The sequence below is a fragment of the Saccopteryx leptura genome, chromosome 1, assembly GCF_036850995.1.
Source record: "Saccopteryx leptura isolate mSacLep1 chromosome 1, mSacLep1_pri_phased_curated, whole genome shotgun sequence".
NCBI lineage: Eukaryota > Metazoa > Chordata > Mammalia > Chiroptera > Emballonuridae > Saccopteryx > Saccopteryx leptura.
In genome coordinates, this window is record NC_089503.1 from 385,320,933 (window position 1) to 385,461,772 (window position 140,840).

Sequence of the window (140,840 nt, forward strand, 5' to 3'; positions counted from 1 at the left end):
GAAAGAGAGAAGGGGTGGAGTGGAGAAGCAGATAGTCGCTTCTGCCCTGACTGGTATTCAAACCCAGGACATCCACACGCCAGGCTGATGCTCTACCACTGAGCCAACCAGCCAGGGCCACAATTATTTTATTAAAGTCAGGTTCATTGAGGTATAATTTACATGCAGTAACATTCATCCTTTTAAAGAAGACAGTTCTGAGTTTTGCTAAACAGGTATAGTTGTGTAACCACCACCACAGCGGAGCCTAAAAAGCTCCCGTGCTGCCCCCTTGTGGTCAGTAACACCCTGGTGGCCGCTGTTTTTAGTCTCTGTAGTCTTGCCTCCTCCAGGATCTCAGATTCAGGAAACCACACAGTGCACTCTCTTCCGTGTCCGGTTCTTCTGCCCAGCAGAGCGTTCGGAGCTTCCTTCGGGACGTTGCCTGTTTCCCCAGGCCCTCCCTTCTTTGCTGTGCGCTGGTGCATTGTGTGGCTGCAGTGCCCTTGGTTTATTCCTGTTGGTTCTTTTATGCAGGCACTTTTGGATAAAAATTGACACTGATTTAAACACATCCTAATCCCACCCTTTGGAGGAATGGATCCAGCAGGGAACTCACAACCTGGAGGAAGAGAAAAGCAGCCCCTGACCTCCAGCAGCCAGGTCTGGTCCTCACAGCTGGGCCTTGGCAGGTTTGAGGCTGGCCTGGGGCTCACAGGGAGGCCTGTCATTGTCCTGTTAGACATAAACAATGTCACTACATGTCACCCTCAGGACAAAGTCGTTTTGTGACTCTGATAAAGCAGGCAAAACAGCAAGGCCACTTTATAATCTTATCTAAGCACAGACAAAAACAAATTCACGCTAAAATATAAAACGTCCCCCTTCCCAGCTGATGGGCAACTGCTGCTTTTCGACTGGTTATAGCTTCGCCATGTCCCTTCCTCCCTCCTTTGAAGGAAGATTTGTTTGTTTTTTGTTTTTAGCAAGAGAGAGAGAAAGGAACAGCATTTCAGTTCAACACTTTGTCCACTGCACCACCACAGGTCAGGCCAGGCTGAACAATTCTTGTACTTTTTTTTGTTTTTTGGGGGTTTTTTTTGCAAGAGAGAGACAGGAAGGGAGAGAGATGAGAAACATCAACTTGTAGTTGTGGCACCTTAGTTGCTCATCGATTGCTTTCTCATATGTGCCTTGACTAGGGGGCGCTAGTTGAGCCAGTGACCCCTTGCTCAAGCCAGTGACCTTGGGCTCAAGCCAGGAACCATGGGGTCATGTCTGTGATTCCACGCTCAAGCCAGCAACCCCATGCTCAAGTGGACAACCTCAGGGCTTCAAACCTGGGTCCTCAGCATCCCAGGCCGACACTCTATCCACTGTGCCACCACCTGGTCAGGCTTGTACAAGTTTTTTTTTATTGTGGACTTATATTTTCAATTCCCTTAGGTAAATACCTAGAAGTGGAATTTTTGGGTCATAGGATAGGTATATTTTTAACTTTTTTGAGACATTGTCAAGCAGTTTTTAAAAGTGATTATAGCAGCCCTGACCGGTTAGCTCAGTTGGTTAAGAGCATTGCCCCAAGCAACAAGGGTAAAGGTTCGATCACTGGGTCAGGGCACACATGGGAAGCAAGCAAAAAATGCACGACTGAGTGGAACGACCAATGCTTCCCTTCCCCCTCCCCTCTCCTCCTTCCTCTCTCTGTCTATCCAAAACTCAATAAAAATTAAGCCCTGGCCGGATAGCTCGGTTGGTTGGAGCGTCCTCCTGGAGCACAGAGGGTGCCAGTTCAATTCCCCAGTCAGGGCACATACAGGAGCAGATCGATGTTCCTGTCTCTCTCTCCCTGCCTCTCTCAAAAATATAAAATAAAATAAAAGTGGTTGTATCATTTTACGTTCCTACCAACAACGTATGAGAGTTACAGTTACTCCACATTCTCCCAACATCTGGGGTTGTAGGTCTTTTACTATTTTTTATTTTAAAATTTAGCCATCCTGGTGTGTTTCATGTGGTTTTAATTTCCATTTCCCCCGCTGATGATTGGTACTGAACACTCTTTAAGGTGCTTATTGGCCATTCCTTATATCTTTTTCTGTGAAGTATTTGTTAAATATTCTGCCTCATTTTTTAAAAATTAAATTTTTTTTGTGTGTGTCAACTATACTTACAGAGCGCTGGAAAAAAACTGAACACTTAAAAAAGTAATCTTAAGCCTAACCTGTGGTGGCACAGTTGATAAAGCGTTGACCTGGAACACTGAGGTCACCGGTTCAAAACCCTGGGCTTGCCTGGTCAAGGTACATATGGGAGTTGATGCTTCCTGCTCCTCCCCCCTTTCTCTCTCTCTCTCTCATTCTAACTCTCTCTCCTCTCTAAAATGAATAAATAAAAATTTAAAAAAAAAGAAAAAAGTAATCTGAATTTTGAGATGCTTGTAGATTTGCATGCAGTTGTAAGAAATAATATAGTGAGAGCCTGTGGACCTTTTACCTTGTTCTAAATGGCAACATCTTGCAAAACTATGTCTTGAAGACAAAAATCTTACAAAATAGTATCACAACCAGGACATTGATTCGGATACATTCAAGATACAGAATATTTACATCACCACAAAGATCCCTCATGCTGCCCTCTTATAGCTGCACCTACTGCCTCCCCACCCGACAGCCTCCTGACCCCCGGCAACTACTCGTCTGTACTCTTGTTTCCATCGTCATGTGTCACAAATAATACTAAATGGAATCATACAGTACATAACTTTTGGGGAGTATCTTTTTTTCACACAGCATAATTCTCAGAAGATCCATCCAGATTGTTTCATGTTTCAATATTTTGTTTCTTTCCAGATGCACCATATCTTTTTTTTTTTTAAGTGAGAGAAGGAGAGATAGAGTCCTGCATGTGATCAACCAGGATCCACCTGGCAACCCCTGTCTGGGGCCGATGCTCGAATCACTAGAGCTATCCTCAGTGCCTGGAGCTGGAGTCAATCGAGCCACTGGCTACAAGAGTGGAAGAGAGAGAGAAGGGAGAGAGGGAGGGGGACAGAAGCAGATAGTTGCTTCTCATGCGTGTCCTGACCGGGGATCGAACCTGGAACATCCATATGCCGAGCCAATTCTCTATCCACTTAGCCAACTTGCCAGGGGAATGCATCACAATTTGCTTAATCACTCATTCATCGAAGGACATCTGGCTGGTGCCAGTTTTTGGCTATCACAAACAAAGCTGCTATAAACATTTTAGGTACAGGCTTCTGTGTAAACAGATCTTCATTTCTGTGGAATAAATGCCCAGCAGTACCAGTACGGGGTTGCACAGTTGTTGCATGATTATTTTCTTTTAAAGAAACTTCAGTCTGTTCTCCAGAGTGACCGTACCACACTAGCGTACATTTCCACCAGCAACAGAGGAGTGGTCCAGTTTCTCTGTGTCTTTGTCAGCATGTAATGGGTGTCCCGACGGTTCACTTCAGTAATTCTTCTAGGTGTGTAGTAAGATCTCATTGTGGCTTTCATTTCAATTTTCCTAATGGCTACTGCTGTGGAACATCTGTCCCTACGCTCCTCTTTGGGGAGATGTCTGTTTAGTCTCTCACTTATTTTCTAATTGGTTTGTTTTGCTTTTTGACTGTCGTGTTTGGAGAATTCCTTATTCTGGATACTAGTTCTCTGTTGTGTATGTGAGTTGCAAGTAGCCTGTTGCTTGTCTTTTCATCCCCCTCAAAGGTGCTTGCCAGAGCAAAATATTGAAGTTTTGATGAAATCTGATTTATCAATCTTTTCTTTGATAGATTATGGTTTTTAAAAAATTTTTAAATGTTTATTTTATTGATTTGAGAGAGAGAGGAAGGGGGAGAGAGAGAGAGACAGGAACAGGAACATAGATCTGTTCCTGTATGTGACCTGACCATAGATTGAACCGGCAACCTCTGTGCTTCCGGATGATGCTCTAACAACTGAGCCATCTGGCCAGGGTTCAGATTATATTTGTGTTAAGTCTAAGAAGTCTGCCTAGTGCCAAATCGAAGATTTTCTCAAGTGTTTTGTTTTAATTCTAAAAGTTTTATAGTTTTATGTCTTACATTTAAATCCATAATCTACTTTGAGTTGATTTTTGTACGAGACATAGTTTGAGGCTCATTTTTTGCTTATGGATGTCCAATTGTTCTAGCATCATTTGTTGAAAAGCTTATCTTTTCACCCAGTTTAAAATTAGGTTGTTCATCTTTTTATAACGAAGTTGTAGTAGTTCCTTATAGATCCCAGATATTAGTTCTTTGTCAGATTTATGTTTTGTGAGTATTTTCTTCCAACTTATGATTTGTCTGTTAATTTTTATTATTATTATTATTTTGTGACAGAGAGAATCAGAGAGAGGGACAGACAGACAGGAAGGGAGAGAGATGAGAAGCATCAATTCTTCATTGTGGCACCTTAGTTGTTCATGATTGCTTTCTCATATGTGCCTTGTCAGGGGAGAGGGAGGCTACAGCAGATTGAGTAACCCTTTGCTCAAGCCAGCGACTTTGGTCCCACGCTGATGAGTCTTACTCAAACCAGATGAGTCCGTGCTCAAGGTGGCGACCTCGAGGTCTTGAATCTGGGTCCTCCATGTCCCAGTCCATTGCTCTATCCACTGCGCCACCGCCTGGTCAGGCTGTCTGTTAATTTTTATTATTTATTTATTTATTTATTTTGCATTTTTCTGAAGTTGGAAACGGGGAGGCAGTCAGACTCCCGCATGTGCCTGACCGGGATCCACCCGGCATGCCCACCAGGGGGCGATGCTCTGCCCATCTGGGGCGTCGCTCGCTGCAACCAGAGCCATTCCAGCGCCTGAGGCAGAGGCCACGGAGCCATCCTCAGTGCCTGGGCCAACCTTGCTCCAATGGAGCCCCGGCTGCAGGAGGAGAAGAGAGAGACAGAGAGGAAGGAGAGGGGGAGGGGTGGAGAAACAGATGGACGCTTCTCCTGTGTGCCCTGGCCGGGAATCGAACCCGGGACTCCTGTACACCAGGCCGACGCTCCACCACTGAGCCAACTGGCCAGGGCTGTCTGTTAATTTTTAAATAATGTCTTTTGATTAGCAGAAGTTTATTTTATTTTTTTAGTGACAGAGACAGAAAACATCAACCCATAGTTGTGGCACTTTAGTTGTCCATTGGTTGCTTTCTCATGTGTACCTTGACCAGAGGGCTCCAGACAAGCCAGTGACCCCTTGATCAAGCCTGTGACTTTGGGCTTCAAGCCAGTGACCTTGGGCTCATGCCAGCAACTTTGGACTCATGTCTATGATCCCACACTCGAGCCAGCAACCTCAGGGTTTTGAACCTGGGTCCTCAGCATCTCACATCAACGCTCTATCCACTTCACCACCACCTGGTCAGGCAGCAGTTTTTAGTATTTTGTTTGTTTGTTTGTTTTTGTATTTTTTCTGAAATGAGAAGCAGGTAGGCAGCAGAGAGACAGACTCCTGCATGCGCCCAACCAGGATCCACCAGGCATGCCTGCTAGGGGACGATGCTCTGCCCATCTGCGGCATTGTTCTGTTGCAACCAGAGCCATTTTAGCACTTGAGGCAGAGGCCATGGAGCCATCCTCAGTGCAGGGGCCAACTTTGCTACCATGGAGCCTTGGCTGCAGGATGGGAAGAGAGAGACAGAGAGAAAGGAGAGTGGGAAGGGTTGCTTCTCCTGTGTGTCCTGGCCAGGAATCAACCCAGGACTTCCACATGCCTGCTGATGGTCTACCACTGCGCCAACTGGCCAGGGCTAGAAGTTTTTCATTTTGATAGAGTAAAATTTATAGATTTCCTTTTTTTTTTAATTAATTATTTTTTTAAGACTTTATTCATTTTAGAGAGGAGAGAAGGAGGAAAGAGAGAGAGAGAGAGAGAAGAGGGGAGGAGCAGGAAGCATCAACTCCCATATGTGCCTTGACCAGGTAATCCTAGGGTTTTGAACCGGCGACCTCAACATTCCAGGTCGACGCTTTATCCACTGCGCCACCACAGGTCAGGCAGATTTCCTTTTAAGGTTGTTTTTGCTACGTCATGATCTTTTAAGTCATGAAGATATCTTATGTTTTCCATAAAAGTCTTTAGGATATTGGTTGGGAACCTATGGCTTGCGAGCCAGATGTGGCTCTTTTGATGGTTGCATCTGGCTCGCAGACAAATCTTTAATAAAAAAATGTTAAAATATAAAACATTCTCATGTATTACAATCCATTCATTTCCTACCACTCATGTTCATGGTTGTGGGTGGCTGGAGCCAATCTCAGCTGTCCTCTGGGACAACACTAAATTTTTATTGGATAATGCGTAAAGTACACGGGTCATTGTATGGCTCTCACAGAATTACATTTTAAAATATGTGGCGTTCATGGTTCTCTCAGCCAAAAAGGTTCCAAACCCCTGAACTAAGGTGTCGCAACGAAAAACTGATGATTGATGCTTCTCATCTCTCTCTGTTCCTGTCTGTCCCTATCTATCCCTCTCTCTGACTTTCTCTCTGTCTCTGTAAAAAAAAACAAAACCCCAAAACAACCAAAAAAATCTTGAAAGGTTGTCTCAAGGTTCAAGAATGGTAGGTAATTTAGAATGATTAGACTATAGAGTGAGGTTGGCAGGGGCCAGCTCCTGCAGTGTTTTGTATCTCCTGGTAGAATTTGGATTTTTTTTTTTTTTGTATTCTTCTGAAGTTGGAAACGAGGAGGCAGTCAGACAGACTCCCACATGCGCCTGACTGGGATCCACCTGGCATGCCCACCAGGAGGCAATGCTCTGCCCATCTAGGGCATTGCTCTGTTGCAACCAGAGCCATTCTAGCACCTGAGGCAGAGGCCATGGAGCCATTCTCAGCGCCCAGGCCAACTTTGCTCCAATGGAGCCTCAGCTGCGGGAGGAGAAGAAAGAGACAGAGAGGCAGGAGAGGGGGAGGGGTGGAGAAGCAAATGGGTGCTACTCCTGTGTGCCCTGGTGGGGAATCGAAACTGGGACTTCTGCACGCCAGGCCGACGCTCTACCACTGAGCCAACCGGCCAGTGCTGGGTTTTTTTACTTCAAAGCCCTGAGGAGCATTTGTAGGGTTTTAATCAAGGCCATGACTTACTCAGATCTGCATTTAGGAGGGATTCCTCTTGCCGCTGTGGGTGGATGGGGCTTAAGGGAGGTCTGGATGGAAGCCAAGGAGTGGCAAGAGGAAGGATCCTCCTGAAGTAATGGCAGAAGGCAAGGAGGGAAGGGACAGGGGTTGGTGCCAAGAAGGCAAAAGCAATGGGTTTTATTATCAACAGATAGAAGGTAAGAGATATCAATGACGCCCACATTTCTGGCTTAGGCAACTGAAGAGATACCTTACTATTTACTATGGTCATAAGGAAACAGGCAACATTTTACATATTGGCTTTTTTTTCTTATAGGGCTTTTGGAGTATTTAACTGGAATAATATGGTAGTAAGTACAGGGGTCTCCTGTTATGCATGGGGGATACGCTTCAAGGCTCCCAGTGGAACCTGACTAGGCGGTGGTGCAGTGGATAGAGTGTCGACCTCGGGTGCTGAAGACCCAGGTTCACAACCCCACGGTTGCTGGCTTGAGCATGGAGTCAAAGACACAACCCCATGGTCACTGGCTTGAGCCCAGAGGTTGCTGGCTTGAGCAAGGGGTCACTGGCTCGGCTGTAGCCCCCCCTCTGTCAAGCACATACGAGAAAGTAATCAATGAACAGCTGAGGTGCTGCAACTTATCTCTCTCTCTTCCTGTCTATCCCTGTCTGATCCAACCCCCCCCCCCCCAAAAAAAAAAAAAGCTGGGGAAGGAATTGAAAACCAACAAAAAAAATCTTCACCCATCTATTCAATCAACATTTACTGAACTCTTATTCTGGACAAGGCCTTGTTCTAGGAGACAGGGATATGAAAGTAAACGACACAAGACTGTCGAGGGGTTTACAATCTAACTGACTTATCCTTGCTCTCGTGTACTGAAACCTGTAATGCCTTTTATTAATTTTAGAGAGAAAGGAAGAGAAACATCGATTTGTTGTTCCTCTTATTTATACATTCATTGGTTGATTCCTGCATGTGCCCTGACCAGGGAGGAATCAAACCGCAACTGAAGGTTTGTATCCAGACTGTGCTCTAACCATCTGAGCTACCTGGCCAGGGCCTGCAATACCTTTTGCAACTCTGCACTCAACCTAAAGAAAGTGGCAGATAGTATAGTGGAGCCATCTAGCTGCAGGTGTGATGGTACTCCTACAACTTTTCTGCAGAGGCTTTGGCAATGGGCAGCAAGAGCCGTAAATATGTTCCTACCTGCTAGACATGCCTCTGGGAATTTATGGTGAAGAATTATTTGAGATATGGATGAGGATTTATGTACAGGATGTTCACTGCTGTTCTGAAGAAATAGAGGCTACAACCTAAGTTTCTAACAATTGGAAGATATTTGATGGCATATCCCTATGACGGAGTATTAGGTGGTAATTAGAAATGATATTTAAAATTAATGACACATGGCCCTGGCCGGTTTGCTCAGTGGTAGAGCGTCGGCCTGGCGTGCGGAAGTCCCGGGTTCGATTTCCGGCCAGGGCACACAGGAGAAGCACCCATCTGCTTCTCCACCCCTTCCCCTCTCCTTCCTCTCTGTCTCCTTCTTCCCCTCCCACAGCCAAGGATCCATTGGAGCAAAGATGGCCCGGGCACTGAGGATGACTCCATGGCCTCTGCCTCAGGCACTAGAATGGCTCTGGTCACAACAGAGCGACACCCCAGATGGGCAGAGCATCACCCCCTGGTGGGCATGCTGGGTGGATCCCGGTCGGGCGCATGCGGGAGTCTGTCTCCCCATTTCCAGCTTCAGAAAAATACAAAAAAAAAAAAAAAAAAAAAAGGAGAGACCAGAAAAAGAGTAGGACACAGATCTCTACAGAAGGTGCTTAAAGATATCCACAATTTAGTATTTCTTAGGAACTCTATATTTTTAATGTTTTTGACAATAGTGCATGTTATAGTATTTCTACAATCAGAGATTTCAGGGTTGTTGTTTTTTTTGCCCCCCCCCCTTTTTTAAATTTTATTTATTCATTTTAGAGAGGTGAGAAGGAGAGAGCAACAGAAAGAGAGAGAGGGGGGAGGAGCAGGAAGCATCAACTCCCATATGTGCCTTGACCTGGTAAGCCTGCGGTTTTGAACCGGCGACCTCAGCATTCCTGGTGGATGCTTTATCCACGGTGCCACCACAGGTCAGGCTTTTTTGCCCTTTCTTTAAGAGACATAATGGCAGAGGAAAAGCTAGAAAGACAACCGAAGTGGCCAATATTTTAGGAATTCTGCTAAATACTGACCACAGTGAACTGAAATTCCACATCTTATGTGACAAGGGCTGCATGAACTGTCAAGAACATTAGTTGCCATATACTGAGTGCTTACTATGTGCCAGGAGCCAAGGAGGTTTATTACCTCTACTTTACAGAGGGAAATAAGTGATATCATTGAAATCCCAAACTAGGTTTGTTTGGTTTCAATCCTGATCTTTTCTGACCATGCTATATACAAGCAAATTCAAAAAGGCTAATAGCAAATTCCCAGACAAATCCTACACAGGATTTTCAACATGCTCAGGGGATCGGCGCTCTGGGTTGCTGATGACATTCACAGATCTTACTCCAGCTTCATTGTGTCTCACTGTATGTCTTTCCCAGGAGAATCTGCTTGACAGTCATATACATATATACTTCATTTATTGCCAGAGACGATGGTGCCTTATGATTTGCACTTTGTGTGCACACACACACATATCTTCCTTCCTGGCCCTCGTGTCTGCCTTAAGAGGAAGCATTTGCTTTATTGCACACATAAAGGATCCCAGGATAAAGATTTGTTCCTTCTGGACTACAAACCCCAGCCCATTGGACTTCTAGGGTTTCTGAAAAGTCAATGAAACGTGCCCCGCCCTCCCATCATACAACAAATTCTCCCCGCCGTTTCTGTGCAGCACCTCATCCCAGGCATCTCGGCTTGCACTCTCGTTGCGTTTAATTGCATCCCACTTCCGCTCCCAGACTTTGCTCCTCAAACGCTCCCAGATGCACCGGCAGGGGTCAAGGCCCAAGCAGCCCGACCTCGGGTCATCTCCGCCCACGGACTTGCGGCAAGCCCCCCCACCCCCTCCGCAGAGCCGCACGGCTGGAGAGCAGTGTCTCCACGCGGGTCGCTCCTTAGCCCACCCGGGACGGCCCTGCTCCTATAGCGTCTTTCCTGCCAGGGCTCTCTCCGCTCAGCGCGCGCGCCGCACCCACCCCACCCCTACGCTCCTGGCGTAGGAACCGCCTCCAGCCGCGCGGCGCTCTCCTTCCAGACGTTGGTTTACGCCGCGCGGAGCGGGAGAGCGCGATTCCCGAAGGCGGCCTGCGCCGCGAGCGCGTGGTCGTCCCGCGGCACGGCGCGGCCTTACGCCGCTGACGCAGCGCGCCCAAGATGGCGGCGCGGTCGTCGTCGGGGGTGGCGGCAACAGAGGGGACGGCGGTCGTGACGGCGGCGCCAGCGCGGAGCCTGGGACGGCGGGAATGAGGAGGCCGCGGCGGGCCAGCGGCGGAGCCGGGTAGCGGAGGAGCGGCTCCCCCTTCCCTGCTCGCCTGGGCCGAGCCGGGGGCGCGCGCGGGCGCGGGAGCGCGCGGCCGTCCAGAGCGGGCTCTCCGCCCTCGCCTCCCGCACCCACACCGCGCCGCACCGCGCCGCGCCCCCCACCCCGGCCACGGAGATGATGAAGCTCAAGTCGAACCAGACCCGCACCTATGACGGCGACGGCTACAAGAAGCGGGCCGCGTGCCTGTGCTTCCGCAGCGAGAGCGAGGAGGAGGTGAGGCCCCGGGCCGGGGGTGCCGGGGGGTCGCCGGCCGTCGGGGGGACGGGGTCCCGGGCTTCGGCCAGCCCCGCGCTCGGCCCGAAGGAAACCCCGACGGGACTTCCCGAGCCAGAGGGGAGGGGGAAGGAACAAGGATGGTGGGTGGAGGGGAAACGGGTCCGAGCGTGGCCCCTGGGCACGGGGTCGGGCGGAGGGGCCGGCTGGCTGTCAGCGGGGAGAGCGGCCGCGGGGGGAAGGCCGCGGCGGGGGAGCGTGTGCGGTGTGGGGTCCAGGCCTCCAGCTGGGGGTCCGGGAAGGGCAGTTCCGCACTTGTCAGCCCGGCACATGTGTGCGGAGGCCGCGGCGCACGAGGCGCAGGCCGCCCCTTTGTGGCGGAGAAGCGGTCCGTCCACTTCATCCGCTTCCTTGGCAGGTTGGGGTGTGCGGAGGGATTAGGCGCCGGAGTCTGGGTCGGGGTGGGGTTCTTGGTAAGGCTGAGGGCGCTGTGCAGAAGTCAGAGCCAAGTTGTTTGTTTATTGTACAGTGCGCTGGGTAGCCCTTTGGGTGTAAATTGGGAAGAAGGGATATTTATTTGATAAGATCACCTTGGAGGGTTTGAAATTTTTTTATTTTAATTGGGAAGGCCAAAAGCGGTCTTTTTAAGTTCTGTGCCCTGACGTTCCTCTACAACTGTCTCTATATTAAAGGCCCTCGGGATTAAATTTGCTAACAAAATAGAAATGATTCGAATCAGTTTCTTTTTTCATTGGGTAGTTAAAAAAAAAAAAAAAAGAATCTCAGCCTCTCAAAGCCGTTTCTGTGGTGATCAAGGGAATTCGGAGAAGGAACATGTTTTCGTTAATCCACAAAGAATAGCCCTTTGGAAATTCGTAAGATGCCTGTGGGAACGCATTTCTCTCATGTGCATGGGGGTAAAATGGCAGTTAAACTGGAAGCAATGAAGGACAGTGAAATTCAATATGTTACAGTCTGGCATTCAGCAGTGGACTGGGCTGGATACAGTGCATCGTGTTGAAATGAGGGGAAAGGAACTTGACCCGTTAGTTATGAAAAGAAGCCGTGATGAAAGAGATGGATGGGTGGATTGGCAGGAGTGTCTGTCCAGAGAGATTTAGGAGGACGTGAGAATTTAAATTATTGCCTGAAAAAAAAATTAATAACACACTAATTGTTTTTTTGAAGGATTGTGTGTGTGTGTGTGTGTGTTTGTGTTTCCTTGGAGCAAAACAGAAGGAAGTGGATTTGGAAATGTATAATTTGTGTCCTAGCATATGTTGTAAAGATCCTCCGAAACAGATGCATTATAATAGGAATACTAAACTGGGCCGTGCTTTAAATGATGAACTGTTTTGGAATACATACTTGAGTGAAGTAAAATTATTAGTGGTGTTTATTGCTCCACGGGCTTTGTTCTCTTCACAATCATGTATTATGGGAAATCATATGGGATCACAGGCTGTTAACTGCTTGGAAAACTAATTAGCATAATAACATGTCTCACTACAGTACTATGGTGAAATCTGTGAGCACTCCAATTATAAGGAGAAGGGTGTATAATTTAGTTATGTGACTGATGTCAGAGTATATGTGTTTAAAAAAACCATGCTAGAAATTGAGAACACGTAAGCGTTTTGGATTAATTGGAAACCCTTTGTAGATCATAAGCAAACCAACGAGAATTTGATTTTCCATTTTTAGTTAAAGTTTTGTTACTTACTGACATTAAGTGGCATTGGAGTTTTCTCTACTGAATTTCTTTTTTCCCCTATTGAATTTCTTTTTGAACATTGGTTAACGAGCAGAAGACTTATGCAAATCTTTAATTACAGATTCAGTGGATGTTACAGCGAATGCCTAGGAAGGACAAGAAAATTAATGAAATGGACCCATTTTAGACTTGTTCAGTTTAATCAAGTGTGTATTAAGAGCCTCTTCTAGATGCAGCACTCTTTAATGTGGGATTTAAAGATAGATTTCCTTCCCTGCCCAAAAAATTGAGTAGTTTTTGATGGGATCACTTAATTGGGAGAGCTTTTGGACCAGAAATAATCTCTAGGTTGCTGCTCAACCGCTGATTATATAATTGAGTTGGATGGGAAGAATTTGTTAGTTCCAGGAGAACTTTTATGTTCTCAATAGAAGTGCTAGAAACTGTGGGAATGTAAAATTCCAAATCAATAGGACATTCAGCCCAGTTTTTATTTTTTAATAATAGGCACTAGTGGCTTTAATCGAGATAGAATAATTTATAGACTATTGATAGCATTAATACAGCAGTAATATAAGTATGCATAGGACCCTGGTTTATAAATGTAGTTAACCAGTATCAGAAAACATGTACAATGTAAAGAGAAAGAGATGGGAAATATTAGCAGATAATAGACCATGAATCAAACCTTCTCACATTCTGTTTTATTAGCCCCATTTATAGGCCAGCTGAAATACTGATCTGGGATTTCAGGATGTGTGAAGATATTCAGCTAGTTTACCAAGCAAATTTGTTGAGTGTCAGTTCTGTGATACAGTTATGAAGGTGACAGACAGGCAGGGAGCTTTTAAGCTAGTGGGAGAAATGAAAGAGCAAACAGACCCAAAATATGATGAAAATGAGATCCCTTCTATTTTTTTATTATTTATTTTTATTTTTATTCCTTCAACGAGAAGAGAGGAGGCCCGCATGTGCCCCAAGCAGGATTCACACGGCAAGCCCACTAGTGGGTGATGTTCTGCCCATCTGGGGCTTTTCTCTGTTGCTCAGCAACTGAGCTATTCTTAGTGCCTAAAGCTGTAGAGCCATCCTCAGCCCCTGGGGCCAACTTGCTCCAATCAAGCCATGGCTGCAGGATGGGCAGAGAGAGAGAGAGAGAGAGGTGAGAGGGAGAGGGGTGGAGAAGCAGATGGGCGCTTCTCCTGTGTTCCCTGATCAGAAATTGAAACTACTGTGTTTCCCTGAAAATAAGACAGTGTCTTATATTAATTTTTGCTTCTAAAGACACACTAGGTCTTATTTTCAGGAGATGTTTTATTTTTCCATGAATAAGAATTCACATTGATTGTTGAACAAAAAAATCAACATTTATTAATATACTGTAGTCATGTCATCACAAACAGCATAACCAGCTAAACTCTGAATTCCATCAAGAATTTCTTGTGACTCTATTTCCATGTACAACAATCTACCCTGTTTCCCCAAAAATAAGATAGTATCTTATATTAATTTTTGCTCCTAAAGACACGCTAGATCTTATTTTCAGGGAAACAGGGTAGAACATCCATACGCCTGGCCGATGCTCTCCCACTGGCTGCGGGAAGGGATAAGAAAGAGAAGGGGGAGAGGGAGGTGGAGAGAAGCAGATGATCACTTCTGTTGTATGCCCTGACACGGGATGGAACCTGGACATCCATAGGCTGGGCTGATGCTCTTTCCACTGAGCCAACCGGCCAGAGCCCAAGCTTACTTCTTGAGTAAGATTTTACTGCACTGGATTGGGTAATATGACCTTCATCTTTGTCATATTATTTCATTTTGGCCCTCCTAAAGCACTTCCATGGAGATTTTTTGTTCCCCCACTGCTTTTCATTTTTGGAGACTCTGTGATGCCAGGAAGTGAGACACTAGGGGTGGGCTTGCCTGTACTCTGTACCCTGTACCCTCTAGCGTGGGGGAGGGTGACAGCATTTTAGACAGTTGAAATGTCTAGTGGAGTGAAATGCTCACTTAGAAATGTCAGTGATACGGACTGGATACCAGGTGACATCGCAGTGCCTGGGAAAGTTAGAACTGATCAGTCCTGAAGGGTCTGTTTGTACTCAAGGGGTGAGGGGATGAGTACTGACAGGATCATCCCAGCTAGACTTCCCTGTGCATTAAACCTGTTTTGTAAAGTGTCCATAAGGGCGGTGGGTCTGTTGAGCTCTTCCATCAGGAGCCCTGCATCTCTTGGCAATGGGGCTGCTGCTTCTCCTTTCCCCAGATCCTTGAGCTCACTGGGCTGGATGGGAAGGTGATTGACAGGGAAGATCTTCAGTGGACAGAAACTGGTGGCCTGCGTGTTTGTCCGTGAAAATGCCAGAGGAGCAGGTGGAGGGCTGCCACTGCAGGCCACACCTTCCCACAGGCTTTGGAGAGCAGGAGGAAGACGTGGAGGGCGACCCCAGAGGCGGTGACCGGGATGAAGGACATTTAGCAGCTCCCGGCTGACTGGCGGTCCTTTTGTAGTGGACCTGGTACACTGGCCCGGTCACCTGGCGGGACGTTTTCTTTTCTCTTTTTCCCTATTTATTTATTCATTCTTTCTTTGCTCCTCATTTCTCTCGATCTTTCCTGGAGGCTTTGTGTGTGTGCGCATGCGCTTTCTCTTGTTTCTGTTTAAAATACAGGTTAGTCCGTTAAACATTTCTTTCGTTACCTCCCCTTCTACCTGCTTCCTGAGATGTGAATCCTGGTCCGAGATTGTACTGCTGCCTCCATTCTTCTTTTCTACGCTTTCCCTAATCTTACTTGCTTTTGGGTGCTTCTCATTTCTCACTAAATAGTGTTGTGAATCTACACTGCTCACAAAAATCAGGGGATGTTTTATCGCTTCATATTTATTTTGAAATAGCCCCTAATATACTGTGTGTGAAGCAGTCTATGTATTTTTTCATAGCCTGGTACACAAAGGAAGGGCCCTGTTCAAGAATGCATTTGTTCCTTCACACTTTTTTTGAGAGCCCTGCGATGGAGTCGTCTCTCCGAGAGACCCTGGGAATACACGGATAAATAAGACGGTGGTCCCTAACGCAGCCAGCCTCTCTGCTCTGCGCTGTGCCCGTGCCCTCCTGCCTGCCCGGTGGCCTCACTCCTGTCCTCGGCCTGTCTCTCCTGAGCTGCCAGTTGCTCAAGTTAGAAACCTTGGAGTCACCCTGGACTTCTTTCTTTGTTATGTTCACATCTCATCTAACAGCAAGTCCTGAATAACCTTAACTCCTCAGCCTCCACCGTGCCTGACCCATTCGTTCTAGCCCCTTGGTCGGCAAACCACTGCTTGCGAGCCACATGCAGCTCTTTGGCTCCTGGAGCATTTAGCAACGGCAAGCTTAGGAGTACCCTAATTAAGTTCATAACAATGTACCTACCCGTATAGTTTAAGTTTAAAAAATTTGGCTCTTGAAAGAAATTTCATTCGTTGTACTGCTGATATTTGGCTCTGTTGATGAATGAGTTTGCCGACCACTGTCTAGCCTAACCTGTTACTCTTTCCTCCCGGACTATTGCTGTCTCCTCTGAACTGGTCTTCTGGCGCTGCCCAGCCTCCTATAGTCTTCTCTGCCCCAGCTGCTAGAGCGAGTCCTCAGACGTAGAGGTCAGGGTGTGTTCCTTCGGCCCAATGCCGTGGGTGACCTGGTCCCCCGCCGAGGCTCTGTCTTCCTCTCTTTCCCCTCGCCCTCCGATTATCCCTCTCTTCCAGCCGCACAGGCCTCTGTGCTGTTTCTTGCTCCTATGAACTGTGTGGCTGGCTCTCTCACTTCAGGTCTTTGCTTGATTTTCACCTTATCAGACGGCTCTTTAGTGATCAGCCGATGTAAAACAATCCCGGTCCTTGTCACTGGGTGTCTCTTACGCTTTTTCCCTTGGCAGCACTGTCAACACCATACATACTATGTATCCTTTGGTTTATTGTCTGTGTCCTCCCACTAGAACACAGCTAGTTCACAGGTAGGAATCTTTATTTTGTGTTGTCTGTTTTGTTCACTCCTGTATCATCAGTGTTTAGAACTTAACAAGATGCCCATTCTTGTTGACTCGGTGGATGAATGAATGAAGACGTAGACCCTGCTTTTAAGGGGCTTACAGTCCAGTGGAGGAACTGAAAGTAGCCAGAACATACCAAATGCTAGTGTCTACCAATAATGTGTTGTTAACTGTGTGTCGGAGAAGTCTCCCTGCTCTTTCTGTATTTTCAGGGTCTGAGCGACAGGGTGTCTGACGATCTTGAGTGTCAGCAACAACAAGAGTGCATGTGTATTTGATTGTAAGTCTTTTCTGAATCTAATCGGATCATCCTATTTGATAGGACACTTTGGATTTCTTTCAGATGTTGAACTTGAAAGCCCATGCCAGGCTGTGCCATCTCGCAGGGTTCGTGTTGGGTTGTTAATATAGTGCATAGTGACCCCCAGCCCCAGTGGTACAGTACCTTAGGGAAAAGGATTTTCATTTTGCTGATAGCTTGGGATTTTTCTTAGTAAGTAAATAAGTATATCAACAAACTATAATTGAGTATGTAGTGAATATGGTTTACATGAACTATTCATAGTGGTTCATACCCTACAATAGATGCTGTTTGGATTTTAGTTAATGTTAGACTGGTTAATTTGAAGGTGAAGTTTGATAGAAATGACCAGACATTTCCTGCCATCATTATTTTGTCCTTTAGGTCAAAGGGAAAGAAACATGATATAGAGTTTGTGGGTGCTGAGTGTTGAAGCATGTGATTTATGGTGTTTAATATATAAAACAGAACAAAGGAACTATCAGTCAGAAAAGATAATCTGTGAATAAAACAAAAATAAGGTATTAAATTTGCAAATAAAGTCCTCAGGCTTAAAATTTAGTAATAAAATATGCGCACCTGAAGTCAGCTGAGTAAAATCCTCATGACACTCAATAAAAATTCCTTGAGTCCAGTTTCAGAATTTCTGCCCTAAAGTAACATGGAAACCTCTCAAGAATATTCACATCTTAGCCCTGGCTGTTGGCTCAGTGTTAGAGCATCGGCCAGGCTTGTGGATATCTTGGGTTTGATTCCCACTCTGGTCACATAGGAGAAGCGCCTAACTGCTTCTCCACCCCTCTCTCTCTTGCTTCTCTCTCTCTCTTTCTCTCTCTTTCTCCACCTCTTCCCCTCCTGCAGCCATGACTCTATTGGAGCAAGTTGGCCCCAGGCACTGAGGATGGCTCCATGGCCTCCGTCCCCAGGTGCTAAGAAGAACTTGGTTGCTGAGCAGCAGAGCAGTGCCCCAGATGGGCAGAGCATTGCCCCCTTGAGGACTTGCTGGGTGGATCCTGGTCAAGGCTCATGCCAAAGTCTGTCTCTGCCTCCCTGCCTCTCACTGTATAAAAAAATAATAAAAAAAAAAGAATGTTCATATCTTTTCCCAGCCTTCCTGAAGCCTTTGCTTTTTGCAACCCTTTGAATAGGGCAAAATGTTCATTCTTATATTCATTCATTCACTCATATACTCCTTCTGCAAACTTGTACTGAGTGTCTACTTTCAGGCCCCATTCTGGGGACACGGTGGTGAACAAAGCAGAATGGAAGCTCTCACTCTGGTGGAGTGTTTGATAGGAATGTGGGGAGACAGTAAATGAGCAAACGTATCAGTGAACTGGGTGGTCTCAGGCAGCAGGGCTGCTGGGAAGGAAACCAGTATGTGATAGGACTGGGGATGAGGGGGTGGCAAGTTTTGATTGGGTAACCCCTGAACGGCCAGGCAGAGGAAGAGCAGTCACAGAGGCCCGGAGTGGGGAGTGAGCTTGGCAGGAAGGGAAAACCGGAAGCAGGCCAGTGTAGCCACAGGGCAGGGGGAGCGGTATGGACCTCCCACCACAGGGAGGGAGCAGACCCTGTGGTGCCTTGTTACCGGAATGGTTTTTCTGACCTTCTCTTGGCCCTGCTTCTTACTCAGATCAAGCCAGCCAGAAACCCGGCAGCAGGTCGGGAAGCCACCCTCTTTCCTTTGAACGTGAAGGGGTAGACGCGAAAAGGGTGGTGAGAGGTTATTAGAAAAGGCTGCTTGGTATACAGGTATGATGTTTTAAAGAGTTAAGTCTGAAAGAACTCAAAGGTAAGATCCTGACGTTTCTTTACACTCTTGGGGTAGTTTATAGTCAGAAAGACTACTTTGACTAGGTAATGTATGCATACATAACAAAATTCAAAAGATAGAAAGGCTACAGAGAGACAGGTAAATCTCCTCCCCACACACCTTCCCTAGTCACCGTTTCTAGGTTTACCCTAGACTCCCCTGTCAGAGATTGTGTGTGCGCGCATGCGCGTGTAACAGGCAGGCAGTTAAATGAGAAAAGCAGGGCCATGCATCGCAAGTAAAAGATTGGGAACATTTTTTGTTTGATCGAACAAAGGTACACCTAGTTTTCCTAAACGTGTATTTGAATGGGGCCCCTTAAGTATCTAGTTTTTCAACACTTTTGCTCGTTTTACTGAAGTTTGCTTACCTAAGTGCCAAGGATCCTTCTAGCGTGGGGAATAGCTGGGAATAGAGCGGCGCATGTGTGTGTGCGTCTGTGTGTGTGTGTGTGTGTGTGTGTGTAGGATCTGTTACACTGAGGCTGAAAGTGTGTTGGTAGTGGGCTCTGTGTGGCAGGAGAGTGCTGAGTGTAGGAGCTACTTGCCCAGCTGGCCGCCAAGCCCCTGAAAAGCACTCGGCGGTTGTCTAGGTCAGGCCGGATGTGCCGATTTTTAACGGGGCACGTGGTTCAGACAGGAGCTGACCTGTTAAGCCAGAGCGCCTTCCTTTCCCAGGTACTGTATGTGCCTGAACCTGGTAGGGAGCTGTTGACTTTACCCAGATGCCCTTGCACCCAGCTGTGGAAGGGGGCAGGTCGAGTTCTGAGTGTATGAGAAAACCTGACCAAAACGATCATCACGGTGCAGCCTCCTTATTTACTTTGAGATAGAGAAAATTTACTAGAACGGTACATCTATATTCAAATGTGAATACCGAAGTATTTGCATGAGTTTTTCTTTTCTTTTTTTTGACATTTTATCATTTAAATTGTGTGCTGCTGCTGCTTTCTTAGTGCACTTAATTAAAAATGAACTGTTTCTACAAATCTGGTTATGTATCCGAGGCCCAGAGCCTTTTGTGTGATTTATCCAACTCTATTTTAGAAAATTTTAGACAGTTTAGGATGCTTTCCAATTCATTTTCAAAATGGGAAATTAATAAACTCAAGTGTTGCCTGACCAGGTGGTGGCACAGTGGATAGAGCGTCGGACTGGGATGCTGAGGACCCAGGTTCGAGATCTCGAGTTCGCCAGCTTGAGCGTGGGCTCATCTGGTTTGAGCAAAAAGCTCACCAACTTGGACCCGAGGTTGCTGGCTCAAGCAAGGGGTTACTCGGTCTGCTGTGGCCCCCCGTCAAGGCACATATGAGAAAGCAATCTATGAACAACTAAGTTGTTGCAACGAAAAACTGATGATTGATGCTTCTCATCTCTCTCCGTTCCTGTCTGTCCCTATCTATTCCTCTCTCTGACTCTCTGTCCCTGTAAAAAAAAAAGAAAATAAATAAACTCAAGTGTCATAAAGCAAGATCTTACGTTGGTACATTTTGTGAACACTTCTGAAGGGAGATAAGAATAGTTTCTACTCCATGTAAAAAGTTATTACAAAATAAAAACTTTAATTTAAATCAAGTAGAGACAATTATAAAGAGAAGACAAGACTATTATAAACATAAAAAAAGAAACAATCTCTTAAGTAGACTTTATGTATAGGTAGTTGATCTCTTTATTCATAAAACAGTATTAAAGTCCTTTAAAGAACTGCCTGGGTAATCTTTTCTGTGAGTCAGTTTTTTTTTTAACACTTCTGATGTGTTTTATAAGAGCAGCTAAGCAGAGATGAACAGAAATGAAGGTGAACTCAGACATACAGTGCTTCTACTTCTATTAACAGGAGCAAGAGGCCTTGGCCGGTTGACTCAACAGTAGAGCATCAGCCTGGGGTGTGCACGTCCTGGGTTGGATTCCCAGTCAGGGCACACAGACGAAGCAACCATCTGCTTCTCCACCCCATCCTTCCCATCTCTCTCTGTCTTCCTCTCCCGCAGCCATAGCTCGAATGGTTCAAGCAGAGTTGGCCCCGGGCATGCTGAGGATGGCTCCATGGTCTCACCTCAGGCACTAAAATAGCTCGGTTGCCCAACAGTGGAGCAGCAGCCCAGACAGGCAGAGCATCTCTTGGTAGAGGCTTGACAGGCGGACCCCGGTTGGGGCGCATGCAGTAGTCTGTCTTTGCCTCCCCGCCTCTCACTTAATAATTAAAAAAAAAAAGAGTAGTTATTTTTCTTTGAATATTTTGGAACCCTAATAAAATACACTCTAAGAGAAGTTACATTCTTTCATAAAATACTTATTTTATTTGAGTAGCTCGAAGTAATGTATTTTGAATAATGGGACCTTTGATTATTTCATGTTTCCATTTGCTGCTTCTCTGCAGGAAGGACTTGGCTGCTAGACTTCGATCCGGTCATTTGCTCAGTGCTCTGAGCCCTGCCTGGGCTCTCCCACCTAGAAACTGCTGTGCTGCTTTCCTCCCAGGGGGCTTTGCAGTTTTGGTAGCCTGCCTTTCATAATAATACTGAGAAACGTACAGATTTTGTTGGTAAAATGAGTTAGAAAAGCAATCCACAGAGTTTCTGAATGGAGTAGCAATTGTATTTCTATGGTAGTTTCGTAGGTTCAGCACCTACTGTATTTTTCACTCCATAAAACACACTTTTTCCCCCCAAAAGTGGAGGGGAAAATGCCCATGCATCTTACGGAGCGAATGTTCATTTTCTTTAGCTGCTGTGGGTTCCCGGACAACTAAGAGTATTTGAATATTAAAGTCTCTTCTCATTTGTTAATAACAGAGCTAATGGTTGTTAATACTGCTGTTGAGTTTACATTGTTGAAATGTTGTAGTATATTTTGTTAAACATTTTAACACACCATTTGGTTCAGAATAGTTTTGTTCTTATTTTCCTCCTTAAAATCCTAGGTGCATCTTATTGTCGGGTGCATCTTATGGAGCGGAAAATACGGTATTTAACAAGGAGCTAGCTTGGGATCATCCTTCAGTCAATCACTTACAAGTGATTTTTCTTTCTAAAAGGAATTTATTTTTTTATTACAAAAGTAATTTTTGTAATATTTGGAATATTCTTTATAGACTAAGAGGAGTTAAAGTTGTATAGAACACAAAACCTGAGCTCTGTGGAACTCCTGTTGGCAAGAAAGTTTATTGATTTTTAGAGAGAGAATCGGGTGGGGAAAGAGAGAGAAAGACAGCAACATTGATCTGTTTCTGTATGTGCCCCGACCGGGGATCAAACCTACCACCTCTGTGCTTTGGGATGACGTTCCAACCAAGCAAGCTATCCGGGCAGGGCAAGATGCAGTTGTTGTTTTTTTAATTTTTTTATTTTATTTTTATTTTTCTGAAGCTGGAAACGGGGAGAGACAGTTAGACAGACTCCCGCATGTGCCTGACTGGGATCCACTTGGCACGCCCACCAGGGGGCGATGCTCTGCCCACCAGGGGACCATTCTCTGCCCCTCTGGGGGGGTCGCTCTGTTGTGACCAGAGCCACTCTAGCGCCTGGGGCAGAGGCCAAGGAGCCATCCCCAGTGCCCGGGCCATCTTTGCTCCAATGGAGCCTTGGCTGCGGGAGGGGAAGAGACAGACAGAGAGGAAGGAGAGGGGGAGGGGTGGAGAAGCAGATGGGCGCTTCTCCTGTATGCTCTGGTCGGGAATCGAACCCGGGACTTCTGCACGCCAGGCCGACGCTCTACCACTGAGCCAACGGCCAGGGCCAAGATGCAGTTTTTAATTTTTTTAATTTACTGATTTTTGAGAGAAAGGAAGGGAGGGAGGTTAGGCAGAGAGAGAGAGGGAGAGAGAGATAAACATCAATTTGTTGTTTATGCATTCATTGGTTGATTGTTGTATGTGCCCTGACCAGGGATTGAACCCATAACCTTGACATACTGGGATGAAGATGTTCTAAAACCAACTGAGCTACCCGGCCAGGGCCAAGATGAAGTTTAGACTGTGAAATAATTAAAGAATTGAGGCCTACCCTGTGGTGGCGCAATGGATAAAGCATCGACCTGGAACGCTGAGGTTGCTGGTTCAAAACCGTGGGCTTGTCTGGTCAAGGCATATGTGGGAGTTGATGCTTTCTGCTCCTCCTTTCTTTTCTCTCTCTCCCCCCCTCCCCTTGGTAAAATGTATAAATAATTAAAAAAAAAACTGTTGGAGAGGAATGTGTAGGGGATTCTGGACGAATCTGTAACGATTGATGAGCTGGAGAGTCAGGGGCAGTCTTTGGAGCATGTGGTCACACCGCATGGTGGCCTCGAGTAGCCGACGAAGACATTTTGGGCCAGGTAGGCCATGGGAAGTTAGAGCCTGGGCGTGGAGCTTTTGGAAGTCTGTCTGTCCTGAAGTGTTGTGAAGACCACAAACGGATGGCTTATGGCTGTTTGAGCTGCAAGATGATTAAGCAGTTTTTAAAAATTTGTTCCCAGCATTTGGATATTGAAAAGTTTTGATAAGACCTGGTCTTTTGGATTGATTCTCTTGAAAAAAATCTGAAGATCTGGCCGCACCAGGCCTGCATTCCTGTGAATGACTGGCCAGTGCCGAGGGGCGGCCGCCCTTGGCACTGCCCACGCCGCCGCCTCTGCTGGCCCAGCCCTTACCCTCCCCGCGGAGATACCAGGGCTCTGTGTCAGCTGCCATTTATGTGGCGGCTGAGGCGTTGCGCCTTTTTAAGGCAGAGCTAAGAGGGAGGTCGGGTATTTCTTGCACACTTGCGGAAGTGGGAAGGTGGGGGAGGAAAAGAGCTCCACGTTTCTGGGGAGATGGGAGAGCGCTGCTTCCTGCTGATGAAAGTAGCCCTCTCTCTCTGCTTTGCAATCATGAGTGTCTGTCTGACTGGCTTCGCATGCATGAGCCTCCCTGCCCGGCTCTGCAGGCCGGCCCCTGAGTTGATGTGTGTTGAGTGCTCGAGAGCGTTGTCCCCGGTGTCAGGCAGACCCGAGTGGCTGTTCCGCTCCCCAGCCTGCTGATCTGGAGCAAACTGCTTTCTGTCTTTTCCCCTCGTTACTTGTAAAATGGAGACAGTAACAGCACCGTCCTATCTCACTGTGTTGTTGGAGGATTAAGTGAAATCACTTAATGTGTAAAACACAGTTCATTGCCTGGCACATGTCAACATTAAATGTCAGTGATGTGACTTTTAAGCGAAGAGACCGGCAGTTCCCAGCTTCCTCGCGGTGGGGCTGCCGTGTGGAGAAGGTTACGGGAGCCCCTGAGCCACTGTCTGCATTTCTCAGTTCGTTCACGTGGAGCTTCTTGCGCAGAGCGCACAGCGTCCCGTTCAGTGGATGGGCGGCCACAGCCCTGCCTGCACGCTGCTCTCAGTCTGCAAGTGGAGGAAGACGACTTGAGCCAGCAGTCAGCGTGCAGCACGGCATTCACGTGGAAGGTCTTAAAATAGAGTCGTTGAGTGATTCTCTGGGTTCAGTGCTAGGAGAGGTACCAGGCAGTATTGCTGACGCTGGGCCCTGTTCAGCGGAGCATGGCCCTGTCAGTGGTCCACCATCTTCCCTCCCCCTCCCTCAGATCACCATCCTGGATGGGACACCCGTCATCGGTCAGGCAGGTGGCCAAGGCCGGCAGAAAAGGGGGGAAAAGAAGCCTTTCTCTGGAGAAAGAAAGCCCTGTCCGTCTCCTGCCCGCCCCCCGTGTCTGCCCCCGGTCTTTGTGGGAGAAGAGAAGCTAAGGGGGCCCAGCCCACACCAGCATCTGGGAGGTGGGTAAAGGCACTTCTCCAGTCTTAAGAATTCAAAGACAAGACAGAGAGCCCTATCAGTTTTTCTAGATTTTATTGATTAATTTGAGAGAGAGGCTGAGAGAGAGGCAGGTGGGGAGGGGGAAGGAGGAGCCGGAAGCATCAACTCTTAGTTGCTTCTCATATGAGCCTTGACCAGGCAGGCCTGGAGTTTTGAACAGGTGACTTTGTCATTCCAGGTCGCTTTATCTGCTGCACCACAGGGCAGGCAGAACCCTCTTGGTTTTAAACCTTGGAGCTACCACCAGGAGCAGGAAAATCCTTCAGAATTTTTAATTTACTTTTTATTTCATGATAGTAGTACTTACTATTAAAAATTACTACTTTATTGCATATCTAAAAATTATTTTAAATGCATAGAAGAAAACTGATTTAACAACTTGTATTTTATTAAAATAATCCCTGTAGACTGCTTTTATAATAAAACTTTTTAAACTTTAATTTTTATTCTTTTATTATTATTTATTGAGAGAGAGAAGGGAGAGAGAGAGAAACAGTGATTTGTTGCTCCACTCACCCATGCATTCTTGGCTAATGCTTACCATATTTCCCCATGCATAAGATGCACCTTAATTTTGGGGCCCAAAATTTGGGGAAAAAATGTATTACATAAAGTTATTGAACTCAAGTTTTATTCATCATAAAATTCATACAACTCATCACTGTCAAAACTCCCATCCATTATCTTGTCGTCACCTTTGTCTGGTGACGAATCACTGTCTTCAACAATGAGCACAAAAACAAGCATGAAAAAGTGAGAAATACAAGTAAAAAAATCTATAACCACTGTATAAGACGCACCCAGTTTTTAGACTCCAAAGTTTTTGAAAAGGGGTGCGTCTTATACTTGGGGAAAGACGGTATATGTGTCCCAACTGGTGATCGAACCTGCAACCTTGGCATATTGGGACAATGCTTTAACCAGCTGAACAACCTGGCCCGGGCTAAAACTTTTTTTTATAACTAGAAATACAGTGGTGGAGGAGCAAGAAGAGGGGAGAGGAACTCGGGTCTGGTAAGGTATGTGACGGGGCAGTGCTCAGCAGAGGACTGATGAAGAGACCCTGGGGAAGGCGAGTGGCACTCAGACTGGGGGGCAGGGCGTGTGGCACCCAGACAGGGCAGAAGAGCCCGGGCGGCTGAGGCATCAGCACCCACACGGAGTCTCGGGGAAGGTTCAGGTGGCTCTGTGTAAGGATTTGTATCTGCATTTGGGTGTGTTGAATTTTTCTGGCAGAAGTTTAGACAGCGTGGAATAATGTTTCTAGAGAGTCGTTGTGGGAATGACTTTGGAAGTGGGTGTGTCTGTGGGGAGAGAGTTAGCTGTTTATTTCTAGGGTCTCTGGCCGTCTCCTCCTCAGTGCTGTCTTCTCACCATTTTGGAGAAAGCCCCTCTTGGAGAGGAGGAAGGGCCCATCCACCCAGAAGCCGAACGGCCAGTGTGGTAGCTCCCTTCCCTGGTGTGGATGTGGGACTCAGGGTCCCCTGGCTGGCTGGGTGGAGGGCGAGGGGAGGGCAGAGGCTCTCTCCCGACCAGGCGTTCATGCTGTGGACCCGGCTGTGGGTTTTGCTGCCCGCCCTGGAGTGCTGTGGTGTGGGCTCATCTTCAAAGCCTGGCCTTCCAGACCCTCTGCTCAGTCTTCTGTGCCTTTCATATCCCTTCCGGCATGTTTCTTTTGGCTACAAAGAACCAGACTTGGTGTCTGTTGCTTGCAGCCCAAGAACCCTGTTTCATGTACACGTGGGCTAGTTTCACAGGTCGCCTCCTCGTTAACCCTCTGCCCCGAAGGAGTGTCTGTGTTGAGATTTATTTATTTTGTGGGAGAGCTTTTTTATTTTGTTTGTGGAGCAGGCTTTAACATTTTTCCTTCTGTGTGTGTGTGTGTGTGTGTGTGTGTGTGTGTGTGTAGTAAAAATTTCTTCATGCTAAGTTTCTAACATTGATTTTCGATGGCCAAAAAAATAATCCAAATTAGAACAAATGTAACACCGCTTTGAACTCTGATTGATCGATCTTTTTATGCAATTCTTAGCATCTTCAAACCTGCTCTCTATCCTTGACACTTATAGTTTCTCTTTTTAGAATTGCCCTAAAGAATATTTGAGAATGTGTGAATTTTTAGTATTTTAAACATTATGGGTGCCAAGGATCATCAGAAGATGAATTTTAAAAATGCAAGTTTATGAAAACTGTAGGATGCTTCTTAAAATACATGTCTTGCCTGACCAGGCGGTGGCGCAGTGCATAGAGTGTCGGACTGGGATGCTGAGGACCCAGGTTTGAGTCCCCGAGGTCACCAGCTTGAGCGCGGGCTCATCTGGTTTGAGCAAAAGCTCACCGGCTTGGACCCAAGGTTGCTGGCTTGAGCAAGGGGTTACTCAGTCTGCTGAAGGCCCGCGGTAAAGGCACATATGAGAAAGCAATCAATGAACAACTAAGGTGTCACAATGAAAACTGATGATTGATGCTTCTCATCTCTCTCCGTTCCCGTCTGTCTGTCCCCATCTATCCCTCTCTCTGACTCTCTCTCTGTCTCTGTAAAAAAAACAAACAAAAAAAACCCATGTCTTGTTGCCTCCGAGTTCTGTCTTGGTTAACAACAGTTTATGGCGTCCTTACTTGATACAGAGACTGTTCTTGGTGTCGTGATGATCTGTGACACTGGGGACATGTTCACGGCTCTCCAGGAACAGTGCTTTCCTAGAACGCTGAGTTAAATTTCCCTTAGCTGTTTTAGGACAGTTGAACAAGTGGCTACCAAGTTTCTTGTTTGGAGTCACATAGAAAAATTGAGGCAGGACTTCAGCTACAAGGACCAATTGACAAAACACAGAGAGGCTGTGCTTTGGAGTGCTTCATGTTGGAGGGCAGGTGCTGAAGTCCTCCATCTTGGGCTTTGGGAAACGGTGGGAGTGAGCTAGCTGGGAAGGAGGGAAGGGCGTGTTGGGAGAAGAAGCCCCCGCAGGATGGAGGTGGGAATGAATTGTTGCGTGTCGGAGACTGAGCACGTGATCCTCGCCTGGGGTTCGTGCTGTGGTGGGGGAGGAGGGGGGAGCTGAGGGTATAAAGCTTTGATTTCAGAGGCTGAGACGTTTGGGTTTGATCCCACACTGGGGGACCGTGGCCGTCCTTCAGGGGGTTGCTGTGAAGGGGCTTGTTGGGAAGTGGAACGCAGGGTACACGTGACTACGGGCTTTCCGTCCGAAGCAGTGGTTGGGAGGTGGCTGTTCTGTTCTGAGGCTGAGAGCCGTGGCCACCGGGGAAGGAGTGAAGGAGGAAATGGGAGGTGTTCCGAAGGAGGACAGGCTGGGCGGCAGATGGTCCGCTCGGAGCCGGGGTGGTGGGGCGGCATTGCAGTTCTAGACTTCTAAATTTGGGTCCTGGGTGGCGGGAAGGATGGAAGTTGAGAAGAGAGGCTGGTTTTGGAGAGAAGATGGAGCTTTGGTTTTCGTCTTGTTGAATCGGAGCAGATGAACTGGTGCTGTTGGAGGTGCGGGACCAGGCATGGAATGAGGAGTCAGGCCTGGCGGTGGAGAGGCGAGCACCAGGGGCCTAGGTGGGGAGGCTGGAAAGTCGGCCTGCGAGGAGCTGTCCGGAGGTAACAGCGGGCAGGCCTGGGCCGGAGAGCGTCATGGCCACAGCGGCGGTGTCCTGCAAGCCGAGGGAGAAGGGCTTTGCGGAGAGAAGTGCCGGGTCACGCGGTCAGCCCGAGCACAGCAGTGCAGGGAGGAGGGTGGGACGGGCATGAAGGATGGCTTCAGAGGGCGGCTCCAGTAGGATGGTGAGATGGGCACGTGCATTTGGGTTGGTTAGCCCAGGTTTTAGGGAAGAGGTGCGTTGTCTTGAGATTGGGGGGTACAGAATCCTAGAGCCTCAGTGATACTGATTAAAATTGGAGAAACTTGCAGACGACCCGGTCCGTCTGAGGAGAGGCTAAGGTTATGTACCGGGGTGGCCTGGTGGTAGCAGTGTGAGGGGCAGGAGGAGTTTGTGAGCGTTGCTGTGGTGTGGTCAGGACTGAAGTGAGAATTTTCTGAGACTGGAGGTTGAATGGTGTGTATTCTCACAGACAGCTTTGGGCCCACTGTGGACAGAGTACCGCAGAGGATAAACTGAGCAGACAGGCAATTTTAGAACTCAGCACTTATAATCTAGTGGGATCCAAAGAGAGATTAGAATGTATAGGGTTTTAAATTTTCTCTTTAAAATTTTCCATTGTTTTTGGGGGAATGAGGAGGGAGAGAGAGAGAAGCAGCAACTTGCTGTTCCACTTAGTTCTGTGTTCGTCACCGGTGACCGAACCCTTGACCTCAGGGCACTGAGACAGTGCTTTGTCCACTGAGCCACCCTGCCAGGGGTTTTACTTCTTTCCCTCTCTCTTTGCACATAGGACTGGAGGGGCGAAGGGGACAGCAGAGACGTTCCAAGGCTGGGGACAGACTCAGGAGCATGATACAAATCCAGAGGAATGGGAGGTTGGCGGAGTCGGGTTTAAACCTGTAAAATGGGAATAAATTGTACCTAAATCACGAAGTTGCTGTGACGTGAATGAGGAAAGGCGGATAAAGTGCCTCCCAGGTACGTAGTGAGCACTCAGGACTTGTGAGCCATCATGGCGAGCAGTCACAGTTGTCGACAAGGAGTTACGGCCTCGTGCGATCCGTGCTCTAAGAGAGCCCTGTCCAGAATGCGTGCGGAGTCAGAGCCTGATGCTGAGTGGGAGAGCGGGAGGCCGTGGGTCGGGGTGTAGGAGGCAGAGAGCTTCGCTGCCACTGCGGTGATGCAGGCAGTCTAGGCCAGTGGTCGGCAAACTCATTAGTCAACAGAGCCAAATGTCAACCGTACAACAATTGAAATTTCTTTTGAGAGCCAAATTTTTTAAACTTAAACTATGTAGGTAGGTACATTCCTTATCGAGGTAGCGCCTGCACGTGGTATTTTGTGGAAGAGCCACACTCAAGGGGCCAAAGAGCCGCATGTGGCTCGTGAGCTGTGGTTTGCCGACCAGGGGTCTAGGCAGTAAGCGTGGTCCAGTCCCGATCCTGACAGCCTGGCACAGCTGTGCGGAGACACACTTCAGTGTGGCGTGTGATCCAGACATACGGGCTTAGTGCGCCACGTGGAGCTTTGTGAGTTCACCCTGAATGGACTTGATGGAGGTAAGACCTGGCGTTAGAGAATCCTTAAATTTGTAACATGCTCTATCCAGGCATGTCAGCGAGATCAGGGAACTGAAACCAAACGAGTGTTCACATCTCTCTACTGGGACATTTCTGGTTGCCTAATGTGTGCAAAGGCATTAAGACATGAATTTCTTCTGGCAGATCCACAAAAGGGGTTAAACAAGGGGAATGGAAGAAACTTAATTATCTTATTTTATTTTTTGTGTGAGACAGACAGGAAGGGAGAGAGATGAGAAGCATCAACTTGTAGTTGCAGCACCTTAGTGTTTGTTCATTGATTGATTTCTCATATGTGCCTTGACGGGGGAGCTACAGCAGACCGAGGGACCCCTTGCTGAAGCCAGCGACAATGGGATCATGTCGGAGTTCCCATGCTCAAGCTGGTGAGCCTGCGCTCAAGCTGGCAACCTCAGGATTTTGAACCTGAGACCTCAGCATCCCAGGTCGATCCTCTATCCACTGCATCACCACTGATCAGGCTGGAAGAAACTTGAATAAAAATGTATGTCTGACTGCCAGTATCAGCATTAGAGAAAAGAAAGCAGGTAGAATGAAAAGCTGTGCTCCAGTTATAGAAAAGTGACCTAGACTGACTTCAGCAGCATCTGTTGCTTGCTCTGTTGTCACCGTTAGCTGCAGCTGGTCACACCTCTTGGAGACAGCACGTGTGTTGTGGGAAGAAGTAAAATGATCAGAAATACGGATATTTTTGCAAATTTTGAATGCCAAAACCGAATAATAAAGCTATTTTACACCCAGTAGAGCAAATCTGGAGAACAGCCCTCATTTGAGCCTACGGGATTCTAAGTTACCAGAGTTCTAAGTGTCTCTCTGGCTCACAGTTTATCCTCTGTGATGCTCGGTACCGAGTAAGCCCACCGTTGTGAGGATAAATACCATTCAGTCTTCAGACAATTCCCTTCAAAACATATGGAAGCAATTCTTGTCTTTAGTCATTGTGGTTTTTAGTTTTTATAACATTGTGATTGACTGATGTACAATTTTATGTTTTTTCATGTATAATAAACTTTTTTCCCTAATCTGAACTTGGCATACTCATCTTTAATGGCTGGGTGCTCACTGAGTGGCTGAAAGAATTTATTTGCTCTTGTAAGTGACATTGTTATATCACACAAGAAGGTAGTACTGGTGACCACAGTAATTAGTGGTTTTCTTTCTTCAGCCTTACAAAGTACACATTTTAAAACATGTTAACTAACTATCTTAAAGAACTGCCATCCTCTTCCCCCAGTGCTCATTAATAAGAAACGAGTGTGAGATTTTACATTTTTCACAAATCTCTTTTTTTTTAAGGTTTTATTTATTGATTTTACAGAGAAAGGAGGATGGGGTTAGGAGAAGTAGTTGCTTCACTGTAGCTGTTCATTGGTTGCCTGTTGCATGTGCCTCGACTGGGCAAGCCCCGGGTTTCGAACCGGCAACCTCAGCATTCCAGGTCAGCACTCAGTCCATTGCGCCACCACAGGTCAGGCTTTACAAATCTCTAATGTCTGGATAGATGGGTTTTCATATCTGCTTCTGCATTTGGCGTCTTGTGACACATTGTTTTAAAGTATCAAGAAAATAGAGCTGCACATAGATACACAGTGAATCATTTTATAGAATGTTCCTTAATTTGAGTCTGATGTTTTCTCTTGATTCAATTGAGGTCATACATTTTGGGCAATAATATCACAGAGGTGACGTGCCCTTGTCCGAGGGTACATGATGTCAGGGTGTCTGTTACTGGTGATGTTTACCTTGGTTGCTGGGGTAAGGTGGTGTCTGTCTGGTTTCTCTACTGTAGCATAGTTATAAAATGTTTTTTTGTTGTGATGAGAACTTAAGATTTATTCTCTTAATTTTCAAATATACAATGCAGTATATTACATCTTCTTTATACATTCAACAGTGGACATTTAGGTTGTTGTCATGTCTTGGCTATTGTGAATAATGCTGCCAGGAACATGAGTGTGCAGATATCTCTGAGATACTGATGTTGTTTCTTTTGGATATATACCCATAAATGGAATTGCTGGATCCTACGATAGTTCTATTTTTAATTTTTCGATTTTAATTTTTTCCATACTGTTTTCCAGTGTGACTGTACCAATTTACATTCCCACCAGCAGTGAACCAGGGTTCCCTTTTCTCCACGTCCAACACAAACAAGACATCTTGTCTTTTTAAGAACAGCCATTCTAAGCTATCTGAGTTGCTATTTCATTGAGGTTTTGTTTGTATTTTCCTGGTGATTAGTGATGTTGAGTACCTTTTCACGTCCCTGTTGGCCATTTGCATGTCATTTTCTTTTTAAGTGAGAGAAGGGGCGATAAAGAGACTCTCGCATGCGCCTGACCAGGATCCATCCGGCAATCCCTGTCTTGGGCCAGTGCTCGAATTAACTGAGCTATTTTTAGTGCCTGAGGCTGATGTGCTCGGACCAAATGAGCTGTCTTTAGTTCCCAGGGCCAATGCTTGAACCAATGAGCCACTGGCTGCTAGAGGAGAAGAGAGAGAGAAGAGGGAGAGAAGCAGATGGTCACTTCTCATGTATGTTCTGACTGGGAATTGAACCCAGGATGTCTGTATGCAGGCCTGATGCGCTATCCATTGAGTTAATTGGCCAGGGCCATTTTTGTTTATTTACAGTTTTTATCCAGTTTTCTTGCAGTAGACAGTTCTCTTTTAGGAATTAGGCAACTTGCTAATATGGTCAGTTTTATCCTTTTTAGTATCTTTAGGCATGGATGATGTAGATGTGAATTGAGAGATTGAGTCTTCTAATCATCCTTTCTTAAGGATATGACCCATCCTAAATATAAAAGTTATTCAAGCCCTGGCCGGTTGGCTCAGCGGTAGAGCGTCGGCCTGGCGTGCGGGGGACCCGGGTTCGATTCCCGGCCAGGGCACATAGGAGAAGCGCCCATTTGCTTCTCCACCCCCCTTCCTCTCTGTCTCTCTCTTCCCCTCCCGCAGCCAAGGCTCCATTGGAGCAAAGATGGCCCGGGCGCTGCGGGTGGCTCCTTGGCCTCTGCCCCAGGCGCTAGAGTGGCTCTGGTTGCGGCAGAGCGACGCCCTGGAGGGGCAGAGCATTGCCCCCTGGTGGGCAGAGCGTCGCCCCTGGTGGGCGTGCCGGGTGGATCCCGGTCGGGCGCATGCGGAGTCTGTCTGACTGTCTCTCCCTGTTTCCAGCTTCAGAAAAATACAAAAAAAAAAAAAAAAGTTATTCAAGACACATTTTTTTATATATGAAAGTAAAATACTAAAGTCACAAATGTTAAAATAACAGTTTTAGATAAAAATTTTAAGTTTAGAGAAGTTTTTAAATTTTAAAAGTATTGCAAAACAAGACAACAAGAATGTACTGCTTGTGTGGGCATAAAGAAAGCCTCAGAATTTGAAATTGATGATATGTTGGACAGTATTCAAGTTATAAGAATTATAGCAATTTATAATTGACCATCGCTGGTAAGACTAAATCTAAAAGGGTTTCCCTTGCTTTTGCACTGAGAATAGACACCAATTAGGGAGCTGCTACTTTAATTGAGATGATAGGTAGAGATTGTGCAGATGAGGATGGTGGAGGCGGAGGTGGTATGAGGTCACAACTGGATTATAGCCAAAGATGCAATTTTGTTGACTGGGTATGAGATACTGAGTTTGGTCAAGGATGGTCTGAAGGTTTTTGATCAGTAATGGGAAGGGTGGAGCTGCTATTTCCTTAGATGGAGAAGACTACTGAAGGAGCGATACCAGCTATACATAGAAATTGACACCTGGGCTGGGGATATAAATTTGGAAGCTGTCAACCTCTTTGTGGTATTTTAAGCCCCAAGCCTGGACAGAATCACAAAGAGAGTGAGAAGGTGTAGAAGATAAGACAAGCTGAGGACCAAGCCCTGCAGCATTCCCCAGCTTAGAGGCTGAGGAGATGAGGAGAGGGTAGCGGGCAAGGGAGCAGAAGACACGAGGTGTGTTCTCGAAGCCAAGGAACGGTTGACTGATCCAAGGCAGGGTGATGTCACCATGACAGAGACTGCTGATGGGTCAAGTGATGTGAAGACAGAATTGACTGTTGAATTGAGCAGCAAGGAGATAATTGGCAACATTGATGAGGGCATGAAATTCTGTTTGAGGTGTGTTCAGGAGAGAGTGGGAAAGGAATATCAATCAATCAATACTAGAGAATTATATTGAATTTTGCTATAAAGGGAGGCAGTAGATAGAAGAGGATATGGAGTCAAGAGAAGGTTTGGTTTATTTTTTCTTGAGGAGAAATTCTAGTGTGTTTTACATATAGTGGAAATGATCTTGTGTAGAGATAAAATGTTATGATGCAGAAGAGAGAGGAGGAGAATTGGAGCAATGTCCTTAAGTAGGGCAAAGAGAGGGTCTCACACATAGATTGAGGGGTTGGTTTTCACTTGGAGCACAGACAGTGCCTCCGTGTACCAGGCGAGAGGCAGGGTATATGGTTGCAGGTAGATGGATGTAGAGATGGATGCGTGTGGATGTTCTCTCTCTCTCTCTTGTGTGTGTGTGTGTGTGTGTGTGTGTGTGTGTGTGTGTGTGAGAGAGAGAGAGAGAGAGACAGAGACAGAGAGAGAGAGGAAAGGAAAGAAGAAGAAGCATCAACTTCTCCTTTGTGCCTTAACTGGGGATCAGACTGGTTGACCTCGGGCTCAAGCCATCAACCTTGAGTTTTGAACCAGTGACCTCACTCGGCGTTCCAGGTCGACGCTCTATCCACTGCACCACCGCAAGCCAGGCATGGATGTTCTTTTTAGATTGCTCTATATTCTCAGCAAAACAAAAACTGACAGAGTTAAGGGTAACACTCAACATCAAGTATAGCTGTGAAAAGGCGAAGAAGCCACAGGACAGTCTGGGATAACGTAACAAGTTAGTGGGAAACATTTGGCTACTTGTGAGTTTCACATCTGGTTATCTCAAGTGAATTCTATTTTTTTAAATTGGATTTATTGGGGTGACACTGGTTAACATAATTATACAGGTTTCAGGTGCCCAATTCTACAACACATCTCTGTGCACCATATTCGGGTGACTTCTAGGACTAACTAACCATTATAGAGCTTCCATTTTGTTCCATATTCTCACTAAATGAGGGATGCTTATATTTCCATAAGTTTATTTAAAATTCCTTACATCTTACCTTTCATATCAAGGAATAAATATATATTTTTTTCCTTTTTGTTTTTTTTTTTTTTTCAAGCAAGAGGAGAGGAGATAGAGAGACTGACTCCTGAATGGGCCCTGACTGGGATCTACCCAGTAACCCCGTCTGGGGCTGATGCTCTACCCATCTGGGGCCTTGATTGTAACCGAGCTATTTTTAGTGCTTGAGGTGGAGGCTCCATGGAGCCATCCTCAGCACCTGGGGTTGATGCAGTCAAACCAATCAAGCCATGGCTGCAGGAGGGGAAGAGAGAGAAGAAGAAAGAGAAGGGGGAGGGGAAGCGGTGGAAAAGCAAATGGTCTCTTCTCCTGTGTGCCCTGCCTGGGACTTGAACTGGGACATCCATACACTGGGCTCATGTTCTATCCACTGAGTCAACCAGCCAGGGCCTGAAAGGCCTTCTCTCTCTCTCTTTTTTTTTTTTTTGACAGAGACAGAGTCAGAGAGAGGGACAGACAGGAAGGGAGAGAGATGAGAAGCATCAGTTCTTCATTGCAGCTCCTTAGTTATTCAGTGATTACTTTCTCATATGTGCCTTGATGGACGGGGCGGGGGGGGGGGGCTACAGCAGAACGAGTGACCCCTTGCTCAAGCTAGGACCTTAGGCTCAGGCCAGCGACCTTGGGCTTCAAGCCAGCAACCCCACATTCAAGCTGGTGAGCCCACACTCAAGCCGGATGAACCTGTGCTCAAGCCAGTGACCTTAGAGTTTCAAACCTGGGTCCCCCGTGTCACAGTCCGGCTCAAGGGCCTTCTTAATTCAGATTTATTTGCTAGTAGTAACACCAGTTAATTGTCTGAACTGTGTATTATGGGGCTTTCTGATTCATAGACACATATATGCATAGCGTTAGACTATTTTTTAGTAAAGGTTCACCATCTAGCTTTAACAAGAGTGATTTGTAGTTAACACGGATTATTTTCAAATGAACAAGTGTTTGAGGGTGTGTAAATTATTATTGGACTCTACTATTGATTTACTTAGCAGGTCATAGATAGAATAAGTTAAATTTTTATTTGGCTCCTCAATTATAAATTTGGATTAATGTGTATGAATTAATTGGTGAAGCCTATGCCAGATGCTTCATGTAACTTTTTTGGTTAGATGGTATTTTGATGATTTGAGTCTCCTGGTTGGCCATATATTTCTTAGGGTCCTAAAGCACTACGGGTCCTTAGTACTGTATTTCTTTTCTTTTTTAAAAAATTATTTTTGCCCTGGCCGGTTGGCTCAGCGGTAGAGCGTCAGCCTAGCGTGCGGAGGACCCGGGTTCGATTCCCGGCCAGGGCACACAGGAGAAGCGCCCATTTGCTTCTCCACCCCTCCGCCGCGTCTTCCTCTCTGTCTCTCTCTTCCCCTCCCGCAGCCGAGGCTCCATTGGAGCAAAGATGGCCCGGGCGCTGGGGATGGCTCTGTGGCTTCTGCCTCAGGCGCTAGAGTGGCTCTGGTCGCAACATGGCGACGCCCAGGATGGGCAGAGCATCGCCCCCTGGTGGGCAGAGCGTCGCCCCATAGTGGGCGTGCCGGGTGGATCCTGGTCGGGCGCATGCGGGAGTCTGTCTGACTGTCTCTCCCTGTTTCCAGCTTCAGAAAAATGCAAAAAAATATATATATATACATATATTTTTATTTATTCATTTTAGAGAAGAGAGAAAGAGAGAGATAGAGAAGGGGAGGAGGAGCAGGAAGCATCAATTCCCATATGTGCCTTGACCAAGCCAGCCCAGGGTTTTGAACCGGCGACCTCAGCATTCCAGGTCGATGCTTAATCCACTGCGTCACCACAGGTCAGGCCCTAGTACTATATTTCTAAGAAATACTGAAATTAATGTTCAAGATGTCACTCTCTAGTTACATGAATTGTTACATTGAATGTTAACAGGATAAAATAACCAAACTTATTCAAATCAGATTTAATTTCTAATCTGTTCTGCTTTTTGCTTATCACCCAGAAGTTTTTGTTTTTTACAGAGAGAGAGAGAATAAGAGACAGGAAGGGAGATGAGAAGCATCCATTCATACTTGCATCACTTTAGCTGTTCATTGATTGCTTTCTCATATGTGCCTTGACCAGGGGGCTCCAGCCGAGCCAATGACCTCCTTGCTCAAGCCAGCGACCTAGGGCTTCAAACCAGCAACCTTTGGCCTTAAGCCAGCGACCATGGGACTATATCTGTCATCCCACGCTCAAGCCAGCAACCCTGTGCTCAAGCTGCATGAGTTCCATGCATAAGCCGGCAACCTTGGGGTTTTGAACCTGGGTTCTGAGTGTCCCAGGTCAACGCTCTGTCCACTGCACCACCACCTGGTCAGGCTCACCCAGAAGTTTTGATAAAGTAAAAAGAGCCTGACCTGTGGTGGTGCAGTGGGATAAAGTGTCGACCTGGAACACTGAGGTCGCCGGTTCGAAACCTTGGGCTTGCCTGGTCAAGGCACATATGGGAGTTGATGCTTCCTGCTCCTCCCCCTTCTCTCTCTTTCTCTCTTATAAATCAAATAAAATATTAAAAAAAAAAAAGTAAAAAGAGAAGCCCCTTTAAATAGCGCTGTGCTGGTGCCCGCAGCACACTGCAGAAGGAATGGAGTGGTGAGCGCCCGACAGCAGAACGGTGTGAAGGCCTGGCCTCTGCTGAAGCGTCTCTGGTAGAAGTCCGTGCGCAGCGGCTGGAGCAGGGACTGAGGGAAGCTACTGGGCCTGGCAGGGCGGCGACCCCCCAGTGTCTTCAGCTCTTTGATGCTGATTGGGGGAGGGAGGAGGAGAAGCGATTATAAAGAAGAGTGAAGAGAGCAGGGTGTGGGTCTGTGTGGTTAATTTTGGTGGGTAATCATGACTCTTATCGCAGGAATGTTGAGGACCTCAGTATCTCAAAGGAAAGGCTCTTCAAAGGGAGTAAATAAGAACAATTTCTCTGTAGCAAATTGGGTAGGATTTATGTATCAATTCCCTGCTTAGATTTAGAAACTGTCATTCCCAGTTGATTTAAAAATTGTTGTTTGTGAATATACAAGTATTTAAAATTGCAGATACTTATTTTTCAAAAAGTTCCTACATAGAAGAAATAACAAGTTGAACTGCTGTTGGGAATATTAGAAATGATGTGGTTTTTTCAGTGCTCGCGAACAAAGGGTTTGAGCGAGACGAGAGCCAAACCTTAGTAATAAGTTCTTTACATTTAGTTCTCTTTGCAGCGGTGAGCAAGGACTGCGTCAGAGCTGTTACTGTCCCTGTACCAGTGGGTTTTCTGACTTGTTAACAGTCGCCTAACTCGTTTCTCGTTTCTCCTTTGTCGTGTCCAGCAGAGGTGGATAAAGACAGACTTGTAACATAATAATTTCACAGCAGAAGAAGATGCCAGCGGGGACTCTGTGACCTAAAACACAGGCTGGTCGAGTTGAGTCTGGAGAGCTTGACTCGGTCTGGTCAGTTAGTAGGTAGCTCCTTTCCTCAGCCTTCCCCAGGGTGAGGCTGAGCAGGGGTGTTGGGAGACCTCCCAGGAGTCCCTGCCACACTTCCCTCCTTCCTGTCCACCCTGCGCTCCGGCTGCCCCCAGCCCGCCGCCCACGGATCACACTGAGCCAGCGTTCCTTTTGACCGAGGGGGGGTACTGCAGCGTGAGGGTGGACCATGGGCGGGACGGGTTTGCGGGGTGGCAGAGCTCTGGCCGGGTCAGTGCTGGGCCTCGAATAGGCGATCGTCCCACTGTGAGAACCATCGCGGGGTAGGAATCATTCTTCTGGCATTTAGAAAGATTGATAGCCGGACTAATTTTGAACTGGACGTGTGAAAGTTACAAATGTGCAGGTACTAAAAATACACGCTGACCAGAACTCTGGCCTCACTGGGCTTAATACGTCTATTTCGGGCCCTCTTTTCCCACTGCCAGACCTCATCCCCACAGTTGCTGAGTTTGCTCCTGACCCTTAAATGACAAGCCTGCTTCCCTCACTCCTTTCAATGGCCTGGTATAAAAACTCAGTTACTTTCTAACACGTGGGTGCAGTGAGGAGTTAGGTCTACCGTTCGTGTTTTTTTATTTTCCATTGCTTATTTGCTAATTTATTTTATATGGCTGCCTTCCCCTATGGGAAGTGAGGGACTGCCAGTACTTACTAATTTGCAGAGGGAGCCAACAACCTTTGTCCTTCTTGAGGCCGAGTGTGTGGATATGGAGGCCTTCCAGGCTCCGCTGGCTTAGCTCCGAATGCGCTTCATTCAGCGTGGCTGCCTTGCAGTTCATCAACCAGCTACAACGTCTGTCAGCTTCGGGCTACCCAGAAAACTAGAGTGGAAAATTATATTCTTGCTAGTTTGAGTGTTGCGATTGATTGTTACTGAATATATGGAGCATGTTTTGCAAATTTAAAAGCATGTGCTATAGAACCAGAGCTACAACAGGTGTCTCAGCTCTTCATTCAGATGCAGACTCCTGGGACTCTTATAACGGTGGCTGGTGCTACAGCGTTCAGTCAGGCGGAGTCCAGGGTGTGGGGGAAGAACATGGTGTTAGGGTCAATCTTTCATTCAGGTCTGGGTTTCCCTCTTTAAACCACAGTTTCTTCAAGTGTAAATAGAAGTCCATCCACTAACATCATCTCGTTTCTAAGGTTATTGTGAGAATTAAGTTAGAGTATATTTACATGCTTAGCATTTGGGGGGTTTTATATGTCTAGTACCTTTTTTAAAAAAATAGACTTTGCCCTGGCCGGAAGGGTCAGTGAATAGAGCACCATCCTATATGCCAGGGTCACGGATTGGATAGTCAGGGCATGTAGGAGAAGCAATCAGTGAATGCACAACTAAATGGAACAACTAAGTAGAACAATGAGTTAATGTTTCTCTCTCTCTCGCTTTCTCTCTCTCTCGCTCTCCCATCTTTCCCTTTCTCTCTCCCCTCCTCTCTTGCGCTCTCTAAAATCAATGGAAAAAATTTAAAATGTAAAATGCCTTTGTATTTTCTTTTATGTTTCTTTTCTTTTTTTTGCAAGAGAGAAAGACAGAGACAGAAAGACAGGAAGAGAGAATGATGAAGAGGATTAATTTGTAGTTGCATCTCCGTAGTTGTTCATTTATTACTTCTCATAAGTGCCTTGACTGGGGAGCTCAGGCCACGCCAGTGTCCACTTGCTCAAGCCAGCGACCTTGGGCTTCTAGCCAGTGACCTTTGGGCTCAAGCCAGTGATCATGGGATCGTGTCTGTGATCCCATGCTCAAGCTGGTGACCTCGGGGTTTCAAACCTGCGAGCTCAGCATCCCAGGTCAACGCTCTGTCCACTGCGCCACCACTGGTCAGGCTAGACTTTGTTTTTTAGAGCATTTTTAGGTCACAGGAAAATCGAATGGCAAGTACAAAGTGCCCGCATATCCTCTGCCCCCACACACTCAGCATCCTTCACCAAAGTGGTGCAGTCCCTGAGCCTGCACTGACATACTGTTACCACCTGAAGTCTAGTTTATGTCACTCTTGATTCGGTACTTTTTAGGATTTTGACAGATGTATAATGACTATCACCCATCACAGTATCATACAGAATGGTTCCACTGACCTAAGAACCCTTTGGCCTTTGCCTTCCCATCACCCCCCCGCCTCCCCAGCCCTTGACAGCCACTGACCTTTTCACTGTCTCCACAGTTCTGCCTTTACCAGAATGTCGTCGAGTTGGACTCATACAGTATGTAGCCTCTTCAGACTGGCTTCTTCACTTAGTAATATGCACCGAAGGTCCTTCCCTCCATGTCTTTTTACGGCTTCATAGCTCATTTCTTTTTAGCATTGAGGAGTATTCCATTGTCTGGAAGTACACGGTTTATTTATCCACTCACCTACTGAAGGACACCTTAGGTACTTCTCATTTTGGCAATTATGAATAAAGCTAGTAGAACCATACATACGCAGGTTTTTGTGTGGACATTGTTTGGGGGTTTTGTGGGGGGGGTTTTGACATAAATTTTCAGCTCTTCTTGGTAAATACTAAGGAACATGATTGCTGGATCGTGGTGAGAGCGTTGATTTTGTGAGAAGCCACCGCACTGCCTTCCACAGTGGCTGTGCCGTTCTGCACGCCCACCAGCAGTCAGTGAGCCGTCCTGTGGCTCCGCGTCCTCGCCGCACTCGGGGCCGTCAGTGTCCTGGGTGTGCGGCCGTTCTGGCGGGTGTGTGCTGGTATCTCATTGTTCTAATTCGCAGTTCCCCTATGACGTTGAGGCCGAACACCTTCTCCTGTGCTTATTTGACATCCATGTGTCTACTTGGGTGAGGTGTCCAGGTCTTCCACCCATTCTTTAATCAAGTACTCTTTTTCTTCCTGTGAATTTAAGAGTTCTTTCAAGACCTTTATCAAGGCCTTAAAATTTTTTTCTTCATTAAAATTTGTTTTGCAACTACAGATGACATTCAGTCTCAGCAAAGTCTTCTTTCTATCCTTAGTTGTAGGCGTCTGCTCAGCAGTCTGCAGGGGTTCTAAGAGATGGCGGTTCCCTAACTTAGTGGTCGTTTTGATGTTTACCTACTCCGCCATCTTTGCCAGAACTTTCAGATATGAGGAGTTTCACATGTGTCTTTTGCAAATATTTTCTCCCAGTCTGTGTCTTGTCTTCTCAATTCTTTTGATATCCAATACAATTTTACTTACATTCTTTAAAAAAATTTCCCCCCATTGATTTGAGAGAGAGAGGGGAAGGGAGAGAGAGAAAGAAGCATCAACTCGTTGTTCCACTTAGTTCCATTTAGTTGTGCATTCATTGATTGCTTCTCATACGTGCCCTGACCAGGAATTGAACCTGCGACCTCAGCGCACCAGGATGACTCTGTCCACTGAGCTACCCAGCCAGGTCAGAAAAAGTCTTATTTGAGTTTTCTAGGGGTTGGTGGGGAGGAAAGAGAATGAAGAAATTGGTTTAATATTTCCCATTCTTACAGATCAAGCATTCTGCCTTCCTTCATAAGTTAGGTAATTATTAGGACATTTTAAAAACAAGTTTTAACACTTTATACCCACTGGGATGGCTTTAATAAAACAATGGAAAATAAGTGTTAATGAGGATGTGGAGAAATTGGGTACTTGGTGTATTGCTAGTGGGAATGTCAAATGGTTTAGTCACTGTGGAAACACTTTGGTGATTACTCCAAAAGTTAAAGGCAGAGGCGTGCTTGGCCCTGCAGTTCCACTCCTGGGTGTCTGGATCCCCAGAAGAACTGAACACAGGTCCTCCAATACCTGTACACAAGTGTTTACCTGTTCACAGAGAGCCAAAGATCAGAACAGTCAAATACCCATCGATGAGTGGATAAACAAATAGTAGTTTATCCATAAAATGGACCGTTATTAGCTGTGTAAGGAGTGACGTACTGATACATGCTACAATATGGGTGACTCCCAGAAAATGCCAAGTGAGGGAACCAGACCTTTGGTCACATCTTGTATGATTCCGTTTGTATAAAATATGCAAAATAGGTAAATCTGTAGATGAAGACAGCAGATTGGTGGTCACCAGGGACTAGAGGTGGGGGGTCCAGGCTGAGGAGTACCCTATTTCCCCATGTATAAGACGCACCTGTTTTCGAAAAATGTGGGGTCTAAACACTGGGTGCGTCTTATACAGTGGTTGTAGATTATTTTTACTTGCATTTCCCACTTTTTCATGCTTGTTTTTGTTCTCATTGTTGAAGACAGTGATTCGTCATCAGACACAGAGGAGGACAAGCTAATGGATGGGAGTTTTGACAGCAATGAGGAGTTGTATGAATTTTATGATGAATAAAACTTGAATTCAAAGCCCTGGCCGGTTGGCTCAGTGGTGGAGCGTCGGCCTGGTGTGCGGGAGTCCCAGGTTCGATTCCCGGCCAGGGCACACAGGAGAAGCGCCCATCTGCTTCTCCACCCCTCTCCCTCTCCTTCCTCTCTGTCTCTCTCTTCCCCTCCTGCAGCCGAGGCTCCATTGGAGCAAAGATGGCCCAGGCGCTGAGGATGGCTCTGTGGCCTCTGCCTCAGGCACTAGAATGGCTCTGGATGCAACAGAGCAATGCCCTAGATGGGCAGAGCATCGCCCCCTGGTGGGCATGCCCAGTGGATCCTGGTCGGGCGCATGCGGGAGTCTGACTGCCTTCCCATTTCCAGCTTCGGAAAAGTACAAAAAACCAAAACAAAACAAAATAAAAACTTGAGTTCAATAACTTTATGTAATACACTTTCTTTTTCAAATTTTGGGCCCCAAAGTTAAGGTGCGTCTTATACATGGGAGCGCCTTATACCTGGGGAAGTACGGTAACTGCTTACTGGGTATGGGGATTTTGGGGGAGGGTGATGAGAGTGTTTTGGAACTAGAGGTGGTGGTGGTTTCACGACACTGGACACACTAAATGCCACGGAATTTCACTTAAAAATGGTCACTTTCATGTTATCTGTATTTCACCTCAATTTTTAGAAAACCTGTTTTGAGATTTTGGTAATTTTTAAAAAATATTCTCTTAAAAGTTTTCATTTTAGATCAGTCTGTTGTTAAATGCCAAATTATAATTCATTATAGTTTCATGGATAAAAAGGCCTTGTTTTCTACATGCTTTATTGGGTGGGTGTTGTAAGGCTGTTTCATTCTTCAGATACTTGGAAGCACCATTGAAAGACAAATTTATGATGAAATTGTTAAAAGTTTAAGAGGTACTGCCTGGCCTGTGGTGGCTTAGTGGATAGAGCATTGACCTGGAACACTGAGGTTGCTGGTTTGAAACCCTGGGCTTGCCCGGTCAAGGCGCATACGAGAAGCAACTACTATGAGGTGATGTTTCCCACTCCTCCCCCACCTCTCTCTCTCCTCTCTCTAAAATAAATAAATCAGAATTTTTTCAGAAAGTGTTCTGGGATTGTCTCAGAATCTCCTTTTCTCCATAATAGACTCTATCAATGTTATGTAATGGCTTGGTTTCTCAGGCCCGTTATTAGCTCAAGGGTCGGAAAACTTTTTTTTTTTTTTTTTTAATTTTGAGAGAGAGCGCGACAGGAAGGGGGAGAGAGGGTGAGAAGCATCAACTCCTAGTTGCTTTCACTTTAGTTGTACATTGAGCTTCTCATATGTGCCTTGACCGGGGCCTTACCAGTACCCCGTTGCTCAAGCCAGCGACCTTGGGCTTCAAGCCAGGAACCATGAGGTCGTGTCTGTGATCCCATGTTCAAGCTGGTAACCTGTGCTCAAGCTGGTGAGCCCACACTCAAGTCAGCAACCTTGGTTGCAAACCTGGGTCTTCAGTGTCCCAGGCTGTACTCTATCCACCGTGCCACTGCCTGGTCAGGCAGTTGTCATTTTCTCATGTGTATCAATAAACATTTTCAGAAAAGAAAGTGTAAAAATGTTGCATGATACAGAGGAGTACCCCTGTGTAGAAAACAGCTCTGCCAGGAATGACCCAATGAATAAGAGATACTTTGCACGTGGGAGAGAAAACTGAGAAGTGCCTGAAATCCTTGATTTGAATGAAACTTCTTTATCTTGTCCTTTTCATTATACCTGCTCTGGGGAAAATAGTGTAGTGGCAGTTAAGTTTTCAAAGGGCGTTTCACGTGGGTTTAGCCACCTTGTGGATGTAACGGGCTCTTAGTGGCTCAGTGGTCCCAGTCACGCATGTAGCCCGTGGTTTCGGTCCTGGCTCAGTGCTGACCCTTCTGTGCCCTTTGCCACATCACCAGATCATCTAAGGCTCGGTGTCCTCGGTGCTGTGGTGGCAAGTGTTACAGACTACCGGGCTCCCATGGTTGCTTGAAAAGTAGAAACGATACATTTAAAATAGAGTGTGAAGAGCCAGCCGGGCTGGAAGTGAGCACTGGGTCTCGCTGCCCACCACGTCATTACTCACGTCCCCTTGGGATTGGTCTGTCTGCTTTCTGTATTTATGAGAGCTGAGAGAGGGGTGAGTGTAATTAGGGACATGCCAGATGTTCCCTTTATATTCAAACAGTGTACCTTCAGTCTTTGTTTTTATTTTTATATAACTTGCAAATATGGCCATTAACTGGTTTCTTTAGTCTTCTTTTTAGAAATAAAATTTAAAAAATCACTGAATACCAGGCAGTATGATGTGTTATGTGTGCTTGTCTTAATACTTAGACATCAGTTTGGCAGGGCACTCTCACTTAGAAGTCTGGTGTTCTCCGTCCGGGGACTCCTACCGAACAGTCGTGTCTGTGTGTATTGGCTTGTGTGTGTCACTGCCTTTCTCTTGTTCTTACAGTGCCTTGCTGCCCCCAGTCACAACTGTCAGAACAGCCGTTCATAGCACAGGGTGGTGTTTCTTTGGACTACACAGGGAATTCTTGTTAAATAAACAGCCTGATTCGATAAACTGAAGGGATGTTTTAAGGCATTTTGTAAACTGTTTATGTCTACTTATTCCTCCTTTTAGCATAGTAGTGTTTTGAGCTCCTGTGTAGGAAAAAAAAAAAGCTAGTGGGTAAAATGGCCTTAAAACTCCAGGAACTTAAACTGCTGGTGCTCGGCCCTGTGATAATTCACTGGCTTAAGCTGAACAGGGTATTTCACCTCAGACTCAGCTTGACTCTGCCTTGAAACGCAGTGTCCTTCGTTGTGCATAAGAAGTTGTGCTGGCTGGTCCATTAAAAAAGAAAAAGCAAACTCCTGCCATTTATATGGGATCCAAGCAAGTCCAGATATTCAGTTATTATGCTGGTCTGATTTTTAAGAAGGGGCCCACACATGATTAGGAGGAGCTTGCCCGTCGAAGCAGTCGGCAGGGCGGATCACAGAGTTGGTAGCGTGCGGGCCTTGTGCCCGCCGGGGGACCAGAGGAGCACTCTGCAGGAATAGCAGGGCTGCGGGGCCGTCAGCTGCTGTGAGGGGGGCCTTACAGGGTTGGCAGTGCGGTCATGTTAGGTGCATCACCGCATGCAATTTTCTGGAAATTAGTACTATGTCCAAGATAGCTTGCCAATCAGGATTTCCCATAGTATAATTTTTAAGGAAAATATTTCCAGAACGTTAATAACCTGCAATGCCTGGAGTAGATCTACCTCTACTCTGTCCTTGGTGGTAGGGATGGAAACTTGCGTGACAGCAAGGGTAGGCGGAAGGAGCGGAACAGAACCGGACAGAACCGGACGGAACTAGAGCTCTGCGCGTGCGCGCCTTCCCTTCTGGTTAGTCTCCACTAGCGGGGAGAGCCAGGGCCGTTGTTCTCCAAACCTCAGTCTCTTTCCCTCTTCTGAGCTATAGTCCAGAATCATGGTTGTCAACTAGAAATATCAGATATCTCATTAAACTAGCAGATTCCTGTGTTCGGCCTCCCTGGGCTCCTCCCCTCTGCTGACCCCTCCGCGTTCTCCTGGGAGCCAGGCGTCTCCGCCACTGACCCGACCCTCATCCTGTCAGTCACTGCGTCCTGGGGTTTCTCCTCCTGCTACCTGGAAACCTGTCACCTCCTTCTCACTCTCACTTCTGCCCTCGTTCCTTCTCAGCCTGAATTCCCTGCAGAAACCTATTCTCTTACTGCGCTTGTCTGTCACCAGCCCAAGGCAAAGTGACGTTTCTAAAACCCAGATTGCGCTGTCATCCCTTAAACAACTCCCGTGCCTTGAGCGTTGCCTTCAAGCTGCTATCCAGACTCTGTCACTGGGCCCTGCCCTTTCTCAGCCTCCCTAAGAAGCCCCTTCTGTATGTACTCTGCACTCCTTTTTAATAACAGCTGGTTCTTTCAGTCACTGGGCCATTCTTTCATCCTCTCACCAAACACATTGGCCACCGATATGGTTCAGGGTCACATGTAGGAACTGGGTGTGAGGCAGTCAGCCAAACACCCTGGGACATTTCACTGACTCCCACACTGCTGATCAGATAGACTAGGTTATGCTGCAATAACAGTTTACCCCTAAATCCCACTGCTTCAACCCAACAGTGTATTCCTTGTCACGGTGCCTGTCAGTCATAGGTTTTCAGAGGCTCCGCTTCACGCAGGGACGCTCTTCCCTACAGGGACTCAGGATTATAGCCACACCAACTGGGACTCACCACGGCCTTGGGCACTAAGACAGAGACAGAGATCTGATGGGCTTCTCCCTGCTTCATTCCGGGAGTCAGGACTAGTCAGATGGCCCCACCTAACGGCAAGGGGGCCGGGCACTGTGGGTAAGAACATGAAACAGCTGGTGAGCAGTAAGGTCTCTGGCAGTCACTGAAGTATAATTGGTTGCCTAACTTCTTGTTGGTCACATCCGCGGGACTTGAAATTTCCCAAGAGCTGAGGCTGTATTTGCCTCGTTTTTGAGTCCTAAGCACATGTCACACAGTGCGGCTTTTGATGACTTTTTTCCCCTAATAAATGTCCTTCTTGAGCTTGAATTAAACTCAAGTCATTTCTTTTAAGAAATCTTCCCAAAGGAGTACAGATTTGTTGTTACAGAATAGTCATGGGGCTGTAAGGCAGAGCACAGGGAATACAGTCAGTAATAATTCTAAAGACGCTGAGTGGTGTCGGAAGGGTGCAGGATTTATTGAGATCTTCACTTAGTAAGTTCTGTAATGTCTAATCACTGGGGTGTGCACCTGAAATGAACACACTAATGTGTGTTAACTGTAATTAAAAATAAAAAATAATTAAAAAAAATTAAGCACTCAGACCAACTGAGCTGTCCTCAGTACCTGGTGCCACACTCAAACCAAATGAGCCACTGGCTATGGGAGGGAAAGGGGAGAGAAGCAGATGGTCACTTCTCCTGTGTGCCCTGACCGGGAGTTGAACCCAGGACGTCCACACGCCTGGCCGACGCTCCATCCGCTGAGCCACCGTCAGGGCCTATGTTTAACTTTTTGAGGAACCACCAGACTATTTTCCACAGTGTCTGAACTGTTTTACGTTCCTACCAGCAACGTATGAGGTTTGCAGTTTCTCTGCATCCTGTCAGTTTGTGTTATTTTTAAAATGACAGCCATTCTCGTGAGTGTGTAAAGTGGTATCTTATGGTGGTTTTACGTTGCACTTCCTACTGACTCATGATGTTGCATCTTTTCATGTGCTTGCTGGCTATTTGTATGTTTTGTTTGGATAAATGATGTTTGTCTTTTTTTTTTAAGTGGGAGCACTGACAAATGGTTCTTTTTATTTTTTTTTAAGATTTCATGTATTGATTTTACAGAGAGAAGAGGTGAGGGGAATGAGAAGCATCAATTCATAGTTGCTTCACTTTAGTTGTTCATTGATTGCTTGTTGTATGTGCAGGATTTTGAACCAGTGACCTCAGCATTCCAGGTCGACCCTCTATCCACTGTGCCACCACAGCCCAGGCAATGTTTACCTTTTTTTGTTGTTGAACTGTTAAGAGTTCTTTATATGTTTTGGATATCACACCTTATCAGATAGATCAGCATTTTTTCAACCACCAGTCCACGGACCAGTCCACCAGAAATTTTGTGCCAGTTATTTTTCCAAAATAAAGTCTCAGCTGGCTCTGTGAACTCTTAAGAAATAAAATAAAAATATAACAATTTCCACATTTTACTTTTAATAATCTTTGATTAAACATTGTGTGTGTGTGTGTGTATATATATATATATACATACCAGCTAAAAAGCTAGTGTGGATTTTGTATTATTTATCTTATTTTGCATTGTACTAATCAAAGCAGAACTCCCATACATGTAGAGAACCATGCTGTAAAGGCAACGCCTCTCCTCGGCCCTGGGCTGTCTACACTGGTGACTGTATGGTCTGTGGCTGTACCCCCTGTAACCGTGGTCCCCTCCGGGCCGGCAGACACGGACTTGGTGGGGAGGCATCAGGAGTGTCTGTGATGTCGGAAGTGAAGGGACCAAGGGTGAAGGAAAGGACAGACTTTCTAGTGCGCAGGTGCAGGGACCTCGGGGGAGAGGCAGGAGGGGGCTGGGGTCCGGGGCGGAGTCTGTAAGGCCCAGAGGAGAAGTAGTCTTCTCTCGGCATTGGAGAGGGCCACAGAGAGGGCTGGCTGCCGAGGGGAAGTGAGGAGCTGGGCGTGGGCTAGGGGCGAGGGGGGTGAGGGATAGGGGTAAGGTTGGGGGCTCAAGAGACATCACCAGAAAGTGATGGTTTGGGGAGCGGGGAGGATTCCTTGAGTTCTGGAAGTGATGCCGACTCAGCTCTCCCAGAGGAGACTGGCTCCCCCGTGGAGCGCCTGTCCTAGAGGGGCGAGAAAGGGACCAGCCCTGACTGCAGTGCTGGTCCGTTGAGTTAGTGAACTGTATGCTGTATCCATATTTTCATGTCTGTTTGCTTTTCTTTTCATTTGTTAATAAATTTTCCTATTTAAAAAAAAAATCCAGTTTTATCTCAGCTGAAACCATGATGGAAAAAAAATTTTCTCCTCATGTATATGAGAGAATTGGGTTCTAGGGCGCATGGTGTCGTTGTGCTGTCCTCCCCCCCCGGGGGAGCAGGGGCTGGGCACACGGGGGCGAGAACCTTGGGGGAAGTGCGGGGACTGGCATCTATCACAAGAGGACGTCCTGCCCGTGGGCCAGCCCGGAGCACACTCCCAAGCTCATCATAGACGGTCTTTGTTATTACTGTTACTGTTGTCAGCTCTGTGTTCAAAGGGCTTTAGAGAAAGGAGGGAGGGAGGGGACAGACAGGACAAGTGGCAGCCTGCAGGGAGAACAGCGGGAGTGGCCGCTGGTCAGGTGCCGTTCTGCTGTTACGAGGCAGATGGTCTGCCTTGTCTAACAGACACAAAAGCCGCCTTCCAAGAAGTGACTTAGAGAAGCGTGAGCGAAGGGGTCTTAGATACTCTTTACTTTTCTGGTGTTTAAACTCAACTTGGATGAATGTGTGTGTTGAGTTTTAACTACCGTGCGACCTGTGTGACTTGCAGGTGCTGCTGGTGAGCAGTAGTCGCTACCCGGATCGATGGATAGTCCCTGGCGGAGGCATGGAGCCCGAGGAGGCACCGAGTGTGGCCGCCGTCCGTGAGGTCTGCGAGGAGGTATGCACAGGGAGGGGGTGTGGGGCTGTGAGGGGCAGCGGCTGGGGGCGGGGGGACACTGCGTCCCCAGCAACCGGGAACCTGTCATGTCTGTGTCGTTCATTTGTTTATTGCCACTTGCTGAGTAAACCCACTCGTGATTGTAGAAAGAAGGCGTTTAACATTTACCCTGTGTCTCCCGGTTAAAGAGATGGCCGGACTGTGGCATGTAATGTTTATCAGGCACCACTGTCTGCAGGGAGTGAGCTCAGAGTGCTGACCGTATCTAATTACAGCGCATAGCCCTGTGATTTCCCCTGGGCCTCTTCCAACAGCGCGTCTCTTACCTGTGGCAGAAGATTGGGAGTCACGCAGCTCATCGGCCCTGAGAAATAAGAACAGGTGGTCTCGGCCTGAGTGGCTCATTCTGTCACCTTTGGATGAGGAGAAGGCAGCCCTGTTACCCTGTGCTTCCTGGGTCCTGCCCATAGAGCAGAGGTCAGAGCAACAGTTCTGTTAGCTAAGAGCCAGAAGCTATTAATGGTGCAGCTTGAAAGATAATAGTAGTTTTTTTTTTAAAGTCAGATGATATTCAGCATACATGTGTTGAGTTTCTGGGCCATTCCCAGTATATCTAACTAGATGCTCTAATTATTTCTCATTGATTTAAGGGGGGGGGCGGGAGGAAGAGGAGGAGAAGGGGGGGGAGAGAGAGAGAGAGACAGACAGACAGACACACCAAACTTGTTGTTTCTATTAGTTATTCCTAACTAGGTACTCTAGAATAAGCAGTCGGAAGGTGTAAAGTCTTAGGCCCTCTCCCTTACCTCAACAGCTTACAGTTAGGTTGGGGAAACTGAAAAAGATTGCAGTTGAAAGCCAGGAGGAAGGAGCTGATGTTTCCTCATCGCCTCTAGGACAACACGGTGCTCGGCTCTGCTTGTGTTATCTCAGTTAGGGCTCCTGGTCGGCAGTCCCTGTCCTCACCCCCACTACCTCCCCTCACCACGTAGATAGTGGTTTTAGATCATTTGCTTGTTCTAGAGGGAATTTAAGACGGATTGGAAGGATGTGTAAAGTAGCACTTGGGACAGGTCTAAACTCCACATTTCCTTTGGGTCCAGCACTTGCTGAAGTCCTCTTAGGCTCGTGTCACCGTGGGGTCCTCAGGGAGTCCCTGTGGCGCTCTCATTTATCAGATATCGGGCACCTGTAACTAGGACAAGGGTTGTTTCTTGTTGTGAGCCCCCCCTGCCTGTGCCCAGTGCACAGCTTCGTGAGCAGCGGCGTTAACGCGCGCGTCTGTGCTGGGCGGAGCAGCGGGCGGAATGCTGGGAGCCCTGAAGGAATGCCCCAAGCGGGAGCCAGCAGCCTCCTTTGGGGAAGCCCAGTGGTCTGACTGTTCACATCAGAGTGGCGGGCAGTTGGGGGACCGGAACTGCATCCTTCTGATTTAAACCCTTTTGGCTGCCACGGGCTGTAAGGCACTTGAGGCAGACGTGGTGCTCGGCTGAGTCACAGCGGCAGCTGTGGGTTCAGGCGGGTCGTTCGGAGGCCTAGAGTAGGGTGATGGTTCTAGAACTGAGAGAGAAGAGGCTCAGAGACTTGTACAAAGCTCGTTGCTCAGTGTTAGGAGTTGTGGGGGGAACTCGGACAGATCTGCCTTGGCAGAGGACATTTGGACTTGTCTGTGTCTCATGAAAGCTTATAGTAGTTGTTACAGTTCTTGTTTTCTTTATTGTGTTGGCTGAACAGTCTCTGGGTTAGGCAGGTGCAGCCTGGGAAGCGCAGTGGGGGCGTAGGACAGGACACAGGGTGCCACACTTCCCCCTTTGCTTCCTGGAAATCACACACCGACCCTGAGTAGGTCAGAGGGAGAATGGGGTGCTTGTGACGTGAGATAGTGATCTAGCACAGATAATTAAACTGTACTTCTCACGTGTTCCGTGTCTGACCTGCCTCCTGTCTTGACGCGAATCCTGAGCTTGAAATTAAACTCGGCCTGCCTTCTCAGCCCTGCGGAGTGCTCTCTGACTGAGCAAAAGTCTCCCCTCCGGACAAAGGATTACACCTCACCTTGTACTTTATTCCAGTATATTGAGAGGATAAAGAAATGTCTACGGACTTTCTGGAACTTTAGAATAAACTACCATATGTTTGTACAAACAGTAAAAATCAGAGAAAGGTGTCATTACAAAACCAAACATTGTAGTGGCTCCTATCAAAATAAAATGGAGGGGTTGGTTTTTAGAATTCCATGTCTGTCAACAAAGAATAAGACTTGGAATTGGGGAGGATGTAGGTTGGTGTTTTTTTATTGCCCTTGAAGGGTAGCTTTTTTTAAGCAGAAATCACTATCCAGGGGTTTATTTAGTTTACAGAATGTTAGGACTTTTTTAGTGTACACATTCAAAAACTTAGTTCTTTCATAATTCTTATAGATCAGCTTGCTCTTTAAGCGTAGGAGGTTTTTTTTTTTTTTTGGTTTTTTTTTTTTGTATTTTTCTGAAGTTGGAAATAGGGAGGCAGTCAGACAGACTCCCACATGCGCCCAACCGGGATCCACCTGGCACACCCACCAGGGGGCGATGCTCCGCCCAGCTGGGGCGTCGCTCTGTTGCGACCAGAGCCAGTTTAGCGCCTGAGGCAGAGGCCACAGAGCCATCCCCAGCGCCTGGGCCATCTTTGCTCCAATGGAGCCTTGGCTGTGGGAGGGGAAGAGAGAGATGGAGAGGAAGGAGAGGGGGAGGGGTGGAGAAGCAGATGGGTGCCTCTCCTGTGTGCCCTGGCCGGGAGTCAAACCCAGGACTTCTGCACGCCAGGCCGACGCTCTACCACTGAGCCAACCGGCCAGGGCAGCGTAGGAGATTTTGCTAGTCACTTTCAAGTGGCCTTTGGATAGTGCTTAGACCAGTTACTTGAAGACTTTTAGATGTTTCAGGTTGCATTTATAAATTTCATATATTTGGCCCTGGCTAGTGGCTCTGTGGATAGAGCATCAGCCCAGTATATGGACGTCCCAGGTTTGATTCCCAGTCAGGGCACACAGGAGAAGTGACCATCTGCTTCTCTCCCCCTTCTCTCTCTCTTCCCCTACCGCAGCCAGTGGCTTGATTGGTTCGAGCATAAGCCCTGGGCGCTGAGGATAGTTTGGTTGGTCTAAGCATCAGCCCCAGATGGGGTAGGGCAGTGGGGGCTGCCAAGTGGGTCTTGGTTGGGGCACATACAGGAGTCTATCTCCCCTCTTTTCACTTAAAAAAAGAAAAAGAAAAAGAAGATTTTCAACTTAAAATCACAAGTCAGAAAATAAATTAATTATACTTTTAAAATTAAGGTTACTAATAGGCCAAATTCTTTTAAACATTAAATGTTTAGAATATGTCTGGTCTCCTTCTTAACAGAATTCACTGTTTGATTCTCTTAAAAGTTTCCATATTTCCTGACCTGCGTTGGTACAGTGGGTAAAAGCGTCGACCTGGAACACTGAGGTCGTTGGTTTGAAACCCCGGGCTTCCCTGGTCAAGGCACATATGGGAGTTGATGCTTTCTGCTCCTCCCTCCCTTCTCTGTCTGTCTGTCTGTCTCCTCTCTCTAAAATGAATAAATAAAATCTTTAAAAAAAATAGATAAATATTTTTTAAAAAATTAAAAATCAGGCCCTGGCCGGTTGGCTCAGCGGTAGAGCGTCAGCCTGGCGTGCAGGGGACTCGGGTTCGATTCCCGGCCAGGGCACATAGGAGAAGCACCCATTTGCTTCTCCACCCCACCCCCTCCTCTCTTGTCTCTCTCTTCCCCTCCCGCAGCCAAGGCTCCATTGGAGCAAAGATGGCCCGGGCGCTGGGGATGGCTCCTTGGCCTCTGCCCCAGGCGCTAGAGTGGCTCTGGTCGCGGCAGAGCATCGCCCCCTGGTGGGCAGAGCGTCGCCCCTGGTGGGCATGCCAGGTGGATCCCAGTTGGGCGCATGCGGGAGTCTGTCTGACTGTCTCCCTGTTTCCAGCTTCAGAAAAATACAAAAAAAAAAAAAAAAAAGTTTCCATATTTCATTCTGCCTCTTTTCAGTATTGAAAGATGCTTACCGGCCGAAGAAACCGACCCTCCCTGTTCAGTGAGGCCAGGCCCCTTGGGCAGCCCGATTGGGGACACGGGGCCAGCTCCATGGTGCTTTCCCGAGCTCCTCCACTGGGCTGGTGGGCGTGCAGGCCACGTGGGGGGCGGGGAGTGAGCGCACAGTCTGCAGCCTCTGGCACATCTGGCTGCCTTTGTGCCTTAGTCTGAAAGTTACCTCTCTTGTGAAGCCGTGTGTCCCCGGGGCTCACCGTGCTTGCCGTGTGCCCACTGCTGCCTGAGCCCCTGGCATCACGACGTCCCCAGCCTTCTGAGGTGTGACACACGGCCTCAGAAGCACAGACTTTGTGTTTCACAGGAATTAGTACTATTGACGTGACTGCTAGAGCGGCCTCGTGAACCCAGGTGAGGCTGGCCTTCTCCAGCTGTTAGGGCAGATGCGTCATGGGCCCCCGGTTAAACGAGGAAGGATGGGACGGGGCCGCAGCAGCCCAGCCACACTGCACAGAGACGGACCCGGGTCACAGTGCCCAGGCAGCCACACTCACCGCGGTGGGCGGCGGCAGAGCCCTGTCCCTCGGCCAGCCTGGCCCCCACCCCGGTGGCCCTGCCCTTCCCTTCCGCTGTGGGGGAGCCGCCTGCTGACCTCCTGCCTCCTGGCTTCTGCTCAGCCCTCTTCACCCTTTTCCTTCTGCGGTTTTCCTCCCTGTGCACGCACCTGTCAGCTGACCGTATCCACGTGCAGCCTGCCGGGAGAGGGCCTGTTGGTCTTGCCTCGTCACGACCCGACCCGTGGGCAGAGCCGCCAGGTCCGGTCAGCTTCTGGCCGTGCTGTGCTGACGACGTGCTGATGTCTGCCTCACCTTTGTCGGCTGCGGACTTCTCAGTCCTCAGCTGTACCCGCATGGCAAGTCCGCGTGCTGGAAGGCGTGGCACCCGCACTGAGGTGCTGTCTGCAGCCGCTTCCCGAGGGTCCAGGACTCACCAACCCAGGGGAGGGTTTGCAGCCCACTGCTGCGTGCTCGTAGCAGGCTGTGACAGCGTTTGTGGCAGGAAAGCATTTAATGGAGAAGTGTGTGTGTAAGTGTAGGAGGAATAGACGTGTTACTTACACACTTACTGTGTGCTCATCTCCGTTCTCAGCATTGTGCACGCATGTTCTCATTGACTTCTTACCAGACCCTGGGAGGGGGAACAGCTGTTACCTACATTGTACAGATGAGAAAAAACCGGGGTTCAGTGAGATTAAGTCGTTTGTCAGCACAGCCTGTGCCCAGCTAAGTGTGCTCACGTGCTTAAGGTGGGCTATGCATCCAAACCCCTGGTCACCGCACCCGCATCCCTAGTGCTCACCCCAGAAAGAGTGTCCACCCACATGCTCACTGGGGTTAGCTTTGGGCCGATCCATAGAGTGTCAGGTTTCTCTGCATTGACATACATTTATTTTGTGACTAGGAAAATTATCTGTGTAAGCCTGAATGGACTGCGATTATTAAATAGCTCATCTCAGCGCTGTCAGGCGAGGTACTGTGGTGCCCAGCCTGTCCTGAGTAGTGGCTGAACTTCAGAAACAGGTACATTTGTAGAACTTGAAACATGAGCAGTCACATCAAAGGGGCTAAAACCCTCCCTTCTGTGAACTAACTGGTCTCCATTTTAGCTGCTTGTCATTGAAATCCTGCTGCGGTGACCCTCCGAGTTGGAGTGGGGGAGGCTTTCTCCCCGGGCCCAGCAGGGTCCATGGTAACAGTGCGTCTGTAGCCGGGCAGCAAAGGCCTGGGAGAGCCAGCCATGTGACTCTCTGTAACAAAAAGCAGAGCGCCCCTTTGTGTGGTGTTTGGAGCCATTCTTTCTCGCTGACTCGGTGGGAAAGGTGAGACTGCCGGCTGACAGGGCAGAGGAGAGACGCTGGGTCTGAGGCCGTCTGTCCTCCGTTCCTCCGTTAGCTTTCCGTCCCCTTCACCCCGTCTCCGCTCAGCCAAACCCAGAGATGATTGCGGAGACACAGGACATCTGAATACTGAAACAGGAGAGAATTCTGTGCGTCCCTTCAACTGCCTTCTCTTCAAGGGTGACAGAGTTGGGTGTCTTCGCCTTCAGAGAAGTGTGGTCAGAGATGGTCATTGAGAGTGTGTGGCAAAACGCCATTCCTTGTGTCCACTACTTTCTGTCTGGGCAGGCCCCATGTCCACGGGGCCATTTCTAGCATCTAAACTAGGCAGTGTTTATAGGTAGCCTGGTGATTAACCTGTGATATAGGCCTAGCTTTAAAAAAAAGAAAAGGAGCTTGTTCTCTGGCTTGCTCACTTGTGTCCCCAATGTCACACTCCTCTGCTGCTGCCCTGCCTCTCGGCACTGTGGCCTCGCCATGTAAACTCACCGTCTTGGCCCTTTCCCTTCCGTGATGCCTCCAGGCTTCCCTGGACCCTGATGCCCTGTGTCAAGTTGTGGATACGCTGTCTTCCATTAAATAAAAATTTTACAGCCTGTTTCACTTAAGTCACCTTCACTTAAGAAAGGGTTGTTTTGTTTTTGTTTTGTTTTTTTGTATTTTTCTGAAGCTGGAAACGGGGAGAGACAGTCAGACAGACTCCCGCATGCGCCCGACCGGGATCCACCCGGCACGCCCACCAGGGGGTGACGCTCTGCCCACCAGGGGACGATGCCCTGCCCCTCCAGGGTGTCGCTCTGCCACGACCAGAGCCACTCTAGCGCCTGGGGCAGAGGCCAAGGAGCCATCCCCAGCGCCCGGGCCATCTTTGCTCCAATGGAGCCTTGGCTGCGGGAGGGGAAGAGAGAGACAGAGAGGAAAGGGGGGGGTGGAGAAGCAAATGGGCGCTTCTCCTATGTGCCCTGGCTGGGAATCGAACCCGGGTCCCCCCGCATGCCAGGCCGACGCTCTACCGCTGAGCCAACCGGCCAGGGCCAAGAAAGGGGTTTTTTGGGTGGTTTTTTTTTTTTTTTTTGTATTTTTCCGAAGTTGGAAACGGGGAGGCAGTCAGACAGACTCCCGCATGCGTCCGACCAGGATCCACCCAGCACGCCCACCAGGGGGCGATGCTCTGCCATCTTGGGGCTTCGCTCTGCCACAATCAGAGCCATTCTAGCACCTGAGGCAGAGGCCACAGAGCCATCCTCAGCACCCGGGCAAACTTTGCTCCAATGGAGCCTCGGCTGCGGGAGGGGAAGAGAGAGACAGAGAGGAAGGAGAGGGGGAGGGGTGGAGAAGCAGATGGGCACTTCTCCTGTGTGCTCTGGCCAGGAATCGAACCTGGGACTCCTGCATGCCAGGCCGACGCTCTACCACTGAGCCAACTGGCCAGGGCCAAGAAAGTTTTTTGACTGTCTGGATGCCTTAATACAGGACAGGGGACTGGGGTTGCCTCAAGAGTTCAAAGCTGCCTCAAAATGATCTCCCGCCTTACTAATCTTAGCCTACCAGGAACCCATTGTCACCCTCCTTGGTCTCCTTTGTATTTTCATCTAAGGACGTGGAATACGCCACAGTGAGCTTTGTTTTAAAAATCTGTGTCTTCTTTTCCCGTTTCTGTGCTGTGGTCCCTGTTTCTGCAGATAAGTGGTTGAGCCTCTTACAAGTATCACCGCAGCCGGGAGTCCGTCTCCACGGGGTGTCTTGGGAGTCTTGTCCTGTCTCGTGTTATACACAGTTGAATATTTTAAAAGTCTTGACTACTTGGGAATAATTTAAGATACAATTTTATCAACTTTTTTTTTTTTAGCTCTCTTTGAAATGGAGAAAAAAGTGATGGCTTTGTATGACTATGTTGTATTCTCATCTTTACAGTCTGAACAGTTGTGAATGGAAGGTGAGGATAAGGTAGCAACAGAATTTATTTGGGAAATAATGTGATTAAAAAAATCCAGAACTTTATGATATATTATTTTATGATTAATCTATTAAGACTATTTCCAGTCATTTCAGCATGATAAAACAGGGAAGGAGCGTTGCAGACTAGGGCCCTCCACCCATCAGCCTGTCGGGAAGGGGCTGGCTGCGTCCGTGCTGGAGCTCTGACAGTGGGGAGGTGCAGCTCTGACAGTGGGGAGGTGCAGCTCTGACAGTGGGGAGGTGCAGCTCTGACAGTGGGGAGGTGCAGCTCTGACAGTGGGGAGGTGCAGCTCTGACAGTGGGGAGGGCCTGCCCGCTCTCTGCCCAGGCTCAGCCAGGAGGTGTCACGGGCGGTCAAGACCCGGCGTGGGAGGGCCTGCCCGCTCTGCCCAGGCTCAGCCAGGAGGTGTCACAGGCGGTCAAGACCCGGCGTGGGAGGGCCTGCCCGCTCTGCCCAGGCTCAGCCAGGAGGTGTCACGGGCGGTCAAGACCCGGCGTGGGAGGGCCTGCCCGCTCTGCCCAGGCTCAGCCAGGAGGTGTCACGGGCGGTCAAGACCCGGCGTGGGAGGGCCTGCCCGCTCTGCCCAGGCTCAGCCAGGAGGTGTCACGGGCGGTCAAGACCCGGCGTGGGAGGGCCTGCCCGCTCTGCCCAGGCTCAGCCAGGAGGTGTCACGGGCGGTCAAGACCCGGCGTGGGAGGGCCTGCCCGCTCTGCCCAGGCTCAGCCAGGAGGTGTCACGGGCGGTCAAGACCCGGCGTGGGAGGGCCTGCCCGCTCTGCCCAGGCTCAGCCAGGAGGTGTCACGGGCGGTCAAGACCCGGCGTGGGAGGGCCTGCCCGCTCTGCCCAGGCTCAGCCAGGAGGTGTCACGGGCGGTCAAGACCCGGCGTGGGAGGGCCTGCCCGCTCTGCCCAGGCTCAGCCAGGAGGTGTCACGGGCGGTCAAGACCCGGCGTGGGAGGGCCTGCCCGCTCTGCCCAGGCTCAGCCAGGAGGTGTCACGGGCGGTCAAGACCCGGCGTGGGAGGGCCTGCCCGCTCTGCCCAGGCTCAGCCAGGACGTGTCACGGGCGGTCAAGACCCGGCGTGGGAGGGCCTGCCCGCTCTGCCCAGGCTCAGCCAGGACGTGTCACGGGCAGTCAAGACCCGGTGTGGCTCGTACGTTTCCAGAGAAACTTGAAAGGTGGGTTGTCATGTGAGATCTCCCTACCTCCCAGTGCAGGCATCTAACTTAACAAAGTTTGTTAACCAACATAATGTATACATACAGATGAAAGGAAACAGCAGCGAGAGTATAAAAGACATAATGACAAACGACCAAGGGCCATGTTCCTAACCAGGTGGGCAAGCTGCCTCCCAGATTGTCACTTCACCTTGAACTGGAGACTGAGCGTCAACTTCTCGGAAGAACATAGTCTTGTTTCCTTAGTCTCCTAAACAAGTGTGAAAGCAAATAGAGGTTTCTGATCTTGGGAGTGTTTCACTGTGAGTAGAAGTGTTAATGGGAGAAAATATATCCAGATGTAAAGGACTATAAATCAGAAGAGATCACAAAGCAACCCTATTTGTTTGTTGAAAAGCAGGCTTTATATTTAGAACGCATTCTCTGATGTCCATTATTTAACATGTAAGGACTTTTCAATCATATAAATAGGAACTAGTAGTAAAAATGTACATGTGTGGCTATTTGTACCTGTAGATATATATATTAAAGATAGGTACAAAAATAGGATGTTTTTTCTAGATATTAGACTGTTCAGAATAAAAAGTTGGGCAGAAAAGAGCCATAAATACTTATTATGTGCCGAATATATTCAAGATTTTGAAGGGAAACTGAAGTACAGCAATATGGTGAACACCACTTTTCCTAAGATACGTTGTGTTTTTGTGAGTACTACCATGTCTTTATTTTTAGTTGGTAAGAAGACATATTTTTAGCTCCTTTAGTGACCACATTATAGAATGTAACTATTATCATGTCTTCTAATACATTATATGTAATAGTCTTACCCTGATGATTTAGTCTTTTTAAATATTTAATGGCCCTGGCCAGTTTGCTCAGTAGTAGAGCATCAGCCTGGTGTGTGGATGTCCTGGGTTGAATTCCTGGTCAGGGCACACAGGAAAAGTGACCATCTGCTTCTCCACTCTTCCCTCTTCCCTCTTCCCTCTTCCCTCTTCCCTCTTCTCTTCTCTCTCTCCTCCTCCTCCTCCTCCTCCTCCTCCTCCTCCTACTCCTCCTCCTCCTCCCACAGCTGTGTCTCTAGCAGGTTGGCCAAGTTGGCCCTGGGCACTGAGGATGGCTCCATGGGCTTGTCTCAGGCACTAAAATAGGTCAGTTGCCAAGCAACAGAGCAGCAGCTCCAGATGGGCACGGCATTGCCTGGTAGGAGGCTTGCTGGTTAGATCCCAGTTGGGGCACAGCGGAAGGCTATCTCTCTGTCTTCCTGCCTCTCACATAATAAAAAATAAATAAAAATTAAAAAAATAACAATTTAATGGGAGATGTAATTTAAAATCTCAGGAAAGCCTTTGTTCACTTAACATGGACATATATTTCTGTGTGTAGAAGCATCTTTATTCTGCTCTCCTAGAAAAAGCATATACACAAAAATATAACAAAAGAAGGCGAGAGCTTTCCTTAGGAAAACAAATAATTTTGACTTGGACAGAGTCAAGTATGAAATGGACAGAGAAAACACACAGGCGTTGGAGTGGAAGCTGGTGTGAGGCCATGTTTGGTCAGAGGACAGAACGCGTCCCGCAGGTCCCTGGCAGAGGCCCGCACGGCAGTCCATGTCGCACCCCGTTTCTGGCAGCCAGGACCTGAGACCGGGCCGTTCCTCTCGGTTACAATTCAGGGATGAAAGGGAACCTTGGCAAAGATGCCGCCTCCTGCGCAGGAACTGGATAATCCCTGCACTCAGCTGTTGCCTTGTGTCCACGTGGCCCGGAGTGTGATCCAGCTCTGGCCACGGGAGGGAGGCCTCTCGGAGGGGGCGTGTCTGTGCCCGGCCATTACACAACGGTGAGCCGTAAGCGGCTGCTCCTGGGTCATCTCCAGAGTTCGCCTAGGTTACTTCTAGAGTCTCCTTGAAAATGAGAATTTTTAGTGAAGGTCATTTTGGCTTTTACCAAAAAGTGATATTTAAAATGTTATTATGTATTTGTGTCCGTGGGCATTTTCTAGTGGTTTGGATACATAGGTGCTTTTGACTAGGAATTTCCTCTTGATGCTGTTAGTGTGGCCAGTTTGAGTACCCAATTAAGTGGGTGACTACTATAGCTTGCCATTTTTATGATTATAAGAGCAACGTGTTCCTGGCAGAATGAGAGCACAAAGATGATGGTTTATTGCCATAATTCCATGCTAGACCCCCCCAAAAACTTTTTTTTTCCTTAAGGTTTTATTTTTTGGCTTAGGGGATTTATACACACACACACACACACACACACACACACACACACACACACACACACACACATACACACACACACACACATACACACACACACACACACATGCATACACAGAGAGAGAGACAGAAAGGCACAGGGGTTGGAGCGGAAAGCATTAACTTGTAGCTGCTTCTCGTGTGCGCTTGACCTTGGCCGGGCAAGCGGGGGTGGGGGGGCTCCAACCAGCGACCTCAGCCCTCCAGGTCAACACCTTATCCATTGCGCCACCACTGGTCAGGCCCTCCCAACTTCTTAATCATGAAAATTTTCAAACCTATAATGACTTTTTCAATAGTAAACAAACACTACACTGTCTTGCAGATACATCTGTTGACTTGCTTGCATATTTGCTTTACCTCTATGTCCATACCTTTTTTTCACCGTGCTGTTTGAAGATAAGTTGTAGATTTCATGACACATTACTTCTAAATGACGTTTTAGCATGCAACTCTTTAGAACAAGGCCAGTCCCCTAGTAACCCCTACCATTGTCACGAGAGAATTCACAATTCCATAACACCATCTAACACCCACTCTATTCGTATATCCCCAGTTATCATGAAATGTGTTAGAGCTGTTTGTTTTCTCGCCTTGATGCAATCTAGGTGCACACATTATAATTAGTTGTGTTTCTTTTCAAGCTTCTTTTTTGTCATAGAACCATAATTCCAGCCTTCCCCACCCGCCCACGACACTGACTCTCTAAGAGAGTCCCGGGCGCACTTGTCTCATAGAACAGCTCACAGTGTGGGTGTGTGTGGCTGTCTTCTTGGTGTCCTTTGGTGTGTGTCCTTGTCCCCCATACGTCCAGCAGCTGAGTCTGACGCAGTGCTCTCCGGTAGACCTCTCCGAGGTGATGGAAGTTCTCTCTCTGCACCGTGCAGTATAGTGGCCACTAGCCATAAGTGACTAAATCAATTAAAATCAAACAAAATTTAAGTTTAGTTCCTCAGTCCCTCTGGCCACATACTAAGTGCTCATTATCTGCGTGTGGATAACGACGACCGTACTGAACAGCACCGGTCGGAGACGTGATTGGATTTGGGGTGGGCAGAGTGGACAGGTTGCTGCTGAGCTGACGCCCGTGAGTCCTGCTTCCCGTCGGGAGGCACGTGTCCGGTTGCCTTGCCATTGCTGATAGCATGTTTGATCGGCAGCAACGGGCAGATCTTTCCATTGTGGAAGCACGTCTCTCTGTGCAGCAAAACTGGTCATTTATTGAGCAATTTTTCCACATTATATGAATGTCCTGTCTCCCAGCAATCTTTCAACTAATAGTTGAGCATCTGCTGATGGTCTTTACAAAATCAGATACAGTATTACACTGGAGACGCAGAACAGATACAGTGTTACACTGGAGATGGCAGAACAGTGACTTTTCTTTTTTAGCTGAAGTTCTGTAAAGGAAAGCTCTCTTCTTCCTTCCCGCTTCCTCACCCTCCCTTTTTCTTATTTTAAATACCCCTCTGGACTTACAGTGTTTTGAAAAATTGATTTTAGAGAGGGGGTTGGAGAGAGAGAAGCATCAGCTCATAGTTGCTTTGCTTTAGTTGTTCATTGATTGCTTCTCATACATGCCTTGACCAGTGGGCTCCAGACAAGCCAGGGACCCCTTGCTCAAGCCAGGGACCCAGCACTCAAGCTGGTGAGCCTGCCCTCAAGGCGGCCACCTCTAGGTTTCAAGCCTGGGACCTCAGCATCCCAGGTCAACGCTCCATCTACTGCACCACCACAGGTCAGGCTCTTAGTTTGTACTTTAGCCCAGTGTCTTCATTTCTAAGTGTCTGTAGACAGACGCTCGTTCATGGGCATGAGGAGACATACGAGAGGTTCGTCGCAGCTTTCTGTGTAATAGCAAAGATTGGAAACACTCATAGTGTCCATCAGGCGAACGATTGCTTCAGTTATGGCGCATTTGTACCATTTGTTGTCATCCAGCAGTTTAAAAATAATAAAGGAAATCTATTGACTCCAACATGGAGAGTCTTCTAACACAGTGGTCCCCAACCCCTGGGCTGCTGACCGGTACTGGTCCATGGGCCATTTGGTACCGGTCCGCAGAGAAGGAATAAATAACTTACATTATTTCAGTTTTATTTATATTTAAGTCTGGATGATGTTTTATTTTTAAAAAATGACCAGATTCCCTCTGTTACATTCGTCTAAGACTCCTGATGCTTGTCTCGGTCACGTGATACATTTATTCATCCCACCCTAAAGGCCGGTCCGTGAAAATATTTTCTGACATTAAACCGGTCCGTGGCCCAAAAAAGGTTGGGGACCACTGCTCTAACACATGTAGTTAAATGAAATGGCAACTGTTATCGATTTATATAAAATAACGTGTCCTAAAACATATTTTTATATGTTCCTATGTGTGTGTTAGTGTCTAGAATGGAGTCTGGAAAGAAAACCACTAAATGATTAGAGTGATTACCTCTCCGGAGGGAAGTGGGACTAGAAGGAAGCCCATGGGAAATGTCGCTTTCTCTAAATGTTCTTGTTTTATAATCCCATCATTTTCCCCAGATTCTGCCAGAAATGTGAAGCCATCAAGCAGTTGTAAAAGTCTGTATTTAAAGTATTTAGCAGTATAGCTTCAGCCCCCAAGGAATTCTAAAGAGATGTATCTGTGCTCAGAAAGGTTCCGTTTGGGACCGCGGACGCTCTGTTCCGTGTTCTCCTTTCCTGGGTCAGGGAAGCAGAAGGATGGCCAGCTCTGGGCAGGTGGGACAGCTTCGGTTATTTGCTGCCCTTGCTGTTATTTGAATTTTTATTTTTAATTTAAATTAAAATGACTGGTAAAGATAAGGTAGTTGGGAAAGGGATGGTTCACGTGGAGATTATTGAGACGGTTTCCTGTGTTTCTGGATGACCAGATTAATGTTTGTAAAGGAGTGTGAGCAGAAGTAATCTTATGAAGAATCATCAGGATTTTGCTGTTGGATTTGCTTATATGAGTTCTTTTGTTAGTGATGCAGCCAATTACAAATTTTTTTTTTTTTTTATTTTTTTTTTTTCTTTTTCATTTTTCTGAAGCTGGAAACAGGGAGTGACAGTCAGACAGACTCCCGCATGCGCCCGACCGGGATCCACCCGGCACGCCCACCAGGGGCGGTGCTCTGCCCCCCAGGGGGCGATGCTCTGCCCATCCTGGGCGTCGCCATATTGCGACCAGAGCCACTCTAGCGCCTGAGGCAGAGGCCACAGAGCCATCCCCAGCGCCCGGGCCATCTTTGCTCCAATGGAGCCTTGGCTGCGGGAGGGGAAGAGAGAGACAGAGAGGAAAGCGCGGCGGAGGGGTGGAGAAGCAAATGGGCGCTTCTCCTATGTGCCCTGGCCGGGAATCGAACCCGGGTCCTCCGCACGCTAGGCCGACGCTCTACCGCTGAGCCAACCGGCCAGGGCTCCGCCAATTACAAATTTAGAAACTGAGTCAGTTATTTATCGCTGCCTAACAAAGCCTGAGTCATGAATAATCATGTTGTCTCGTTGTTTCTGTGAGACATGAATTCAGACGGGGAACAGTAGGGATGGCTTGTCCATTCTGTGATGTCTGGGATTCAGCTGGAAGAACTAAAGGCTGGAAGCAGAATGCTGTGGGGAAAAGTCCCGAACAACTTTTTCAGCAGGCTTCCAGGACTCCCCATGTTCCTGTTCCTGACTTTCTCGTGTGTCTGCTGTGTCTTTGCTGATTGCTCCCTGAAGGTTGAATGTCCTGGAGTTCAGTCTTTTCTTTTCTTGTGTCTTTTCTACTCCTTGGTGAGCTCATCTAATTGTAAGGCTTTAAATACAGGGGGCGGGGGTGGGGTTACTGACTGGGTAGGTAGGCGGGTGGGTGGATGGATGACCCATCCCGCCGTCCCCGGCCACAGCTCCTCTCAGCCTGCCTGCTTGGTAATTCCATTTGGATGTCCAGCAGGTTTCTGAACCTTAGCATACATGAAACTAAACCTGGGACTCCACTGTCCTCCGAACCTTGTCCTTGGGCGGTCTCCCCATCTCGGTGAATGGCAGCTCCAGCCTTTCAGTTGTTTAACCCCCAAAACTAGGAGTTACCCCAAATTTCTTTTTCCTCATACCCAATATCTAGTTGACCAGTCCATCTCATTGGCTCTACCTTCAGAATCCATATATCCAGAATCTGACCACTTGTCACCATCTGTGCCACCACCACCTCGGTCCAGATCACCATCACTTCCTACCTTGATTCTTCTGCCCACCCCACCTCCTGCACTCTCACCCCTTCTGTCTGCTTTCGGCACTGCAGGCAAAATGGTCCTGCTGAAAGAAACCAGGTTAGGTCACATTACTTAAGGCTTCCTCAGCTGGAGCCCTTAGAGTGGCCGTCATCCGGCTCCCTGTGGCCGTCATCCGGCTCCCTGTGGCCTTTCCTCTCCCACTGCTCTCTGTCCACTGTGCTCCACCGGCACTGGCAGCCCCTGCTGCCCCCTAAAGCCCCGCCCCACCTCAGGCCTGTGTCCGGGCTCTCCCTTCTGCTGCGGTCACCGTGGTGTTGACAGAGGCTTGGACGTGGGAGCTGGAGGAGACAGCATCCTGTGGGGCTCCTAGCATCTGTATAGTAATCTTGTCTTGGTGAAGAAATGCCGTGGTATCGGGGGTGGGAAGTTTCCAAAAGAGACAGACTGTGTCTATACTGTAAGTAGCAGGTGCATTTACGTCTGAACCAGATGAAACTCCTTTCTCATCCATCTACCTGCCATTCTTGCCCAGTTAGATCTCTGAGCAGTCCTTTCTTGCAGATGAGGTGACAGTTGTTAAAAGATCCCTTGAATGCCACTGATATGTCATTCCATTTAGCTTGATTTTTGTTCCTTTTTACTCCCTTCTGGGGGTGAGGAGTGACATGGGGACGTCACTGGGCAGTCTGGGGCGCCATCGGGATGGCCCATGCTGTCAGCTGCAGGACTTAGAGCTGCATATCCAGACCCTGGACGGATATGGTTTTGGTTTCGGAGTAGGCCACGGAAATGCTCAGAAGGGCTCAGCTCGTGCAGTGGGGTTTGAGCAGGGACAGGAGGTGGCTAGAGAAGGGGAGAGGGTCGTGTTCCACCAGGAGCTCTCCCGACACTCCGTCACGGAGACTCACGGGAAGAAGGGGAGAGGGTCGTGTTCCACCAGGAGCTCTCCCGACACTCCGTCACGGAGACTCACGGGAAGAAAGGGAGAGGGTCGTGTCCCACCAGGAGCTCTCCCCGACACTCCGTCACGGAGACTCACGGGAAGAAGAGGAGAGGGTCGTGTTCCACCAGGAGCTCTCCCGACACTCCGTCACGGAGACTCACGGGAAGAAGGGGAGAGGGTCGTGTTCCACCAGGAGCTCTCCCGACACTCCGTCACGGAGACTCATGGGCGTGGTACGACAGGCCATCAGCTATTTACAGCTGTGTGACCAGCAGAGTTTTGGGTGCAAAGCTGAATGAGGACATCACTGAGAAGATCCCTGGACGTGAGACACCCTGAGGGAGGGCGCCTGTCTATAGAGGGAGTGTGATCTTAAGTGGGATTTATTTTTATAGAGTCACAGAAACACATTGTTGAAAGGACATCAGGAGGTTATCTGGTTTAAGTCTACACTTTTGGCCAAACAGAGCTAAATGTTGACATCATTTAAGCCTTCACTTTTTTCTTTTGAAAATATATTTATAAAAGATACTAACTCTTTCCCTGACCAGTGATGGCACAGTGGATGGAGCCCTAATCTGGAGCACTAAGGTCTCAGGCTCAAAACCAGAGGTTGCCAGCTTGACCCCGAGGTTGCCGACTGAAGCATGGGGTCACTGGTTTGATCCCTGGTCAAGGCACACACCAGAAGCAATCAGTGTGCAACTAAGTGGAGCAATGAGTTGAAGTTTCTCTCTTTGTCTCAAAAAAAAAAAAAGAAAAAGAAAAAGATACTCTTCTATGTTATCTAAATTACTAATTTTCTTTAATTTTTTGAAAACTGCCTTTAATGCCGTTTCACAGTAAGGTAACTGCACATCTTGAGAATGGCTGAAAGAACATTCGGCAGCAGACTGAGGAGGAAATGTCATTGTAGTTTCCTGTTGTTTTCAAATAAACGGCTGTCTCTGCTGAGTGAGTGGAATATATGCAATATTAAACGTTTTAGAAAGAGCAAGGTCACCTTTACAGTGATAGGTGGCAAAATTGAATTTCTTTTGTCATTTCAGAATGAAATTGCCAGTTCTGTCTTTAAATGAAAAGCTAGATGGTTGTTAGGAACACGAGAGCCTGTCAGGTAGAGAACAGAATCACTGAACGCCATCGGACCTTCTTCACTTGAGCGATTGCTGCCTTTTCTCCTCCTTTTTAAAAATGAAATTGTAGTCATTTAATAAATAAATAAATAAATAAATATAACCCAGACAACATACTGGAGTTGGTTAGAAATAGTTTTTGATATATTTCAGTGATCACTGATTCACATGTATGTACATCTTATCGTCACAATGAGAAAAGGTTTAGAGAGGGTATATATATATCCCCAGAGAGAGGGACAGATAGGGACAGACAGACAGTAAGGGAGAGAGATGAGAATCACCAGTTATTGGTTGTGGCACCTTAGTTGTTCATTGATTGCTTTCTCATATGTGCCTTGACCGGGGCGCAGGGGACTACAGCAGAGCAAATGACCTGGGGCTTCAAGCCAGCAACCTTTGGGCTCAAGCCAGTGACCATGGGTCATGTCTGTGATCCCACGCTCAAGTCAGCAAGCCTGCGCTCAAGCTGGTGAGTCCATGCTCAACCCGGATGAGCCGCACTTAAGCTGGTGACCTCAGTTTCAAACCTGGGTCCTCTGCGTCCCAGGGCGATGTTCTTTCTACTGAGGAACCACCTGGTCAGGCAGACAGTATATATACTTTTTAAGGGAATAAATGTGTTTATATTCCTTTGAATTTTATGAAAGTATGCTTTAAACACAGGGGAAAATAAGTATTCAGTATCTGTTCATTAAACCGAAGAATAGCCTGACCAGGCGGTGGCGCAGAGAGCGTCGGACTGGGACACGGAGGACTCAGGTTCAAGACCCTGAGGTCGCCAGCTTGAGCCCAAGGTCGCTGGCTCGAGCAAGGGGTCATTCGGTCTGCTGTAGCCCCCCAGTCAAGGCACATATGAGAAATCAATCAATGGGCAACTAAGGAGCCTCAACAAAGAATTGATGTTTCTCATCTCTCTCCCTTCTTATCTATCTGTCCCTGTCTGACTCTCTCTGTCTCTGCCACAAAATAAAAAAACAAAACAAAAAAAACCCCGAAGAATAAACATGTATATTCTGCCTCCACGGGTAAAGACACCTGAAAAATCATTTTTTTAAAAGTGAGCGGCAGGGAGGCAGAGACAGACCCCTGCATGCGCCTCGACAGGGGTCCCCCAGCAAGTCCCCTGCAGGGCTATGCTCTGTCCATCGGGGCTGCTGCTCTGCTGCACAGCAACCGAGCTATTTCAGTGCCTGAGGTGAGGCTATGAAATCATCCTCATTACTTGGGCCAAATTGCTCAAACCCTTTGAGCCATAGCAGGGGTGAGAGAGATAGAGAGAAATAGAGAAGGGGGAGGGATGGAGAAGCAGATCTTTGCTTCTCCTGTGTGCCCTGACGAGGAATTGAACCCAGGACTTCCAAACACCAAGTGGACACTCTACCACTGAGCAAATTGACCAGGGCCCTGACAAATCTTAATTATACCACAAAATCTAGGGAGTTAGGTAAAAAAGTAAAGGCATTTGGGGATTTCTCAAGTTCCAGATGATCAGACATAAAATATCAGTCATCAGCTAAATAATAATGATAGCAAACATTTATGTTTTTATAAACTAGATACTATGAACACTATACATATATTAAGTCAATATCAAATTTCCTCTGCACTAGCCAATAAATGAGCCCTCTTCAGCCATTATAAATCATTAGATTATGTCTGTTCTTATTTTATGGTTGCAGACAAGTAACTGGAAATAGAACGCATCAGTGTGGGTTCCTACTCTAGATTTGGCAACTACTAAGAACAGTTTTCAGGACTACATTATAGGCTAATGGTAGCTCTACAGAGGCTTATTTTAAACTGCTTATTAGGCATTGATAAACCCCAAAGAATCCTCAGCCTCTGCAATATCGTCATAGGTTAGCAGTTTTACACATTATAAGCATTAAATTAATATGAACTAATCTAAAAAACACTTTAAGAAGCATCCAGTTGCCTTGGCTCAGTGGATAGAGCATTTGCCCAGCGTTTGGGTATCCCAGGTTCGATTCCTGGTCAGGACACACAGGAGAAGTGCCCATCTGCTTCTCCACCGCCCCTTCTCTCTTCCCCTCCTGCAGCCATGGCTAGATTGGTTTGAGCATGGCCCCAGGCACTGAGGATAGCTCCTTTGAAGTGCATCAGCTTCACCTGCTCAGAATAGCTCAGTTCTTGAGCATGGTTCCCAGATGAGGTTGCCAGGTGGATTCTGGTTGGGGTGCAAAAGAAAAAAAGAAGCAGCATTCAGTCTCCTAGAGGTTTCTTGGATGAAAGTCAACGTGGTCTTCATCTAGGATGAATTGTGGAGATCATCCAAGCCCTTCTCAATATCTTTCAGAAGTGTGGGTACTTAGAGACTTTTCTTAGAAAGTTTTGGAAGAGAGAGCACCTCACTACTATCTGTTCGAAACATTTGGTTTTACCTTCTTTTCCTCTTCTTCCACCTCCGTTGTCAGAATTTGAATTTCGTTTTGGGCTCTGAATGTTCCCAGTCACTGACGCGGCCCCTCTGTTCTGTTTTCCTGCAGCCATGCCAGACGGTGTGAGCTCTGTCTGTATTGTGCCTTTCCGTTTTGTGTAGACAACACGTTAGTTAGATCTTTCAGCTTTCTGGGAGGGACGTTAGGGTCTCACACAGTTGTAGCATTCTTTTCGCTGAGATGATATGAAATTGGTTTGTTTCCTCTACCACTGTTACAAAAATTGCTATTTTGTCTCCATCATGGTTTGCAGGTGCTGTCTGCTGCTCTTGGGGAGACGCGTGCTGTCTTTACCTGTTTCAGACTCTGTGCTTTGTCCTGTCCGCTCTCTTCAGAAGACAGATGCTTTGCATGATTTTATTTTTAAACTGTGTTTCTAGTCTCTTTTTCTAATAACCACTTCCTCATCAGCAGTGTTGTTGTTTTTAAGTAAATAACATTTTTAAAAATTCTTTTTATAGAGAGAAAGACACATCGATTTGTTATTCTTTTTATTTGTGCATTCACTGGTTGATTCTTGTGTGTGCCCTGACCAGGGATCAACCCCACAACCTTGGTGTGTCAGGACAATGCTCTAACCAACTGAGCTACTCGGCCAGGCAGGGTCTCTCATCATGTTTTTCTATTTGGATTCCTTTTCCACTGTAGAGACCTTTACTTGGAGGCATTTTTTTTGCTAGACATTTTGATCTAAACAGAACAATTATAACAGTGCTTCAAAAACATCTCTTGACAAGTGACTGCTCCAGAGAGCAATGCTGCTGGCAACTGGGAGCCCACTCCGAGCAGCTCCTGGCCGCACAGTGGAAAGCAGAGGGACAGATGTCCTCCCCACTCCTTCCCCCCATCCCCTTTTTACTTTAGAAAGAAAGGAAGGAAGAGAGAAACAGCAGTTGCTTGTTCCATTTACTTACACATTTACTGGTTGGTTCTGGCATGAGCCCTGACCCGGGTCCTCGCAACCTTGGTGTGTCAGGACAATGCTCTAACCAACTGAGATACCTGGCCAGGGCCTCCTCATTTTTAACGCTGGTCCTTCATGCTTATTTTTCAGATTCTCAGGTGATCTAGCAGGCAAATTTATGTAAGACCCCCTTCAGTAATTGCTCATTCAAAAATCATCTAAGTTTCCATTTATAGAAGCTTGCCTGACCCCCGAAAGGTGTCCTCTAATTTATTCTCTCAGTAGCAGAGATGAGGGAGGGCATTAATACATTTGGTAGGTGCACATGCTTTGGAATCAGACACCTGGTTCCATGGATGTCCCGAGTTAGATTCCCGGCCAGGGCACACAGGAGAAGTGAACATCTGCTTCTCCACCCCTTCCCCTCTCCTCCCTCCCTCCCTCCCTCCCTCCCTCCCTCTGTCTCTTTCTTCCTGTCTCTCTCCCTTCTTTCCCTACCTCAAAATAAATGAATGAATAAAAGTGATTGGCTATTTCACACATTTTAGAAATCACATTTGTGCACGATGCATGGTTCAAAACTAAAATAGGACTCAAAGACGTAGAGGGAAAAGCAGCATTCCTAGGGGACACAGTAGTTACTGTCTTGTTTTCTGCCTTACACTTTCATTGTCTCACTGAAGGTTTTGCTAAATAGAAGTTTTAATTGAAAATTGCTTTCCCTTAAAATTATAAGTATTATTTTCAGTGTTGTGAATAATAAGCCTAATATTAGTTTGGATCTTATTCCTCTAGAGATAACCTGATAGTTTTTCTTCTTTTTATCCGTGGGGTCTTGAAATTTGTCATTTGTCTATAATTTTTATTGATTAGATATTAGGGGACCCCCCTCCCCCACTGAACCTTTGCTTTTGCTTTTTTCCACTATATTTTCTGTTTTATGTTATGTTTTAGGAAGTTTTATCTATTTATCTTCTGACTCTTCTAGTGAATGTTTTATTTTAGCAATCATTTAGAAGTTCTAAGATACCAGTTTTATTCTTGGTTGCTTTTTTTGTTTGTTTTTGCATAGTCTCATTAATGTTAATTTTTTGGTGATGCTTTTTTATTATTTATTTATTTATTTATTTAATTTATTGTGTTTGCATAGATTCTAGTCTTGGTTGCTCTTATATTTTTGTTCTTTTTTAGGATGCCATAGCTTCTCAAATTCCTTTATGAGTAAGAACTAATTTTCCCCAAGTTTTCTTCTGCTCTCTTGACTTTTTTACCAGAGCTGTTTTCATTTGCGTGTTCGGTCTTTCTGTCCTTGTGGTGCCCCGGCTCGGCTGTCAGGTTGTCCGTGGTTGCCCGGTCACAGCCGTGAGTGACAGGTGATGGAGGCCACAGAGTGGGTGGGCAGGTAGAGTGACCAGAAGGAGTGAAGCTGTATGCCTGTGGAAGCATGCCGCAGTCGGGGACTTGATTCTGGGGGTGTCTGTAGCTCTGTAAGGTACAGTACAGCCCAGTTTTTCTGTTCTTCTGCTTCAGTTAGAGCCCTCAGAGTTGGCTGGGTGGTGGTGTCTGGAGCCAGGGCGCTCTGTGAGGGCTGGGACAGCCGTGGTGGGTAGCCCTGTGGCGATCAGGGGCCTCTCACTTCCACCCCGTGTCCTTTCCTGGGGCCTGGCCTCCGGGACCTGGCCCCTAGGACCTGTCCGGAGCCGGAGCTGAGCTGGCCTCTTCTGCTGGTCTTCCTCCCTGTGCTTGTTCTGGAGTGTCTGAAACTGCCTTCTTCCCACGGCCTCTCTCCAGTCTGCTTCCTCTGTTCCCTTCTGATGGACTCTTAGGAAGAAGAGGGGGTCATATGCTTAATCAACTACAACTTGTAGTTAATCTTTTTTTATATTTAGAATTCTATCTTGCCTCTCTTCCTTTGACTCTGAAGTAGTGCTCTAAATAGCTTTGTTTCTGTAAGCCAGCGATTTTCAGCCTTCTTCATTTCCTGGCACACATCAACTAACTACTGAAATTCTGTGGCATACCAAGAAATACATTTTTTGCCAATCTGGCAAAAGACATTAGGTGTAATTTTGATTCATTCACACTAGCCAGCTATTGTTGTATTGTCTGTTGTCATTTCTTCTTAGGTGGGGCCTTTTCATTTATTTTTATTATGAAAATTATCAAACATAACAAAAGTAAAAGAACTCTACAGTGGACATCCTATGCCCACAGCTTGAATTCTGCCATTAACGTTTTACTACACCTTTTTATGATAACAAATCTATTTTTTTATCCATCTATTTATCAGTTCTTACTTTTTGGACACAATTCAAAGTATATTGCAAATGCTTTTTTCTGAGTACTTTGGCATAACTTATTACTTAGACTTGAATAATTTTCTCTTGGTGAAATATCTATAGGTATAATTATATCTATAGATATAATGAAGAGTACCAATCTTGAGTTTTGACAAATATTACACCCTCATAACCCAAACCCCTATTAAGATAAAGGTTATTCTGTTTTCCCAGATGTTCTATTAGGATATTTCCATTACAGTTATAACATATAGTATGTTATATTATAATACAATATATAACACATTATACATTCTGTAATAGTTAATAATATAACATAATATGAAATTAAATTAGCTTTACCCTAACCCACATACAGAGTACGAATTTGAATAATAGCTCCCGTTGACATTTTGTTATTTGACAGTCTAAGGGAAAGAGCTCAGTGCCCTGACTCGTCAGGTAGTGCATATTTAAAATCCTTATGGCCCACCAGTGTGCCTGCCACGGCATGCGGAGTGAAAACCACTGCTCAGAGCTAATCATCTAAGATGCTTCTTGCTTTCAATAGATACATTCTAAGCAAGTCACGTTTTTGTAGATTCAGTCATCTTTAGGTATGATTTCTCTCCAATACTAGCAGCTTTTTATAAGCATCCCTCTTTAGTCAAATAATTGATATATAGTATTTATTATTCTTATTTTAAATTTACTAGAAGAACCTAATTTAAAGATTAGCTTTTTGCCTGACCAGGTGGTGGCGCAGTGAATGGAGCGTTGGACTGGGATGCGGAAGGACCCAGGTTCGAGACCCCGAGGTCGCCAGCTTGAGCGCGGGCTCATCTGGCTTGAGCAAAGAGCTCACCAGCTTGGACCCAAGGTCGCTGGCTCCAGCAGGGGGTTGCTCGGTCTGCTGAGGGCCCATGGTCAAGGCACATGTGAGAGAACAATCAATGAACAACTAAGAAGTCACAATGCGCAACGAGAAACTGATGATTGATGCTTCTCATCTCTCTCTGTTCCTGTCTGTCTGTCCCTGTCTATCTCTGCCTCTGTAAAAAAAAAAAAAAATTAGCTTTTACTGCAAATAACTACTCCTAAATTACCATTCAGCCCTTTCTTTAAAAACGGCAATAAAAGAAATTTTTTTACGAAGTTTATCTGTCTACCTTATCAGACACAATTGAATGCTACCCATGGATGAATAGTTAATTCAGTGGCTTAGTGCGGAGATTAGAATCTGCCCTCTTAGAGAATCTAGTTCTGTACTTGAGCTGAGCTGTGTTGGAACCCTGAATAGAGACGGAATTACTGGGACAGGAGCCAAGTGCATTCTGCTAAGTGAATTGAGTCCAGATGACTCTTCCGAACAGTTGTATTGCTTTCCCACCCAGCTCCACATTCTCGGAAAGGGGTTTTAGTTTTAGGAAGTAGACGCACAACTTCCTTTTCCACTGACTCCAATTCACCGTGGTTTCAGCAGATACTAAGTACAACTCCTGCCTCTAGAGACACCACAGTCTTTAAACTTCCAGCAGCCGCTGGCCCCGGGAAGTCTGACTTACCCGGCTGAGGTCCCACTAAACAGACTCCTCTTAATTCATTGAGCTTGCCAGCTACCGAGCATAGAGCTTGTTTGCTACACAGGAAGTGCATTTAAGGACTCAGATTCTAACTCATCTTAAAGGGACCCCACGTGGCTCAGTGAAAAGCTGAATTTCCAGGTTAAATCACAATAAATGTAACTTGAGTTCGCATAAACTTTCAAATAAAACTTACACATGTTCTTTTCAAACATAATAATACTAAGTTACTAGGAATGACGGGATGGAGAAAGATATACCAGGCAAACGGGGATAATTGTAGCGTCTGACAAAATAGAATGTGCGTGGAAAATACTAAAGGGACAAGGTGTGCATTTCATACTATTGATAAAAGGAACAGCCTAGAACAGCCTACCAGGACATACAGCAGTGTGAGTTTATGTACATCTAGCAAACTCTTATCTGCATTAAGCAAAATTGACAGAGTTTTGGGGAAAAGCTGACAAATGTTTAGCTATATTGAAGACTTTAAAACGTCTAATTTAGAAACATAGAGTGGCCAACAGTAAGAAAAATAGGATGAATACCATTAACAGGGTTCATCAGGTAGTGATGTTGAGAGAGAACCTCGCATCCAACAATGAATGTCATTTTCTGAAGCACACATGGAAGAATGATAAAAACTAACTGCATATCAAGACACAAAAGAAATATTCAAGACCCCAGAGTGTCCTTAACACAGACTATATGTACGTACCCTGACACTGTACAAATTAGAAATCCTCAGTAGAGCCAGCTTGACAGAGAGAAACATATTTGGAAACAGAAGAAATGTTCTAAATAATCCGTGAGTTAAAGCACAAATCATAACAAAAATTAGTAAGTAAATAGAGGTGATTATGAAAGCACTCTACATCGTAACTTACGGGGTGCTGCTCATTCAGTCCTTTGAGCCTTAAAGGCTTTTATTAGAAAGCAAAATAGACATTAAATAAACTAAGCAGTCAGTTCAAGAAGCCAGAAAAAGCAGTTGAGTATACTAAAAAAAAAGTAAAAGGATGGAAATAACAAGGAAAATGGCAAAAAATAATAGTGAAAAATAGAAATGATCGACAAGACCAAAAGTAGGTTATTTTTATTTGTCTAAGAGATGAGCCTCTCCCAGGACCGATAGAGGAAACTTTTAAGAGAAAAGGCAACAAATAAATAAGAAACAAAAAAGGAATAGCCACAGATAGAAACTTTGAAATTAAGAAAATGCTATGAAGCCTGACCTGTGGTGGCGCAGTGAATCAAGCATTGATCTGGAATGCTGAGGTCGCCGGTTCAAAACCCTGGGCTTGCCCGGTCAAGGCACATATGGGAGTTGATGCTTCCTGCTCCTCCCCCCTTCTCTCTCTCTCTCTCTCTCTCTCTCTCTCTCTCTGTCTCTCTTCTCTAAAATGAATAAATAAAAGTAATTAAAGATATACGTGACTCACAAGTCTCACTTCCACCTCCCAGCTTTGTGCTGAGTAGACAACACGAATCTCTCCATGATTGACTTCACTCTATTCCCACCATTTCCCCATTAAAAAAAAAAAAAAAAAATACTATGAAGAGCTACAAAAATTTTTTTGAAAAACTTTGATAAAAGTTTTCTGAGAAAACAACCTACCCAAATTTACTTAAGAAAAATTAGAAAACCTGTATATTGATAATTAATTCTTAGGAAAATTAAGTGGCAATCAGCCTTTACCCACAAAAAAATGCCAAGATCAGACTAGATGAATTTAAAATTTCTAAAAATATATATTCTTACCTTAATGAACTAGGCTAGAGAAAGGTTACTCCACACCTCTTGTAAGGCTGGTATCATCTTGATTAATGATCAGCAAACTTTTTCTGTAAAGGATCAGGCAATAAATATTTTAGACTTTAGAAGTCATAGTGTATATGTCACAAACACTCAACTCTGCTATTGTAGTGTGAATGCAGCCATAGATAATATACTTAGTAAGTGAGCATGGCAGTGTCTCAATAAATCTTTATTTACAAAGCAGTGGGAAGACAGATTTGGCCCTTTGGGCCACAGTTTGCTGACCCTTCATCTTGACTTGATAATAAAGAGTAGAAAAAACCCCAATAAATTGTCTCTTATGAACATGGGTGCAAAAATTCCAAGTAAAATAAGTAGAATTTAAAACTCTCAAAATGTCACCATCTGGTGACATAGGTACAAGGATAATTCAATCTGAGAAAATGTGTTTATGCAATTTATATTATAAAGACTAAAATAGAAAAATTATCTCAGTGAATGAAGAAAAATTACTTATCAAAATTCAATACCCACTTATTTATTTATTTATTTATTTATTTTGGTATTTTCGTGAAGTTGGAAACAGGGAGGCAGTCAGACAGACTCCTGCACCCGTTTATTTTTAAAACTATAAGCAAAGTAAAAAATAAAGAAATTTCTGAGGTGTCTAATAAAACCTACACAAACATTATATTTTTGAAATTTTCAGAGCATTCTCATGGCAGACAGGAAAAAGACAATTGTTTGTTATTGTGCTGCCATTTAATACTGAACTGGAGCCCCAACTACTGAGACAAGACAGAAATAAATAAAATGCTGTCCTGGTGGACGGTTCACTTGGTTAGAGCATCATTCCAAAGCATAGAGATTGCTGGTTTGATTGTTGGTCAGGACACATACAGGAACAGATCGATGTTCCTTTCTCTCCTTCTCACTCTCTTTATTCCTCTCTCACTCAAATCAGTAAAATAAACATTTAAAAAAAATAACTGAAATTACAATGATCCAAAGGAAGAATCATAAGTGTCATTATTTGCAGATGGTATGATCATTATTAGGAAACCGAAGGGGCAGGTCAGCAAATAGTAGAAATAGTAAGAGCATTTAGAAGGGTTGCAAGAAACCAGCAATGTTTCCTTATACCAGCCATAATAAGTTAGGAAATATATAACTTTAAAATATATATACCAGGCCCTGGCCGATTGGCTCAGCGGTAGAGCATCAGCCTGGCAGGTGGAAGTCCTGGATTCGATTCCCAGCTAGGGCACACAGGAGAAGCGCCCATCTGCTTCTCCTCCCCTCCCCCTCTCCTTCCTCTCTGTCTCTCTCTTCCCCTCCCACAGCTGAGGCTCCATTGGAGCAAAGTTGGCCCGGGCCCTGAGGATGGCTCCATGGCCTCTGCCTCAGGCACTAGAATGGCTCCGGTTGCAATGGAGCAAGGGTGCAGGTAGGCAGAGCATCACCCCCTACTGGGCATGCCAGGTGGATCCCGGTCAGGCGCATGTGGGAGTCTCTCTGCTTCCTCACTTCTCACTTCAGAAAAATACAAATATATATATTTTTGTGTGTGTGTGTATACCATTCACAATAGCAACAAAACTAAACTAAGACTTTGCGTGGGGTGTGAAGGGGCATGGTGCAGTGTGTAGATGGTGTGTTATATTGAGTGGAACACTTGAAACCATGTCAACACAATAAATTAAAAAAGAACAAACCCTAAAACCAAAATGCCTTTAGTATAAATTAATAGAGTGCAGGATCTTTATAATAAAACTTCGTTGACCGCCTGCCCTGTGGTGGCGCAGTGGATAAAGCAGTGACTTGCAATGCTGAGGTCGCCGGTTCAAAACTCCAGGCTTGCCCAGTCAGGGCACACACAGCAATCTGAAACAGCTAAGTGAAGCAGCTATGAGTTGATACCTCTTGTTCCCCACTGTCTGTAAAATCAATAAATAAATTCTTAAAAAACAAAACTATTGAAGGCAAAAAAGACCTGAGTAAATGGAGAGGTGTAATCTAGTCCTAGATGAGAAGACTTCAATATTATAAAGATAGGAGATACTCTCAAATTGATCGAAAAATTCAGTAATAAAAAGAAACATCCCAAAGTATTTTTCAAGAGATCTGAAAAACTGATCTTTGAAGTTGATGTGGAAGAATAAAGGTACAAAAGTGGCTTTAGGCCCTGGCCAGTTGGCTCAGTGGTAGAGCGTTGGCCTGGCGTGCAAAATTCCCAGGTTCAATTCCCGGCCAGGGCACACAGGAGAAGCGCCCATCTGCTTCTCCACCCCTCCCCCTCTCTTTCCTCTCTGTCTCTCTCTTCCCCTCCCGCAGCCAAGGCTCCATTGGAGCAAAGTTGGCCCGGGCGCTGGGGATGGCTCCATGGCCTCTGCCCCAGGCGCTAGAGTGGCTCTGGTCACAACAGAGTGATGCCCCGGATGGGCAGAGCATCGCCCCCTGGTTGGCGTGCCGGGTGGATCCCGGTCAGGTACATGCGGGAGTCTGTCTGACTGCCTCCCCGTTTCCAGCTTCAGAAAATTAAAAATTAAAAAAAAAAAATTAAAAGTGGCTTTAGAGTTTTTGAAAAGGAACTAACAAGCTCCACTAGCTAAAACCATGTGCTGTTAGTACATAAATTGACAACTAGATGAGTAAACAGAATGATATCCGTGTGTCTGTTCTGGAGTCCCTAGACCACTGGCTATTTGGGAACAAATCCCCAAATTTGTTTATTGGTGGACCATAATATCAAATTCTCAAACTATTAGAAAAAATACAGGAGACTAACTAACCTTATGCCATTGGGATAGGTTATCTGTTTCTTTAAAAGATACTAAACTCACACAAGAGAAAGATAGTCAAATCAGCGATGTCGTATAAAGCGTGTTTGGCAAAGGACATCACAAACAACGATGAAACACAGGTGCCGGATCAGGAGCTGGTGTTTACCACAGAGGCAGTACAAATCGTCAGCAGTCAAGCAGATAAAGTGTATGAGTTCCCGGAAGAAGACATCTGGATGTTCATTAAACATAAGAAAAAGTACACAATTTCAGTATTAAAATTATGCAATACATTGTCGATCCTGGAAATGCTGAGGTCGCCAGTTTGAAACCCTGGGCTGCCCGGTCAAGGCACATATGGGAGTTGATGCTTCCTGCTCCTCCCCACCTTCTCTCTCTCTATCTCTCTCTCCTCTCTAAAATGAATAAAAAAAAATTATGCAATATAATTTTACATTCATCATAATGACCCAAAATAGAAAAGACTGACAACAAACATTGAACATGAATAATAAAGGAACAAGAGTGATGAGAAGTTGTACACTGCTGCCCTTGTGCTTGGTTGTCATACAACGAACTGTCCTAAAACTCTGTGGCTTAAAATAGTAAGTATTGATGATGTACTCACGAGCCCATGGGTCAGCTTCTGTCAGCTGGGCAAGTCAGATGTCCGCAGCCAGCTCTGGGGCAAGTGGGCGGCTCTGCTGACTTTAGCTGGGCCTGTTCACGGTGGGAGGCGAGCTGGCTCCAGGCTGCTTTGCCGTTTCCTCAGCTGAGACAGGTCTTGCATCCTTTAGGAGACTAGCTCACATGGCAATGGCGGAGTTCCAAAAGAAAACAGAGGCTGGCCTTGGGACCAGCATACCATCTTTCTACATTCTGTTGACCAAAGCAAGGCACACGGCCAACCTAGTACAGGGGTGGGTAAACAGATTCCATCTCGTGATAGGAAGAGCTATAAAATTATATTTCTTCTTCTTTTTTTTTTTTTTGAGAGGAGAGGAAATAGTGAGAGACAGACTCTTACATGTGTCCTGACCAGGATCCACCAGGCAACCTCTGTCTGTGGCTGATGCTTGAATTAACTGAGCTATTTTTAGTACCTGAGGCTGATGCTCAGACCAGCCAAGCTATCCTCAGTGCCTGAGCCGACGTTCAAACCAGTTGAGCCACTGACTGAGAGGGGAAGAAGGAGAGAAGGGGGAAAGAAGTAGATGGTCGCTTCTCCTGTGTGCCCAGGCTGACGCTCTGTCCATTGAGCAAGCCAGCCAGGGTATAAAATTATATTTCAGAGAATGTGGATACAGGGAAAGGTGTCAAATTGCAGCCATCTCTGCAGTTGCTCTATTGTAGGGAGCCAACTTAATATGTGGGGACATGGAAGGGACTTTTTCCCAGTAATTCAGAAATTTGACTTTTAGTATAGATATTGCACTCCCACAAGTGGTAGACAATAAGAATATAAGTGAGTTTTTGTGATTGGTAGCATTTTTTTTGTAATAGCAGGACTAAATGTTTACCAACAAGTGAATGGATCAACAAATTGTGGTAAATTCCTAAAATAGATTACTGTTCAGCAACCAAAATAAATGAATTAGAACTAGATTTATCAGTATAGCTAAAACTCAGAAACATATTAAGGGGAAGTTGCAGAAGGTATAATCCTTTTTTTTTTCCCACTGAATAGAGAAACATGCAGAAAAGACTATATACCATTAATGGTGGATATATACCTAAGTTGTAAAATTATTTTTAAAAATTCAAGAGAATGATAAACACCAAATTCAAGTGAGTGAGTTGCCTTTGGCAGGGGTGCAGAATACAGAAGGGATTTCAGTTGTACAAAGTTTCATTTCTTAAAAAAGGAAAAATAAAGACAACAAAATGATTGATTACCATTTGACAAAGCTGGCTAGTGGTGACCTGAATGCTTATTATTTTCTTTATTTTTTAATGTTTTAAATATTTCATTTAAAACACAAACAAACAATACCCCGGGAGGGGATTCCACTGGACTTACTGCTGGCCTCTCGTCTTTCACCTGTCTGCATTGTGATTCTTCCCTTCTGTGGTTTCTGCATTTGGCAGGGACCAGGTAGTCACATGCATTGAACACCCTGTGTTCTGTCTGTGGGTTTCCTCACACGGACACTGCTGTTACAGTCGCTCCCCTGAGCTCCTTCTGGGCCTGGACTATGGCTTTAATGGAGGAAGCTTTTGTACTCAAGCTCCCTGAGTGTGTAGAAGTTTTGTTTTCGGGTCCCCAGTCTCCTCACGGGGCTGCCTTTTCAATCCAGGGCAGTGGCAGGACACTCTCCGATATGAGAACCAGGGCCCCTGACCCACTGTGGCTCCCGCAGCCCCGGGTCACCTTCTCACGTGAGAAGAGAGAGGTTGGCCGTTCTCATGTTGCTTCAGCAGCAGCAGCGTGGCCGTGGCCGGGTTTGAGTCAGCTTCTCATCAATACCCGTGGCCTGCCCCTCACGATCACAAGATGATGGTAGCAGCTCCACGTTTCAGGTCCCCGCTTGACAAGCAGGGGAGTGTAGGGTTTCTCTTTGTGCAGTGCTTTGTATCATGGTGGGAAATTGTTCCTGGAAGCCCCCAGGAGACTTGTCTCAGGAACCGTTTGTCCAGAACTGGGTCACGCAGCCCCCCTGAGCCCGTGCCTGCAGCGGGAAGCAGAATTCCCAGTGCCCCCGCCAGGTGTGCCCTGCTCTCAGCTGACAGGTTCTGGACCTTCCTGGGAGCAGGGCAGAGGGGAGTGAGTGCCCATGGGCTGGGCAGCGGCAGTGTCTGCCAGAATGCCCACCTTAGAGTGAGAGCTTACTTTCAGAAGGTGATGGCCCACTTTGTACCGCCCACACTAAACAGCCAAGTCGGGTTCTTTGAGGTGGTGGGGGGGGTCACTCCAGTGTTAGGTGCAGAGGCCTGCCTGGAGCGTGCCTCTGCCCGGGCCTCAGGTGCCCACTGCAGGGGGCGGTCTACCAGAGGGACGGGGGGGGGGCACTGAAGTCTCCCGGATTGGCCAGCCCTTTCCCGTAAACACTTCCAACTTCAGTAAAACACCCTAAAAGGGAAAGGACACATTTGTAACTTTCATTTTCAAAAAATAGGCAGTTGTTCAACCTTAGTTTTTGATAGCTAGATTTAGTATTGTATATTTTGAAGTTCAAGGAAGCATTAGGGCTTTTGATTAGAATTATAACTGCTTTCAAGTGATTTTGAGAATAAGTTTAAACCGGCACCCTGGCTGGACCACCTTACATGCGCCTGAATCAGATCTAATCCCCTGGCTGGGTACTCAGTTGGTTAGAGCGTCTTCCCAATATGCCAAGGTTGCAGGCTGGATCCTGGTAAAGAAGCAGACAAGAATCCACCGATGAATGTGTGAGTGGGTGGAACAGCAGATCTGTGTCCCTCTCTCTCTGAAGGGGAAAAAATATATATATATATATTGAGTCAGCTTCTCATTAGTGCTCGTGGCCTGCCCCTCACAATCACAAGATCACATACACACACACACACACACACACACACACACACACACACAAATTACCAAAAAAAATGTTTTTCCCCAATGTCTGAGCCAGATATCTGTGAAATGTAGCGCTGACACCGACCCCAGCGTACGTGTGAGAGTCATGTGAGAAGGAAGCTCCGTGCGGGTGCTCGTGGCAGCGTTGGAGCGGCCGGGAGGCGAGAGCAGCACTGGCGGAAATTATGAAAAATGTGGTGGTTATGGTGGACCTGTCTCGGGAGACCTTAGCCTATGAGAAATCTCTTTTTCAGCACTATGACTTTAAAGAACTGAATTTTTTTTTCTTTTTCTTTTTTGTTTTTAGCAAGAGAGGGGTAGGGGGACAGGCAGGAAGGGAGAGAGATGAGAAGCATCAATTCTTTGTTGTGGCTCCTTAGTTGTTCATTGATTGCTTCTCATATGTGCCTTGATGGGGGCGGCTCCAGCTGAGCCAGTGACCCCTTGCTCAAGCCGGCGACCTTGAGCTACAAGCCAGCATCGAACCTGGGACCTCCGCATGCTGGGCCAACGCTCTACCCACGGAGCAAACTGGCCAGAGCCATAACTTCTATTTTAGAAGGACAAAATACAGAAACAAAGGCATATGTAATAGAAGTAGGTAGCTATGTAAAGAATAGTTAGAAATAAAAATAAAAAAGACTATAGAGATGAGAGAACTCCAGCCTGGATACAGTTGTGTTTTTTTAATAGTAAATCGGAATAGACTGAAAAAATTAACCTGTAATGCATCAGAAAAACACAGATCTAAAAAAAAAAAATTACCAAAGGCCAGAGGCAGATAGAGGGTAGACTCAGGTGCCTAACCACTGTGGGAAGCGGTCACTCTCCTCGTTCTGTGCACCTCCGTCGGTACCTGTTGTGGGCGGCATTGCCAGGTTTACGTCTGTGGGCTTCAGTTTGGCTGAGCTCCTGTGGGGTGCCAGCTCTGCCTGGCGCTGCCCGTGGGCATCCAGGAACAAGTCGGGCAGGTTCTCGCCTTTTGCTCCAGCCTATGCACTCGCTCTGGCACCCACAGTGCTGTCTGGCTCGACCGAGACATTCAGTGTATGTTTGTTGAATGAATGAATCAGTGAGTGAAGTCATTCATGGCCTGGATTCTCTGCTGTTTGGCTGTTTGGCTGTTTGGCCAGCTTTCAGTGGGGAGAGCACCTCAGAGCACCTCCCCCCACCCAAGCTCACCCCTGCACACCCTGCTTGTCTCAGCCGGTGACACGCAGGAGGCCCGAGGACCCTCACCAGGCGGGGTCCTCGTGTTTCTCCTCAGAAGATTTAGGAGGAGGCGGCAACGTAAACAGTATCAATGTGTTCAATTTTTCCCCTCACTTTTCAGGCTGGAGTCAAAGGGACATTGGGAAGATTAGTCGGGATTTTTGAGGTAAGCCTGTTAAAATCTTTGGTGTGCTGGGTAGCGTAATAACCACATGTATCTTTGTCTTGGTCCATTCAAGAGGCTATCCCAAAATGCCACCAGCTGGGCGGTTTTCAACACTAGAAATGGGTCTTTCACAATTGTGGAGGCAGGAAATTCAAGGGCAAGGCGGCTGCAGCCTCAGGGTCTGGTTGAGGCCCTGCTTCCTGGACCCAGCTGAGTCTCCCTGCGTCCTCTCTTGGGAAAGGGAGGCTGCTCTCTAGGTCTCTGTCACAAGGTCCCGATCCCACTCAGGAGGATCAGCCCTCACAGCCCAGTCGCCCTCCTAGTACCAGCACTTCAGTGCTTAGCATTTCAGCACAGGAATTTGGGGGAGACGTATGCATTTATTTAGTCCGTTTCAGGCTTCACCTCCCCCAGAAAGCTAGACTGCTGTCTGTAAGCGTTACTGATCCCATCCCTGCCTCTCTCCTTTCCTCCTCAGATGTGAGGAAGGGTAGGGAAGTGTAGAGAAGACAGGCAAAACAGAATGTAAATAGCTCTAGCGAAAGAGGGAGAAACAAGGAAGTCGGCTGGGGCAGAGATTCTGAGGACGCAGGACGCAGTGAGAAGTCAGGGAACAAAGCTGGGTGAAGTGAGCAGGCCATCGCCCGCCTGGCTGGCCCTGGGGAGGCCCAGCCCAGTCTCCTCGCTTCCTGGTGCCCAGCTCCGTAAATTGACTGGGTGCCTTTTCCTGCTCACAGCGTGTCCCTGAAGTTGCACGTAGGGGAAGGAAAAGATAGGAGAGCTTTAGAAACCCAGCCAGAGAGCTCACCCCCAAATGCAAGTGTGGTGCGTCTCAGACCGGCCCCTGGACGACTCCGTGCTTGGTTGTGGGACAGGAGAAGGTTCAAGGAACCCCGTGTCCCCGCTCTGGTCACCTGTGTAGGAGTGCACTTCGCTTGAGCACTCTGGGCTCTGAGGAGTGACTCCCTCCGCCCCTGTGCCCGCAGAACCAGGAGAGGAAGCACAGGACGTACGTGTACGTGCTCATCGTCACGGAGGTGCTGGAGGACTGGGAGGACTCGGTTAACATTGGTAAGTCGCCCGGGGTGCTCCAGGGCCCACAGCCAGCTTGGGCCACGGCACCAGTTGCACTCAGAACCAGAAACAACAGCCTGATAATCAGGAGGCTGTACCCAATGAAAGAAGCTTGTCCACTTTTGAACTTCAGAAAGTTAGTATTTTGAAGTGTTTAAAAGGAAGCTGAGGTTGGGTACATGGTGACCAAATAGAAACGCCCCGAAAAGTAAGAACTGTTCCAAAATCAGATTGAGTCCTCCGGGCCTACTGCCAGCCCCTGACCCAGGGGGGGAGGTGGCCTGGCAGCCGCGTGGGGCGCTGACTGGCACTGTCCCGGAGACCACAGGTCGGGCCAGAGTTACTTAATAGGTGGGGAGTGGTGGGAGTGGTTTCCAGTTTCATTGCTGTCACTCCTCGAGTCACCTAGTGTCCTAAAGAGCCATTCTCTTCACTCTCGGAGATCACTGTTGGATGTATGTCTTTAGAACTAAAATCTGAGGTGATTTGTGGTTGGTTTGTGGTTAATTTTTTACTCTGAATAAAAATATATTCTAGAGAAGCATACGGGTAATTTATGTTGTGAACTGGCAAATAGATAAAGAAAGCACTTGCCGAAGGCTCCCCTTCACTGGGAGTGCCCGCTCTGTGCCAGGCCCTGCCATTCTCACGGCCTTGCGTCAGGTAAGACCAGCGTGCGTAGGAGAACGGGTTCAGTGGGGGTCACTGAAAGCAGACCCCTGGCCAGCTGGGGCCGGGGCCGGAAAGGGAGATGGAGCCGTGTGGCTGGCCCTGTCCTCAGCGCACTGGCGGCTGGAGCCGCACATTATGGTAGAAATCTAAGCTCCCATCGCTCTGTTAATGCCCAAAACTCTCACCTGTGCTCCCACCTCTGAGAATTGATCCTGATGAAGTCATCTGAAATAAGGGGAGTAAGGCTGCAAGCCTTCCTTCAGACGAACCTTCTTCAGGTGAAAAATCAGGTCTTCACTGTAACTCCGTGAATGAGAAGTGATCTGGGCGCATTCCTCTGATGGAGTGTGAGCTGTCACCGTGGGAAAGTGCTTACAAAATAGTGTCAGTGAGTGAAAAAAGCAGGGTAGTTTGAAATGAAAACAAAACGTGAGTCTGGTTTTCACCTACAGCATTGGCAGTTCCCAAGAGGGACAGTGCTGGCGGGGGCGTGCAGCCAGTGCTCTGGCATGCGCAGGACCTGGCCGTGTGGTCTCAGCACAGTTAACGCTGTACGTCACGAGCCCTTCATAGTGCAGGTGTTTTATTCATACAATCCCAGTTCTAGGGATCTGCCCTGAGAGGTTAGAAAAGACAGAGATGAAGATTTTTTAAAATTGTAGCAGGATTGAGATGGCAGGATACTGCTTGACCTGTGGTGGCGCAGTGGATGGAGCGTCGACCTGGAAGTGCTGAGGTCGCCGGTTCAAAACCCTGGGCTTGCCTGGTCAGGGCACATGTGAGAGTTGGTGCTTCCAGCTCCTCCTCTCTCCTCTCTGTCTCTCTCTCTCCCCCTAAAAAGAAGAAGGAAAAAAAAAAAAGAGATGGCAGGATACTGATGTTCAGTGACAGGGAAATGGTTAAAGGAATGACAGTATATCATGCTAGATGTTATAATATGTTTTTATTAAATGTTATTTTTTTTATAGCATAGAAGAATGCTTAAGAAGCAGTGTGAATGGCCCTGGCCCATTAGCTCCGTGGTAGAGCATTGGCCCAGCACGTGGAAGTCCTGGGTTTGTTCCCAGTCAGGGCACACAGGAGAAGCGCCCATCTGCTTCTCCACCCCTTTTCCCTCTTGCTTTTCTCTCTCTCTCTCTCTCTCTCTCTCTCTCTCTCTCTCTCTCCTCCTCCTCCTCCTCCTCCTCCTCCTCCCCTCCCCTCCCACAGCCATGGCTCGATTGGAGTGAGTTGGCCACAGGGCACTGAGGATGGCTCTGTGGCCTCTGCCTCAGGCACTAAAAATAGCTCAGTTGCTGAGCAACGGAGCAAGGGCCCCCAGATGGGTATCGCCCCCTAGTGGGCTTGCCACATAGATCCTGGTCAGGGTACCTATGGGGAATCTGTCTCTGCCTCCCTCCTTTCACTGAATTAAAAAAAAAAGGGCAGTGTAAAGTAAAAAAGAAACAATAATAAGCAAACTCTTGTAACACATTCTGTGTACCAGGTATTGTTCAAATACTTTACATATTAATCCTCACAACAGACTTGTGAGATAGGGACTATTTATTATCTCCATGTTATAACTTGCCCTGAGCTGTACAGCTCGTTAGAACCAGTGATGGAGCCGCGCGCGTTGGTGTTGGCCTCCGCGTCCTGACCACGGCGCCCTGGCCAAGCCTCTCAGGAGTTGGAGCGCCTTACAGCATGGTTCAGCTACAGGTGTCCAAACACAGCGTCTTTCTGAATAGGACGAAAGCAGAGCAGAGGCACTGGCATAGTGAAGAAACCAGTTTTGGGTTACAAGGTTATGGGTAATTATGTTATACTTTCCTCCATTTTCACACTTTTAAGCAATGATCTTTTATTATAAAAGGTAAAATAATAAAAGGGTTTTATTTTTTTTTAAAGATTTTACTTACTGATTTAGGAGAGAGAGAGAGAAAGAAGGAGGGGAGGAGCAGGAACCATCAACTCCCATATGTGCCTTGAGTAGACAAGCCCAGGATTTCGAACCCATGACTTCAGCATTCTAGGTTGACACTTTATCCACTGCACCACCACAGGTCAGGAGATAATAAAGGATTTTAAAACATGCATTAAGGAAACCAAATAGGCCCTGGCCAGGTGGTTCCGTGGGCAGAGAGTCATCCCAGCACGCCAGGGTCGTGGGTTTGATTCCCGGTCAGGGCGCCTACAAGAATCAGCCAGTGTGTGCACAACTGAGTGGAACAGGTAAGTGAAACGAGTTGGTCCTTCTCCCCCCCCCCCCCCACCTCTCAAATCAATGGAAAAATTTAAAAATACAGAAATAAAAAAGAAGACGACGAAGACCAAATAGGAGATGGATTTGACTCCATAAAAGAAGCCGTAGGCCCGAGACCCAGGGCTGAGCAGAGCCATGGAGAGGACAGTGCACAGAGGACAGTGCACAGAGGACAGTGCACAGAGCCAAGTCAGAGGCGTGTGACACACAGTTAAAAAGAAAAACATTAATAGTGATTGTGTTGAGGTTTTTTCTTTCTTTTTTTAAAAGTTTTTTCTATTACAGGGATATATCACTCATATATATATATATATATATATATATATTTTTTTTTTTTTTTTTTTTTTTTTTTGTATTTTTCCGAAGTTGGAAATGGGGAGGCAGTCAGACTCCTGCATGCACCTGACCAGGATCCACCCGGCATGCCCACCAGGGGGCGATGCTTGGCCCCTCCGGGGCGTCACTCTGTTGCAACCAGAGCCACTCTAGCGCCTGAGGCAGAGGCCACAGAGCCATCCTCAGCGCCCAGGCCAATGGAGCCTTGGCTGCGGGAAGGGAAGAGAGAGACAGAGAGGAAGGAGAGGGGGAGGGGTGGAGAAGCAGACGGGCGCTTCTCCTATGGGCCCTGGCTGGGAATCGAACCCGGGACTCCTGCACGCCAGGCCGACGCTCTACCACTGAGCCAACCGGCAGGGCCCATATAAATTTTTTAAAATAAATAACTGGTTACAAGCCAGCCATCGTAGTACTCTTGGGAGCTTGATTTTTGCAGGGGTGGGATGCTGGCCAGGCTTCTGGTTGCTCTGAGCCAGTGGAGCAGCCTGCACGCAGGGGCGCTGCTGGCCGGCTCGGTCAGGAGACCTGTTGTGTGCTGGCCGTCCGCTCTGCAGTTCTCAGACTTCGTGCCTGTTTTCTGCATTAGGCATTTGTGCAGTATTTGAAGTGTAGAAAGCGTGCTTGTGTTACTCTTATATGAAAGAGAATGTATATATAATACGTATTTTGAAAATGTTGACAACCATGACTTTGTGTTCAGTCTATGTTTTCTCAAACGTCAGAAGATTCAAGGCCGTCTGTGGCTTCCCCGTGTCCTGATCTCTCCCTCTGCCCCGCAGGGAGGAAGAGGGAGTGGTTTACGATCGAGGAGGCCATCCGAGTGCTGCAGAGCCACAAGCCCGTGCAGGCCTCGTATTTTGAGACGCTGAGGCAAGGCTACTCCGCCAACAACGGCACCCCGGTCGTGGCCACCACGTACGCAGTCTCTGCGCAGAGCTCCACGTCAGACATCAGATGACTGGAGCCCCGAGGAGGATGGAAATGGGAAACCGGACTGAAGTGCAACCCTCCCCTCCCCCCCTCCCCTTGCCTCTCCTCCTGGCCTCCCCCCTGAAACAGGCATGCCTACAGCACAGGCGGGGTCACTGACGGGGCTGCTGCAGGTCTTACCTGATGGGCTTCTTCTCTTTCTGCTGGGGGTGGGGGTGGCATTTGTACGTATCTGGGTGCATGAGCTGTCCCTCCCTGGCCACACCCTACAGTTCTCGAAGAGGCAGCCTTCCCTCTGCCTTGGATTCTGCAGTATTCCTGTCTGTCTCAGCCTAGCTCTGGCCAGACGTTTTTCTTTGATTTAAAATTTTTTTTTATTAAAAGATACCAATCCGAGACAAAACTTTTCAAGCGTCTGCGCTGTAGTGTGCATACAGTCCCGTAGGTTGGCCCCTTGCTTCGCAGGGACATTTATCTACACATATACTGGGCCTATAATATGTAAATGAATGACTTTTAGAAGAGGAGTTTAACTGTTTAAATGTTTTTAAGGTTTTGTGTTTTTTTTAATTTGGGGCGTTTCTGAAATGGAGCACCTGACGGTTCACGTTTTTCTCCTGAGGCTGGTGGTCAGGCCCGTCCTGCCCCTGTCCTCCCTGCTCAGCTGCTGACGCTGCAGGGATAGATGAGCGCAGCCGCCAGCGTGGCGCCCCAGGACCGGCCCTCTCCTCCCCTCTCCACACTGGTCCCACTCCACGCAAGAACCGCGAAGAAACCGATTCTCTTTTTTGTTTCCGAGCCAGGAGCAAGCGGCCTCAACTCAGATCCAGAGGAGCAGGGACGGAAATTGAATCCCTCCCTGCGTGTTGACAATAAGGATTTGAACTGGGTTCTCGGGATCACTCTCTAAAAACTGGAGCGGAGCATTGAGCACTGCACCTACCCTGCTGGTTTTGGAGTTTTTTCCATAATGCTACTTACCGCCGCCAGCGCCTCGCTCCCGTGCAGACCTGGCTGACAGCGCCACCTGGACACTGTCCTCGCGAGGGCAGCTGTGCAGGCCTGTCCCCACCCTGGCAACCACGCCAAGTTCCTGAAAGTACACAGAGAAAACCCAGGTGTCCGCTTGTCTTTGTAATGTCACAGCATTGTAAGTGCACCTTGAGCATGCTCAGAAATACTGAATATGTCTCCGCCGGGGGGTGGCAGCCGTCTTTCGGCTGAGAAGGGACACTTCCGAATGCTTAGCGTTTACTAGAGCAGCTTCCCGGGGCACTGGCTCGCTCAGACTGTCCCGTCGGGGTTTGCTAGTTCTCAGCTGGCTTCATTGGTCAATTGTGTTGTTTAGTTGGGAAGTAAGGGTCTTAAAATCTGGGGGTGGGGCTGGGGGGGCACCGATCGATCCCTGGCTTGGGACAGGAGCTTGTTGCCATACTCTTAGTGGCATCTCCAGTGTCAAAACATAGCCAAGATGTGAAATTAGAATCGTAGTTCTCTTTATTTAAAACTTCTAATAAATACTCAAACTTTGAAAAGCTTTTTGCTCTTCCCTCCCACAAAGAGAGTGTGTCTGTCTGTCTGTCAGCCTGTCTTGGGGGGCACCACTCGGTGAATTTAAGTTCTGTTACACTCGGTTTGCCCTTCTCTCCCAGTCTTTTTTTTTTTTTCTATAGTGGGTGCAAATGTGATAAACAGACTGACTTTCTTTTTTTTTAGCTTGTTTTTTTATTTTTTTTATTTTTTTTTATTTATTTATTCATTTTAGAGAGGAGAGGGGGAGAGAGAGAGAGAGAGAGAGGGAGGGAGGAGCTGGAAGCATCAACTCCCATATGTGCCTTGACCAGGCAAGCCCAGGGTTTCGAACCGGCGACCTCAGCATTTCCAGGTCGATGCTTTATCCACTGCGCCACCACAGGTCAGGCCCTCTCCCAGTCTTAAACCCAGAACCAGACGGCCACGCCGGCAGTGGCTGCAGTGCACTGCCCGTCTCTGGGAAGGGAATTCTGTCCCCACGGAAGGGTCCTGTGGAGAGAACAGCACCGTGGCCTTTGAGTCTGAATGCCACCTCCCTGTTCACCTGGCCTACTTAGAAACAGACACCACTGCTTGTTGTCTGGTGTAGAACATCTAAGGTTCTGTTCCAACACCTACAAGCAGAAATAAAATAAGTTCGCCTGAGCGCCCAGTGCGATCCCGAAAGCACATTCCTGCAGGATTCCACCGGTGTGACGTGGCCGGAGGTGCCCCACAGGAAAGGGAACCGCGGTGTTAACAGTAATCGTGCGTTTTTTTTAATGATCAGCAGGGGTCCTTACTGGGCTGGCATAGCAGCATGCCACCTGACAAGTCCTGCTGGCATCATCGTTGCTGTCTGTGGGTCAGGAGAGCGACGTGAATGCACCCTGTTAACGCGGCGAGCCGGAGAGGCTGCGCTGGCTGGCGCCCTCCTGACAGACAAAGGCTGCCTTGTCCTGCTGGGGACGTTTTCTGTCGCCCTGGGGTTCTGATGAGCGGGGGCTGGTGTTTTTCTCTCCCTGACACCGCAGACACCAGGGCCGCCTTGACTGCAGTCACAGGCTTTTGGTGACAGGTTCCTTAGACCCAGAGAAAGGGAGGAGAAGCAGAAGAAAGCACAAAAATTGCCCTAATTGCAAAATACTTTACACTGGCCATTTGTTCTGCACGTACTCGCCCGTTCGGGCTCGATGGAACCAGGTTTCTGTGTTGCAGGCAGACACCAAGCCTTTGCCTCACAGTGAGTTTGCATGCGCTGGGATCTGGTGATTCCCCAGAGCCCCCATCAGGGTCCACCTGCCTGGGGTAGAGAGAGCATTCGGTCATTTTACATTAAAATCTGTGTTTGGTTTATACATTGCAGCCATTAGGGAAACATGAGAGGTCGTGCCATCATTTTGGACCAGGACTTTTTTTTGGGGGGGGTTACCCTCAGGAGTCAGCGGTGTTATTATTTTTTATTTTTAGCCTTTCCACAACAATGCAGCCCACGAAGCTGAGGGCTCTTCTGGTAGCAGATACAACAGGATGGACACAGCAGTGAATTCTGATGGTGCTGTGATTTTCTGCCGAGTCTGAGCTGAGACCACGGGAGGCAGGCGGTCAGGGAGTGGGGCAGGGCCACCCCTCTGAGGCCCCGGCAGGATTCCGCCTGCCCACCCCCGCATCGCACACGCACACTGCCGAGGGTCCTCCTTGCAGCCTCGGCGGTGTAGGTCGCTGCCCTCTGAGTGTTTTGCAACAGTTTGGGAAGTGTGTTGCTACATGGTCCAGTTTCTTCTGGCAAAAATATGTATGTTTGTATTTCCTATTTAGATGTTTGAAGTCAGCCCGCGTGACTTCTCTGACTTGCTTAGAAGAAAAAAGTTCCACGGAGACCCGTCCTCCGCGTGCAGTGATCCTAGGAGGCTCCCGCCCCCTCCCAGAGTGCCGCTGGGTCTCTGCGGACCCCGTGCGTGGAGCACATGTCCCCTTCCCTGTGGGGCATTTTCATCCAGTGCTAGGTTAACACCTTTGTTGGGCTCTGCACCTGATCATTTTTTTAAAAAAATAGCTTAGTCTGAGCCATGTTTCTTTTTTTTTTTTTTTTAGTTTACAGAAAGGCTTTGATAACCACTATGTGCTTTTTTTTTTTTTTTTTTACAGAGACAGTCAGAAGGATAGATAGGGACAGACAGACAGGAACGGAGAGAGATGAGAAGCATCAATCATCAGTTTTTCGTTGTGACACCTTAGTTGTTCATTGATTGCTTTCTCATATGTGCCTTGACCGGGGGCCTTCAACAGACTGAGTAACCCCTTGCTTGAGCCAGCGACCTTGGGTTCAAGCTGGTGGGCTTTTGCTCAAACCAGATGAGCCCGCACTCAAGCTGGTGACCTCGGGGTCTCAAACCTGGGTCTTCTGTATCCCAATCTGACACTTGATCCACTGTGCCACTGCCTGGTCAGGCTATTTTTAACTTTTATTATTATTTTCTTGGCGAGGGCGGGGACAGATAGGCAGAAAGGGAAAGAGATGAGAAACATCAGTTCTTCACTGAGGAACCTTAGTTGTTCATCGATTGCTTTCTCATATGTGCCTTGACTGGGGGGCTCCAGCTGAGCCAGTGACCCCTTGCTCAAACCAGAGACCTTGGCCTCAAGCCGGTGACCCTGCTATCAAGCCAGCGACCTCAGCGCTTCAAACCTGGGTCCTCCATGTCCCAGACCGATGCCCTATCCACTGCACTACCGCCTGGTCAGCCACAAACGTAATTTTTAATATTTTTGAAGCATTCTGTAAGCCTATCCTAGTTGAGAGTCGATCTAAAATTAGAAGAAATATCTGGAGAAATCGCCCCAATGGGATGAATTTTTGCTTCAATGAGGATTAGCTGTAATTGATCATATAGCTTCATCCTGGTCCTATCTGCATTTCAGAAAAGAATCCACATTTTACCAAAAATAAAAATAAATAAGGACCTGCAGGACAGTTACACTGGCAGTTTAGGGCGAGGAGGTTATTTAATAGTGATCGAATACTACAAACACTTTTCTGGTTCCTATTCTTCAAGACAAAGAGGTCAGACCTGAGGCCATGCTGTGCACACCGCCCAGTCGAGGTGGCAGTAATTTCCTGTGAGCCCCACTGGGCTGGAGCCCGATGCCCAGGCTGCGGGTGGCCTCCGGCGGGTGTTCCTTCAGGACGTCGCCTCACGTGGAGTGGATGGGGGTGCTGCTCCCCCGCCGCTCAGGCTCTGCGCACACACCTGTCACCATCCAGAAGAACTGTGTTTACGCACGACTTTAGATGCCACCTAAAACAGTGAGGCATTTGAGATTTCCAGGTCAGCTGTAGACTGGGAAGCACGGACTGCAGTCCTTGTAAGATACGGTTGTCCGTGCATCGGGTTGCCCCAGGTCACTGCGGGTCCTGGGAACCCGGGACCTCAGGCAGACTTCCACTCCTGCCTCCGAACGGGCGGCCTCACGTTTTGACCAGGTTCTAGCCATTAGTTGCTAACCTTTCCGGGAGGTGAAAAGCCTAATCAAGACGTCTGACAAAAGGATACCTCTCACTCAGTAATCAAATACTTTGTCCTCCAAGTTCTCTGAAAAATTAATAATAGATAAAAAGAGAAAGAAAGAAGACCACTTGGTGTTGATTTGGATGGGCCCCTTGGGCTGAGCCTACTAGTCCCACAATTTTGTGCATCTCTGCAATGTGACATTTTCTAAATAAAAAGGCGTGCCTCTTCCTGAAGTTTGGTTCATAGTGATGGTTTGGTGAGCTTGACCTTGTGTTAGAAAATGAGACTGTCCACCGCAGCGGAGCTCAGAGGTAAGCCTAGGCTAGCTCGGATCTCAGCACACCAGGAGGGACTCCGCGGAAAAACATCAGGTGGCTCTCTGAGGGGGAGGGCCATGCTTCTGCTCCAGCAATCAGCCGGCTGTTTAATAACTACTGGAGGTTTCCTTCAGTTTACATGCCCAGTTCTGAACCCCGGATGGGGCCAACACAACACCAAAAGAGGCATTTAAAACCATGGAGAGCCTGACCAGGCAGTGGCACAGTGGATAGAGCGTCCACCTGGGATGCTGAGGTCCCAGGTTCAAAACCCTTTGCTGGCTTGTGCAAAGGGGTCACTGACTCGGCTGGAACCCCCTGGTCAAAGGCATGTATGAGAAGCAATCAGTGAACAACTAAAGTGATGTAACTACAAGTTGATGCTTCTCATCTCTCCCTTCCTGATGTCTGTCTCTTGCTAAAATAAATAAATAAATAAATAAATTGAGATCAGCTTTAAAAGAGACAAAACGGCAGTGTTGTCATCCTCCAGGTTCCTCACCCCCATAGCAGCCAGTCCAGACGTGAAGATTTTATTATTAAGCATTGAGTTACCAAACGTAAGTACTGGTTCTGAAACAATTACCCCCTAAATTGCTTCTATCTGTGGAGCAGACCTCTCAGGACATCTCGCCAGTCCAGTTGAACCACTCTGGGCTTGAGGTCCTGTTTAGATCAAAATCTGAAGCCTTTGAAACTCCTTAGGGAAAAAGCAAGATGCCTCCCTCCCGACACTGGGCCCTGAGCCCGCTCCCCTCTCCGCTGTGCGGGGTGTGTTAGCTCACCTGCAGGAAATCGCTTTTCCAGGGCGACTGCCTGTGAGCCCTGCACAAGTAGTACTGCTAGGAGCCTGTCTTCCTGAGCACTTCTGTGCTGAATTGAAGTGACTCCCACCCCCAAAGCAGCAACAGATCCATGTAGCCTCTTGATTGTCCTGTTGAAGAAAGGCTTTTTCAGGCTCACTAATAAATGACAAGAGAAGACATCTTTGTAGTTCTGGTTACTTGATCACAGCAGCATAACAGAGATGACATCTGCCAGGGCAGGTCGAGGCTCCTTGTGGAGAACCCCCATCCCCGCAGGAACCAGGAGGGCGGGTCTGCCCCACACCCAGCCCCCACTGGGGGCAGAGCTAAAGTCAGAAACTCCCAAAGTGTGCTGTGAAGGGAGCTCTTGGAGGGCCTTGGCTCAGCCAGCAGGCGCTGTGCTCCCGAGAGCAGGAAGCAGTTCCAAAGGAAACGGCAGACATTCTGAGCCACAGCGCCCGCCCGCACAGCCCTGCCCCTCTGCTCAGAACCGGGACTCCCCTCCAGAACTGTCCTGTTTTAGCCTGAGAACCTCACTCACCTTTGCGCTTCCTCCTACGGATGAACACTCGGGTCTGGCTTTCTCAGGGCACAGGTGCACGAGGGCCCGGGGCGCAGTGGCGTCACGTTGCCTTAAGCAGCTAAGTAAGCTATTGGAGTCATCAGCTCTACCATAAAAGAAGTTAACTGTGTGGTGCAGTTTTCTAAGTGTCAGGTCTGTTTTTCTTGTTTTGTGGTCTGAACACTGTGAAGCTGGTTTATAACCGGTAAAGGTTGGTGGTTAAAATAAGTAAACGTTCCATCGGTCCGTCTGTCTTAAGAAGGAGAGCTACCAGTCTGCGGTGTGCTTAAGGGGAAGCTAGGAGCGGGAGGGTGTTAGTCCTCGGAGGAAGTGGAAGCCCTCAGTGGCATCTTCCTGCTGACTTGCAATCCCTTGTCTCCCATCCCATCAGTTACTGGGCAGGGGATGGGAGCTGAGGAGCGGGCGAGCCCCGGCCTGCTTGCTCAGCTCCAGGGTCTGGTCTTCAGACACCGTAAGGTTTATTTGAGGTGTTTCTTTCCTCACTGGCTCACTTCCACTCTTCTACCATCTGTATCAGAATGGTTCGAGTCCCTGGGACCACTTCCGTTCAAAAGCAGATGGGTGAGAAGGGCTTCCTTCCCTGTTGCAGGTGGGCAGCCCAGATGGCAGTCTCCCTTTGGCCAGGTTCAACAGGCATTTCCAGGGAACCCTTTGTTTGGGTTGAGGCGAAGCCCAGATGCATTGCCTTTAAGTTTTGCCAAAGGACACACGTCTGCTTCCTCCTGTGCCCATCCGTGTTAGCTGAGCCTTAAATGGCCAAGTCAGGTAATGTCCCCAGCACTGACAGAGGACCAGGGGCCCATGTACCCAGGGGCCAGTCCTCTGGGGATCACAGAGGCCCAGTCTAGAACTCTGGTGCGCTGTCCTCGCACCAGGACCACTCAGGAAAGCAAACGTGTTAGCCTTCCCACCGTTAGGTCACCAGGTCCCTTGACCATTCCTCAGAGTAAGGGTATGTGTCACCTCTGTTGGGCAGCGTGCCTCATATTTGTAGAAAGGGTTGAATGTGGACCAGCCAATGGGCTGAGTACTCAGATCACCGGAGAGATTGGTGGAAATAATCCTGAACAGAACTGGGGCATCCGAGAAATGGCGCTGGGCTGGGAGGAGGGGCTGGTGACAATCCTTAACCTGTGGGGACCTGATGCTGTTACAAAACAGGGGTTTGGCATTTATTGCCTGCGCCCCAATCCGGAGGCACTCCGGGACTTCCGTTCCAGCCCGTGGGCGGACGGCCTCGTTTTCCGTTTCTCTTGTTTCTACAGCGGTCTTGCTTGGTAGTGCGCGGAAAATCAGGTTCCCCTTCCTTCCCACTGGGACTGGACCGCCGGCCCAGGCCTGGCCTCCCCGCCCCTGTCCTCACGGTGCTCCTGAGGGAGACCCACACGGTGCCCGCAGGAGCCGGGGGCGTGGAGTTCAGTCCAAAGAAAGCTGGAGGAAACGGAGTTTTCCGTTTCCTTCCCTCGAGGGGGCCCGCTTCCCTCACACTGGTCTCTGGACAGCACAGCCGGGGGGGGGGGGGGTTGTCTGCAAGACGAGCGAGCGGTGCCAGCCCCAGGTTTGGGTCTGAGATAGGTGCACTTCCCCCTTTGATAGTGGGCAGCCACGTGGAAGCATGCCCGTCTTTGCTCGTGTCCACTCGGTGCCAGCGGGCGGCGGGCACCCCCCTCCCGGTGCCCCTGGAATTCCACCCCACTCCCACATCTCACTCCTCTTTGTACAAACAAACGCTTAAACCTGTGAGCGTGCTATTCCTTTCTTTGTGTCAGTTTCCTCCCATGGAGCTGTGTGGCAGGAAGGGCATTGGCGTTGTAGCGTGTAACCTTGTGCCAACCTATAAAACCAGGATTTCCCACACTTCCCTGCTCAGCGTCTGGTCTCTTCTCTGGAGAGGTTTTTCCTCGAGTCCTCTCCATCAGGTCTTCATTGTACCCCCACTCCGCTGGGATTTGGGGAGTTGCCCCAGAGGTCATCAGCTGTCCGGGGGTGAGGAGGCGGCGTCCTGCGTGGATGCAGGAGTTGGGCGTGGCGGAGTCCAGAGGGCCCGGGCGGGGTTTGGGGGACATGCAGTGGGGGGTGCGGGCAGGACGGGGTGGGGGAGGGCTCCAGGCCGAGAACCGGCGGCCTCATCAGTGGGGCAGCATCCTTAGCCAGCTAGGTCCCCGGGTCCTACGGGCAGGCAGAGAGCATGCGGGCTGCGATGAGAAATAAAGGATGGCGAGAGCAAATTAGAGGCAGCACGGAAGCCAGGCCAGGGAGTTCGGCTTCGTCCAGGTGAAGCCACAAAGGCTTGAGGCAGTGACAGCTGCCTGAGAGGCAGGGAAGAGCGGGGGTGGGCGGTGGGGAGGGAGCCATGGTAACCGCGCACCAGGCGGACGGACTCAGCAGGCAGGCCTCGGGCTGCAGAGAGACCCACGGAAGCGAGAACAAGCAGTGGTGACAGAGAAACGAGCCCGTTCGCGGCACGCTGGCCTCCTTTGGGCTGGGTGGCATGGCCAAGCTTTGTAAGCCCCCAGACCCTGATACGGTCAGTGTACCCTGAGGGCCCCTTTTAGGACAACACTCCCACGAACCTAACTCTGGGGCGGCTGAGACAGGTGTCTCCATATGTGTTGTTCAATGTCAAGTCACGTTACCGGGCTAATGCACCGGCGGCCTCCGTGGTGTGGTTAGCCAAAAGTAAGCAGAAAGTTGGTTACTGAACAATAGTAACAGCCTGATGACTTCATCCCACTACGGAAGACATTCACTACCAGCTGGTCAGGGCGCTGGTTCCCCGCAAACTCCGCATTCCGCAGGCCGCCCGCGTCCATCCTGTCACGATCAGCCCTCCTCTCTCTGTCAAAGGCTTCCATCTTTTGCCAGAGTTAGTGTGTGTGTGAGAGATGAGGCCCTGAGCTTATGAACGCTGGTACAATGACATGCTCAGGAAGTCACCGAACAACCCCTTCAACATGGGACCTGGCATTTCAGAAACTCGACCCGCACGCATGTCGGATCACCACGGGCCCTCCACCTGCGGAGTGGCGGCCCCCCCACATTTTCTACATCCGCAGAGCGTAGAGCGAACGGGTTATCTCACTGCGGCCTGGTCTCCCAGGAGCCCACATGGCTTGAGCTAGAGACAGAAATCTAAAGAGGCCCCAAAACTTTGAGCATGAGTGGCAGGAGAAAATTAGTCCACGCGACATCAGTGCAGCTCTGACATGGCTGGGACCAGCAGAGGGACGGCGCCACGACACGCATTGCACTTCCAATGCCCTTTGTCGCGCTGAGCGGCAACTCAGACCATCTAGGCCGGAGGGAGCCAGCAGAATCACTGCTCATTCTCTCCCCCCTCCTCCCCCCAACCCTGGGCAGGCTGGCTCCCAGCCTCTCCGGAGACCTGATACTCGTCCCAGGAAAGCCTGGCGTTCAAACCAGGGACTCGTTTGCTTTCTGGTTTCAGACACATTCGGAGTGTGAAAGGTTTATTTTACTTCCTTGGTCTCGTGACACCCAGCTAACATCTCAGCATCTGAGATTGCAGCCAGGGGGCTCCGTGTTCTGCGTTCTGAATACCAGCAATGTGCTAAACCCAGGACACTCAGCCTCACAGAGGAACCTGCTTGGTGACAGGTGGCATGAAATGGGAGGCATGACAACCTGGGGAGGTGAGCCATTCGAGGTCAGGTGAGCTGGGACGACGGAGGGAACTCCGGCAGGAGAACCAGGGAAGCATGAGGCGGCGTAAGGGATTCCGAAAAGGGAGGAGGAAGAGTCGTTCGCCCAGACTGCTTGCTAAGACCCTGGCAGGTTAGCTTAGTAGGTTCAAGTGCTGTCCCAGAACAGCAAGGTTGACGGTTGGATCCCCAGTTAGGGAACATACACAAAGCAACCAAAGAATGCACAACCAAGTAGAACGGACGAATGCTTCTCGCTCGCTCTCCTTCCCGCCCTCCTCTCTCTGTCTCTCTCAAATCAATCAATCAAAAAAAAAGTCTGCTTTCTAGAGGCCACTTTGCTGTAATAGAAGGAGTGAGCATTTGAATCAGAGCAGGGTTCAGGTCTCAGCTCAGCTCTGTGGTTTTGGAGTTCACCGTCCCTGCCCCCTCCTATCCGGTGGGGGAGAAAGCTACTCTGCAGGGTTGTCATGAGTGTTAAGCAAAGAAGCTTACGTGATGTGAGGCCAGGGTTGATGTGCGGTCATTAAAGGGTAACCGCGGGAACACCTGTCTGGGAAATGCCAGGGGCTGTGCGGATTCACTAAGAAGGTAGTCACAAGTGACAAATCATCACAATGCAGAGAGACAAACGCAGTAAAAGGGGGCATCAGAGGACTCGTGGGGGGTGAAGGAATTCTGTGCTAAGAGGCCAGCAAGCGCGAGGGCGAGGGGCTCACTCTGGTGACAGCGAGTTTGCTGGGCTGGAACATGCTCCCCGTAGTGGACAGGGACGGGGAAGAGGCCCGAGGTGCCGCGGGAGAGGTCGGCTGGGGTCGGCGGCTTGGAAGGCTCGTGTGAACTTGACTCTGCGTGACTGGGGAGCCGGCGAAGGTTTTAAACAGAGCGTGACGGCATCTGGGCATTTGGGGAAGATGATGCTACCGCCCACGGAGTGCTCCTGGAGTTCCAAGCCCTTACTGCCTGGCGGTGTGTCCATGGTTTACATTTAGTTTCTGCAGTCCTGGGACGCCCAGGACCTGGGCTCATCGTCCTTGTGTGGTAAATAAGTGCAGGCTTAGGAATGTGGACTACTTTTTCAAGGTGTTGGGAGAACTAATTTAAAAAATCATAGGGTATGAACAACTAAGGTGTCGCAACGAAAAACTGATGACTGATGCTTCTCATCTCTCTCTGTTCCTGTCTGTCTGTCCCTATCTATCCCTCTCTCTGTCCCTGTAAAAAAAATTAGCCCTGGCCGGTTGGCTCAGTGGTAGAGCATCGGCCTGGCGTGCAGAAGTCCCAGGTTCGATTCCCGGCCAGGGCACACAGGAGAAGCGCCCATCTGCTTCTCCACCCCTCCCCCTCTCCTTCCTCTCTGTCTCTCTCTTCCCCTTCCGCAGCGAGGCTCCATTGGAGCAAAGATGGTCCGGGCGCTGGGGATGGCTCCTTGGCCTCTGCCCCAGGCGCTAGAGTGGCTCTGGTCGCAACAGAGCGACGCCCTGGAGGGGCAGAGCATCGCCCCCTGGTGGGCAGAGTGTCGCCCCCTGGTGGGTGTGCTGGGTGGATCCCGGTCGGGCGCATGCGGGAGTCTGTCTGACTGTCTCTCCCCGTTTCCAGCTTCAGAAAAATACAAAAAAATAAATAAATAAAAATAAAATAAAAATAAATCATAGGGTAAAACACAAGTATGTCTAAGGCAAGTTTGAAAAGTTCAAGGAAAAACACAGGGCTAAAAGGGAAGTCCTGTGTTCTATTGTGTCCAGACTTACTATGAAGATTCAGTAGCTAAAATAAAGTGATGAATGGGAACAGAAAGAGAAATAAGTTAGCAAGTAGAACAAAGACAAGAACCAAACCTACACATGTGTGGGACTATATAGTAAGAGTCACAGGAAACATGCACCTGGGTGCCCAAAGGATGGGCTCTTCAATAAATGGTGTTAAGAACAGTGGACTGGCCAAATGGAAAACATATAAAGTTAGATCCCTACCTCACACCATACCTGAAAGTAAATTCACATATGTCTAAAATAAGTCATAAAATTTTTAGAAGAAAATATAGAAGTTGGCCCTGGCCAGTTGGCTCAGTGGATAGAGCATCAGCCCAGCATGCATACGTCCTGGGTTTGATTACCAGTCAGGACACACATGAGAAGAGACCATCTGCATCTCTTCCCATCCCTCTCCCCCTTCTCTCTCTCTCCCTCTCTCACAGCTAGTGGCTCTATTGGTTCGAGCGTCAGCGCCGGGCGCTGAGGATAGCTTGGTTGGTTCAAGCATTGGCCCCAGACAGGGATTGCCGGGTGTATCCCAGTCAAGGATCATGCAGGAGTCTATCTCTCTATCTCCCCTCCTGTGACTTAAGAAAAAAGAAAGAAAAAAAAAGAAAACATAGACGTTAAGTCTATAGGTCTATAAGTCTATAGGTCACACAAGTTACAAATGGAAGAACTGTAGTCAAACCTGAGAGGTCTGAGGCTAGAACCCACCCTCTTGCCCACTCAGTGGTACTCTCTCCTGCTCACCAGAGCAAGTGGAAACTGAAGGTAGGGAGGTGGTGAGTGAGGGTTGGATTGGCATCTTGTTCCCAAACACCTCACATGACGGGCTGCTGGGGAAGCAGGGGTGAGGGGAGGAGAGGGAACTTCGCGTGGTATCACCATCACTCAGGCGACAACGGGTTGGGCACTGACCAAGGCCTGCCAACTGTGTGAGACCATCAGGGACTCAACAGCGTTTACTGAGGGGTGTACGGGTAGTCATGACATCCGGGAAGGTGTGAAGAGGATAAAAATACGGCAGCTGCAACGAATCATGGCATGGTAGGGCTGGAAGGGTTTTAGGGACTGTCTAGTCCATGCCTCTCATTTTACAGGTTGGGAAGTAGGCACAGTGGGAAGGGTTTCACCAGTGTTCTGGTTTGGAACCTTGAGCAAAGAATCCAGATCTCTGGCCATCCTGCAAATAGCCAGCTCCTCTGTCTCAACATGAAAATGTCTTTTTTGAAATGGTTATCCGATCCCTGGCCGGTTAGTTCAGTCCGTTAAGTGTTATCTGGAAACGACAAGGTTGCGGGTTTAGTCCCCGGTCTGGGCACACACAGGAAGCAACCAGGGAATGCATAGCTAAGTGGAACAACAAATCAATGCTTCCCTTCCCCCTCGCCTCTCTCCCCCTTCCTCTCTCTCTCTAAAAATCAGTCAGTCAATAAAAAATTAAGCCCTGGCTGGATAGTTCGGTTGGTTGGAACATCATCCTGAAGCACAGAGATCGCTGATTTGATCCCTCATCAAGGCACATACAGGGACAGCTCAACTGATGTGCCTTTCTGCCTCTCTCTCCCTGACTCTCTCTAAAATAGAATAGAATAGAACAATAAAAAAAAAAATAGAAATGGTTCTTCTGCTCTGGCCACCAAACTGTCTGGCCAGTGTCAGGTCTAACCCCAGGCCCATCGCTTCATCATTTCCTCACTTATTCTTTACTCCACCTTTCTTGCCCCCATGTGCTTCCCTTGCAGCCTCCCTTCATAATCTCAACCCTGAACCCATCCCTGTGCCTCCCCCGTCCTATGCTAGAGCTGAGCCTGCCCAGAGGAAACCATTGCTGCGATGTCACCGTGGGTTCCTGCCTCCCCTCCACGGAGCCTCCAGTGCCCCCCACCCCCGCCAGTGGTCTGACTTCCCCGACCCTTCCTGCCCTCCATCGCATCCCTGGCCACACTTCCGACTCTCTTCTTGCCCGTAGCTTTCTGAGTCAAGTCCCAGCTCCTTAGACTGGTACCCAGCACGTTCTGTGACTTGGCCTCTGCAGCCTCCCTTCCCGCCGCCGGCCTTGGCCTCACAGAACATGGTGCAATTCTCCAAATAAATACCCAGCCTGCATCGCGCCCCAGTACCCATGCGGGGACTCTCCTTTGGGAAATTGCTCCAAGACGTCCCCTAGGTGGCGCTTTGTGGCGCCTTCGGAAGGCGGGGAGAGTCTCTGTTTTTGGTCTCTAGCTGAGTGGTTCAGAGCAGATGCCTAGGAAACAGACTTAGGAGGAAGCACAGCGCCAGATGACATTTTGGGAAGTGTTCACAGCACAGGAATGTATGCCTACTGCCACCCTCTCCTCTCAGCAACCGCCCCCACAACACCCCTTCACTTTGCCCAAACCTGGAAGCAACGCACGGCCTTCGTGGGGGGTGGGGGTGGGGGTAATTTGGAGCGGGGAAGCCCTGGCTGGTTGGCTCAGTGGTAGAGCGTCGGCCTGGTGTGCAGGAGTCCCGGGTTCGATTCCTGGCCAGGGCACACAGGAGAAGCGCCCATCTGCTTCTCTACCTCTCTCCCTCTCCTTCCTCTCTGTCTCTTTCTTCCCTTCCTGCAGCCAAGGCTCCATTGGAGCAAAGTTGGCCCCGGCGCTGAGGATGGCTCTGTGGCCTCTGCCTCAGGCGCTAGAATGGCTCTGGTTGCAGAGGAGCGATGCCCCAGATGGGCAGAGCATCGCCCCCTGGTGGGCATGCCGAGTGGATCCCGGTCGGGCACATGCAGGAGTCTGTCTGACTGCCTCCCCATTTCCAGCTTCAGAAAAAAAAAACAAAAAAAGAAAAAGAAAAAAAAAAAAGAGTGGAGCGGGGGTGGCCGGGGAGGCCCTTCCCTATGGCTTCACTGACCAATCAGAACAAAGGCTGATGGAAGCCTGGGTCCTGAGGCTCCTTCCCGGGCCTTCTCTTTCTGCTTTGATTTAAGGGAGGATAAGTCAAGGGGAATTCGTTTTACTCGGGGAGAACTCGATCTGAGCAAGTTGAGCGGCCCAGTTATAGCAGCTACCATTGCACTAGCGCGTTCCAGTGTACAAAGTCGTCCGCCACCAGTGCACATGATTTCCTTGAACCCCCTACTGCCGGTACAGGGCCAGGGTCCAGGGTCCGCACCTGCACGGTCATCCTGAGAGAGGGGGTGCTTTGGTCCCCACCTCGTGGCGGAAGGAGCTGACTCGCGGAGGAGTCTGGCGGACAAGTGAGGAAATGGTTCGGGTGTGGAAGAGGTTCAGGAGGCCAAGAAAGGGCGGAGGAGGGAGGAAGCAAATACCTTGCAGATGCCTCCAGTGCCGCCCGGGAGCCTCAAGGCCCCGCGCAGTCCCTTCTGGGTGTGTAGAGGACAGACACCTCATGGGCCTTGCCCTCCTAGCCTTGGCCCTGACCTGCTTTGGAAGGAGAGTGAGCCTCCGGTTAGCTCTAGAGAAGTTACCTGTGTGGAAGGGGCCTCTACGGGTCGGGGGTCTGGGTGGGCCCTGGACAGCGCTGGAGACTGGGATGGGAGTGGCCGCGCGCCCGGCACTCTGATGACCCTGGAACCGAGGCTGCTCCCCAACAACAGCCTCACCTCCTCGGGATGCCAGTGATGTCACAGCGACAGGGCTGGGAACTGTGGGTCCCTCTCTGCCTTAAGCCTGCTGACCTTTTATCCCAGAACAGGGTGAGAGCCGAGGCTGACCGGCTCCGTTGGCCAGTGTCTCCTTGCAAGCTCTTCCTCGGCTCCTCCCTCCTGCCAGAGCTGGCCCCCTTCTCTGCCCTTCCGAAAGAGGGAGGGTGGGCTTCCAGAAGAACAGCCTGAGCGGCCAGCACGGTGGGAGAGTAGTAGGGTCGCCCGCACCCAGAACACAAGGTAACTTCACAAAAATAAGTGAGCCAGCGTGAGAAAAGTCCTTGAAGGAAGCACCCTCTTGAATTTGGGATTGTGAAGAATTTTATTTTCTTCTTTGTGATTTTTGTATCATTACAGCTCTTGATAAGTAACTTGCTTTTTCAACCAGAAAGGAAATAGACCCTTACACTTACGGAACATTTTATTATATACCCAGTCTTTATCGTATGTAAGTTATTTCCTTCAATAAACAATTATTTATGAGATGGATAGTATTAGTTACGTTTTGGAGTTTCCAAGTTGTTGAGTGACGTATTTGAAGCCGCAGGGTAGCAGGGTAGTGGGGACAGGGCTCTTGGTTGAGCATGCGCAACGTGATGGTGACCAACGAAATTTTGCTACAGTCTTGGTTCCTCTTTCATTGTGTGTCTCCTCTTCCCGCTCACTGGGCATTGGCCCTTCATTTCACCTGTCTTTAACTCCATGAACTCATTTATAAAATAAATAAGCACTGATCACCCACTGGGCACTCCATTGTGTTTATTATTATTATTATTTTTTTACTTATTTATTTTGTTTTTTAAGGGAGAGAGAGAGAGGGGGACAGACGGGGTCAGACAGGTACAGACAGACATACAAGAAAGGAGAGGGATAAGAAGCATCAACTCATAGTTGCAGCACCTTAGTTGTTCATTGATTGCTTTCTTTTATGTGCCTTGATTGGGGGGGGGCGCTCCAGCTGAGCCAGTGACCCCTGGCTCAAGCCAGCCACTTTTGGCTCAAGCCAGCAACCTTGGGCTTCAAGCCAGCAACCATTGGGCTCAAGCCAGCGACCATGGGGTCATGTCTGTGATCCCACACTCAAGCTGGTGAGCTCGTGCTCAAGCCAGATGAGCCTGCACGCAAGCCGGTGACCTCAGGTTTTCAAACCTAGGTCCTCTGCTTCCCAGGCCAACACTCTTATCCACTGCGCCAATGCCTGGTCAGGCTTTTTAGCCATTTTAAAATACTGTAATTCAGTGACATTAAATAAATTCATTCTGCCTGACCTGTGGTGGCGCAGTGGCTAAAGCGTGGACCTGGAACACTGAGGTCTCTGGTTCAAAACTCTGGACTTGCCTTGTCAAGGCACATACGGGAGTTGATGCTTCCTGCTCCTCCCCTTCTCCTCTCTCTCTCTTTCTCTCTACTCTCTCTCTCTAAAAATGAATAAATAAAATCTAAAAATAAATAAATAATAAAATAAAAAATAAATTCATTCTTTTGTGCTACCATCAACAATCTTTGTCTTTAATTGGTGAGTTTAACCCATTTACATGTAAAGTGATTATTGATAGTGAAAGACATACATTGACCATAATATCGTTTTCCATGTCATATCTCTTTTGTTCTGCTGCCTCCTTTGTATGTTTTTTCCTAGTGTACCATTTTGATTTCCTCCTCATTTCCTAATTGTGTTCTTAGTGATTACATTGGAGATTACAATGAACATCCTAAGATTAACAGCTGATTTATTGCCAGAAACCAGTAGGGTGATATATTTAAAGTACCGACAGAAGAAACAGACACACAGAAAACCTGGCAGCCAATAACTGCACATCCAGAAATACTATTCTTCAAAATTAAGGAGAAGTTAAGACATTCCCAGATAAACAAAAACTAATGGAATTTGTTGCTAGTAGAACTGCTCTACAAAAAAATGCCAAAGGCAGTCCTTCAGACGAAAAGAAAAAAGCACTAGATGAAAACTCAAAGCCATAGAAAGAAAGAAAAAGATCACTGGTAAACAGTGACTGCAATGTACCACCTGTGGTGTAGCAGTGGATAAAGTGTTGACCTGGGATGTTGACGTCACTGGTTCGAAACCTGGGGCTTGTCCAGTCAAGGCACATACAAGAAGCAACTACTACCAGTTGATGCTTCCCGCTCCTCCCTTCTGCCTTTCTCTCTCTTCTAAAATCAATAAAATGTTGTTTTAAAATAATAAGTAGCCTGGCCAGGAAGTTTTGGCACAGTGGATAGAGCGTTGACCTGACACACTGAGGACCCAGGTTCGAAACCCTGAGGTCAACAGCTTGAGGATGGGCTCATAAGTTTGAGTGCGGGGTCACTGGCTTGAGTGTGGGGTCATAGTCATGATCCCAATGATCACTGGCTTGAGCCAAAAGGCCACTGGCTTGAGCAAGGGGTCACTGGCTCAGCAGGAGCCCCCCTGGTCAAGGCACACATGAGAAGCAGTCAATGAACAACTAAGGTGCCACAACTACAAGTTGATGCTTCTCATCTCTCTCCCTTCCTGTCTGTGTATTGCTCTTTATCTCGCACTTAAAAAAATAAAGGTAACCTCAAGGTAAATATAGAGACTGGTATTGTTCTATTTTATGTATATAATCCCTCTTTTTTGTTTTCATACAATTTAAAAGGCATGCACAAAACAATAATTATAAACCCATGTAAACATGTACCCCATGCATGGCGATGAATGTGTAACAACATAAAGGCTGTGTGCATGTATGTGTACAGAACTGGATGGGAGAAATTAATGTCTGCTGTTGAAGCCAAGACAGTATCGACTCAACCTAGATTGTTATAAATTCATCTATTCCTTCTTAAGCGCACTTTGATAATTTATGTTCTCCGTTTCAACTAAGTTATTGAATTTATTAGCATAGAGTTGTTCCTAATATTTCCTTATAATTTTATTATCTGTAGACTCTCTTGTCTCTCACTCCTGATTTTGGTGATTTGTATTTTCTTTCTTCCCTGGTCAATCTGACTACAGATTTAGCAATTTTGTTGATTTTCTCAAGAAGCAGCTTTTGGTTTCATTGATTTTTCTCTATTTTCTGTTTTCTATTTCATGGATTTCTGCATTGATCTTTATTTTCTTCCATGTACTTTGGTTTCAGGCAAAAGAGGAGATCATTGACTTTTTTTTTTTTTAAAAAAAAGGCGTTTAGTGCTATTAATTTTCCTTAATACTGTGTATAGAGGTGTCCCACAAATTGATATGTTGTGTTTTCATTTTCACTCAGTTAAAAATATTGCCTAATTATTTTTTGATCCAGAGGTGTGTTCTTCATTTTCCAAATACAGCATATGGGGATTTCCCAAGGATCTTTCTGTTACTGATTTGTAATATATAATTCCATTGTGATCGGAGCCTACTTTGTAGGACTTGAAGCCTTATTTAACTTACTGATACTTGTTTATGGCCCAGAATATGATTTGTCTTGATAAATGTTCCACATGCCCTTGAAAATAGGTAATCTACCACTGTTAGGTGGGAAATTCTCTAGATGTCAATCAGGTCAAGTTGGTTGAGAGGCAGTGTTGTTCAAGTCTATATATTCCCGGCTGGCTATCTAACCTGCTCTGTCCGATATGATTGCAGCCTTCCCAGCTTTCTTTTTATTAGCATAAGCATAGAATATCTTTTTTTTTTTCTTTCTTTTCTTTTTTCCTTTTCTGACGCTAGAAACGGGGAGAGACAGTCAGACAGACTCCCGCATGCGCCTGACCAGGATCCACCTGGCACGCCCACCAGGGGCGATGCTCTGCCCACCAGGGGGCGATGCTCTGCCCCTCCGGGGCATAGCTCTGTTCTGACCAGAGCCACTCTAGCGCCTGGGGCAGAGGCCAAGAAGCCATCCCCAGCGCCCGGGCCATCTTTGCTCCAATGGAGCCTCGGCTGCGGGAGGGGAAGAGAGAGACAGAGAGGAAGGAGAGGGGGAGGGGTGGAGAAGCAAATGGGCGCTTCTCCTGTGTGCCCTGGCCGGGAATCAACCCGGGACTTCTGCACGCCAGGCCGACACTCTACCAACTGAGCCAACCGGCCAGGGCCAAGAATATCTTTTTGCTTTTACTCTATTTAAATATTTATATTAAAATAGGTTTCTTACAGGTGGCATATAATTTGATTTTGCTTTTTTACCCATTAGGACATCTCTGCCTTCTAATTGAGTTGTCTATTTACCTTTTTTTTTGTTAGTGTTGGTTGTTTATTTCTTTTTTGTGACAGAGAGAGGGACAGATAGGGACAGACAGGAAGGGAGAGAGATGAGAAACTTCAGTTCTTCATTGCAGCTCCTTAGTTGTTCATTGATTGCTTTCTCATATGTGCCTTGACTGGGGGGCTACAGCAGAGTGAGTGACCCCTTGCTCAAGCCAGCGACCTTGGGCCTCAAGCCAGCAATCTTTGGGCTCAAGCCAGTGACCCTGCACTCAAGCTGGTGAGCCTGAGCTCAAGCCTGCGACCTCGAGGCTTTGAACCGGGGTCCTCTGCATCCCAGCCCGATGCTCTATCCACTGCACCACTGCTTGGTCAGGCTCCGTTTACCTTCAATGTGACTTTGATATAATTAGGTTTCAGTTTCTCATCCTATTCATTTTTTGAGTTCTCTCATCTGTTCTTTGTTCCCCCTTTCCTCTTTTTCTGCCTTCTTTGGGATTTCTTGAGTATTTTTTTTATTCTACTTTATCTATTTTGTTGGCTATAACTGTTGTTTTACTAGTTGCTTTAGGGTTCACAGTAGACATCCTTAACTTAGCACAGCACACCTGGTCTCAGGAAGCCTCATGGCAGGAACTAGCAGGCCTCAAACGCAGCCCTGCGGCAGCTGCCAGCACAGCGCTGTCCTGGAAGAAGGGCCCACCTGTCGTCATCCCGTTCTGCCCTGCTCTTGCCCATCACGCCAAGGCCCTTGGGAAGTTGTTACACTGCGCATGGCCTCAGTTTACTCATTCTTGAATTGGGGTCGCCTCTCCTCCCCTGCGTAGTTCACAATGGCGTTTTCTTCTAGGAGTAAAAGAACAAACTGCGCCTGACCAGGCGGTGGCGCAGTGGATAGAGCGTCAGACTGGGATGCGGAAGACCCAGGTTCGAGACCCCGAGGTCGCCAGCTTGAGCGTGGGCTCATCTGGTTTGAGCAAAAATTCACCAGCTCGGACCCAAGGTCGCTGGCTCAAGCAAGGGGTTACTTGGTCCACTGAAGGCCCATGGTCAAGGCACATATGAGAAAGCAATCGACGAAAAACTAATGATTGATGCTTCTCATCTCTCCGTTCCTGTCTGTCCCTGTCTATCCCTCACTCTGACTCTCTCTCTGTCTCTGTAAAAATAAATAAATAAATAAATAGTTTAAATAGTGGTCAAATGAATCAATAAATGAATACACAGGAGCTTAGACAATTTTATATAAAAAACAACAACAAACAAACTGCGGTCTCTGACAATGAGACCCCAGCCCCTTTCCACACACCAGCCTAGACAATGTGACCACCAGGCCTGCCCCTAGGACCACTAAGCCCCAAGTTACATAGTTAGAAGCCCTGAGGATGGGGACAAAGGTTGGGTGAGTGGGCGGCCAAGGGGGTGTGGGTTCTAAAACCTATCACTTGAGTCAGGAAGGACGATGGTGTTGAGAAGAATAACTACCAGGGCTTCCAGTGCTGTGACAAAACCTCAGGTGCGTGGCCTTCTCGTCAAGTGTCCCCAATTCCACCTTGTTGGGGTGATCGCTGAGTCCCAGGGGGTCGCAGCTTTCTATAAGCTTACTGTGGCTGAACTGAGAAAGAAGGCTGTGCAGACGTCTATGGAAATGACCGTTCCAGCAAAGTGAGGAGATGAGGAAGACTGGTGTCTTTCAGAGTGCAAAGCCATTTGGGAATGTAAAGAATTTCTCTGGATTCCATGGAAGTTTCTCACTGACCTGTGTTCCTGAACTATGAACCATGAAACATGACTGTCTGGGCTAAGGGACAGAGTTTCTCTTGATATAAACAAATGATTAACAAATACTGTGGAAAAAGAAATAGAGAAAAAATAAAATAAAACCTATCAGTTGATTCCCACTTCCTCGCAAGGCGAGGCAGGCCGTTCCTGGGGAGCTTCCCCCCACTCTCTGCCCTCAGCTCTGGCAGAAGCTTCAGATGAGTGGTCTCCCAACTGGTCAGACTCACCAAGGGCTGAGAACACAAGGAAATCTGCCTGAAGCCTCCGGTTCTCTGAATTCCTTCCCTGTATCTGGTTCCCAACCACCATCAGCTGGTGGTGCCTGGAAGCCAGAGACCCGTTTCCACCTGCTCTCCGGTTCCCTGCTGAGTCATCGCTGCACCAGACCTGCCCTCTTCAAACCTTCTCTGGAAAGGCCTGAGGAAACAGGTCAGATCAGACCAAGTGACTCAACTATGTTCATGCCATTGGCTGCCTCTGGCAAAAAATAGGGTGACCTAGGTCATCCCAGTTATTCCCAAGTAGCTCCTGGGGCCCCAAGAGGACCTCACACAACCTTTATGTTCTTAGGTGGTTTCCATCACCTGCCTAGTCTGCACTTTGCCCCACTGCGTGTGATTGGGGGGGCGGGGGGAGGTGGGGGGAGCAGGGAAGGGTCTGGTAATTGAAGACTCACCCACAGTTGTAAGAAATAATTGAGATCCCCTTGTACATTTTGGCTAGCTTCTCCCAATAACTTTAGCAAACCTATATAGTTGGGATTACTTGAGTATATTTTTATTCCATTTTAGTATAGTACAATGCAAAACTATAGTATGACAACCAGAATAGTGGCATTGATAAACTCCATCAATCTTACTCGGATTTCTCCAGTAAGTGTGCGGTATTTCACTTATCAGACCACGAGAGCTTGGACCATTAGCAAATACCTGTAACACAGGGGACTTCACCCCGCTGCTCTGTCGGTGCCCCTACCAGCCCAAAGAAGCTGACAGGGCATGAAACCTCCCAGATGCCCTGCACTAGCCTCCTTCCTCCTTGTACTGGTTCATCCTCACAGCCACCTGGTTCATAGGCCCTAAGACTTGAGGCTTGCCTGACCAGGCGGTGGCACAGTGGATAGAGCGAAGACCTAGGTTCGAGACCCTGAGGTCGCCAGCTTGAGCGTGGGCTCATCTGGTTTGAGCAAAAGCTCACCAGTTTGGACCCAAGGTCACTGGCTCAAGGAAGGGGTTACTCAGTCTGCTGAAGGCCCGCGGTCAAGGCACATATGAGAAAACAATCAATGAACAACTAAGGTGTCGCAACGAAAAACTGATGATTGATGCTTTTCATCTCTCTCCGTTCCTGTCTGTCCCTATCTATCCCTCTCTCTGACTCTGTCTCTGTAAAAAAAAAAAAAAAAAAAAAAGACCAGGCTTGCCTGACCAGGCAGTGGTGCAATGCATAGAGCTTAGAGGACCCAGGTTCAAACCCTGAGGTCACTGGCTTGAGCATGAGACCATAGCCATGACCCCCATGGTCACTGACTTGAAACCAAGAGTCGCTGGCTTGAGCCAGGGGTCACTCGCTCTGTTGTACCACTCCACCCCCCACCCCACCCCCGTCAAGGCAAAAGCAATCAATGAACAACTAAGGTGATCCAAGGAAGAACTGATGTTTCTCATTTCTCTCCCTTCCTGTCTGTCCTCACCTGTCCCTCTCTCAGTCTCTGCCACACACACACACACACACACTACAGGCGCAGAGTGCGGGGGCTCGCGCTAGGGAGGAGCTCACGCAGTCAGCTACTACTCCTGCGCACAACCCAGAGGCCGGGGTGCCCCAGGACACACGTGGAGGCCTTGCGCGCGAGAGGTAGAGTCACGCCGTGGGGAACGTGCCGACACGCCGCATGCACGCCTAGGCTAAACGTTAGAGCGTGGCTTGGCTCCACACCTGGGTCCCAATTCGAAGAGCAGCGACGCGGACGCCAGCACGCGCCTCGCAATCTGAGTCCCGGGGCTGGGTGGGGGCTCAGCTGAGGTCCGCCCCGGGGCACGCCGGGAAACCGAGCGCCCCGCCCCGCCCCGCCCCGTGCGCTCTCCTCCCCCCGCTGCGCAGCCCTCGGCTGCCCCCTACCGCCGCGGGTGGACCCTGCAACCCGACCGTACCCGCCTTCGCGCCGCGGGATTGGCAGCTCCAGAAGTCTCCGGGCCGGCTGCCTTCCGCCACGGGATTGGCTGCGCCCCGGATCGGAGGCTCCGCCCATTTCCCCGGGTCCTTTGATCACGCGCCTCCTGGCTCTTCCGGGGCCCTGGAGCCAACCGAGGGCGTTCCTGTCCGGGCTGCTGCGGTGGGAGGTAAGGCATGGCCGGGTTGGATGGGCTGCAGAGCGTCGGCACGAGTCCACGCCTCGGGGTGCCGGGGTTGCAGGATGCCGGGGCCTCTCTGAGCTCCCTGCAAGCCTCCCTCTCCCGGCCTGAGCCTCCCAGAGCTCTGGGAACTACCTCGCGCTCGCCGTTGCTGGTTCGCATCCTAGGAGCGGCCTGACACCCTCCGCACCTCGACATGTATTCTAGAGTATGGGACGCTGTGCGTGCGACTAGGCACGCCCGGTGAACCCACGAACAACGGGACAGGTAGCTCACACCTTGCCCTCCGGTGGAGACTCCAGCGAACCAGGGTCTGGGACCGTGGGCATCTATGTGCACCCGCCCATGGACAGTCTTCTTGCATCTGTCCATGGGATCTGACCCTCTCCGCCGCTTGTCAGCCCAGGCCAGAAGAGGAGGGACCTGGACAGAGCCCTGAGTGGGGACCACAGGGAGGTGACATCAACTCACAGATGCACTCCAGCCCTAACCACTTGTGTCCACCCAGGCAGGGGGGTACCTCAGCCTGAAGTGTGGGGACTGGATCAGGACTAAGGCAGGCTTCTTCAAATGCTCCCACCTCCCCCGCTCAGGCCACAGTACAGGACCCTTCTATTTTCCTAATCTCCCCATTTTGCTGCACTGAGTAGGTGCTGGCAGCTCAGTGTCTCAGGAGGTCCGGGCAGGAGCTGGGAACCTATGTCTAACCTTTCCCCTGGAGTTGAGATCTGCAAAAATGTTTGGCCAGCACCTGAGCTGGGCCCCACCCTGACTTGGGGATAGGAGCTGGGCAGAACTCAGTCCCTGAGTCTGGGTCTCCCCTGAGTGCCCCGGATTTGCTGTGAGTCACTGGAGGATTAACCCCGCGTTAGCCTGGAGGATTCCTCGTCCCAGTGCCTAACCTAAGTTTGGATACCTCATCAGCTCTTGGGAAAGGGATCCCGAGCCTGGCTGTCACCGTGGGTGTAATTGATAACCTCCCTTTTCCTCCCCAGGGAGCCCAGCGGAGGCGCCCTCCCAAGGCACTACTGCCCATGCTGACCACCCAGCCCTCCAACTGCCGATGTCATGAGTAACACCACGGTCCCCAATACCCCCCAGGCCAACAGTGACTCCATGGTGGGCTATGTGTTGGTGCCTTTCTTCCTCATCACCCTGGTCGGGGTGGTGGTGGCTGTGGTAAGGAGCCCCCCCCCCCATTCACACATACACCCCTGCACCTTGGCTCAGGCGGCCTGCATGGGCCTGGTCAGGCCTGCATACGACATCTCCGCTGTCCTGCTGTTAGCGGGGGTGGAGGCGGGTGGGCTGTCCTGGGCTCCCAGCCTCCACAGTGCTGTGTCTCTGTTACAGGTCATGTATGTCCAGAAGAAAAAGCGGTGAGTGTCCCTGTCTCCCTCCCCAGTACGACCTCCCCCACATTTGGCTTCCATTTCTTCCCATAGGATCTGAGTTCTCCACACACATGGAAGGTGCCCCTCAGCTATCCTGATGGGAGCCTGAAAACCCCTACATCCCCTTGTTAGGTCTTCCTGCCCAGGCTCCGCTTGCCCGCTGCGGAGAGGCCCCTTGTAGGACGGTCCATGTGTTCTTAGAGCCTGGGGGACTGGAGACAGGGCAGGCAGATGTTTGAGGAAGGGGGTCCCAGGCTGAACCCCCCCTCGCCTGCCCCCCAGGGTGGACCGGCTTCGCCACCACCTGCTCCCCATGTATAGCTACGACCCCGCTGAGGAGCTACACGAGGCCGAGCAGGAGCTCCTCTCTGACGTGGGAGACCCGAAGGTGAGCGCTTGCGGCAGTGGGAGACCCGAAGGTGAGCGCTTGCGGCAGTGAGTTTGCGTGGTGGAGTGGGGGTGGTGTCTCTGCTGTGAGGAGGCTCCTCCTCCAAGACCATGCAGTGGACTCCCAGGGGCCGGAGCCCAGTGGTGGCCTGCTCCCCTACAGGTGGTGCACGGCTGGCAGAGCGGCTACCAGCACAAGCGGATGCCCTTGCTGGATGTCAGAACCTGACTCCCTTGCCCTGCTGCGTGCTGGGTCTCCATCCCGCCTCCCACCGGCCCCAGACCCATCACCTCACTGCTCCCTAGCCCTTCGCTTTGTGGGCTCACTGGTCCTCCCGGGGGCATCAGGGCAGCTCTCCATGGGCGCCATCCTTCTCCAGCCCAACTAGGTTTTGGAGTTCTCTCACTGGTGACAGGGCCTGATGTATAGTGTTCAGTATATATATTTTGTAAATAAAATGTTTTGTGGCTAGGGGTGTGATTTCTTCAAGAGGGTGTTAGATGACCTTTCTCGGAGCTGACTCACTCTTGTCCTCCCCCCCCCCCCCCCAACCCTGGTTCCCACCTTTATCTGCTCTGGGCATATCAGAGAAAAAGGCAACAGTCCAGAAAAGGATATTTTTTTTTTTATTCAAGTAACTGCAAATAGGAAACCAAAGGGGGGGCCCCAGGCTGGGACAAATCACGGCCATCTCCTCCCTGGCAGAACAAGGGGAGAAGGTGGCTCTATTGTTGGCCATCAACACGGGCCCCTCCCCCCTGCTCACTCTGCTGCAGCATCCTAGGGGCAGAGCCCCCCTTCCCTGGGACTGGGGTTGCCGGTTCCCAGCCTGCTTTGCCCCAGGCCCCTTCCCAAGAGTCTCTTGGAGGGGAGTGTGGGCAGAACAGGAGGCAGTGAGGATGAAATTTGGCGCTGATAGCAGCAGCAATAACAGATGTCTAAGAATGAAACAAACAAAAAACAACACAACTGTCCAGAGGTAGTTTGTGAACAGAGGAAAGATGGAACCAGAACCTTGGGGGGTGGGGAGGAGCAAGGGGGGGCAGGCAAGGCTGGCTCCTGGTTAGTGCCCCATGTTAGGGGAGGGGAGACTCAAGCCTAGAGTGGAAGCAGACAGGGGAGGGGGCTCACACCCCTCCTGCCTTCTCTTCCTGTGCCCCAGAGCAGGCCGCCCAAACTAGAGCAGGGCCTACGCAAGGCAGGGAAGGCAGGGGTGAGCTGCCCCTGTGAGACACAGGTTGGTGGGGCATCTTTGGGCCAACCAGCCCTATCCATGACCACACATGCTGCTGTCGCCGCCAGTACAGTGGAGCGGGCATGTCAGAGTGAGATGGCGCTCGGGCCCCTTTAAGGCCGGGGAGCCCTCCCAGGCCCCTTAATAGGAGGCCAGAGGTAAGAGTGGGAAAGGGACCCCCCCCAAACCAGGAGCCCAGTCAGCAATGTCCCCACCACCGAGGGAGCAAGGACGCAGCAGGCGCAGGATGCGGCTAAGTGAGAAGTCAGCTTTGTCCAGGAGGGCGAGTGAGTGAGTGCACGTGGGCGGGTGAGGGGCGTCTGGGAACCGAAACCAAAGGAACGCTGTTCCCCACTCGGGCCGCCAGGGCCCTGCAGCGGCTGGTGTGCTGTGTAGTGTGGTGGTGCGGGTGGCGGGCGGGTGCAGGGGTGGTGGTGACCGGGGCCCGGGGACGACGGGGGCGGGGCAGGGGAGCGGAGCTGTCCAGTCCCAGGAGGAAACTGCTCCTCAGGGGTGGGGGGCGCGGCCCGGTCACTGCTCCTCCTCTGAGGACTCCTGCGAGATGCCCTCTTCTTCCTCCTTCTCCTATGAGGTGGGCAGGGCCGTGAGCTCGTGCGCCAGGCCGGCCCTCCTCCACTCCATCCCCATTCATGGGGGAGGGCGCACAGGCCTCCAGCCCCCACCTCTCCCTGGCTCTTCAGAAGGGGATGAGTCAGGGCTGAGTGTGTGGGTGACTCAGCAACCTCCACAGCCCGGTTTCATTCATAAAAAAAGGAAGAATTTCAGGGGAGGGAAAAAAACCACACACACACACGCGGCTGCTCTCACACAGCCACCCTCCCCTGCCTTGGGGCCAGTGGTGGGGGGACCTGGGACCAGCAGACCTCCGTGCAGCAGCATGTCCGCGTCCGCGGGGAAGGGAGCGCTGGGGGGGAAGGGAACACAGCGGGGGGGGGGGGGCCGCCGGGAGGCAGGGAGAGGAAACGGGAAGGGGCAGCTGGCAGGGCACGGGAGAACCAGGTTGGACCAGGCAGCTGCCCGGGCTGTGGGGCGGTGGCCGCAGGCTGACCCCGGGCCAGGGCGGGGAGGAAGGGGAAGTGTGTCCAGCCGGGGCTCACTCACGGGGCGGGAATGTCGGCACACCACAGGGGCTGCAGCCCCCGTGCCAGGCAAACTCCAAAACAACTTGTTTCCTGTTACTCACTCCTGGGGCCCAGCCAGCACCCCCTGTCCCCAAACCGGGCAGTTGCTCAGCTCGAGGAAAGAACGGATGCCTCAGGGAGTTCAGGGAGCAGGTTGGGGAGAGGAAAGGGCCAACTGGAGGGGCGCCCCCTAGAGGCAGTCTCCTGACTTGGCACGCCTCCTTCCACTGCCAGCTATCTGGGGGCCCAGAAATGGAAGGCGCCTCCACGTGGGATCAACCTCAGCTCCCACCTGCATTGGCCCGCCCCCCGGCTGAGCTCTTTGCGCAGTTTCTTCCTCTCACCAGGATCAGGGCAAAGGCAAACCCCACCCCTCCCCCATGTGATGTCCTTCCTCATTTCTATAATGGAGGACAAACAAGAGGACATCTGAGACCCCCCCCCCCAAGAAGCCAAGACATCCCCCATTGCATTTTATGCAGGACAAGGGTCTGTTACTTGGGGCCTCTCACTTCTCATGGACACACAGCCCTTTAAAAGCCCTAGGGTAGGTGCCAGGAGCCGGGGCCCTGGGCAAATCCCATCCCCTCTCTTGGGTCCTGCATAAAATGCAATGTCCTAGCATCCCTGGCCCTGCAGGTCAGGGAGAGTGGTCTTCCCACGTGGACCCACAGGGTCAGGTAGGCGCCACGTTCTTTAGCACCTCTCGCCCCTGAGAGCCAGGCCGCACGCCGCCCCCACCTACCAGTTTTTTGGGTCTGCCCCTTGGTTTCCTTCCTGGAGTTGTGGTGGTTTTCTAGACAGTCAAAAAGAAGACCCACTAAGTCACGCATGTCCCTGACAGTGCTCACGCCATGACCGGAGCCCAGGATGGTGAGGGAGCAGAGGGACAGAGCTGCCTACCTCTGCTCAGGACAGCCCAGGAATCTCGCCCCAGCCAGCAGGCCCACCCCAGTCCAGCTGGTGATGACTGACCACCACGTTACCCCCCCAAATATACACACACGCCCCCCACTCCCTCCCCCACCCATGACTCAGAGGATATGAGTCGTGTCTTACAAAAAAATAAAATAAAAAACAAAACAACTTCACTGAAAGCCCAAGGCCTGCGGGAAGCTGGCCTCCCCTGGTTTCCCCCCACTCTCTCAGGACCCAAGGGACCCCCCGATGGAAGGTGGCATTCTCAGCTCAGGGGCTGCTGCAGGACTTCTGACTTGATTTCCCCACTGTCCTAGGCAGGACCAAAGACCCAGAAGTGAGACCTCTGTCATCATCACCCTGCATTCCCCAATGAGCAAAGCCCCACTGCCTGCCACCCGTATACTGGGACAGAGGGCGCCGAGTTGGGCTAAGCCGGCCCTTTCCTCGCCTCCCCTCCTTCATGCACTAGGACCGCACTGTCCGTCCCCCCCCCAAGTCTCACCCGGGTCTTGGCAGCTCCCTTGTTTTTGCTCCCCTTTGGCCTGCCCCGAGGTCTCTTCGGTGTTGGCACTTCACTGGGCTCCTTCTGCAAAGAGGAGAGAGAAGCAGTCAGAAACAGATGCCACCTGTCCCACCCCTTTCAGAAGATATCCCCAGACCCCAAACCGACAGGGTTCAAGTCAGCAAGCCATCACACCCTGACCCAGGAATCTACATGGCCCGGGCAAGTCCTTGGGAATTCAGTTTGACCGTCTTTTGCGAAGTCCCTCCCTGTGACAGTGAGACCTCTGGAAAAGGTTATCACGGGTGCAGACAGGCAGGCAGCTCTGCCTCGGACTCACCCGAAGATCCTGGAAAACCACTTACTGCCTGAGCCTCAGTTTCCTCATCTATAAATGGTGACAAGACTTACCCGCAGGGCGTCATGAAAATTAAATGAAGCACGTAGACGTGTGTCTAGCCTTGGGCCACGATCATTTCTGATGACATGTGCTGGACACTTGCGAGGGTGCAGAGTAGAAAGGACACCTCCCCCTGGAGGGAGCCTCCAGCCTCTACCTGCAAACCAGCCCCCTCCAGGCAGCCTCCCAGGGAGAAGAAACCCCAGAGATCCTTGCCATTGTTGCCACTAAAATTTTAATAAGCCCGAGGCAGAATAAAAAGCTGCTGCATAATGCATAGAAGCTGGGCAGTAAAGGCACGTCAGCTACGGTTTCCCACGGGCCGCTGCTAACGACGGGCCGGTAACTCAACACTCCGTTCTGACCCCCACCCCACCCCAGCTAACGTGCCGGCGAGGAGGCCCAGGGAACCAGACTACAAGGATGAGCTCCCCCATATCCTGGGCGCAGAGAGAGGCAGCTGAATGCCACCCAGGCTCTTCATGACTCGTGTCTCCCAGAGCCAGGGCAGCCCACTCTCTCTCTCTGCCTCCTGATGGGGCCTGCCGTATAGCGTAGGGGGACAAGGACTGACCTCAGTCTCCCCTCCTCTTCCCCAGGAAGGGGAAGTAACTGGACCTCACCCACAGCCGCTGCTCCATGAGAGACCGAGAGCTCCACCATGGAACAGGTGGCCCCACCGTGCAAGGTGGCCTTCTAACCCTGTGGAAGGACCGCACCAGGGTCCCCAGGGTGTCCCCCTGCCACCAACTCCCCAACAGTTTCCATCTCTTGAGCTTTCGTTTTCTTTTACAGAGCAAAAGGGAAAGCCCAGTCCAGGGCTTCCGGCAGTGCGGCCGCGAATGGGTCCCGGTGACTGGCCCAGGAAGTACAGAAACTGCCGATGAGCATAGACACTTTTATAGTAAATCAACGGGGTGATATGTGTGATGATGCTCACGATTAAAAATCCTAGGCTTCTATTTCTCTTTGTGTTCCTAGTTCACCCTTGCTATCCCATACACACACTGGTCTACGGTGGGCTGGAAACAGAGTGGGTGGTCTACCACAGCGAGCACGGGCCTGTGTGAGCAGGGGGTCATGGGCTGGGGCTTTCCGACACAGGCTCAGCCCCACTCTGTCCCCGGGTCTCAGGAGGATGCGACAGGGTTGGTGAATGTAGGTAGGACATGCAGACCGTGTGCGGGGAGCAGACACAGACAGGAATGATTCTGCACCCTTCCATTCCTGCTTCGCCTGCCAAAACACCGGGTACCTCCCTAGCCCAAAGGGGTAAACTGAGGCAAAGACGTGGACACCCACCTGACTCCCTACCAGCGCCGTCCCGGGACTCACCGGAGGCTGCTTGCGGGGCCTGCCCCGCCCTCGCTTCTCGGTGCCGTCCTTTTCCTGCTTGGAGGCCAAGGGCTGGCTGGACTTCGAACTCGACTCGCTCATCTTCCCTTCCTACGAAGCAGGCGGAGGAGCGATGCTGGGGATGCTGGAGGCAGGGACGCGGCTTCAGACAATACACCTCCACACCTGTTGCGGCCACCTCCTACCCTTGTGCCTCCCCCACTGCAAGCGCCCCGCAGCAAGGCGGCCTGCTCCTGGGGTGCCCTGGGTTCCCACCCTGTGCCACGGGGTGGGGCTGGGCCGTTGGTCCTAATCAGCTCCTTATCTCCTGTTCAGAAGAGCTCTTTGTTACCCTGCCACCTACACAGGGCCAGGGCCTCAGGCACATGCAGCCCAAACTTGGCTCTGAGGGTAAGGCTGCCCTGCGCAGCCCCTCTCTCTAGCCAGCTTCTGCCCTTTCACAAAGCCTGGGGAGCGCCCAGGGAGCAAGGGAGGAAAGGTAAGCAGAGGAAATGAGCCCCAGGCCCATGGCAGCCACAAGCTGCAATCCCCCCACCCCCCTCGCTGACAATACTGTCAAGGCCCAAGTCTCAGGACCAGAAGCTAGAAGGGCCAGCCTTGACACTCCATACCAATTACAGGGCCAGGGTCGGTGCCCAGACCTCACCAGTGCCCCCCCCCCTGCTCCTTCCCAGGGAAATTGCCTGGGATCCAAAGATGGGGGACATAATTGGAAAATGGGAAGACGGTTGAACCACGGTGGGTGAGTTGGAGGAAAAGGAGCCCCAAACTGAAAGATGGGTCTACTATCTTCCCTCCCATCCTGCCCACCTGCAGTCAGATGAGATCTTTCCCTTTGATGCGGCTTACAGGAAGGGCATCTCCAACTGAGACAGACCCTTCTAGCGGGCCCCCTGGCAAGGCCAACCCTAAAAGCTTCTTGGTCTTTTTCTAGCATGTTCCCTCATCTTAGAAGTCTGTTTTGGTTTAGTCAGCCCCACTATTCCAGTTTATCTAAACTCTCCGCCTGCAAGGACACCTACAATCTGCAGTTGGGAACCTCTTCTAGAGATTTAAAAAGAATAGAGCGCCCCCCCCACTTTCCCATCTCTGCCTTCCCTGGTATTATCCCCAAGTCACAGACAAAAGACTTGAATTATGATATCTATTGCTCCACACCCCCACGTGGACCGAAACCTGGCTGCCTTTGGTAAAGGGTGGGCCCAAGTGGCTCCACTTCTGAAAGCCCGAGACAGTAAAATGGGGGTAAATGTAAGATAGCTACCTGCCTCAACCACCTCTCCAGACTGCTCCAAGGGCCAAGCCAGACAATAGTTTTAAAGTGCCAAAACAAGGAGATGTCTTCATCCAAAATGAGAACTAGGACATTTGAAAATGCCTTCTTTCCCCATTTCAGATTTCCAGACAATTACCAATTTTAACCCAAAGGGGGGGGGGGGGACGGACGACATTTTTGCAAACTTGTGACTTCCAGAGGACCCCCATCCTCAAAGTTTGGGGATGCTCCAGACGGTGGGGCTTTTTCTAGTCATTATTCTGCTTTATAGTATTTCAGACTTGGAGACCCTTTTAAACAAGGTGGTTGGCGATTTATTCTGTTTCATCATTAGTGGCTTGGCCTACTCTGTAATTACAGGCAGTGATTAGAATCTTCTATTACACCACAGGTCCCCTTTCAAACTAAACATCAAAATTAATCAGCTAAATGAGTACTGACCTCATATGAGGTCTGCGGGAGGCCCCCTCAGAGAGACGTTCTCCTTAGATGAAGCTGGTCCCTAATCCTAAACAGTCTGGGCCCAACCTGCTGGGATCTTGGTGGGTCTCCCTGGAGGTTCCTGTTTCATCTGGTGCTTCCCCCTACCTCTGACTGTGGGGGGCCCTTGAATCCCCCCACCTACCCCAAATCCAGACCTCCATGAATTGAACAAAGGCCTGAGGCCCTCCTCTCTTGTGAGACCAACAAATGCTGTCTCTTCCACCACCTGTTTCTGAACATCAGACAGACCAGGCATGCAGAAACCACGTTAGGGGCCCAATCTCAATCCTTCCATTTATAATGCCTTTTAGGACTCAAACTTGTTTCCTCTGTACATGGGGCCCACAATGTGCACTCCACAAATGCTAAGAGAATAATCTGCAGGAATGACCCCAGGAAACCACGAGACTACCTAGTTTTCCCAAAAAAGTAGTCCAGAGAGCTCTGCTAAATTGCCTAAGGTCACACAGCAAGTTGACGAACAGGATGGAGTAGGTTCCTGGCGACCCTCTAGCAGAACACCCTCCTTACCCTCCTGGAGGCTGGTTAAGTCCCTGTGGCCCCCTGCTCCACACCCCGCCTCAGGGCGACTCTGCAAGTGCCTGCGCTTGGACGTTGCAGGTCGACCGGCGGGACGAGGGGCCATAACGCGCGGGGGGAGGGGCGCAGGCCGCTCTAGCAGGCGCGGGAAACCGATGCACCCCGACCGCATGCACCGCCACGCGGGTGCACCCGGCCCCACTTCCTGCCAGAGGGGGCACCCAAGCCCGCCTTGGGGCAGGAAACCTGGCGCGCGCGGGCACGGGGGAGAGGAAGAAAGCTACCTCCCTACGCGCTCTCCCCGCAAAATAAAGCCCCAGGAACATAAATTGAAACGGGGAGTCAAAGGGACTAGTTCCAACAGAGCCCAGTAAAGCAGAGAAACCAGTTTGTGGGGGCGGAGGGCAGGCCTGGCCCAGGGGCTGAGGAGGCGCGCGGGCCGGGCCAGAGGTAGGGTCGAGGTGAAGCCCCAAACCCAGGCCCGCGATTCGGCCTCATCTGCGGAAGGGAGCACCAGGTAAAGGCCGAGTAAGGGCTGGGCCGAATTGCGGGGTTCCTGCCCATCCCCCTCACTTCTAGAACTTCCCCAGGCTGCGAGGGACGGCCGGCCCCCCACTCTCCCGCTGCGCCGCAGCCAGTTCCTCTCCCCACCCCACCCCAGCCAGGGCCCGGGCCCGGCCCGGGCCCGGGCTCGGGCGGGAGCGGCGAGCGCGAGGTGCATCGGGATCCGCCGGGTGCACAAGTCGCGCTCGCCGCAGCCGCGCGCCCCCTCCCCCACCGCGCGCCTTTCCCGGGTCCCCGCCCCCCGCAGGGCGCCCGCCGCGCGGGGGAAGGGGTGCCGGCGCCCTCCCCACGCCTGCGGGCCCCGCCGTCCGCCCCCGCGCCGCGCGGCCCTCCTCCGCCCGCGGCTCGCGCAGTCCGGGCCTGGGAATAAAGCTGGAGGCGCGCGCTGCAGCCCCCGGCGCCTTGCAGGAGGAGCGGCGGGGGCGCGGGCGCCCCCCTCCGTCGCGGGCCCCGGGGACGACTCACCGCGAGCTCGGCCGCCGGCCTGTGGTGCGCTCTTCGGCTGCTAGGAGCGACGGTGCTGGGCGCTGGGGACCGGCCTGGCTCCGCTGCCGCCGCCGCTGGTAGCAAATGCGGATCTGAAACCGGGAGAGAGCAGAGGCGCTCAGAGACCGCCACCGCCGCGTGCTCGCCGCCCAGGCCCCCGCGGGGTATTTATGTGTCACATCCAGGCGGGGGAACAAAAATATTCCCCCTTCCCCCGAAGGATGGCGAGGGGCAGGAAGCTAGGCACCGCCAGTGCGCGGCCTCAATAAATAAATAATTTAATTAAATGATATATATTAAAAAAATGAAGCCACCGGAGGGGCCGCGAACTCACGCCTTCTTGGAGCCGCGCCAGCACCAGAAATAGCCCGGGCTCGGAGTCCCAATTAGAGGAGCGCAGCCCCGGCTCAGGGGAGCTTAAAAAGAGCGACCCAGGGGCAGGGGGGACGGGCCCGCCCGCGCCAGTCGTGTCACTGAGGGGGCGGGGCCATGCAAATGAGCCAGGGGATTTAAAAGGGCGGCCGCCCGCCAGCCGCCCCGCTGTTGGGTGCTGACTTCGGGGAGGGGCGAACAGTTCCGAAGCCGGGGGCGGGCTGAGAACACGAGGTGCCGACCCACTCCCCACTGTCTCTGGTCGGAAGACCTGGGAAAGGGCACAGACAGGTCGCCAAGGAGCTTTTCGTGGGTTTAGAGGCGGAGGGTGTCCTTACTGCCTGGAACGGGGGGCGGCCCCCCACCCCCGGCAGTCACCTCTAGGGGCCTTCGGGACGTGTGGGCCTGCCGCCCGCGGGGCGCGAGGGTCTGGATGGCGTTGGCGTCGGCGGGGTCCGTGCGGGCGGGAGGGGTGGAAACACGCGGGCTCGAGAGTTCCGCGGCCTACTCACCGCCCCCTTGCCCACGTATAGGCGCCCCCCTTCCCCTGGGCGGACAGGTGTCAGCATGTCCATTTCAGTGCCAACCCGCGTGTGGCTGGTGAAATAAAGGTCTTAAGAAACTCAAACAGTGGATCTTGTGAAACCCAGAGTTTCAATTTATTAATGGCCCTGAGTGAACCAAAATCAAGGTGAATTCTTAAAGCAAAGCAAAAAAAAAAAAAAAAGGGTTCGGCGCAGGTAAACCTTAGGGAAGGTTCCTTCAGAAGCACGCTCTCCTCCCACTTAGCGCCCTGGCCCCCATCCGCTGGGACTTTTAAGAAACAAGAAAGCGTGAGCCAATGATCGCCTGGAAGCACTTTGAGGGCAGGGACTGAGCCCACGCGAGCCATGCGCGCCATGCGCGCCATGCCCGCCAAGCCGGGCGCGCTGCGCCGGCTCAACAAAGACTTGTTGCGCGGCCGAAAAGGAAGCCCAAGGGGAAAGATGGCGGGGAGGGCGGTGGGAGAAGAAAGGGCGCCGTGAGTGGCGCGCCCTGCAGGCCGGGCCGGGGCCTATCCCAAGCGCACCTCCCTCCCGCGCCTGGTCCCCGAGGCGGCCTTCCACACCTCCCGTGATGCAGGGAGTTGCAATGCGGCCCGGTGACAGGGTTGTGACTCATGTTTTTCTTCCTCTCCGGTCAGCCAAGGCCCCGGCCCAGCCCCCTCCTCAAGGGGCACGCTGGCGGTGGAGGGGCGACTCCAGGAAAACCCTGAGCAGAGTAGAAGCGGGATGGGGAGCCGGAGGGGCCGGGCCTCCTGGTTTCAAGAATGTTTCAGGAATGTTTCCGGTGGGGGTGGGGATACGAGGCGGGAGTGGGCCCAGCCCCCACCCGGGGCAGCACGTGCTCGGCCGGGTGGGGGCGGGGCGCCCGGGCGGGAAGGCGCTGGGGGCCAATAGAACCGGTTCAAAGGAGAGGGCGCGGGGTTGGCGGGGCCGGGGCTGGCCCGACGTGGGGGTGGGCGGGGAGGCTGCCCTCCCGCGCCTCCGCCCGCCGCCCACGCCCAGGTAGAACGCAGTCCTGGAGAAGTCCCCAGGCTGCCCCTGGAAGGGAGAGGAAGTCACCGAAGGGCGACCTGAGAGCAGAGGAGGGTGGAGGGGAGCGCGAGGGAAGGCTGGGGGAGGGGCGGCCTGCCCCTTTGTCTGGAGCCGGGCGTAGGGGGTGGGGCGGGGTGTAACGGGTGTAACGCGCGCTGCTCCATCTTTGTGCCTTACGCGCCGTGCTTGTGCTTAGTAGGCCGCGAGTAGAGTTGGCCCAATGGCATGGAGTTGTTAGCTCCAGAACCTTCACAGCGTTGAGTGGAAAGACGACCCTAAACCCCCTAACGCTACCCCTTCGGGTTACAGGACCCTTCCAGCAACCCGGGTGCCCAGGTTGGGGCCAGGGGTAGCCCCCACAGAGTGGTGTTCCCCTGGACACATCCCTTCCCAAGGCACGCCAGGCTTCTAGGCCAGGCCTGGGCTGGTGGCCAGGAAGGGCTTGTGCGGCCTGGGGCTGTCCTGAGAGACAGGTGGGGAAGAGAGAGGGCCCTCCGTCTCCAGTAGGCTGTGGGACAGACTTGGCCAACTTTTTTGGCCCACTTCTCAACCAGCGGACTTGATCTTATTTTTTCCTTCCTCACTGACTTTTTTCTTACCTTGTATTATGTGTATTTTTTGTAAGCCACCTCAGTCCCTCTGGAAGGAAGCAGATATAAATAAATTTCTAGGCAAATATAGTAGTTTGTTCTTCTCCAGGGTTACCCACACCCTTGAAATCCAAATAACTGCCGCTGACCCCCCACCTCCATGCTTTCTGGATTGCAAATGCCCTGCAGTCACTTCCCGTTCTTTCCTCTTTCAATAAGTATTGAGCAGAAGGGTGAGTGGTACGGATTTAAAAAACAAGTAAGACCTAGAATAGTCCTTGTTCCTGTGAATTTTATGTCTAGAAGAATCAGAACCAGAAACTCATGAGAGGAACAATTTCCCTAGGTGTCAGGAGGCAGAAAGCATTCATTATTCAGAATTTACTGAGGGTCCACTATGTACCAAGAACTGGTCCATGCTCTTGGGCAGAATCAGTGAGCAAAGGAAAGTTTCCTGTGCCCTTTTTTTTTTTTTTTTAAGATTTTATTTATTCATTAGAGAGAGAGAGAGAGGAGCAGGAAGCATCAACTCCTATATGTGCCTTGACCAGCAAGCCCAGGGTTTTGAACCGGCAACCTCAGCGTTTCCAGGTTGATGCTTTATCCACTGCGCCACCACAGGTCAGGCTCCTGTGCCCTTTTTGTTTGTTTTTAGAGAGAGAGGGAGAGAGACAGACAGGAAAGGAAAGAGATAAGAACCATCAACTCGTAGTGGGGTCACTTTTAGTTATTGATTGCTTCTCATACAGGCCTTGAGTAGGGACAGGGGCTGAAGCTGAGCCAGCGACCCCTTGCTCAAGCCGGCAACCCTGAGATCATGTTAATTATCCCCACACTCAAGCTGGAGAACCTGGACTCAAGCCAGTGACCCTTGGAGTTTTGAACCTGGGACTTAAGTGTCCTAGGTGGATGTTCTGTCCACTGTGCTACCAGTCAGGTGTTCCTGATCTCCTGAAGCTTAGACTAGTGGGTCACGTTCTTTTTTTTTTATTGATTTTTAGATAGAGGGCAGAGAGAGAGAGAGAAAGAGGAGAAAAACAGGATGCATCAACTTGTAGTAGTTCTTCCTGTAAAGCCTGTAGCCACGGCCACCATCACAGCTGCCTGGCCCATGCAGGTTTGCATTTGATTTGGACAGATGGTAATGAAACAACGGAGCCAAGAACTGGTGGGCCATTACCTTTAATCCTAGCTTGCACCCGGCAGGCAAGAAATACACACAGTGGGAAAATACTTCCCTTTCCATTCAGGGCTCCCAAAGCCACTGACTTATCCGAGTTTCCTAGAATCAAAGGTTTCTACCTCCCAGCCTTATTCACCTCTGTTCCCCATCTCCTTCTCTCTGTACAAACTCTGCACTAACTGGCTTCTCCATCAGTACTCCGCCATCTTGGCTGCCTCTCCTCTGCAATACTAATTTCAGGAACCGAGAGAAAGAGCCCTGGTCTCCCTTATTTTATAGCGTAGGAATGAAAGCCTTTAAGCCAATATACAAATAAGGAAGTCTGTGATACAAAGCCACTTATCTGAGGCATAAATGGGATTCCTCATAAGAGTGCACCGCCCTACATCATGCAACAGTCAAGGGTGTGGGGGAAAAGCTTAGTGTTGAGATCTTAGTATTAAAAGGGTGGGAAAGGCTTAGTCTTAAAACTAAGCCTTAGGCTAAAGGACCCTGCCTGCTTACAGTCTGTCCCCCACACCCAATGAAAACTATAAGTGAGCAAACATATACATCATATTTGCAAACTTATTTGACTCACATTTCCCATATGTGCTTTGACCGGGCAAGCCCAGGGTTTTGAAACGGCAACCTCAGCATTCCACGTCGATGCTTTATCCACTGCACTATCTCAGGTCAGGCATGGGGGCGGTCGTCAGGTTCTTAAAGATTAAGGTGACCAACTTTTTTTTTTTTTTAATATTTTATTTATTGATTTTTTTTTTTTTTCTTTCATTTTTCTGAAGCTGGAAACAGTGAGAGACAGTCAGACAGACTCCGGCATGCGCCCGACCGGGATCCACCCGGCACGCCCACCAGGGGCGACGCTCTGCCCACCAGGGGGCGATGCTCTGCCCACCAGGGGGCGATGCTCTGCCCACCAGGGGGGCGATGCTCTGCCCATCCTGGGCGTCGCCATATTGCGACCAGAGCCACTCTAGCGCCTGAGGCAGAGGCCACAGAGCCATCCCCAGCGCCTGGGCCATCTTTGCTCCAATGGAGCCTTGGCTGCGGGAGGGGAAGAGAGAGACAGAGAGGAAAGCGCGGCGGAGGGGTGGAGAAGCAAATGGGCGCTTCTCCTGTGTGCCCTGGCCGGGAATCGAACCCGGGTCCTCTGCACGCTAGGCCGACGCTCTAATTTACTGATTTTTTAGAGAGAGAGAGAGGAGTGAGAGAGAGAGACAGAGAGAGAGAGAAGGGGGAGGAGCAGGAAGCATCAACTCCCATATGTGCCTTGACCAGGCAAGCCCAAGGTTTCGAACCGGCGACCTCAGTGTTCCAGGTCGACGCTTTATCCCTCTGCGCCACCACAGGTCAGGCCGGTGACCAATTTTTTTACAATGGAAAAGAGGACAAAAATTAATTGAAGAAAACAATATTGTAAATAAAAGAAACATTCATTGTAATAATAATACACTATAATATGATAAATTCATAATAAAAACATTTGTAATATTTTATATTGTAATTATGCCTACATGGCTATTAATTTTTAATAATAATTGTAGGAAAAAAGTATTCATTTAGATACAAATATGTCACATCACACGCAATGGATCGACTCTGCATCGATCAAATACGGACATTTACAGATTAGTCTCCCAATATCAAAAAGGAGGACGTGTAGGACATTTTCCGAGGGAGGACAGAGCTTACAAAAGAAGGACTGTCCTCCCTAAAGGAGGGCGATTGGTCACCTTATTAAAGACAGACTTAGTAAGTAGTGCAGGAGAGGAGGGGAACTCCAGGGAGTCAAAGCAGTGTTCTGGAGGAGGTGGGCTTGAGCAGGCCTGGAAGGGCCTTGGAGAGGGGGGGGCCCATGAGCAGTAGGCATGGTGAGGGAGCTGTTCGAGGCCAGGGATATCAACCTGGTTGGTCAAGGCCTGCAGGGCTCTGGGGGAATTGGTCATATCAGAACCAGTCATGGCCACAGGAATCATTTTCTTAGTGTCAGAGTTGAGTTAATTCAGTTTCCACAAGGGCGACCCAGTGAACTTAATGACCTCAACACATATATTCAGGAATTGGAGAGTTTGGGTCAACTTTGTTTGTCAGGATCGCTGAAGGTAAATTCATTTTTACCTGGGTTGTTGAAATTCTTCCTGATGTATGTTAGCTCTTTCCCTGCCCTGCTAAACGGGAGTAGCAAGGGCCTGCCAATCTTGGAGTCGTGGCTTGAAATGCAGAGCTCACGCTGTGCTGGAGTGTCCCTGGGCATTCCCTGGGGATTCCTCTGACAGATAGATATCCGGTTATGTATTTACTTACCAGCTCGCCTCTTGCTTTTGAGTCAACTGTAGCTCTTGGAAGACTAGAGGTTAGTAGAGGTTTCCCAAAAGGCATGGGTATAAGGTGGGAGTATTCTGTGTGTCGGCCCAACCTCAAAGGTAGATGGGAAGAGGTGGGGAGAAGAGGAGTAAGAATTGTTTAACTTGTTGTCCAAACCAGGATACTTTTTATTTATAAATTTTTTAATTTATTCATTTCAGAGAGGAGAAAGAGAGAGAGAGAGGGTGGGAGGAGCAGGAAGCATCAACTTCCATATGTGCCTTGACCAGGCAAGGCCACGGTATCAAACTGGCAACGTCAGCATTCCAGGTCGATGCTCTGTCCACTGTGCCACCAAGGTCAGGCCAGACCAGGATACTTTTACTAATGAAAGTTGTATGTACAGAAAGTGCATAAATCCTGTATTCAGCTCAATGCATTTTCTTTTTATTATTGATTGATTTGAGAGAGAAACATCAGTTGGTTGTTTTGCTTGTTTAGGTATTCACTGGTTGATTCCTTTATGTGCCCTCACTGGGGATTGAACCTGCAACCTTGGTGTATTGGGATAATGCTCTAACCAATACAGGGCCCAGATGAAAGCATTTTCATAAAGTCTTTACTAACCAGATTATGAAAGATAACATTTCCAGACCCCTTATGTAACCACAGCCTCAACTTCTAACAGCAATTTTTTTTTTTTTATTTTTTTTTTGGTGATAGAGAGACAGACAGGGACAGAGATGAGAAGCATCAATTCTTTGTTGCGGCCTCTTAGTTGTTGATTGATTGCTTTCTCATATGTGCCTTGACCAGGGTGGCTAGAGCCAAGCAAGTGACCCCTTGCTTAAGCCAGCGACCATGGGTCATGTCTATGATCCATGCTCAAGCCAGTGACCACGCGCTCAAGCTGGTGAGCCGGCACTCAAGCTGGCAAACTTGGAGTTTTGAACCTGGGTCCTCTGTGTGCTAGTCCTATGCTCTATCCACTGTGCCACTGCCTGGTCAGGCTCTAACAGCATTCTTTTTTTTTTTTGTATTTTTCTGAAGTTGGAAACAGGGAGGCAGTCAGACAGACTCCCGCATGCGCCCGACCAGGATCCACCCGGCACGCTCACCACAGGGCGATGCTCTGCCCATCTGGGGCGTCGCTCTGCTGCAACCAGAGCCATTCTAGCGCCTGAGGCAGAGGCCATGGAGCCATCCTCAGTGCCCGGGCAAACTTTGTTCCAATGGAGCCTTGGCTGCAGGAGGGGAAGAGAGAGACAGACAGGAAGGAGAGGGGGAGGGGTGGAGAAGCAGATGAGCGCCTCTCCTGTGTGTCCTGGCCGGGAATCGAACCTGGACTCCTGCACGCCAGGCCGACGCTCTACCACTGAGCCAACTGGCCAGGATCTAGCAGCATTCTTTAGTTTCAACCTTTATGTGCATTCTGTGGATGGAATCATATATTACATACTCTCTGGGTTAGTTTCCTTTGTTTAAAATATGTCGCAATTCATCCACGTTACTGTGCGGGGCTACAGAATGTTCATTCTTTTTGCTGCATAGTTATGTGATGTAAGAATACCACAGTTTTTATGTCCACTCTGTTGAAGGACATTTGGAGAGTTTCTGTTTTGGGACTATTACAAATAGTGCTGCTAAGAATGTTCTAGAATATGTCTTGGTCAGTAAATGTGCACATGTCTGTTGGATACACACCTAGAAAAGGAATTCTTGGGTTGTAGGATATATATGCCCAGCTATTACAGACAAGCAGGACATTTAAGAGTAAAAGGGGGTACTAGTAGTTATAACTAGACCATAAGCATGAAGCTTTATTGGCCCATTATATCTGGGATTGACCCAGGACCATATCAACCGGGACTGACCCAGGCAGGCCAGATCCAAGGTCCCCCTGGGGTGCAGTGTTTGACCACTCCCTGGAGCCACCCAGCTACTAGTACATCTGCTCATCTGGCAGGATCAGGCTGCCAGGCCCTGCTGACCACAAGCTCTGCTGCCAGGAAGCCTGGCAGGACTGGAGTGGGAAGAGGGCCTCTTCTACTTCCAACTTTCGAGGGAAAAATTCTCCAATAAGTAGGAAGGCCCCGGAGGCAGGCACCTCTCTGCCCTCTGCCCTGCGCCAGCCACCCACGTGCTGTGATGCCCAGACACCATCAACTTGATCAGCTGCCTCCAGAGCTGGAGCCCAGGAAAGCTCGGCTCCTCTCCAGCCTCCGAAAAAACACCACCACCACCAAAACAGAGGAAAAGGGAGAGCGGAGGAGCACGTGCCGGATGCAGCGCCCTCGGTGCCCCAGGTCCGCAGCGCTGTCGCCCCATTTTACACGTGTGGACACTCAGGCTCAGGAAGGCTAGCATTCTGCCTCTTCTCCACGGTTGCTTCTCTGAGACTGGGTAAGCTCGTGCCTTCTCCCTGCCTGGCCAGAAGGATCCCTGAAGGCACTGAGACAGGCACCAGGGATGTGGCCTTGAATTAGGTGGCTATGCTTCCTGTCCTCCGGGGACGTTGCCTGGGGTGGGAGACAAGAACACGGCAGTCTCCCCAGTGTATGTGCTGCGATGGGGGCCTGGGAAACAGAGGGCCGGGGCCAGGCGCTGGGCGGAGCCTGCGCGGGTGAGGGTGCCGGCAGCAGGTCAATTGACATGGGGGTGGGCTTAGGGCTGTAACAGACTGGGTAGGTGGGCGGGCATCCAACACCATCCCCCGCCCTCCTCTGAAGCTGCAGGTTTGGATGTGAATTAGGTCCCACTAAAGAGTAAAATTTGGAGGAAGGAAACAAGGAAATGGAAATACTGCTCTGTGTGGGCTGTGGACACAAGAGGTTTTCTGCAGCACCCCCAGTATCCAGTCACCAGCTTGGTAAGGAGCAAGAGGCCGTAATGGTGGCAGAGAGGCCTCCTGATTCCCACCGCCCTGATCAGGGCAGGAGCAGGCAGTTAGCAATGTTCCAGGATGCACAGCCCGAGTCGGCTCCTCCAGTTCTTCCCAACGGTTTTGTAAGCACCTGATTCCCAGTATTACATCGTTTTCTACACAAAACATAAGGCATGTCCCTCCTCTGCTCAAAACCTTCCAAGGGCTCCCATCTCACAGAGTAAAACCAAATGGCCCACAAGGCCCTGCACCCACCCCTCCGCCTTCTGATCTCCTACCTGTTGCTCTGCTTCAGCCACATGAGCCTCCCTAGATGTTCCCCTGCCCTGGCAGGTATGAATGAGCTCACCTCAGGGCCTTTGCACTTGCCATATCCCCTGCCTGACATGCTTTTCAGAGTTTGCCCTTTCGCAGCCTTTAGTATTACCTAGCCACATTATTTTTTACATTTATTTGAGAGAAAGAGAGGGAGAGCGAGAGAGAAGCATCAACTCATTCCACTTACTGTAGTTGTTCCATTTAGTTGTATATTCATTGATTGTTTGTCATACATACCTTGACTGGGGATCAAACTTGCAACCTAGCATGTTGGGATTATGCTCTTATTACTGAACCACCCGGCCAGGGCCCAGTCCACACTATTTAAAATTGTACGTCTTCCCCTGCAAGCCTCATCTACTTTACCATGCTATATATAACACATGTCAATGTCTAACATACTGTATACATAAACCTAACTTTTTTTTTTTTAGAGACAGAGAGAGTCAGAGAGAGGGATAGATAGGGACAGACAGACAGGAAGGAGAGAGATGAGAAGCATCAATCATCAGTTTTTTCCTTGCGACACCTTAGTTGTTCATTGATTGCTTTCTCATATGTGTCTTGACGAGGGGGCCACAGCAGACCAAGTAACCCCTTGCTTGAGCCAGTGACCTTGGGTCCAAGCTGGTGAGCTTTACTCAAACCAGATGAGCCCGTGCTCAAGCTGGCAATCTCAGGGTCTCGAACCTGGGTCCTCTGCATCCCAGTCTGACGCTCTATCCACTGCGCCACCGCCTGGTCAGGCAAACCTAACTTTTCTACTGAACTATTGATATATTTATTGATATAAAAGTGATATGTACTGTGTTTTCTTTTCAGTTCTCCCATCTGAAAGGTCAGCTCCACCAGGGCAGGGAATTTCATCTGTTGTGCTCACGGGGTATCCCTATGCTTACTTAGCACAGTGTTCAAGCTCACAAAGTGTGTTGAATGAAGAGTGATTCGCCAAAGCGATCTCTGTTGTCAGCGAAGGCTGAGCCACAGGGAGTTGTGCTGGGGGTCTGAACTTCAAGGCTGAGAAAAGGGCAGGGCACCCAGCAGATCACCATGGGACTGGCAGAGTGGCGCTGCCCAAGTGAGACAGGGCTGTGCTCTACACTTGAGAGTGACACCTGTGTTCGTCTCACTAGGTTTCAGTCACTGTGTACATGATCTCCTGCACACAGGCTCATTTCTCGTGGGCATTACTTTTATTTTTTTTAACTTTTTTTAATTTTTATTTTTTTTTACAGAGACAGAGAGTGAGTCAGAGAGAGGGATAGACAGGGACGGACAGGAACGGAGAGAGATGAGAAGCATCAATCATTAGTTTTTCATTGTGCGTTGCAACACCTTAGTTGTTCATTGATTGCTTTCTCATATGTGCCTTGACTGTGGGCCTTCAACAGACCGAGTAACCCCTTGCTGGAGTCAGTGACCTTGGGTTCAAGCTGGTGGGCTTTTGCTCAAACCAGATGAGCCCGCGCTCAAGCTGGTGACCTCGGGGTCTCGAACCTGGGTTTTCTGCATCCCAGTCTGACACTTTATCCACTGTGCCACCGCCTGGTCAGGCTATTTTTTAACTTTTATTATTTTTTTTTTAGTGAGGGCGGGGACAGATAGGCAGGAAGGGAAAGAGATGAGAAACATCAGTTCTTCACTGAGGAACCTTAGTTGTTCATCGATTGCTTTCTCATATGCGCCTTGACTGGGGGCCTCCAGCCGAGCCAGTGACCCCTTGCTCAAACCAGAGACCTTGGCCTCAAGCCGGTGACCCTGCTATCAAGCCAGCGACCTCAGCATTTCAAACCTGGGTCCTCCGTGTCCCAGACCGATGCCCTATCCACTGCGCCACCGCCTGGTCAGGCTGGACATTACTTTTAGATCTTATAATTTGCTGCTGATCATGGGAAATTATTTTTTCTCTCTCTTGGGTTAGTCATCAGGAGGTGGCAGCCACTTGACAACTGTCTTGGCCTTTGGCTGGGGTGACCTGGCTGGCTGGGTGGCTTGTCGGTGACTGGGCAGTGGTGGCGGCCGCTTAGCGCACACTTTAGGTGAGTGCAGGATTTATGTTTCGCATGGAACAAAATACAGTGTGTCCGTAAAGTCATGGTGCACTTTTTTTTTTTTTTTTTTACATCATGGTGCACTTTTGACTGCTCACAGGAAAACAACAAGACAATACAAATGTGAAATCTGCACCAAATAAAAGGAAAACCCTCCCAGTTTCTGTAGGATGATGTGGCAGCATGTGCGCATGCGCAGATGATGACGTAACACCGTGTATTCAGCAGAGCAGCCCACAGCCATGCCAGTCGAGATGTAGATGGAACAGAGGAAAGTTCAGTGTGTTCTGTGGCTCGCTAAATTCGAATCCGTGACCAAAGTGCAACGTAAATAACGACGTGTTTATAACGAAGCGCCACCACATAGGAGTAACATTACTTGGTGGGATAAGCAGTTGAAGGAAAGCAGTTTGGTGGAGAAACCCTGTTCTGGTAGGCCATCAGTCAGTGACAAGTCTATACATGATAGCTACCTAAGGAGCCCTAAAATATCTGTGCGTGAGCCCACATTGAACTGCACTGAATAGGTATGAAACTGGGAGAGTTTTCCTTTTATTTGGTGCAGATTTCATATTTCTATCGTCTTTTGTTGCTTTCCTGTGACCGGTCAAAAGTGCACCATGACTTTACGGACACACTGTAGTTTCCCTTTGGTCTAAGGAACTTTCTGTGTCTAGTGCAACAGGCTCTGCAGGTAAAATGCCTCCAAACCCGCTGCCTCCCCGCACTCAGGGGTGGCTGCGAACAGACACCCTTTAAAGCTGTGTGGCCTGTGGAAGCCCCACCCACCGGAGCCAGTTGAAGGAAGGGTTTGGGCAGCAGCTGTGGGCCTGTGACACTGGTCTCTGGGAGATGAGTTTGTCTCTCCAGGCCACACGCCTGCCGGGGCTGGATGTCCAGGTCAGCTTGTTAACGAGCTGGGGGACAGGACTTGGGGACTCAAGTCCTGTGGCTGTAGCCACCTGCTCCACCCACGGCACACTGGTTTGGGAGGAGGCCCTGAAGTTATAGGGAATTCTTATATGGCCTTTGAGCTTTGTTTCTTTTGTGTCTGTTCCTTACCTGCTTTTCAAGTTTGTTCTGGGCTGGGGAAGGGGAATGGTGACCCATGGGGCCTTAAAAGTGGCTGTCGTCCATTACTAGGAGCGGAGGCGCACTCCTACCGCAAGCCTGCAGTTGCGAGTCCGGGCTGGCTTCTTGTGCCTCTGCAGGCGAACGCTGCTCCGGGGAGCTGTGTCCTGAGTCACCAGGGCTCTGTCCCCTCCAGGCCACCCTGAACCCTCACCCTGAACTTTTCTTAGGGATGGGAACTCCATACCAGGAGCGGGCAGGATGGCGTGCTGCCCGCCTGCTTCCAGAGCACATGGGCGCAGGGCTGGACCCACAGCCCCGCAGGCCAGACCCGAGTCCGGAGAAGGAAAGGGCAGGGTGGAGGTCGAAGGGCGGGGGCCCGGCCGAGAGGAGGTGGGCTGGGGTGGGGCGGGGCCCAGGCCCAGGCGGGGATTGGTGGGAACCCTTCGGGGCTTTGTTTTCTCTCCGCGCCCGCGAGCCTCGCCTCGCACTAGGGCCTAAGGGGGCCTTGGCGCTAAGCAAAAAGTTTGGTGAATGGATGGATGAATGAGAGCGAAAGGGGCTGGGGGAGGGCCGGAGGAAGTAGGTGGCGGGGGGAGGGGAGAGGCGCAGGGTGGGGGAGGGGAGGTCGCCAGTGGCGGGAGAGCGGAGGAGGAAGGAGGCGGGCGGAGCAGGGCGAGCCTGCTGGTCTGGAATCTGGTTAGAAGGAGATGGCGGTGGGGAGGGGCCCAGCCTCGTCGTTTCCCGCTCCCTCAGTCCACAGGCCTGTCCTCCACCCCATAAATCCTGGGGATTGCACGGCCTCCCAGGCCTAGTCCTCGCTGTGAATTGAGTGGGCGGCTTCTTTGTTTTCTTCCTTTCTTTCTAGGAACTCGATCACGAGGGGATGGGTGGCCCTCTGGCCTTAGAATACCTGAGTGACCCTGGGGGACGCGCAATGTCAGGCCGAGGGCATAGCCAGACTCGCACATGCACCCTCCCGTCCCCGCCTGGAAGCCGGGGTCTGGATGGCGGGAAACGCAGCTACTGGGCCCTGGGCGGCCTCGGAGAGTCTGGGTGGGTCTCCCGGTCCAGAGGGGAGTGGGTGAGCAGAGAAACTCAGCGGAGAGAAACCCTGGCAGCTGCCAAGGAAGCAGTGGAGCTCCGTGTGGGCAGTGCCAGGGAGGAGCTGCTGACAGGCAGGTTTCTGGGTCAGCATCCAGGGAGCCCTGCCAGTTCCCAGGCCTTGGGGGTGGGGAGGGGTGAGGGCAGGTCTGCATCCCAAATCCAGACCCTGCTGCCTCCTTTGTCTGGGACTTCTGGGCCTGCCCCCACCCCCACCTCCCCCTCTGATGGGGCCTTGATGGAACCACAAGTCCCCCACTGCTGGGCTGATTGCTGGTTCTGAACTTCCCTTGGGCTTGTGGCCCGCTGGCCTACCTGCCTTGGAGGTAGCGTGTATAAGGCGATGCAGAACCCCTTCCGTGCAGCACCTGGGGGCTGGGGCCCCCTCTCCCCCTGCCCCCACCCTGCTCACTGGGATCTGTCCACAGTTCCTATGTGTCCCTTTTTCTGGAGTTTTTTGCCCTTGATGGGAGGAGACTTTGGGGGCAGGATGACATATTGGCACAAATCCTTTTTCTAGTTCCCAAAGAGGGAATTCACCTTCCCAGTGCCGTGAGATTGGTACCTGGTGACCCCAACCCACCTTTGCAGTGGCTTGGTCCCCAAGTCTACAGGATTCTCCTCCCAAGAGCTCAAAGTATCCATTACACAATCAGTGAAACTGAAGTCCAAAGAGGTTAAATATCTTGCTGGGATAGCAGTGGGTAAAAAAATGTAGGGTTTGGGGGTGGGATGTGGACTAGGCTGCCACTGGCGGCCATTAAGTGTTAGGGGTGGGGGGGTGACTGAATGGGGAGGCGGTGCCCTCCCCACTGCTACAGACAGCTGGAGGGTGTGGGACAAAGCATTTAACGAGGGTGCATTGCTCCAATCTATGCAGGAGAAACCATATCCCCGTTTCATAGATGAGGAAACTGGGGCTCCCCAAGGTCAGGACTTGCCAAGGCCTGTGGCAGAGCCGGGATTTAGGTGATCTGGGGGCCCTGGCTGGGGTAGCTCAGTTGGTTAGAGCATCATCCCAATAGTCCAGGGTTGCAGGTTCCAGTCCCTGTCGGGGCCCAGACAAGAGTCAACCAATGAATGAATGTCTAAGTAAGTGGAACAACAGATCTCTCTCTCTCTCTCTCCCTCCCTTCCTCTCTCTCTGAACTCAATTTAAAAAATGAGAATATCGCCTGACCTGTGGTGGCTCAGTGGACAAAGCGTTGACCTGGAAACGCTGAGGTCGCCGGTTCAAAACCCTGGGCTTGCCTGGTCAAGGCACATATGGGAGTTGATGCTTCCTGCTCCTCTCTCCTCCTTCTCTCTCTCTCTCTCTCTCCTCTCTAAAAATTAATAAAAGAAAAGAAAAGAATATCTGCGGCTCTGGCGTCTCTGAATTCTGCCCTACTCCCCGTCTCTCCTCACCCCTACCCTGCTCTGCCTTTCTATTCTGTAGCCCTTTACTGACATCTAGACTGTGCTGCCCATTAGGGTTCCCAGGAGGTACGGGTGGCGACTAAGCACTTCTTTTTCTTTCTTTCTTTCTTTCTTTCTTTTTTAAAATTTTTTTATTTTTTTTGTATTTTTCTGAAGCTGGAAACGGGGAGAGACAGTCAGACAGACTCCCACATGTGCCCTATTGGGATCCACCCGGCACGCCCACCAGGGGTGACGCTCTGCCCATCCTGGGCGTCGCTATGTTGTGACTAGAGCCACTCTAGCGCCTGAGGCAGAGGCCACAGAGCCATCCCCAGTGCCCGGGCCATCCTTGCTCCAATGGAGCCCCAGCTGCGGGAGGGGAAGAGAGAGACAGAGAGGAAGGAGAGGGGGAGGGGTGGAGAAGCAAATGGGCGCCCCTCCTGTGTGCCCTGGCCGGGAATCGAACCCGGGACTTCTGCACGCCAGGCCGACGCTCTACCACTGAGCCAACCGGCCAGGGCCTCTTTCTTTCTTTCTTTTAAAGATTTTATTTATTGATTTAACAGGGAGAAAAAAAGGGTGGTGGAGCAAGAAGTATCAACTCATAGTTGCTTCACTTTAGTTGTTCATCAATTGTTTGCCTTCCTTGCCTTGACTGGGCAAGTCCAGGGTTTCAAACTGGGGCCTCAGCGCTCCAGGTGGACGACTGAGCACCTCTAATGTGGTGGGTTCGAGCTGAGTTGTGCTGGAAGCATAGAACCCTCGTGGGATTTCCAAGACTTGTCTCACACATACACACACATGTAAAATACTAATTTTTTTGTATATTGATAACATGTTGAAATGATAATATTTGGGTTTACTGGATTAAATTAAATATATTAAGGCTAATTTCCTATGTTTCTTTTTTTTGTGACAGAGACAGAGAGTCAGAGAGAGGGACAGATAAGGACAGGCAGACAGGAAGGGACAGAGATGAGAAGCATCAACTCTTTGTTGCAGCTCCTTAGTTGTGTCCTATGTTTCTTCTTACCATTTTAATAATGGCGACCAGAAAACCTAACAGATAGTGCCTTTCATTCCATTTCTTCTGGACGGCGCTGGTCTAGGTCATTTGCATATTTATTATTGATTGTTTATTGTACCCCCCAGTATCTGCTGTGGGAGGACAGGAGTGGACATATTTTGTTCACTGCCCCGTTTTGTTCACGGCCATATTCCAGGCCTCAGAGGCTGACACTTGTTTTCATTATAAGTGTTCAATGAATGCAATAAATGTTTGGTACATACTTGCTTTTGAGTCAGGTCAGTCTCAGAGGGTTAGGAGAGCGTCAAGGAGGGAACCTCATCCCTCTAGGACCCTAAGTTGCCCAGCCTCTTCGACCAGCCCACAGGGCTCCACAAGGTGACCTGGTTGACCCCCAAGGAGCCCTTCCCGACTCCCCGCGCCCCCCCACCCCCCACCGCCGCCGCGGGGAAATGGGTCTGGGATCCGGAGCAGGTGAGCGCTACTGGCTGGGCCACTTGTCGGGCTTTTGGGAAGGCGGGAGAGTCGGCCCCGTGGAGGTGCAGGGACAGACCACAGGACCGTTGGGACCCTAGACACTGGCCCTTGGCCCGGCCCCACGGGGAGTCCCGGGGCGCCCACCTCGGGCAGCCGCGCACCTGGGAGCCGGCGTGAAGGCCCTGGGCCGCTGCGGACTGGGGGCGTGCGTGTTGTTGTCTGCCGATAGGGTGTGGGGGTGTGTCCGACCAGGCTCACACAAGGTCACTGTGTCAAAGGAGCGTTCCGAACACTTTCTCTTTCC

General features: G+C 49.5%; 3 protein-coding genes across 7 annotated transcripts; 2 read left to right on the plus strand and 1 right to left on the minus strand.

Moving 5' to 3' along the window:
- The first annotated feature begins 10,422 nt into the window (after window positions 1-10,422).
- NUDT3 (nudix hydrolase 3) lies at window positions 10,423-90,933 on the plus strand. 2 transcript variants are annotated; one of them, XM_066359611.1, is made up of 5 exons: window positions 10,423-10,851; window positions 49,717-49,827; window positions 84,097-84,141; window positions 85,128-85,212; window positions 89,248-90,933. In XM_066359611.1, exons 1-5 carry the CDS (start codon window positions 10,753-10,755, stop codon window positions 89,424-89,426), a joined length of 519 nt encoding a protein of 172 aa, XP_066215708.1. In that variant the 5' UTR covers window positions 10,423-10,752; the 3' UTR covers window positions 89,427-90,933. The 2 variants fall into 2 exon arrangements, with proteins under 2 accessions (XP_066215708.1, XP_066215709.1); XM_066359612.1 differs by lacking the exon at window positions 10,423-10,851 and adding an exon at window positions 41,649-41,704.
- Window positions 90,934-113,390: 22,457 nt separating this feature from the next.
- On the plus strand, window positions 113,391-115,741 carry SMIM29 (small integral membrane protein 29). Of its 2 annotated transcripts, none has more exons than XM_066361444.1 (5): window positions 113,391-113,476; window positions 114,484-114,667; window positions 114,842-114,867; window positions 115,165-115,270; window positions 115,433-115,741. In XM_066361444.1, the coding sequence occupies exons 2-5, from the start codon at window positions 114,557-114,559 to the stop codon at window positions 115,496-115,498; spliced, it is 309 nt and encodes a 102-aa protein (XP_066217541.1). In that variant the 5' UTR covers window positions 113,391-113,476; window positions 114,484-114,556; the 3' UTR covers window positions 115,499-115,741. The 2 variants fall into 2 exon arrangements, with proteins under 2 accessions (XP_066217541.1, XP_066217542.1); XM_066361445.1 differs by lacking the exon at window positions 113,391-113,476 and adding an exon at window positions 113,704-113,755.
- Window positions 115,742-115,873: 132 nt separating this feature from the next.
- On the minus strand, window positions 115,874-124,646 carry HMGA1 (high mobility group AT-hook 1). Of its 3 annotated transcripts, none has more exons than XM_066359615.1 (6): window positions 124,509-124,646; window positions 124,154-124,266; window positions 120,805-120,949; window positions 119,070-119,153; window positions 118,392-118,442; window positions 116,898-117,089 (listed from the first exon to the last, which is right to left on the minus strand). In XM_066359615.1, the coding sequence occupies exons 3-6, from the start codon at window positions 120,904-120,906 to the stop codon at window positions 117,036-117,038; spliced, it is 291 nt and encodes a 96-aa protein (XP_066215712.1). In that variant the 5' UTR covers window positions 120,907-120,949; window positions 124,154-124,266; window positions 124,509-124,646; the 3' UTR covers window positions 116,898-117,035. The 3 variants fall into 3 exon arrangements, with proteins under 3 accessions (XP_066215713.1, XP_066215712.1, XP_066215711.1); XM_066359614.1 differs by having other exon boundaries at window positions 120,772-120,949; XM_066359616.1 differs by lacking the exon at window positions 124,509-124,646 and having other exon boundaries at window positions 115,874-117,086; window positions 118,388-118,442; window positions 120,772-120,915; window positions 124,154-124,264.
- Between the last annotated feature and the right edge of the window lie 16,194 nt (window positions 124,647-140,840).

Coding starts and splice junctions, on each gene's coding strand:
- NUDT3 (XM_066359611.1), top strand. CDS start 10,753: ATGATGAAGCTCAAGTCGAACCAGACCCGCACCTATGACGGCGACGGC. Junction 49,828..84,096: donor TCCGTGAGGTCTGCGAGGAG/GTATGCACAGGG, acceptor CTCACTTTTCAG/GCTGGAGTCAAAGGGACATT. Junction 84,142..85,127: donor GATTAGTCGGGATTTTTGAG/GTAAGCCTGTTA, acceptor CTGTGCCCGCAG/AACCAGGAGAGGAAGCACAG.
- SMIM29 (XM_066361444.1), top strand. CDS start 114,557: ATGAGTAACACCACGGTCCCCAATACCCCCCAGGCCAACAGTGACTCC. Junction 114,668..114,841: donor TCGGGGTGGTGGTGGCTGTG/GTAAGGAGCCCC, acceptor TCTCTGTTACAG/GTCATGTATGTCCAGAAGAA. Junction 114,868..115,164: donor TATGTCCAGAAGAAAAAGCG/GTGAGTGTCCCT, acceptor CCTGCCCCCCAG/GGTGGACCGGCTTCGCCACC.
- HMGA1 (XM_066359616.1), bottom strand. CDS start 120,906: ATGAGCGAGTCGAGTTCGAAGTCCAGCCAGCCCTTGGCCTCCAAGCAG. Junction 119,154..120,771: donor CGGCGCTGGTAGGGAGTCAG/GTGGGTGTCCAC, acceptor TCCTCTTTGCAG/AAGGAGCCCAGTGAAGTGCC. Junction 117,087..118,387: donor CAGACCCAAAAAACTGGTAG/GTGGGGGCGGCG, acceptor ACCTCATAGGAG/AAGGAGGAAGAAGAGGGCAT.